Here is a 144,179-nt window from a genome sequence, read left to right as displayed (position 1 = left end):
TGGGACTCCAGAAAAAAGTCAGTAATTAAGTCTATTGGCCTGGCCACTAAAATTTAGAAAATACATCAATAAAAATCATCAAGCAAAGAAGAAAGAACCCAAATATCGATAGCTATTATGGGGACTGAGAAAACCTTGGCTCGAACTCAAGAGGACATTTACTTCAGAAACAGCAAAGAAATACCATAAATGATAACAAGCTCAAAAAGAGCTTTGGGGAAAGCTTTAAAAAGATCTCAAAAACCAAATGAGAGAGGTTGAAGAAAAAAATTAGGAGAAAAAAAAAGAGCAATGCAAGAAAATCAAGAAAATTATGAAAGATTACCCAAATGGAAAAAGAGATCCAGGAACTCTTGGAAGGAAATAATGTATTAAGAAATAGAATTGGACAAGAAAAGTTAAAAATCTCCTAAGCCAACAAGAAATAATAAAGCAAACTCAAAAGAATGAAACAGAAAAAAATTTGGAACATCTTATCACAAACTGGAAAATAGATCAAGAAGAGACAACATAAGAATAGTTGGATTCCCAGAAAGTTACAATTAAAAAAAAAGTTTTGATAGCACACTCCAAGGAAAACTGCCCAGAAATTTTAGAATAAGAGGGTAAAATAGAAGTTGAAAGAATCCACTGATCACCACTTTAAAGAGACCCAAAGATGAAAATGCACAGGAACATCATTGCTAAGTTCTAGAGCCCCCAAGGTTAAGAAGAAAATACTATGAGCAACAAGAAAAAAACAATTTAAATATTGTGGAGCTACAATCAGAATAACAAAAGACTTATCAGATACAACACTTAAAAGAACACCAAACATGGAACACAGCAAAACTGAGCTTAAACAAAAATAACATATCCAGCAATAATGAGCATAATTATAGAAGAAGACAATAGATATTTAATGAACTAAAGGAGTTTCAGCTATTCCTGGAGAAAAACCCCAAATTCAGTGGTAAATTTGATCTATAAGAAACATACAAAGATAATGAAAGACTAATCATAAGCAATCAAAAAGGTCAAATTATTTGATTCTGGTATTGAGAAAATGTCATCTATAGCCATTATGCCTGGACTGCCTGGTTACTTGAAGGGGGCATACATGGATGGAAGACTCTCAGACAAAGAAATATAATTGAATGAGCTGAAATAGTAGTGGAATATAACAGGAAGGGGCAGGGTCTAATGGCTATCTCATATGGAGAAGGAATGAGTAGAGAAACTGCCATGAAGAAGGAGACAAGGCAGTAGAAGGCTAAGAGTACTAGAATCCAACTCTTATCAGACCCAGGATAAAGAAAGAATGATATACACAATTAGAAGGGTAAATTTTTCCTCAACATACAGAGAAACAGGAGGGAAGAGGAAATGGGTTAGAGAAGGACTAGGAGTCCCCATGGGGAGCTGAAGGAATAAGAGGAGAAAGGGTGGAGAAGTAGGAGAGTAAGGTGAGAGGATAAGAGAATCAAGAAATAGGAGGGCACAGTTTGGAGATAAGGGATTTTGGGAAAGGTGAATAGAATAAGAATTGAAAAGTAATAGGGACCTTTGGGAAGGTGAGACAATTTGGAACTAAGAGAACAAGGGGATAAATGGGGATCTTTGGGGAAGGATGTGAATAGGGAAGGTACTGGTCAAAGAAAATTGGAAAGAGTTTTATGGCAGAAAGAAAGGAAGAGAGACAGTGAGGTGGAATGGAGTAGATGGAACTATGACATTGAGTGTCATAAGATGAATTTACATACAGGAAGAAAATGTATAACAGAAAGGATAAAAAAAACCACAATAGGACCTGACAATGTGTTGTTTATAAGAAACACTGGAAATGGAGGCAAACATAGAGTGAAGGTGAGGGGCTAGAACAGATTATACAATAACTCAGCAGATCCATAGAAGACAGGGGTAGCAGTCATGATTTCTGACAGAGTTGGGGCTAAAATGGATATAAGTGGAAGGGATGAGTAGGGTAACTATATTATATTGGGGGTATTGGGTTACTATGGATAATGAAGTATTATCAGTATTGGACCTGTATAAACCAAGCACCCAGATTTTTAAAGGAAAAACAAAGAAATACAGATGGAAATAGATAACAAAATAATAATAGCAGCAGACTTAAATTTTCCCTTCTCAGAAATCAATAAATCTAACCAAAAAATAAGAAAATTAAGGCAATGAATAGAACCTTAGATAAGTTAAATGAGAGAGATATCTGGAGAGTCTACACACACTTGCATGAGATTAGTAGTTGATCTAAACCTGAGAATGTGCATAATCCAAACATAGTTTCTGGTGGACCAACAATGGCTTAGAGAGCATAAATGTTCTGCAAAAGTCTTACTTTAAACTCATTGTACTATGGAAGTAATCTGGCATCCCTGAGAGATTGTAGCACTTGAACAAAAGTTCCTCTGTGCATGACCAAGCTGGAAAGACTTGTTTTGGAAAGAGCATGGTCCTAGCAACAGATTACAATGTCTAATATTACATTGCTAGAGCAGCTATTGTTTGTTTTTTTTTTAAAACAAGATGGAAATATGCATTAAAAATTGTGAAAATGGTTCGTGCTCATTGACCTAGAAATTCTATTACAAGATTTAGGCCCTAAGGGCATTATTGACAGGATAAAAAGCTGTGCAGGCATGAAAATATTTATGGAAGCTTTGTTTGTTATGACAAAATAACTGTAAATAACACAAATGCAATGAATGGGAGAAATGGCTGAATAGATTGTGAAATTTGAATGTGATGGATTGTATTATGTTATTAGAAATGCCAAATATCAGAAATATAAAAAAATAAGGGAACTATATGAAGAAATGAAAAGAAAAGAAAAGAGAATGAGAATAATGCATACCATGATTATATTAAAAAAAATAATGGCCATAAAATCATGACAAAAAATATTCAAGTAAGACAGGAAACTCAAAAGCAGAGGATATTCATATTAGCATACATATAATTTACATATCTTTAAACACATTGCAAACAATGTGGAGTTTGTGGTTTTGCACATAATCTTTTTTATGCATTTGTTTAATTAAATGTCTTTTGGTAGTGGTGGTGGTGGTTACTAAGTATATAATAAAAAATTAAAAATTAAAAAAACTTTTAAGAATCTGTTTCAAAATACATATCCTTAATTGAGGAAGGGTCACAAATCTCCCTCCAGACTCTATGCATAAATTATTCAAAGAAGAGTAATTCTTTAAAATTTGGTTCTATTCATCAAATATAGTCATACATACATATATAGATCTCCATTTATTCTAGTATTTATATATGGCTTTAAGGTTTCAAAATGCTTTACAAATATTGCCTCACTTTCATCATTTTACAGATTAGGAAACTGAGGCAGAGAGAGGTTATGCAACTTGTCCAGAGTGAAACATTTAGTAAGTATTTGAGGTCAAATTTGAACTCAATTCTTCATTAACTCTAGATCCAACACTATCCACCATTCCACCTAGCTGCTATGTAGATTACTAGAAAAAAAGCATAAATCTCTGACATGTTTTTGCCTTTCAGCTCCCTGACCATTATCTTTCATTTTCTCCTCATATAACTCACCTTACCAATTCTTATCAATAGTTCCTGCAGGCCCAGAGCTTATAGAGTTCATTTCAGTTCAGTATAAATGTATTACATGCCTATGGACAAAAGCATTGTGCCATGTTTGGGAGTGGGCAAAGATAAGATGAGATTAGGGAACAGCCAGGGGTTTGCACTTGACCAGAACATAGAATGTATGAAAAGAAGTTAAGTGAAAAAAGACTGGAAAGTTGGAATGGAGCCAGATTGTAAAAGACCTTCAATGCCAGGCTGAAGAATTTGCCTTTTATCCCATAGGCCACTAATTTTGCACAGAAGTGACATGGTCAGACCTTGAATGATAGCTACAAGAAAAAAGGAGAGAAGAAACAGCTGAATCCCACAAAATATTTCTTTTGTCTTTTTAAATCACTCTCCTATTATACCTCTTATAGCTGAAATTAAATCTCCTATCACACCCCTAATCAACAGAACAATCCTATCTGAACTGAAATGTGATATCTAGCAAATAACTGCAATAAAAAGGCATGCAATCTGGCCAGTGATTCACTAGAATGAAAACAACCATATCAGGGGTCACAAACTTTGAATTCAAGTTGATTCTTAAAATCTACTAGCCTTTTAACATTTAAAAAATGCTTCTGTAGTGAAATTATTCTTTACTGAAGTCTTTTTCTAATGCCTCCTCATAGCATAAAAGTAATAAGTCATTTGCCTGGACACCTTAATGTTTTGTTTTGTTTTGTTTTAGTTTAGTTTACTTTTTAAGTAGTAAGTATTTTTTCTCTGTCCTTCCCACTACTCACCTATCTCAAATGAGAAAAAAACAAACAACCACCAACTCCCTAAATTTGGCTCCCTAGAATTGGATAATTTGACTCTGAATTTGACAACAGGCTTCCTAATTTTGGCATCCTTAATCTGGCTCCCTAAATTTGGTGATTTGATTTACTAAATTTGACCATTTAACTTCCCAAATTAAAAGAATATCATGTAAACTGAACTTTGAGAGAAGCTAGGGAATTTAAAGAAGCAGAGGTTAAGAGGGAGTATATTCCAGGAATGGCTTATAAAGGCACGTAAGTGGAAGGTGGAGTATTATGTGTGAGAAAGAGTAGGAAGGTCAATTAGGCTTAATCACAAAGTAAAGAATTAATGTCTTATAAAGTAATCTAAGGCTTTGGTCTAATTCCAAGGGCCATAGAAATGGAAATAGGTTCTGCTACCCATTTCCCAGAGGCAAATAGGTGGCTCAGTAGATACAGCACTAGGCCTGGAATCAAGAAGACTTGAGTTCAAATCCAGCCTCAGGCACTTCCCAGCAAAGTGACTCTGGACAATTCACTTGACCTCTCTTTGCCCTACTTCAATAGAGAAGGAAATGTAAGTCACTCCAGGATCTTTGCCAAGAAAACCCCCACGGACAGTATGATCCACAAGGTCACTGAGTCAGACACAAGTGAACAACAAACTTCAATAAATAAATAGTTATGTGACATACTTAGAACAAAGCATTATGAGGTAAAGCAAAATCCAACTCAAATTCTGGTGAGATTTATTAAAGGAGAGAAGAAACTTCAAAGAGGAATTCTAGCAGCCAAATCTCTAGTGGATAATGAATGTTTGAAGTATGAATGTTGCTTTCAGCCCCCTTGGGTACTTCCAGAAGAAGGCTACTTTCCTCTGTGCCTGGGAGTTTTCTAATGGCCCCGTGCCAGTCTCCTCCAATCTGATGTGAGTACTCATGTTGGCATGATAGTCAAATGATGTCTTCACAAGCAATGTAGCCTGAGGCTGGATTGCTCCTGCTTGTATAATGAAAAGTCTCCACTTCTGAATTGGTCTTCAAGCATGCTTAAAGACTTATGAGTCTTAATTAGCAAGGTGGTGCTTGCCTGAGCTAGTAGACCTTTCCATATCATAGTTGGTCTCAAATTCAATTGCCTCAGATGTAGATGCCCATTGTCTGAGTAGAAAACAATGATGGAATGGTTCCCATAATAAATCTCAAGATGATGTATAGTCAATGAAATTAAGAGGTGCTGGTTAGTTTGGATGGTCAGTATGGATACTAATAAGTATGGAAGAATGATTCTAATAGGAGTTACTGTTATTTTAGAAAGGGGAAGAAGAGAAGAAAATCTTTTGCAGAGTTGGAAGAAGAGGGGGGAAATGGTTATGATTTTTTGCCAAACAACATTAAAAGAGCAAAGCTTCAAAGAACAGTAAAAAAAATGATGATACAAAGCCATATTTAATACAAAAATTTCCTCTTCCAACGATATTTAATATTAATAACAATAATGATAATGATAACAACAACAATACAGAGCAGATACAACACCTATCCTCATTTCTACAAACAGAAACCCTACCTCAACCTCAAACCATGACATTAGCCAAAAAAAATCAAAAGAAGGGCCTGACTATTGAAGAAAAGAGACTAACCAAGACATAAGACTGGAAAGGTAGAATGGAGCTAGGATATAAAGGACTTTATAAACCAAACAGAGTTGTTTATACTATGTCTGAGAGTCAATAAGGAGCCACTGGCCTTTACTAAATACTGGAGTGACATAATCAGATCTATGCTTTTGAGACTTGAGAAGCAGTTGGATATGGAATATGAGGAAAATTGAGGAAGGCTCCAAACTTGTGAATTTGGATGGCTGGAAGAATGATGGTATCCATGACAGAAAAAGGGAAGTTTAGACGAGTGGTTGTTTAATTGGGAAGGATGTTGAGATCTGTTTTGAGTACATTATATTTGAAATGTCTATAAGAACATCCAGTTTGAAATATGGAAATTTGATCATTAATCATAACCCAAGATGGATCATCTGATGTACTTTTAAAGATAGTAAAGGTGGAAAGACAGATTTCAGAATTGTGCCAGTTAAGTACTAAGTTGGAGTGATAGATAGATAGATAGATAGATAGATAGATAGATAGATAGATAGATAGATAGATAGATAGATAGATAGATTGCTGTGAGGAATATGTCTACCTAAGCAGAGGAACAGAGAATGAGAGCAATCACTCAGTGGATCAGTTAGTTTGGCCAAAGCATTAGACCAAGTCAAATGTCAGTTAGCAAAACATTGTGGAGCAATTCGTCTTAGAGGTAGAAGCACTTGTTCAGCCCAGAAGCTGTATTTATCAAGGTATTGTTACAGAAAGTTCCTAAGACAGAACAAGTACACTTGAGGGAGCAGAGTTGTGGATTACTCTGAGTACATGAGTTTTCCCACTTATATACTTCCTTGGCAGATTTCTTATGTTCATGCCAATATATCCCCAGATACTAACTGCATTGGTAGGAGAGGGAGATTCAGATCTATCTGAAGATTATGAAGTATATAATGATTATGCACTGCTTGAATATGAGTTTATGATATTATTATTTATTTTGTCTTATTTTTAAGTAGTTATGCTTAAAATCTCTGTGTCATTATTTTGAGTGATTGGCTATATAAAGAGAAATTCATGAGTAGGGGCTCATGGGCTCATGGGTAGTGTATAAGCAGGAAATATAGATCCCTTCAATAAGATTACTCCTAGAAATTTGAGCAAATTTGAGTGTACCAGTTTTATGGTGGTCCTTCTTTTGGAACCCAGACCTGCTAGTGTGAGCATAGGTTGAAATGATTGAGCCAGCCCAGAGAGTAAATAGTTGTCCATGTGATCAGGTCAAAGGTATAAAATGCTACCAGTAGGAGTAGCCACCCTATGTACCCATTACATAAGAACTCAATAAATGTTTATTCTGTATTAGTGCCTATGTAGCAAGTATATATATTTACACATGAAACAATGCAGGCCTTAAAGTTTTAAATACCTAACCCTTAGTTAATTTTGAAGTAAAGCAGAGACTAGAAGAAAAAAAAGGGTTGGGGCAGGAGAAAAAGCAAGAAATGAGGAATAATAGAATAAATAACACTTACCACTGCATATTTCTAAGGTAACTTAGAATTTATAAAGGACTGAATCAAGTCAACTCTATGAAGCAGACAGGACAAATATTACCATCCTTACAGATTCAGAAATAAAGATTCAGAAAAGCTAAGATGGATCTAGTTAGAATAAACTAAGCATAAATGTAACCTGGATAGATATATATATATATATCCAAATAAATAAAACCAAAGAGTAAAGAGCATGAGGAGGAAAACAAATGGAAGGAATTACTCTTCAGTTACTTTGGTGCTCTTTCAAGGTTGGCTAATATTTAAAATCCATGGTATGGCTTGAACATTTCCAAGACTGACTCCATTCCCAGGGTGATTTCAAGCATCAGTAACAAGATAAACATCTCCATTGTTTTCTTGTGGTACCATGGAACCATCCTTCAAGTGTATATTGAGCTTCCCTATCATTTTCCAATCTATAGTAACATCTGAAATAACATCAACATAAAGTCTCCTTCAGATGCTATCATGTCTTCCATGGAAAGAACTGTTCATGGTTTTCAAAGGATTATTTTTGAGGAAAAGGACATTACCTGGCATCCTTAAGCTGGTTAAAAATAACTGCTCCCTATTCCCAACCTCCTTTCTTTCTGTTAGATTTCTAATTTTGTTAAAAAAATTTTAAAGGAAAAAATATACACACAATACTGCAAAGGTCCTAAAACTGGTTGCTGATTTGGCAGAGTGAATAGAGTAGCAGTCTTAGAATCAAGAAGACTCATCTTTGTGAGTTCAAATCCAGCCTCAGACACTTACCCTGTTTGCCTAAGTTTCCTCAACTGTAAAATGGGCTAGAGACAGAAATGGCAAGCCACTCTATATCTTTGTCAAGAAAACCCCAAAGGACGACACATTGGCTCAGTGGATCGAGCACTGGGCTTGAAGTCAGAGATTCACCTAAGTTCAAATTTGGCCTCAGATTCTTATGAACTATGTGACCCGTGGCAAGTCCCTAAGCCTGCATGACTCAGTTTCCTCATCTGTAAAATAAGATGGAGAAGGAAATGGCTATTCCAATTATCTTTGCCAAGAAAACTCAAGTGAGATCAAGAAGAGTCATACACAACCAAGAAATATCCCAAATGGAGGCACAGAGAGTTGGATATAACTCAACAACAACATAACCCCAATCACCCATGATTATGCCTCAGGGCTTTCCTTTCTGCTTTCTCTCTCTCTCTCTCTCTCTCTCTCTCTCTCTCTCTCTCTCTCTCTCTCTCTCTCTCTCTCTCTCTCTCTCTCTCTCTCTCCTCTTTATAGCACAATGTCAGCCCACTGCAGTGAGTACGCTAAACAGTTACTTAACTATTTGAAATCATTACATTTTTTTTTAATTAAGCAAGGAACATTATTAACCAATCACCCAACTAATCAGAAATTTTTCTGAGTTAGTTTCAGTTGGAGGACTTAATGACTGAAAAAGTAACCAATCTCTACAACATAAGTCTTTTTTTTTTTAAAGCAAAATATAGGTGTCCTAAAACTCTTAGCTCCATTTCAAGCTTTATTGGCTTAAAACTGCACTAAGTCTTTTGGGACTTTGTAGAAGGAGGAATAAAAGGTCAGAAAAGTCAGAGACATTCATTTTAGGATCAAAGAACACCAGTGCCTGGCGGGAAATGTGAAAATACTTTGAAACAAATTGGGGTACAAGAATGGCATGGAATATTACTATGCCATAAGAAATTATGAAAATGATAAATACAGAGTAGCAAGAGAAGATTTTACATAATCTGATGCAGATTCTGATGTACTGAAGTAAGTAGAGACAAAAAAACCCAATAATATATGATGACAACAATGTCAATTTTTAGCAAAGGACAACCACAAAACAACCAAAGGATAGGGTTGCAAAATTACAAAGAACAAGCATAGCTTCAAACTAAAAAGAGAGACAATATCTTGCCTGACTCCTTTATAGAAACCAGACATCCAGAGGCATAATTTTTGTTCTTGAGTTATGTCCAACTCTCTGTGACCCTTCAGACCATGGCAAGCCAATACTGTCCATGGGACTTTCTTGGCAAAGATATGGAGTGGTTTGCCATTTCCTTCTCCAGCAGATTAAAGCAAACAGGTTAAGTGACTTGCCCAGGATCACAAAATTAATAAGTATCTGAGGCTGGATTTGAAGTCAAGGCTCCCTAACTCCAAGCCCAGTACTTTATCCACTGAGTCTCCTACCTGTTCCATAGGTATGGTACATTACATGTATTTTCAGACTTTTTCAATGTATTTATTAACTGCTTTGCTGAGTTTTTTCTCTTCCTCTTTTTCTTATTTTTCTTTTAAAAGGTATTTGTTATATAAAATGACTTTCAGCAAGGGACTAGGAGAAGTTTTGGTGATGTAAAAAAAACAAAAAGTTTTCAATTGAAAAAAGTTTTTAAAGGAAGTGCTTTGAAAACTCTGATGTGTTGAATATCAATATAAGTCACTGTCCAGAATACTATCATGAGCACGCCAATTAGATCAAGAAAGCTGGTCCTTTATTCAGTTGAGATTTCTTCAGAGTAGGGCACAGCCTCTACAAACACAAATCTTGCTTATATCTTAAGAAATTAAGTCTCAGGTATAGTCAGAAGCACAAAGAAGTTAACTAACTTCCTTACTCAGGCTACACAGCTAGTATGAGATTTAAATCTTGTGATAATTAGATTAAGTCTATGCTACCCATCTTTAGGTTTAATCACCAAAGGTGAGAGCACCTTCCAATTCTGGGAGGTCCTAACCCACACGTGCTAGAGTAACGAATCAGAATCAACGAACCAACCCCCTTCGCTTTCAATGAGAAAGCATCTATTGTGATTGGACACGCAGGCTAAGGGAAGGCACTGGAAGTGATGCATACCTGACCCCTATAAAAGAGGGAGTTGAGTGAATGAGGTTGCTGCTGGTTTGGTGAAGGAGACCTGAGGGAGCTTTGCTGGTTCCTGACCGAGACTGTTCCACATGATGAGTTTAAAGACTAAATCTTCCTGAACTTCTATTAAGAAACTTCTTTTATAGACTCTGTGAATAAAGTTTGCTCCATTCACTTCTGGTCCTCATCAGGCCCTTTAACCCTCAGCTGAGGGTTAAGATCTACCTGGGATTGGATTCTTATTTCTGTACTTCCTCTCTCTCTTCTCATGTAAATAATTTTCCATAAAAGTCAATTTTGATTTGAGATTATTCTTAAATGAGGATTGATAATAGTTCAATCCTCTGGCAACCATCTTTAATATATTGAACCCATAAAACCCCCTTTTCACCCTTATAATCTAGATCTTCTTGTCTCCCAAATCCAACATTCTTATCCTCTCTGATGTTGTTGAGACATCTTACTCCTTGTGACCCTAAGGAATGAGAGTTTCCAAGACTGACCCCTTTCCCAGATTCTAGTGTGATGTCCAGCTTCAGTAACAAGATAAACACCTCCTTCAGTTTCATGCGGTACCATGGAACTATCCTTCAAGTGTATACAAAGATACTGGAGTGGTTTGCCTTTTCCTTCTCCAATGGATTAAGGCAAACAGATGTTAAGTGACTTGCCCACAAAACTAGTAAATGTCTGAGGCTGGATTTGAACTCAGCGTTTGTTTGTTTTTTTGGTTGTTTTTTTTGTTGTTTTTTTTTTTTTACTCCAGGTCCAGCACTATCCACTGAATCACATCCTGGCAGTAAAGATAAAGTGGAATTGAAACCCAGTTGGTCTGATTCTGCAAGTGGCAACCCTGCTGAAAATCTTGGATTGCAGTTCTCACTCAGCTAAAAACTTTCTGTTGTTTGCAAAATTTTGGCCACAGGAACAAAACAAATTTTTTGGAAGATCATCAAGGAAAATATCTTCCCTTGATCAAAAGCCTCCAGGAAATCCATAGGCAAGTTTGTAACTGCAAAGACCAAGTTGGAGGGGGGCAAAACCCAATCACAGCCAAGTGAACCCAAACAAAAACACCCCATCCTAAACTTGACGGAAATTCAGGCCAGCTCTCTCCCAGGGACATAAATGGAAGAAATGAAAAGGGGGAGGGAAGGAGGGTGTGGTGTCTGTACGTATCTACAAAACATGTTTAGCATGTTTTTATAACCCGGATTTCCAGGAATGAGGGCACAAGGAAGATTAACCCCTTCTGGGGTGGTGATCATGGTTGAACAACTTTCTCAAAAGACTGCAACGAAATGGTTTCGAAGGTACTGCAGAGAGCACAAAGCATCTTCTAAAACTCCAAACATTTCTTCCTTCCACCTCTCCTCTCCCTCCCAAATATATAGGGAATGGGAGTTTTGTCGATGGAAGTCGAAGGGAGTAAAAAAAGGACCGTTCCCGTGATGCAATGGCAGGCCCTGGGTTCAAAAGAAAGTAAAGAGCTGCTTTGCACCCCACCCTCCTTTACCCTGGAAACGGGGGAGGCCAATCCTCTTCCCAGGAAGGCAGGCATAAATGACTAAGGGACATAATCACTCTGCTTCAAAGAGCTACGTTAACCTTCAGAGTGTTAAACAAAGGGACTGTGTGCCCTCGGAAAGGATCCGTCGATTTTGAACTTGAACTGACCTTAGAGATCTCTTAGTTCATTTTAGAGCTAAGGTAACCAGACAGTAGGAGTTAAGTGACTGGCCAGAGGTCACTCAAGTCAACTCAGTTCTGAGTTTAAACTAAAGCTAGGTGCTGGAGAATGGCAAGGGAAATAAGGTTCAGATCCAGACCTGGTCTTTGTCCTCAAAGAATTTACAGTCTAGTGGAAAGATAAGGTGTAAACAGAGATACCGGGTGATGTCGTGTACAGCTAAGTGACTTTAACAGAGAAGAAAACAATATGTCATCCCTGTTCAAGGGAGAGGAGAAGTGAGGACTCGGTCCAGAGTACCGCAGGTCAGATTCATGCCCCAGCCCCAGCCTCCAGGCTCGGGGTATGGCGGCTGCTGTTTGAGTTCTTTCCCTGGGGAGCAGGGGATGGGGGCCCACGGAACAAAGGGGCAGGAATTGGGGAGGGTAGAAGGAATGGTGAGGATCTGCTCCTCCCGGGGCTCCCACCTGTTCCCTTATTCATGTTGTCCCGGAGAAGGTCCCCGCTGGAGAGATGCTTCAAGTTGAAATGTTTGATGATGCGGGATGACACGGTTCCCTTGCCAGAGCCTGGGGGCCCCATGATTACCGCCCGCAGAAGAACGCGCCCGGCCGACCCCATCTCCTTCAGCCAGCCTGCGCGCCGAATCCCCAGCTTAAATCCAGTAGGAACTGGACACGTCTCTTCTGCCAGCCCGTGCGTGGGCCCGCCTAACTCAGCAGCCCCTCCGGTGCATCGCGTACGGTGGAGGGCGGCTAAGGGGATCCAAGCAGTGCTAGGCTGCAAAGGAAAAACGCCGGCGGCAGCAACAAGGCCAAGCAGAGAAGTTCGTCCGGCTCTGTAGCTAAGGAGGCCGCCTCCCGGAAGTGAGCAGACAGCACCGCCTAGGGCCCGCCCCACTCAGTTGCCCGCCTTCTCCGCTCCCACTCCTGCTGTGGTTTTGCCAGAAAAGAATGGCCTGCTTTCGTTCTGATTACCGAGATCCTCCTGGTCATGGCCTTTCCCGTCATTCTTTCTCTTCTATCCCCCCCATACATAGGCATAAACACTTCCTAGGATTCAGAACTGAAAGGGAGTTTAAAACTCAGCCAATCCAATCCACCTCTCTCGTTTTACCCGGGAGGAAACTAAGCCCCGAGAGGATAAGTAATAACTTGTCCAACTGCCAAACAGATAGTGAGCAGCACAGCCTGGATTCTAACTCAGATCCCCAGTCTCCACCCCCACCCCCCCGGGCTACATCATTTAGAAGAGGGATTGGACTTGTTCTTCTTGGTCTAGTAGGACTGAATGAAGAGGAGCAAAGGGTGGAAGTTCCAACAAAGAAAATTGAGGGATGAAATAAAGAAAAACTTCCCAACAGAGGTATCCTGAGGTAGAATGGACTCCCTAAAAGGGTAGAGAGTTCTCCTTTACAGGAGGTTTTTACATGTTATCTCCTTTTGGAGATAATGGAGAAAGCCTTGGAGGTTTTCAAATAAAATCCTGAAATCCACTTATTGTATATGTTATTTAGAGCTCATTGTTGGAGTAGTAGTCATTAAGACTATCTTTGCAGTCCCTTCCAACTCTGAAAATGAAGTGATTCTGTGATTCTTTTCCATTGTCTTCAATAAATCCAGGGGAATCTGTAAACTTGATGCTTGCTCTAATTGTTCAGACTGTAATCTATCTATGATGTTTTATCCTGTGGAACTATTGTGCATGACCTTCCATAAAAATGGCTCCACCAGTGGGCCATCCAACAGGAGAAACACATTCCTCTGGGTCTTTTCTTTTTTTAAGCCTTACTTTCTCTCTTAGTAACAACTCTAAGACAGAAGGGCAAAAGCTAGGAAAATGGGGTTAAGTGACTTGCCTAGAGTCACACAGGAAGGAAGTATTTAAGGCCAAATTTGAATCCAGGTCTTCCTGAACTGAGGCCTGAATTTTATCCACTGTGTCACCTAGCTCCCCTCCTCTTTTTTTTTTTTTAAACCCTTACCTTCTGTCTTGGAATCAATATTGTGTATTGGTTCTAAGGCAGAAGAGTGGTAAGGGCTAGGCAATAAGAGTCAAGTGACTTGCCCAAGGTCACACAGCTGGGAAGTGTCTGAGGCCAGATTTGAACCTAGGATCTCCTGTCTCTAGGCCTGGCTCTCAATCCACTGAGCTACCCAGCTGCCCCCTCTCCCTCCTCTTTTAACATTACATGGAATTTGTATAGCACCTGGGCTGTGTTACCTTGTGCTCTTGCTTTGTAACAAAAACACATTTCTTAGATGATATTTTTATGACACAATGCACTCTCTTCCATCTACTTCTATCCATTATGCATCTCTCTGTTTGTCTTCATTACCTACCCTTTTACAAATATTATTTCCTTTCTCTTTCCCCCCATTTTAACCTCTTCTCAAACACAAACTCCACAATGTCAGAAATGAAAGGGCCCTTAGAGACTATTTAATAACAGGACTGTTGATTTGAAGTTGGAGAGGACTTAGAGGCCATCTTGTCCAACACTCATTTTTTTGGATAAGGAAACCAAGATCCACAAACCTTAAGAAATTTCCCCACAGTCACATAGCTAGTAAGTGGCAGAGAAGGATTTGAACAAAGACTCTGATTCCAAAGTCAGCCCAATTCCTGCCTTTTCATGACCCCTTTATTTTACAAAAAGGAAATTTAATTCCAGGAAAGGGAAGGAACTTACTGGATGTCAGCACCCTGGCCAAATATTGTGAAGTAGTTGAGAAGTAAGAGCTGAGTTAGCACTGTGGCACAACCCAGTGACAATCCTCTCATAACTGCCATGATTATGGGAAGTAGACAGTGTATAATGGGGAAATATAAGGAGGAGAAAGAGGACTACTGCCACTCATATACACGTGCCATCACTCTGAAGCCTTAAAAGTTTCATTTGCATTCAGAAAGCTGCTCAGATCTGGGTGAATAGAAGGGAAATGGGAGAAGAGAAAGGAGAGGGGAGCATGGAAATATGTATTGTACAATAACACATGTACAAGCTATATCATATTATCTGCTTTCTTGGAGGGGGGATGGTGGGAGAGGGAAGATAGAAGGGAGGGAGAGAACATGGATCAAAAAATGTTAGAAAATAATTATCAAAAATTGTATCAACAGGTAATGGAGGGGGTGGAGAAAAAGAAGGGAAAAAAAGAAAGCTGAGAGGAGGAAGAAAATCCCCATCCCCCCACTCCCAACCTTCAACTCATGAAAAATAGACAAAATCTAGGTAAAGAGAGTGGAATTCCTCCATCAGATAAATTGTCAGATTCAGAGCTGTGCTTGAAAATTTACATGTATCTTTGAGACTAGTAGCTGCTCACTCAAGAGTTTCTGCTTTGTTTATCCTCTTTTAATAAAAAAGAAGGCATAGGCAGCTATGGTGGTACAGTGGTAGAGTACTGGGCTTGGAAGCAGAAAACCTGAGTTCAAATTTGACCTTAGACCAGCTATGTGATCCCAGGAAGTCATTTAACCTCTGTTTTCCCTCAATTTGGGAATAATAACAGTACCTGCCACCCAGGATTTTTGTGATGCTCAAAGGAGCATTTCTCACAATACCTGGAATATGACAGGTCCTTAATAAATACTTGTTTCTCTCCTCTCTGAAACTTTTCATCTGAAGTTTGCCTGCTTGCAAATAGGGAATCAGCTTCAGCATGTCAAGGTGAAGTTGGTGCATTCTGGGTTTATATTCCCCCAGATTTCTTTGACTACAAGCCAAGAGAAGCAAGAAAATCTCTACAAATGATTTTGGCACTTTCACCTTTTAAATTATAAATTTTTGACTGAAACAGTGGCTAAGCTCCATGGCTTCTATCTCTGCAATGCCTCTTACATTCATCCTCTCTTTTCTGTTCCCACTTATACTTGTCTATTACTACCAATTTAATAGTACAGTATTGAACAGTTTAATAAGTAACAGTTTAATAAGACTCTTTCTACTTCTAATTTGCTTCTTTTTAAATTTTATTTAATTAATTCATTTACAATATTTTTCCATGGTTACATGATTCATGTTCTTTCCCTCCCCCACTCCTGTAGCCAACCAACAATTCTACTGGGTTTTACATGGGTCATTGATCAAGACCCATTGCCATATTATTAATATTTGCATTAGGCTGATTGCTTATAGTCTACATCCCCAATCATATCCCCATTGACCCATGTGATCAAGCAGTTGTTTATCTTCTGTGTTTCTACTCCCACAGTTCTTTCTCTGGATGTGAATAGTGTTCTTTCTCATAAGTCCCTCAGAATTGCCCTGGATCATTGCATTGTTGCTAGTAGAGAAGTCCATTATATTCAATTGTGCCACAGTGTATCCATCTCTGTGTATAATGTTCTCCTCATTCTGCTCCTTTCACTCTGCATCAGTTCCTGGAGGTTGTTCCAGTTCACATGGAATTCCTCCAGTTCATTATTTCTATCAGCACAATAGTATTCCATCACCAACATATACCACAATTTGTTCAGCCATTCCCCAATAGAAGGGCATCCCCTCATTTTCCAATTTTTTTGCCACCACAAAGAGTGCAGCTATAAATATTTTTGTATAAGTCTTTTTCCTTATAATCTCTTTGGGGTATAAACCCAGCAGTGATATGACTGGATCAAAAGGCAAATAGTCTTTTAAAGTCCTTTGGGCATAGTCCCAAATTGCCATCCAGAATGGTTGGATCAATTCACAACTCTACCAGCAATGCATTAATGTCCCATTCTAATTTACTTCAGACTAATTTTTCCTAGGTATATCTAAATTATGCAATGCCATTTCATTACTCAAAGACAATACAAGAACTTGACATGCCAAGTTCAAATTTCGTAATATAACAATAAAGGCCTCTACAATATGTTGCCACCTCGACTTTCCAGATTTCTCATACATCTCCTCTCCATGTGATAAAAAAAATGAATAAATGAATAAGGACTAATCTTTCCTCCAAATATACCAGGGAATCAGAAAGTTCCTGTCTCCCTGACTTTTCCCATGGAACTCCCTAAACCTGAAATTACTTTTCTCAACTCTTTCATGTCATCAAATCCTACCCAGCCTTTTCAAAGGTACTCCAGGAAGTCTTCCCTAATTCTTTTTACTGGTAATGACCTCCCACACCACCACCCAGAGTGGAGTTGTTTTTGTTTTTTTTTTATGTCTCTCTCATCAATCATTCATCCTACAGATATTTTATTAAGCATCTATTATGTGCCGGGCACTGTGCTTGCTATGTGCAGAGGATAAAAACACAAACTTAATTGTATGTCAGCACCTCTGGAATGGGAGTTCTCATTGCTAAACCCAGACAACTGTTACTTTTTAAAATTTCTCTATATGTGTTGCTTATTTTTAATCTCTTGTATATAATATAGCTTGTTTGGGTGCTTCTTCATCTCTTGCATATCCTATTTCATATTTTGATACATGCTTTTATATTTTCTCTTTCCTAGTTCACCTTTTGTTGAATTACATTCATCTCTCATTTCTCTCACTATAGTTCTTGTAACTTTTACTTTAGTTCTTAAATATATCACACTATGTCTTCATGTACTTCTTATATATCTCCTTGCTCAATTCTCTATGCAGATTTTCCATTTTTTGCTTAATTTCTCTTGTATGTCTTGTTAGCACCATCACATCTAGTGCTGCATGCCTTCTTGCTTCTCTTGCATTCCTTGCCTATTTTTTGGTCATTCCTTGCTGCTTACTTTGCATTCCTTTAATCTATTGTTGCATTTCTTCTTGTTTGTCTTGTGTCCTATATATCCAGCCTGTCTTTCTCTCAAGCTTCAGTCTGAAATAGGCAACTGCCTAACTAGATAATCTAGAGACATCTCAAACTCAACATGTCTGAATCAGGACTTTTTTCTCCTCCAACTATGCCTTCTGCCAAACTTCACTATTTCTATCAAGGGCACCACCATATTTCCAGTCTCACAGGCTTGTAACCTTAACTTTTTCCTTGATTTTTCTCTCTCCTTCACCCCACATATACAATTAGTTGTTAAATTCTGTTTTTTCTACCTCCAGGTCATCTTGTGCAACTCCTACCTTCTATCTAACCACAAGGCCACTTCACATTTTACCCAGATTATTGCAGTAGCCTCCTAATTGGTCTCTCTGCCTTATCTCTTCACTCCTGTTTATCCTTTACATAGAGATTTTCTCTATAAAGAGATTTTTCTTTAAGTACTGATCTGACCATGTTACTCCCCTCTCTGCTCAATAAATATCTCTGATTTCCTATTGTCTTGAGGATAGATTTTTCTTTAAAAGCTTGTAAAGACCTTCACAGATGAACCTAAAAATCTATATTTCCATTCTCACTGCACATTACTCCCCTTCCTACACTATATTATCTATTCAAATATCCTTCTTTATTCATCATGCAAGAAACTTCATCTCCAGCCACCAGGCTTTTTCTATGATTGTCATATATGCCTAGAAGGTGCTTTGTTCACCTCTACCTCATAAAGTCTTTTCTAACCCCCCCACCCCCCAAATGCTAGTACTTTCCCTAAGAACTAACCTCTTTATATTTATCATGTATATGTTTACACATTTACTCATTGTTTCCTTGGTATAATTCTCTGCCTTAAGAAAAGGAATTATTTTATTCTTTGCATTTTTATCCTCAGCATCTACTACAGTGTCCAGCACATAGTAGGTGCTTAATAAAATATCTGTAGGACCTATCAGATTGGCTAATATGGCAGTAAAGGAAAGTGATAAATGTTGGAGGGGATGAGGTAAAATGGGGACACTAATGCATTGTTGGTAGAATTGTGAATTTATCCAACCATGCTGGAGGGCAATTTGGAATTATGCCCAAGTACAAGGAAGTGAATTAAACATTTATATAAACCAAATATATGAGCCCTTCTCAAAGAATTTCAATCAACTAACAAATATTTATTTAAACCAAGGCAAAGGAATGATCACCAGTATGAAATTCCAAGCTAGCCTGGGAGAAAGATATGCCCTTTCATATATAGAAGACAGGGAGGGATTGAGAATTGATTGCTTGTTTTTAACTGTTATTTACTTTGTTACTCTGTCCCAATCAGATGTTTGCTACTTTTAGAATTGAGGTATATGTTGGTGATGAAATACTATGTTGTAAGAAACAATTTGTTCAGCCATTCCTCAATTGATGGACTTCCCCTCAATTTCCAATACTTTGCTGTTACAAAAAGTGTTGTTCTTTCCCCTTTATTATTGTCTTTTTGGGATACAGACCCAGTAGTGGCATTATAGGATCAAAGGGTATGCATAGTTTTTTCCAAAAGAAGTTTGTTACTTTTACTTTTTTTGTTTTCATTTCCCTTCCCACTATAAATCATTAGGATAAGGACAAAACTTATCACTTTATTGATAGGGAACTCCCTAGTTAGGGAGCTCATTCTACCATTGCTAAAAGGCACTCTTCAATGGACAGCTCCCAAAATTTATATAGAGTATATAGTCTTATTCTGTGGTCTATGAACTTTAAAAAAATTAGTTACTATTTCTTTTTTTTAACACTTACCTTCTGTCCTAAAATTGATACTATCAGTTCCAAGGCAGAAGGCCAATTAAGAGTTAGACAATTGGGGTTAAATGACTTGCCCAGGGACACAGAGCTAGTAAGTGTCTGAACCCATATTAACCCATGTTTGACCTCAGATCTTCCTGACTCCAGCCCCAGTGTTCTATCCACTGAGCCACTTAACCACTACACACACACACACACACACACACACACACACACACACACACACACATATATGTATATATATATACATACCTACCTACATACATACATACATAATGTAGATAGCCCTGTTTGAAGGGTTATCATGTGGAGTTGGGATTGTGCTTGTTCTATTTAGCCCCAGTGGAAACAAGAGCAGTGAGTGGAATTGCAAGGAGAACAATTTAGGTCTGACATCAAGGGCAAACTTCCCAAAAATTATAGCTGCCCCAAAATAGAATGAGCTTCCTAGGTGGCTAAGACCCTTCCAAACTCTTCCATGATTCTGTAACATTTCTCTATGTCCTTTTCTCTCAGATAAGTGATACACAAGGAAATATTCCCCACTTATTTAGTTGTTAATAACACACAACAGTTTTTTTCCAAATTGTTTCTTAAATTCCAAAGATTCTGTCCCAGGAACCAAGTGTGATTAATTAGTTTCTGCTCTTTTCTGATTGGATCTGCAGACCCAGGATTATCTCAGAACTCCAATGAGCTCTTAACCCCCACTGTCTAGCCCTTACCACTGTTCTGCCTTGGAACCAATACACAGTATTGATTCTAAGATGGAAGGTAAGGATTTTTTTTTTAATCAGACAAAAATTTGTAAAAGGACAAATACCCTTCAAGGAAATCTTCCAACAATAATAGCTAGCATTTATCTTATGTTTCAAGATTTTCAAAGAGCTTTACAGATAAGGGGAAAAGTATTTCTTAAGTACCTGCTCTGGACCATGCATTGTTCTAAACTGCCTTACAGATATTATCTCAGTTGATCCTACCATATATTGATTTGCATTCATTCATCAACATTCAAGCCTCATAACCAACATTTTAAGTATAATTCACAATTTTCAAATTATAATTACACAACATGAGAGCCCATAGAGCTTTGCATTTCAAAATCAACAAATATTTCAGGTCATTCAAGAAAAACAGAGGGGAAAGAAAGAGAAACTCTGAGAGGAAAGAAAAAGGTCACTTTGGATTTCTTCCTTTTCCCACCAGAACTCAGTTTCTGTGCCTAGTACCTTAAACTCTATTATTTAAACCAAGCTTTAACCTTTTCATGCCTAGCACCAAGCCAATGGACCAATGAGCCACTTCTTGGCAATTTCCAAGCCATGCTTCTTCATCATCTCATCTTTCCAACTCCAGAGACCTCTTATATTTTGTCTTCCCTATTAGAATAGAGGCAGTGAGGTGGCACAGTAGATAGAATGCCAGGCCTGGAGTCAATCCTTTTCCTGAGTTCAAATATAGCCTCAGACATTTACTAGATACATGACCCTGAGCGTATCATTTAAACCTGTTTGTCTCAGTTTCCTCATCTGTCAAATGAGCTGGAGAAGGAAATGGCAAACCACTATAGTGTCTTTGTCAAGAAAACCCCAAATGGAGTCACATGATGTCAGACATGACTGAAATGAAAGAATAACAAATTTAGAATGGAAGCTCCTTAAGGTCAGGAACTGCCTTGCTTTCTCATTTTAGTGTCGTTCACATTTAAGTATCCTTCCTGGAATTCAGTAAGCTCTTCATTTATTTTTCATCCATCCATCCATCCATCTATCCATCCACCCATTCTATTCATTCAAATAAATCTTCTATCTTGATAAGTGAAAAATTCAAATTAAATACATTTACATATTTATTAATATGATTCTGTTTGCTAGCATGTGTACAAGGTGAATCTCTCTGGTCTAGTGGAAAGTAAGTTCCTTAAAGGGAGAGAGTATTCCATTGTTGTCTTTGTAGCCCCAACACCTAGCCTTTTGCATAAAAAAAATAGACCTTCAACTTCATTTGTATTAGGAACTATCATGAGAAAGCTCCCTCTACCAATACATTTGGTACATGCTTTAAGATTTTAGGTAGCTAGGTGGTGCAATGGATAGCACACCAGGCTTAGAATCAAGAAGACTTATCTTTGTGAGTTCAAATCTGACCTTAGGCACTTACTAGCTGTATCTGAGCTACCCACTTGCTCACTACCCCATAGCAAGTAATTTCACCCTGCTTGCCTCAGTTTCCTCATCTGCAAAATGATCTAGAGAAGGAAATGGCAAGTCACTCCAATGGTTTTGCCAAGAAAACGCTTCATGGGGTCATGAAGAGTTGGGCATGACTTAAAAGGAACAACAATTACAATTAAGAGTTTTGCATCAGTAGTCAATCAGTAGATGTCAGAGTTCAGATTGGAATCCAGATCTTTCTAATGTTTTAGATAGCTCTTAAGCCACTCTGCTACATTTTGCCAGTACCTAGTAGACACTTAGTAAATACTTGACAAATTGAACTGGATTTAAATCATTTTTGTGAAGTTTTCATTAAAAACAGAAACAACAAGAAAATATGATTGTAGATAAAAGTGATAAAACAAAATCAAATGGAATGATGAATAAATGTCTGGAAGAAAAAGGGATACAGTACTACATTCGTGTGAATTATAGGAAGGAGGAATGTTTTATTGACCAAACATGAAAACTATTTGACAAAATCAATGAATTTGATATTGAACATATAAGAAGTTTGGGCACAAAAAAAAAACCACCTCAAAATGAGGATAAAAATATATTTCAAGCCTAAAGGACCTTAGAGGTTACCTGATTATCTCATTTGACAGATAAGGAAAGTGAGGACTATCAAGATGTCATGACATATTCAGGGTCATACAGATGGTAAGTGGGCAAAGCTGGGATTTGAACATGACTGATTCTAAATCAGATGTTGTTCCACTGGTCCCACACTGTATATTCCTCAGTTAAGGAATTGTATTGGGGTCAAAATCTTGGCAGTGACTATATCATATAAAGATCTGACATTTGAGAGCAGCAAGGCAGCTCAGTGGATTGAGAGCCAAACCTAGTGAAGTAAGGTCCTAGGTTCAAATCTGGCCTCAGATACTTCCTAGCTGTGTGGCCCTGGGCAAGTCACTAAACCCTCATTGCCTAACCCTTATCACTCTTCTGCCTTGGAATCAATATACAGTATTGACTCTAAGACAGAAGGTAAGAGTTTTAAAAAAAGTCTGATACCTAGAATTTACAAGGAACTGATGCATATCTATAAGCCTAATAGACACTCCCAGATGAAGCAGTGATCTAAGAACATGGCCAGTTCCCAGAAGAGAAAATACAATCTTTTCCAAACAATGTATACTTTACTGATGCCTTTTGCCTTTATATCACAGTTATTAGTCCGCCCCTTCCCCCTCACATAGAACCCTCCCTTGTGACCAAGAAAAACAATTAAGCAAAAACATCCACTACAATAACCCCATGGGTTAGCCTGGTACTAGGGAAAGAATGGTGATTCTTCAGTCAGAGAAGTCTGCCTGCTTAAACACAGCCTCTTGCTCAAGGCAGATTCTGACTACTACCCTGAGAATAATCTTCCAATTATACAAAGCTCTGGTCAGACTGGTTCGAGTTTCCAAAACTCAAGAGAAATGTAGAGATTTTGGAGATATTTCAAAAAAGAAACATAAGAGCAATTAAAGGATTTGGAAAGAAGAAAGGTTTATTGCTTAGGGAGAAGATAAGACCCAGGGGCCAGGAGTAATTTAACAAGTCTCTAAATAAACATGGGACTCTAACCAAAATAATAGTAGTTAGCTGTTTTGCATTTCCTCTTAAATAGAAAAAATATTGAAATGGGCAGCACATTGTACAGTGACAGGAACACTTTAAAATGAACAACTGTGAATAATAGCTATTCTCCGCAACACAATGATCCAAAACAATCCCAAAGGACTTGTCATTAAAAAAAATGCCATCTACTTCCAGAGAAAAAGAACTGAGTCTAAATACAGACCAAAGTGAACTTTTTTTCACTTTCTTAATTTATTTTCTATTTTGGTTTCCTTCACAAAAGGATTAACATGGGAAACTGTTTTGCATGATTGTGCATGTAAAATATTTATTAGATGGTCTACCATCTTGATGACGAGAAGGAGGGGAGAGAATTCAAGACACAATGTTCTTTGAAAAATGTTGGAAACTATTTTTGCAAGTAATTTGGGAGAATAAAATAAAATTATTTAAAAAGTAATAATATGATAAAATATTTAAAATAATAAAAATAAACTTAATTGGCATTTCCATATCACTTTAAAATTCACAAAGTCCTTTAGATGCATTATTACCATTCTCCATTTCACAGATGGGAAACTGAGGCTCAAAGATTTTAAGGGATTCATTCAGGCTTAATTCTGACTAAATGTTAGAGGAGGGATTCAACTACTGACTCCAGATCAACTACTTTTTTCATCATTTAATTTAAATTAGCATAGAAGAAAATATTTATTGATAACAAAAGTTGAATTATAAATCTTTCTCATAAGAACTGGCAAATATTTGAATGACTAAGAAAGAGGTTTTAGGAATCTGGAATTTAAAAGAGTTCCTGCCTAGAGGAGAAAGGAAGAGGTGAAGCTAGACTAGAAGACTTCTCACATTCCCTTATAAGAGAACTATGTTAAGTTATTGTGAGTAAACTGTCACAGAATCACAGAAATTAGAGAGGTGGGAGGAATCTCAGAGGTCTTCTAGTCCAACTCAACTTTAAAAGGAATCCTCATTATAATATACCTAGTTAAGGGATCATCCAGCCTCTGACTGAAGACCTACAAGGAGAAAGAGTTCACCACCTACTATATATGGAATTGTGCCCTATAATCAAAGAAGAATTACAGTAGCTAAAAAAAAAAAAAAAAAAAAAAAGTATGGTGCATGAATTTAAAGACATTTCCCAGCCTAAATGTTCATATGGACTATTTGTGCCCAACATGTGCTAGAGTCTTTGAGCTTTTATTGTTCTGATCAGCCACAGTTGGACACACACTATACATTGACCCTAACATAGTGATGCCATTTTGGTCATCATCGAATAAAAAGAACAACAACCAGTGGAGAACTGAGGGAGATATAAAGTATTTATTCCCTTACTCTACTTTTAAATTTTAATTAACATTTATTGATTTATTTTCCCTTCTTTTCAGCTACCCCCCCCTTACCTCCAGGGTGGGATGGGGAAAGAAAAGCAAAATTATTATAACATATACATAATGAAGCAAAACAAATTCCCAGTATTAACCATATCAAAAAAAATGTGTCTACATATTTATTCAGATCATCACTTCTCTATCGTGTCAGGAGGCGGGTAGTATTCTTCACTACTGGTCCTCTGAATCATTTTTTATCTTTATGTTGATCAAAGTTCTTAAGTCTTTCAAAAGTCCTTCATTTTTATAGTTTGCTGTTACTATTTTAAAATTTCTCCTGGTTTTGCTCACTTTACTTTGTATTCATTGATACAAGTCTTTCCACATTTCTCTGAAACTATCCCCTTCAATGTTTCTTATGTTACAGTAGTATTCCATTACATTAATAATCTGTTTAGCCATTTCCCAATTGGTGGGTACTTCTTCCCCTATTACAAGTTTCTGGAGAACAGGAACAATGTCTTATTCTACCTTTTATAGTTCCCTCAGTGCTTGCCATAGTGTTCTGCATAGCACAACTACAGAGAGAGAGAGAGAGAGAGAGAGAGAGAGAGAGAGAGAGAGAGAGAGAGAGAGAGAGAGAGAGAGAGAGAGAGGATGATTATATATACACATCCATATCTCTGTGAGTATATATATATTTTTACACATATATGTGTCACATGTGTACATACACACACATACTAGCTCCCACCTTTTACAAGTGAAAAAATGGGACCTAGAAAGGTTTAATGATTTATCAAGTCATCCAGAGAGTTCAGTATTTGAACACAGACTTTCTTTTTCCAAATCCAGTGCTTCTTTCTGGAGCCAAGCAAAACAAGTCTAATCCATTGTTCTCCAAACTTTTTTCGATTGCATACACCTTTCTGTAAATAATTCTGAATAGGTATCCTCAATAACATTTGTAAATTATAGATTATTGTGCTAGTGGTTGTATATATTTTATACGTTTACCAAAAACAGACATTAAAAAGGTAAAGATAAAATAATATTTGATACCAGAGTCAACAGGAAGTCCCGGGAGTTTATTGAGGAGGAGGATAATATAGTTAGACTTATTGTTTAGGAAAATCACTTTAGCAGCTATTTGGAAAATGGATTGGAGAAGGGAGGGGCTTGAGGCCTTGATTCAGAGGTTATAGTCCAGCCAGGCAACTCAAGGGTAATAGTCCAAGTGAGAAATAATGAGTCTAAAGAAGAGTGGTGGTGATTGTGTGAATGAAGAGAAGGGAACAGTTGTGCCAAATGTTGTGGGGATAGAAGCAGCAAGATTTGACAAATATTTGAATAAATTGGGTGAAAGAGAATAAGAAGTTGAGGATGACATCAATGGTATGAACAAAGGCTGGAAATGTAATTGTGCCTTCTTTAATAAAAGAGAAGTTTAGGAGAATGGTGGATTTGGGTAGAAAGATAACATGAGATAACAGCAATGCAGATCTAATTGTTTCAACTGGATTCCTAATTGTTCAACCTAGGAAACTTTAGCTGACTTAAAATGAAAAGAGAGGAGGGAGAGGGCTCTCAACACAAAGCCCACTCTCTGAGGGGTTGTGCCCTGGCCATGAATTGATCTGGGAGATAGGGAGAAGGTACGCTTTGAGGTATGTGCCAAAGAATTTCCCCAATGGCACCTGCAAAGCTGCTGCAGTGAGTGGGGTAGAGAGAGGTTAAATTATAACTTCTCAGGAATCAGTGTCCTTCTCAAAAGGAGGCAAATGAGAGTTTGCCCAGCAGAGGGTGGCACTGAGTAGAGGAATGTTGGAGGATAAGAAAAAATTTTGTTGTTTTGGAGACAGACCCAACAAGGAGGCCACCCATCTTCTCACCCTGCCACGGGTTGAATACATACTCCTTGAGTTCAAACCTTGGCCCACTAGGTACCCCCAGGGCCCCTCTTTGGAAACCAGGATTCTTATTCCTTCATATAGTTCACAAAATCTCAGAGTTGAAAAGGATCTTAAAGACCATCAAGTTCAACCATACCTTAGGAAGTATCCCCCTTTACACAATTCTTGGCAAGTTGTCATACTGTTGGCTTTAGACTATTGTTAAAGATTAATTAAGTCTTCCTATTGCCCTTCCTCAAAAGGAATGATGGTCAAAAAAGAAGAGAGGAACATGAGCCACTACCTTCACAGAAGACAAGGTACATTCCAAGGCACTTAGCATATCTTTGAAGAGCATACAACTTTATAGTCACTCCAAACTTAGTGATTGGTTCCAGAGTATTCAGAATTTCTTGTGGCTTCCAGGTAGCAACCCCAATTCAAGGAGAAAACAGGTCCACCCAGAGTGGTGATACTGGGTCATTTAGAGGGTAGCTGTCTAATTTTTATCATTAAAAGTTTCCTTCTTAATCTCTATATTTCTCTATCAGACTAAAAATGACACTTTGGTGTAAATAGGTACAATGATGCTTGAAATCAGAAGAAAGAAGTCAAATGCTTTGAGATCCTGATCAATAGCAAGCTGAAAGCCTGGAGATGTTTTTCTGGTAAATATACATATGAAAGAAGTCTATGAGTAGGAAATTTGGTGAATGTATTAAATGAGGAAATAAGTATGTGGAACAGCTATCAGACTTTTTTTGATCAGTAGGTGTCACTAAGTACATAGTACATATTTTTAAAAATATATCTAAGTGGACTTACACAGGATTTTTAAAAAATGGTGACATTTACCTGCACTAGATAAGTTTTCATTAAAAATCTCACACTATATGGAGCTGTGAACTAATATAATCATTCTAGAAAACATTTTGGAACTGTGTCACAAAAGCATGTTCTTTGACCCAATAATACCATGACTAGGACTATACCAGTGATTCCCAAATTGGGTGCCACTGCCCCCTGGTGGGTGCTGCAGTGAACCAGGAGGGGGGTAATGACCATAGGTGCGTTTATCTTTCCTATTAATTGCTATTAAAATTTCTTAAAAATTAATTTCTAGGAGCGCTAAGTAATATTTTTCCTGGAAAGGGGGCAATAGGCCAAAAAAGTTTGGGAACCACTGGCCTATACCCTAGAGGTCAAAAAAAAAGGAAAAAGATCCTCATGCACAAAAAAAAAAAAAAATTTAAAGCAACTCTTTTCATAGTGACAAAGAACTGGAACCTGAAGGGGGTACCCATCGAGTGGGGAATGACTGTCAAGTTATGATATATGCATGTGGTGGAATGCTTTTGTGAAGTGAAAAATGATGATGAGGATGGTTCTAGAAAAACATAGGAAGACTGGTATGAACCTATCCAAAGTGAAGTCAACAGAATCAGGAGAACAATTTGTATAACAAAAACAATACTTCAAAGATCATTATCTTGGAAAGATTGAGGAATTATGATCAATACCACTACAACAATGTTTTTCTTTGTTACATAGTAGTAGTAGTAGTGTGCAGTGGATTAAAGGGAAATGACTGACAAAAACTGGCAACAAAACTTTTTCCTCACAAAATCTGAATTTGAAATTAGATGGTTGTGACTAGATTTTTTTAGAGAAGGAGCACTTTATATGTGAGAGGGGATGGAGAAAGGCTGTTGATTAAAATACTACTCATCAATTTATTTCTTCTTCAGCTCATTGATTGATACAATTGATACAATCATTGAAAGTTAGGGTACAATAACAAAAATAAGTAAGACAGCAGTGGTAGGTTATTAAAGAAATATAAATTAAGGTTTTCATCAGAAGTGAAGTTCTCAGCAACATATTTATTGGAATTAAAGAGCAGCTTGCTTTAGACTGGCAAAATTTTGACCACTTCCCTTGTTGGCCATCATAAAGCAAGTTTGCCAGCTCTGGACTTGGTCAGGGCAATCCTGAAGAGTATGATCTCTGGTAGCAATCTAAGGAAAATTAGTCTTGGAAGTTGGGAGTCAAACTGAGGAGAAAAGTAGGTCCCAGTTTCCTTATTTGTAAAATGAGTGGGTTAAATCTCCGAAGTCTCTCCTAGATCTATGATGTGCACCCAAAATCTAATTTGGGTGCAAACCCTTTACAGCCATATTTTCTGTTCCATGAGAATCTTTACTAAGAGATTTCACTTCAAGCACATATGTATGTTCTACACACGCATGTGTTTTCCATATCAGTGAAGGCAGATCATTAGTGGATAGAATATTTAATCCAAAGCAAAAGAATTACAAGTAGTCGTGCAAACATTGTTTAAAAGCCTTTACTGAAGGGGACCCTACTATCTCCCATTCTACATTTTTGTTGTTCGTTTGTTTCAGTCATGTCTAACTCTTCATGTCTTCATTTGTGGTTGTCTTGTCAAAGATACTGGAGTGGTTTGCCATTTCCTTCTCATTTTTTTCACTTCAAATAAGTGATTTTCTAGGGCCAATCAGCTAGTAAGTGTCTTGAGGGCAGATTTGAACTCATAAAGATGAGTCTTCCTGCTTTCTAGTCCTGTGATTTGCCCACTGAGCCACCTACCTGCCCCTATTCCACTTCTGGTCAGTTCTAATCATCAGGAAGATTTTCAAGTCATCAAACCTAAGTCTGTCTCTTTATAACTTCTGTTTTTCCTAATTTTTGTTCTTTTTTAAAAAATCTAGAATTTAAATAGTATTTTAAGGTTTGCAAAGCATTTTATAAATATTATCTCATTTAATCCTCACAACAAACTTTGCAGGTTAGCTACTGTGATTATTACCATTTTATAGATGAGAAAACTGAGGCAGAGATTAAGCGGCTTGCCTAGGGTCACATAGTTTGATGGCATCTGAGACTAAATTTGAATTCATGTCCTCCAGCATTCTATCCACTGTGTTCATTAACTAGTAGCCTCTCTGAGACCACGTAGGACAGGTCTAATCACTTTTCTGCACTCCAGCTATTCAAATATATAAAGACAGATGTCAGTACTCCCAAAATCCTTCTCTTCTCCAGGCTAAACATCATTAGTTCTTCCCCTAAAATGGTAACTTTTTTCTTTTAGTATGACTTTCAACTGGTCTAAACATCCAGGTTCCCTAATTTCAGGAAACAGTAGATGGTGCTATCTTCTTTTCTTAAGCATTGGGAGGGAGGAGAAAGGAAAAAAAGGAGAGATTGTTTTTTTCAAAAATCCAATCCAACATAATGGAAAAGTTTTTCCATTTGAGATGCCCGAATTGTCTTACTTCCATTCATTAACTGATTTCAGGAAGCTGTTGTCTCTAATGAAGAAAAAACAAAAAAGCTGTCTCCAGAAAGGAGTTTGAGGTGGACTCCCTGGAAGGTGGAAAAAAACCCTGAAAGATTTTCCTAATTATACCTAAAGGGCTTTGATAATTGAAAGCCGTGTTCTGGAAGGAATAAGAATAAGAGTTGTGAAATCACTCCCCCAAATCTGCCAAAGAATATGCCAATTCAGCAAGTGTTGATGGGTGGAGTGATCCCATAAATTCTGTTAATTATTCTAAGGCTCCCTTTGTGGAAAGTTAGATGACTTTGTGACTAACTTTCCAAGGGTTATTTCACAATCTTGGGGGTTATCTTTGTTTCTTCTTCCCTCCGTATCTCTTCTCTAATCAGTCACCATAGTCTGCCAATTCTATCTCTACAATATATCTCTTCTATACCCATTCCTCTCTCTTCCCACTGACTCCACCCTTGAACAAGAATCTTGAATAAATGCTTGCTGATTGGTTGATTGATTGATTGATGAGCCCCAAACACCCCCTAAACCCTTTTGTAAATTCTTAAAAAAAAAAACAAAAACAAAAACAAACAAACAAACAAAAAACACCCTCTTACCTTCTATCTTAGAATCAATACTAAATATCAGTTCCAAGACAGAAGAGTAATAAGGACTAGACGACTGGGATTAGGTGACTTTCCCAGGATCATATAGCTAGGAAGTGTCTGAAGCCAAATTTGAATGCAGATCCTCTCATGTAATAGCTTCTTCATAGGTCTTTCTAGCTCTGTTCTTTTCCTGCTCCAACCTATCCTTCACACTGCTGTCAGAACCATATTTCTTATTAGTCAATCTTAGTAGGTCACTTCTCAACTTCAATTATTCCACAAATACTGATTAATTGCCTACTATGTGGAAAAAAAAAAAAAAACACTGTGCAAGAATGTTAGAGATCCAGAGGCAGATGAGAAACAATCCTTACCATCAAGGAATGTTCTGCTTGGGAAAAAAAATAAATTAGATGAATCCGTACAGAATAAATTTTGAATAAATACAAAGTAACTTGGGAGGAGGAAGGGAGGCAGAAGTTCAATACTTAGGAAGATAAGGAAGGACTTCTATGGTGATAGCACTTGAATTTTGCTTTGAAGGAAACTAATTGTTTTATTAGATGCAGATAAAGAAAAGAATGCTCCAGTAAAGGGCAGTAAAGGCATGGAGGTGGGAAATGTAATATACAGTAAGTAAGTAGGCTAGCTTGGCCAGCATGCAGAATATAGGGCAGTGATTCCCAAAGTGGGTGCCACCACCCCCTGGTGGATACTGCAGCGATCTGGGGGGGGGGCGTGGTGATGGCCACGGGTGCATTTATCTTTCCTATTAATTGCTATTAAAATTTTTAAAAATTAATTTCCAGGGGCACTAAATAATATTTTTTCTGGAAAGGGGGCGGTAGGCCAAAAAAGTTTGGGAACCACTGGTACAGGGTAAAAAGAAATGTGATAGAGTGATATGTTGTGAAGGGTTGTGAAAGCCAGAATGTGAAGGGCTTTACATATCAGATAGAGGAATGGGTACTTGATCCTAGAAGCAATAGTGATCTATTGAAGTTTTTTTTAAACAGAGCAGTGACATAGTCAAATCTGCATCTTAGAAATATCAGTGAACTCTTTGATGGATAGATTCAGGAAGGGAAATACAAGAGGCAGGGACACCAATTAGGAAGAGGTTAGGAAAGAATTCATGAGTGTTTGAACCAGTTGGTAGCTATATGAGTAAAAAGAAAAGGATGGATATAAGGGGGATCTCATAGAGGTAGAATCAACAAATCATTGTAACTAAATAGATGTAAAGGGTGAGGGAGAGTGAAAGGTGAAGAATGACTCCAAATTTTCAAACCTGAGTTGCTGGAAGGAGGATCATATACTTCTCAGAGGGAAGATAGGAAAGGATTAAGTGTGGAAAATAAGATAATGGGTTCCATTTTAGAAAAGTAGATGTCTATGGGGCATACCTGTGAAGGTATCCAGAGTATTATTTAAACTGGTCTCCTCGTTTTCCAATCTTTCTTCCAACCTTTATTTTTTCAACCCTGCCCTCCTCCACACCCCCCACCCCATCCCCAATTCAATGTTGCTGAGAGGAGCTTTAAGGTAATTTGTATGGTCCTAGCACTAGCTGTTAGAGAACAGATGAAAAGTAAAGGGATTTCACTCTCACAAGTTCAAGTACTAGAATTTTAAAAAGAGGTACTTGACCAAAGGGACTGCATTCTTTGGCAGCTCTGCCTGGCCTTGGTTATGGGCTTGATTCACAAAAGACAGAATGCATAGGGAAGTTCCCAAAAGAGTTACTCATTCCCTAGAAGGAAACAATAGCATAACAATGGCAATTTAGCTGAGATGCAATAGGTAGCAGCAGCAGCTTTATGAAGAATCAACAAATGGTAACCATGGCTGGCTCCTTCCTTTCATTGTCCCTTGGGTAAACTATCATTTTGAATTTTCTGAGATTATAATGTTCCATAATGCACAGCCAAATAAGAATATTTGTTATAAAAGTTTAGACTTTGTTGTCAGGAAGCAACTGTGCAATTGCCCACCTGGGAATGCAACACCACCTATTCCTAATTATTTGGTTTTGAGCCTAGATCATGGTCCCTCTGGAGTTCCATTACCAGACTGATATACTATAGACCAGTGATGGTGAACTTTTTAGAGACCTAGTGCCATGCCTTTCCCCCCCAACCACATGCTGGGCAAGCCCTGATCCACCCTCCCTTACCTCACACAGGGGAGGGAGAAAGTGCTCCCATTGGGCTGATGGGCAGAGGGTTGGGGGATATGAAAAACAAAAACAAAAACAAAAAAAACATGGTCAGGCATGGTGGAGAGGGGGAGGGGAGCAGCTCCACCCAAGTCCCTCTGCCTTTCTAGTAATGAACTCTGGGGGTAAGAGGGGCTGGGAGGGAGGGTGCCATAGTTTGCCATCACTTCTATAGACTAACTTCAGGGGTTGACAGTGATACAATCTGAGAAGTATACTTTGTTTTGTTTGGTTTCTTTTTAATCTTACCTTTGGTCTTAGAATCATGCTAATTATCAGTTCCATAGCAGAAGAGTAGAAAGGGTTAGGCAACTGGGGTTAAACAACTTGCCCAGTATCACACAGCTAGGAAATGTTTAAGGCTAGATTTAAACCCAAGATCTCCCTTCTCCAGACTCACCTCTATCCACTGAGCCACCTAGCTGCCTCTCAGAAATATACTTTGTCCATCAACTTTTTTTTTTCTTCAGTAGATTGCTAAGATGATCTTTTTTAAGTGACTGAATCTCATTGAGGAAGTTTTATATTATTCCAAGGCTTTGAATAAAAGCTCCAGAGCTTTTTTAGCTTTCATAATAAGTATATCTTATTCAATAATTGTGTGTAATTATTTGTCCCTATAATGTTATTATATACTGGATTTGGAGTTAGAAATCCTGGGCTTGAAGTAGGGCTCCTGTGTTGGATAAATTACTTCCCCTCTCTGGACCTTAGTCCCCTTATTTATAAAACTGGGAGATTCAGTTCAATTCAATCCAATAAATATTTATTATGTGCTTACTATGTGTCAGGCACTGAAATAAGTGCTAGAGATACAAATAAGAAAAAGACAGTCTCTACCCTTAAGGAGTTTATAATCTAATGAAGGAAGACAACACACAAAAGGAAACTGGAAAGGGGTGGGAGTGGGGTACACCAGGGATTATTTTGGGACAAAACAGAGATACAAATATCTGAGAGTTTATTTTCTGTTCTCTGTGTTGCTCAGTAGCATTGTAGATTTTTAAATTAATATTCAATATCTACAAAGAATAATATTTATAAAGATTTATTAATATTTAACTAGAGAGCTAGAGAACACAGAGAGCACTCACCACTCACAAGGAAGAGAGAGCGAGAGGGTGTTACTCAAAACATATACAATCACGTAAAGGACGTAAGTAAACAGAAAGGAAAAAGGAATCTTGGGGTGAGGAAAGAATCCTGGGAGATGAAGTCTAATGGATATAAAATTTCCACTTACACATTATCCAGCACTTCTTTTCCCATTTTCTTGGCAAAGATACTGAAACGGTTTGCCATTTCCTTCTCCAGCTTGTTTTATAGATGAGGACACTGAGGCAAACAGGATTAAGTGAGTTACCTGGAGTCACCTAGCTAGTAAGTGTCATGCCAGATTTGAACTTAGGAAGATGAGTCTTCCTCACATTAGGCCTGGCAGTCTATTCATTGTACCACCTAGCTACCCAGTCTGCCTTCTATGAAGGAAGATTGGGAGGAATTTAGTACTCTACCTTCCAGACCTCTAATCAGAAGCCAGAGAAAGCTGAGGGAGGTGGAGGTGCTAAATACCCAAAACTATAGTAAGTCAGATGGTTTTGAGGTTAGAAATGATCCACTTCAGGGGTAGCTAGGAGGCTCAGTGGATAGAGAACCAGGTACAGAGTTGGGAGGACTCTGGGCAAGTTATTTAATTGTAATTCTCTAACTCCTACCACTCTTTTGCCTTAGAGTGGATATTTAGTATTGATTCTAAGATAGAAGATAAAAGGAAGGAAGGAAGGAAGGAAGGAAGGAAGGAAGGAAGGAAGGAAGGAAGGAAGGAAGGAAGGAAGGAAGGAAGGAAAGAAGGAAGGAAGGGAGAGAGGAAGGAAGGATAGAAAGAAGAAAGGGAGGGAGAGAGGAAGGAAGGATGGAAAGAAGGAAGGAAGGAAGGAAGGAAGGAAGAAAGGAAGGAAGGAAGGAAGGAAGAAGAATTATCTTCTCCTGGGCAGCAGGGGAATCTTATTCCATTGAGTTGAGATAAAGGAGAGCAACAGATGCAAAAAGGAGAGAGATTGCACTAGATGATCTTTAAAATTCCTTAAGCATATGATTTTTCACTCATTTATTTGGGTTTTAAGGTTTTGGTTTTATAAGATTACTCACAAAAATGAGCAATATGGAATTTTTTAATGTAACAACTCAAAAAAAAAGGCTTTTTAAATTCTAAATCCTATGACCCCATGACTTTATCATCATTATTATTAATAAATAGATCAATAATGATCTTGGTAACCTTATTTTCTTTTTCTTTTTTTGGTCTTAGTTTTGAAGAATTTTTCTTGTAGTATCTGACAGTATGGCACAGTGGATACAGGGTCAGTTTTGGAGTCAGGAAGACTTGTTTTCAAATCCTGTCTCTGTCACATAGTATCTTACATACTGTCTACTCAGTGACTCAGGCAACTCTTTAAGACTAGAAGTTACAGGCAAATTTTTAACTTTCTTAGAAGAGAGTTTCAACAAGAAGTTTGTTCTCCACACATCCTAGCATCCTTTTTCATCGATTCTATGAGATAAATGCTATTATTATCCTCATATACAGAGTAAGAAATTGGGTCATAGAAATTGGTATACCTGGTGTGATACCAATAGGGACTGTCTAATGTAGAATTTGAACTCAGATCTTACTGAATCTATCCACTATGCCACCTAGCTGCCTCATATTTAATTTTTTTAATTCCTCACCTTGTTTTAGTATCAATTCTAAGTCAAAATAGTGGCAAGGGCTAAGCAATTAGGACCAAATGACTTGCCCAGAGTCATACAGCTAGGATGTGTCTTAAGGTCACATTTGAACCCAGGTCCTCATGACTGTAGGCTGGCTCTCTATCCACTCTGCTACCTAGGTGCCCTCCCATTTTAAATTTTATTAAAATGTTTATTACTAACTGATTGCTGGCCTAGTTTCATAGATTCACTCATTCCATAAACATTTATTAACTGCTTACTATGTACCCAACACTGTGCTGTGTCATGTTCTCATCTCCAGAGATGGGGATACAAATAGAGGCAGACCCTCAAGAAGCTAACAATATCAGGGGAGACAACAAGCAAATAAAAAACATACAAGTAAGTTCTATACAAGATAAATAGAAAATAATTAATAGAGGGAAATCACTAGAATTAAGAGGAGTTGGAGAAGGATTCCTCTTGAAGATGGTATTTTAGCTGAGATGTAAATAAAGGAATCAGCAGGTATAGATGAGAAATGAGAGCATTCCAAGCACGAGAGACTGTCAGAGAAAATGCCTAGATTTAGAGATGGAGGATCTTGTTTGTAGAACTGTCAGGAGATCAGTGTCACAGAAATGAAGAGTACATGTTGGGCAATAAAGTATAAGAAGACTGGAAAGGTAGGAGGAGACTAGATTGTGAAGGGCTTTGAACACAAAACAGGATTTTGCACATGATCTTAGCAGCAATTGGGGTTGGGGGAAGGGGGTTGGGAGTGGATCACATGATCAGAATTGTGCTTTTGGAAAATCACTTTAGTGACTGAATAGAGGATGGATTGGAGTGAAGAGAAACTTGAGGCAAGCAAACCCACTTGCAGGCTATTTCAATAGTCCAGGTGTGGGCTGATGCAGAATGATGGCAGTGTCAGAAGAGAGGAAGGGGCATATTGGAGAGATGTTGCAAAGGTGAAAATGACAGACCTTGTCAACAGCTTGGGTATGAGGGGTGAGAAATAGTGAAGAATCCAGGATGATATCAAGTTTTGAGCCTGAGGGACAAGGAGGGTGGTATTGCCCTCTACAGTACTAGGGAAAGTAGGAGGTAGGAAGGGATTAGAGGAAAAGATAATGAGTTTGCTTTTGGACTTGTTGCGTTTAAGATGTCTATTTGACATCTAGGTCAGGATGTCTGAAAGGAAGTTGGAAAGCAAAATGGGAGATCAGCAGAGAGTTTGTGGCATAATAGGTAAACCTGAGAATGATCTCTAATTACCATTAGAGATGGTAATTAAATCCATGGGAGCTGCTAAGATCACCAAATGAAGAAGTGTAGAGGGAGGAGAGGAGAGGGCCCAAGACAGAACCCTGTGTAACACCCATGGTTAAAGAGTGTAATCTAGGTGAGAATCCAGCAAAGGAGACTTAAGAACAGACAAATAGGTGGGATGAGAACCAGGAGAGAATGGTGTCTCCAAAACCAAAAGAAAAAGAGTATCAAGGAGAAGAAAATGATCGACAAAGTCAAAGGCTGAAGAGAAATCAAAGAGAATGAGAATTGGGAAAAGGCATTTGGTAATTAAGAGATCATTGGTAATTTGGGTGAGAGCAGTTTCAAGGGAATGAGTGTGGAAGCCAGATTGTAAGGATTTAAGAAGAGAATGAGAGGAAAGAAAGTGAAGGTACCTATTATAGAGGGTCTTAAAGGAAGTTAGTTTGAAGATGGAGGAGATATGGACATGTTTATAGGTACTGGGAAAGTGCCAGTCGACAGGAAGAGACTGAAAATAAGAGAGAGATTAATTTATTCAGTACCTCAGTTTATGATTCTTCCATGCTATTTAATCTGAGCATGATCTCAAAGTCAACCAACAATTCCAGTGGTTGAGGTATAAGCCAATGTGCAATATAGTAACATTTTGAAACTAAGTGGAAAGTTAAACATTTAGAATAGGCTAATTCAATATGAGGACCACAATAACTTAGGAACAAAAATCACTTGATTTAGAATCAGAAGAACTGCTTTTGAATCCAGGTTTCGCCATTTACTAACTGTGTGACCTTGGGCAAAGCTCTTTACTTCTGTGGTTCGGTTCTGCTTTAACTTGAAGGATTTGTTGTCGTTGAGGCTGAAGGACATCACACCAAGAAGCAGGAGCAAGGAGAGAGAATAGAATATTGTACAGTAAAATTAACATAAGAAATTAAAAGTTAAAAAGACGTAATAAAAAGTTAAAGCATGAAAAAATGAATAATATGGAAATAGGTATAAGTGATAACATTTGTATAACCCAGTGGAAGTGCTTATTTGATCTGGGAGGGGAGAAGGAAGAAGGGAGGGAAAGAAATTTTCCATGTAAATATGGAAAAATATTTTTTTAAAGGAGATAAAGAAGTTCGACTTGTAAAAAAGAAAATTTTTAAAAAGGGGGAGCTCAACCAAAAAAAAAAAGTTAAAGCAAGAACTGTCTTTAGTTTCAGACATCCCCTGGGAGTCTTGGAACACATCTCCCCTGGGTAAGGGGGGAACTATTATACAGTAGTATATAGTAATGTATAATAAACTTTATTATTAATATATTTGATGTTGGTAATGTCTTACTGTGTGTTTAATTTGTCAATTAAACTTTATGTATGTATGTACATATATATGGGGTCAGCAAGTATTCATTTATATCCAATTCTAGCCATCTACAGTAGGTCTTGGGATGCATCCAGAGGATATGAGTCTCTACTGTATTTTTACATTCTTGAATATGGGAACTTCCTCTACTAACCTACAGTGTAACAGCTAAATCTGACCTGAAGGTCAGAGAGATTAAATGACTTTCAAGAAGCACATTGCTAGTAAACATCAGAGGTGGAATTTGAATCCTGCTCTTCTTCACTCCAACTCTAACATTCTATTCACTAAGGAAGTTCCTTGCTTTTCACACAATAGTATCTAAATAAATATTTCCTTAATAAATCGATTAGTTCTTTTCTGAATTATCATTCCAAGGTTTCCTAGAACTGGGAAGGTCAGAATAGAGTTCAGTAGAACTAACAGAAAATTAATTTGTGTGTGTGTGGGGTGAGTTTTTTGTTTTATTTTGTTTTGTTTTTAGAAATTAGACTTGGCCCTAAAATTCCTGATGAATATCTTGGGATAAATGCCGGTGCTGTCCACACCATAAAAAAATGTTAAAATGTTAGCCCAGACATTGCTCAAAATTCCAAGAAACCACTGGAAATCCCCCTCCCAGAAGTATACCCATGTGGATGTTTCTTGGAATTTCTATGCAATGGGTTCCCTTTCTGTTTCAGATCACAATCCAAAATGTCATGCAGAGAAAATTGTACAATACATTTATTGTTATAACAATTATTCCTCAAGGCAACACTATGGGGTTGCTCTTTTTTATTATGGCTGTTTCTATGTTCTTGACTTTACCTATTACTTACCCTTTTTATGGGTGGTTTTCATGGCACAAAAGCCCATCCCATCAAAGAAAAGAGATGTTTTCCCTGGCTTGCTTTATTGCTGTACAGCTCACTCTCTGCCCAACAACATCGAGTCCTTATTTTGCAGTTACAGAATCAATGATGAATTCCTTGATTTGGCTGAACATCAGTATTGATTTTACAGGTCACTGAGGTTGGTGGGTTTGTTTTTCTTGTTGGTCACTGAATCACAGAACTAGATTTAGAAGGAACCTGAGAGGGCATCTAGTCTAACCCCTTCATATTACAGAGGCAGAGATATTAAGAGGCTTACCTGAAATCACAAAGCTAATAAATGTCAGAGGCAGGATTTGATCTCAAGTCTTCCTTACTCCAAGCTTACTTTATCTATAGGGCTTTTATGTTGTGAATTGGAGCATAGACTGTCATGCTTGATTGCTCTTTTGGTCAGTTATGCTTAACTGGAAGGGTTCAGACTACAGGTAAGGGCATTGTTTCTGGGTGAGTAAAGATGATCAACAATACGGAGCAGTATAGATACTCCCACAGTAACGGTATAGTACTTTACACTTAGATAACATTTTCATGGGCTCTTAGCATGGTGAGGTGAAGAAAAGCACTGGTTTTGGAGTCAAAAGACCCAATATGATCGTGGACAAGTCTTTCTATGCTTCAGTTTCCTCATCTGTTAAGTAAATACTTTACATAGTTAAACTTATTTGATCCCATGAGCTAAGTATTATTATCTGTATACATACAGGTAGGGAAAATGAGGATGAAAGAAGTTAAGGCTCTGGTCCACGGCAGAGGGTCACAGCAAGTATATGAGACAGAATTTGAATTCTGGCCTTTCTGCCACTAACTCTAACAACCCACCCTTATTCTTTCTATTTAAAAGGGAAAGCTTTTCTAGTACCTGCAAGTGCAAGCTAAAATGCATAACACAGAAATATTAGGACCTCATGACACAGTGGATGGTAAGTACCAGGAATGGTCATAGCACATCAGAAGAGAAATACAGACACCACACATTGGACTTTTCCCACTACTGAGCTGCCTTAGCACCAGTCAACCCAAGTGGAAGACATAGAGATATGTCCATGTAGTGTATCTGTCCCCCATGTATAACGTGGAGGCACCCTGTGTCATTCAAAGGGAGGAATAGTAGACATTTCCAGCCCCTTCTTCCCTCACCCTTCTTCAAGGGAGACTAATTCCTTCCTGGAGGGGCAGTATGAGGTAAAGGTAGAAGCTGACCATTTGGTTCTCCTGAGAGAGAGAGAGAGAGAATTTTGGAATGGAATTACATTTTTTGATCCCTTAAATATTGTTAGGTTAGAAAATACAGTTTTTAGATTCAAGCTAAGTTTCTGGTCACTATTAATTGAGGAAAGAGGGCCCCCAAACTTTACATTCAAGGCTTGATTTCCTTCCCACCAAAAATTAGTTCCACAATGTGCATATACATAGCAGAAAGGAAAGAAGTCTCTTTATCTGAATCATAGCAAAACCAAAATCAGAGAAACACAGAAGAATATATGCCAGAAAGTACAGAGTAAAGGAGCTCTTCCATTAGGAACAAGGTAATTCAGGTCAACCAAGAAAGAATCCTAGATATTATCTCTAAGGAAACTCCCTGAAATCCCCAGTATAGCAGGATGGGAATATTTCTTCTCTCTAGATCTCCACAACTTCACTTTTCCTCTCATACAGGCTTGGTGCATTGATCTCCACCAAGGAGGAGATGGACCTTGGGGCTCTGGTTATATCTATAACAGGAAAACTTCCCATGAGATCCAGAAAATGTAGCCATGTCCTTCTAGAGTAGGAATTCTCAGCCTTTTTGTCATGCACCACTTGGATAGTCTGGTAAAGCCTAAATACCTCTTCTCAGCAGACATGAAGACCCTGAAAACAGATTTTGCACAGATTTTTATTCATTAAAAGACAATAATAAAGAAGATAAAAATAGGATATAGGATTAGGTGATCTAATTTCTTACTGGAGGAAAGACTGGGTAGAGGAAGAGCAAGTGAGTATAATTCTCTGAAATCAGGTTATTTACAGAAAAACAACAAAATTAAGGTTGTTGACAGATTGGAGTATGTTCATAAGAGGCAGTCAATTTGATTCTCACTATTCCCTCCTCCCTCCTTTAATTCTTTTTTTTTCTACTTTAGATGCTATTTCTCTTTATTGGACTCATATTTTTACTTTATTTTTCTTATTTTTTAGAAAAATTTTCCATAGTTACATGATTCATGTTTTTACTTTCCCCTTCATCCCCCCCATAGCCAACACACATTTCCACTGGTTTTAACATATATCATTGATCAAGACTTATTTCCATATTATTAATAGTTGCATTGGTGTGGTTGTTTTGAGTTTACATCCCCAATCATGTCCACATCAACACATGTGTTCAAGCAATTGTTTTTCTTCTGTGTTTCCACTCCTATAGTTCTTCCTCTGAATGTGGAGAGCATTCTTTTCCATAAATCCCTCAGAATTGCCCTGGGTCTTGCATTGCTGATAGTACAGAAGTCCATTACATTGGATTTTACCACAGAGTATCAGTCTTTGTGTACAATGTTCTTCTGGCTCTGCCCCCTTTCACTCTGCATCAATTCCTGGAGGTCATTCCAGTTCACATGGAATTCCTCCAGTTTATTATTCCTTTGAGCACAATAGCATTCCATAACCAGCATATACCACCATTTGTTCAGCCATTCCCCAATTGAAGGGCATATCCTCATTTTCCAGTTTTTTTGCCACCACAAAAAAGCGTGGCTATAAATATTTTTGTACAAGTCTTTTTATCTATGATCTCTTTGGGGTACAAACCCAACAATGGAATGGCTGGATTAAAGGGCAGGCATTCTTTTAGGGCTCTTTGGGCATAGTTCCAAATTGCCATCCAGAATGGTTGGATCAGTTCACAACTCCACCAGCAATGCATTACCTCCTTTAATTCTTGAAGGAGTTTGTCCCCTCCACCTCCAATGAATCACTCTCAAAAAATCAAATTAATAAGAGGAGTCCTAATTCTAGGACAATCTTCCCCCCAAAGAAGTCCCTTGTGAAAAATCAACCAAGCACACTCAAGGGAGCACACTCAAGGGAATTCTTCTAAGAGGCTATCCAAAAGGGCTAGAATGCCCTCTTAATCATCTGGTTGACTTACAAAAACTGTCATGAATGGATTTATAATAACTGAGGAAGCAAAATCCAAGCTATATGACTTATTAGCAAAGAATGCATAATAAACCAGGTCAAAGGCCCCTCAGAGGCACAAAAACCCTGAATACAGATTTTTGAACAGATTTTTATATATTAAAAGAAAATAATAAACAAGACACAAAAATGATAAGGATTGGGTAATATGATTCCTTTTTTAATTTTTAATTTTATTGTTTCCAAATTACATTGACTAAATTTTTAATATTCATCTTCTGACATTTTGCAGTTTCTTTTCTCTCCCTCCCTCCCATCTCCCCTCAGCAAGGTAGATAATATGATATGGGTTGTACATATACTATCATATAATACATGTTTCTATATTTGTCATGTGAAACAAGACCCATATTGGTTACACTAGAGAAAAATTCATGAAGGCAATAAAGTGAAGAATATATTTCAATCTACATTCAGACTCTGTTCCTTCTATGGCAGTGTATAGCCTTTTTTATCATGAATCACTTGGAGTTGTCCTGGATCTTTGCCTTGTTGATAATAGTTAAGTCATTCACAGTTGATCATCATACATTATAGTTGTTACTTTGTGCAACATTCTCCTGGGTCTGCTCATTTTTCTTTGCATCATTTTGCATAAGTATTTTTCAGGATTTTTTTGTGGTGTTCTTGTTTATTTCTTAGGCTACAATAGTATTCCATTACAAGTATAAACCAAAACTTGTTTGGCTATTCTCCAATTGATGGGCATTCCTTATGTTGCCAGGTCTTTGCCACCACAAAAAGAGCTGCTATAAATATTTTTGTATACATGGGTTCTTTATCCCTATTTTTAATCTCTTTGGGATACAGACCTAGTAGTGGTATGCAGTTTTTGGGCATAGTTCCAGATTGTTCTCCAGAATGATTGTGTCAGTTCATAGCCCCCACAACAGTATATTAGTGTCTCAGTTTTTCCAGATCCCCTCCAAAATTATCATTTTTCTTTTTTTTGTTATATTATTCAATCTGGTGGGTATGAGGTGTATCTCAGAGTTGTTTTAATGTGCATTTCTCTAATTAATAGTGATTTGGAGCATTTTTTCATATGACTAAAGATATTTTTAATTTCTTCATCTGAGAATTGCTTGTTCTTATCCTTTGACCATTTGTCAGCTGGAAAATGCTTTTTATCCTTATAAACTTGACTCAGTTCTCTATATAGTTGAGAAATGAAGCCTTAGTCAGAGACATTTGCTATAAAGATTTTTTCCCAGTTTCCTATTTGCTTTTTAATCTTGGTTGCATTGATTTTGTTTGTTAAAAAACTTTTTAACTTAATGTAGTCAAAGTTATCTAGCTTATATCTCAAATTGTTCTCTATATCTTGTTTTGTACTAAATTCTTCCCTTACCCATAGGTCTAACAGGTAAACTATTTTGTGCTCCCCTAATTTGTTTATAGGATCACCCTTTATTTCTAAATCAGGTATCCATTTTTACTTCACCTTGACATATAGTGTGAAGTGTGGGTCTATTTCAAAATTCTACCCTACTCTTTTCCAGTTTTCCCAACAGTTTTTGTTAAATAATGAGTCCTTCTTCCAAAAGCTTGGGTCATTGTGTTTTGAATATTAGGTTACTATGGTTACTTACCATTGTGTGTTGAATGCCTAATCTATTCCAATGGTCCACTACTTTATTTCTTAGCCAGTACCAGATTGTTTGCCACTTCATAGTTTGAGATCTGGGACACCTAAGCCATCTTCTTTCATATTGTTTTTTTCATTAATTCTCCTGATCTTCTAGTTCTTTTGTAAGAAAAAAACAGGTGAATTTTGTTATTATTTTTTCTAACTCTATGAAATAACTTTTGGGTAGTTTGTCTGGTATGGCACTAAATAAGTAAATTAAGTAGAACTGTCATTTTTATCACATTGACTTGGCCTACCTATGAGCAATTAACATTTTTCCAGTTGATTAGATCAGATTTTTTTTGTGAAACATGTTTTGTGGTTGTGATCATATGGTTCCTAAGTTTGTCTTGGCAGATAGACTCCCGAGTATTTTATAATGTCTACAGTTATTTTAAATGGAATTTCTCCTTCTAACTCTTGCTGTTGGCCTTTATTGGTGGAAGAGAGAAATTCTGATGATTTATGAGGGTTTTTAATACTACAACTTTGAATTGTTTTTATTAGTTTTTTGGCTGATTCTCTAGGTTTCTCTAGGTATACCATCATATTATATGCAAAGAATGATAGCTTTCTTTCCTCATTGCTTATTTCTAATTCCTTCAATTTCTTTTTCTTTTCTTATTGCTATAGCTAGCATTTCTAGTATAGTACTGAATAGTAGTGGTGATAATGGGCATCCTTGTTTCACTTCTTATCTTATTGGGAAGGATTGTAGCTTTATCCTCATTGCAAATAATATTTACTAATGATTTTGGATAGATGCATTTATCATTTTGAGGAATGTTCCATTTATTCTCATGTTCTATAATGTTTTTAATAGGAATGGGTGTTGAATTTTGTTAAAAGCTTTTTCTGTATCTATTGAAATAATTAATGGTTTCCCTTTGTTTTGTTATTGATATGGTCAATTATGCAGATAGTTTTCCCAATATTGAACCATTGCTTTATTCTTGGTATGAAGTCCACCTGGTCATAGCATATGATCCTTGTGATATATTGCTATAATCTCCTTGCTTGTATTTTGTTTAAGATTTTTGTATCAATATTCATTAATGAGATTGGTTTGTAGTTTTCTTCTCTTTTTTCCCCACCTCTTCTTTCTTTAGATATCAACATCATATTTGTGTCAGGTACAATTCCTTCCTCAGCTATTTTTCCAAATAGATTAAATAGCAGTAGAATTAATTGTTCTTTAAATTTTTGATGGAATTCACTTGTGAATCCATCTGGTCCTAGAACTTTTCTCTTAGAGAATTCATTGATGTCTTGTTCAATTTCTTTTTCTGAGCTGGGATTGTTTAAGTATTCCATTTCCTCTTCTGTTAGTCTGGGCACTTTATATTTCTTTAAATACTTATCTATTCGAAGTATTTGAACAGCTCCTGGGGCTTCTTTACTTATAGTGCTAACACTTAGAGATTCTTTTACCTCTTTCTACAACCCATGTTGGAGAAACATCAGCTGAATGGCCATAGAAAGTCTGAAGAATACCTGGATGCCTCAGTAATTTTTTGAAGAACTTAATAGAAATTTTAAGAAAGACATTCATAGCAAGTACTGAAACATTGATAATCAACTACAGAATAGTGGGTATTAGCAATGGTACATGCAAAAAACATGGAACTCTTGGAATCAATAGACCTGGGATCAAACCACAAAGTCTTCCACTTGCTAGCTTGTGTGATCTTGGCCAAATCACCTGAATTTCTCTGGATCTGTTTCCTCCTCTGCAAAATGAAGGGATTTTGGACTTCTTAAGTTTCTCACTTCTAATTTCATCACCGTGTTGTCAACTCAAGCCTTATCTGACTCCACCTTCCTTAGGCTCCTTTCCTCTCTGATTGGAGGGATGAAGGGTGGAATACCAGACTCTTCCTGGCTTTCTTTATAAAGGGTAGGACTTTAGCTTACTTCACTCTGCATCTGCTTTTCTGCCTGGTTTCAAGCCCACAGAACATGACACCCCCATGCCAGATATGCTGTGGTCATTTTCCCCGGGATCCCCTCAACTTTCCAGCCTCCTTTAATGTGCTGCCTCTCTATCCCCATTAGATTGTGAGCTCTTCGAGGGCAGAGACTGTCTTTTTATTATTTTCTCCGAACTTGGCACAATGCCTGAAATATAGTAGAGACTTAATAAATGTTTTTTGTATTGGAACTCTAAAGGGACCTTGTATACTATAAATCTCTGATCTTATAAAAATAGGAATAATAATCCCTGTATTATCTTCCTCACAGGGTTCTTGTGAGGATCAAAAGAGATAATCCATGTAAAGTGCTCTGTAAGCCCTGAACTATAAAATAAATGTCAACTATTATCATCAGTATAACCTTTTGAGTTTATTTGAATATTGCAACTGATTTTGCAATAATCAGTCATTTTGTCCTTGATACTATGGACATGATCCAATGATGGGACTTGACACCTAATCCAAACCAGCTGGGGCCACATGATGGGAATTCCTATTCATTCACCCTCATGGGTTTTGAAGGGTGGACTTTCATTGGTAATCATTCCTCCAGATTCTACCTTTTGGAGCACTGGTTCTCCAACTAAATGATTACTGTCACCCTCTCCAGCTAACAAAAATCAATCTAACCTGAATATATTCTAGGACACCTACTCCCTATATCTTACTGACTCTGTTGGCAAAAGTTCCCTTCCCTGTTATAATGGTTAAATTGGGATTTTGACTAAATAAGGGAGTTATAAAAAGTGGTTGATGATTATTACCCCTTAAGTCAGGAAAACTATTAGTAGTTTTTAGCAATTTTTAAAAAATTGGAATATTAGTAAAAAGAGGGAAATGTGGAAGGGAAAGAGGTATGGAGACTGCCTAACCTTCTCTAAATGCTGATCCAATGAAATGAAGCTTGCTCCCTGACAGAGTTCCAATCTCCACGTGGGAATCCTAGTCACTCACCAGCAAGCAAACCCAGCAGGATCCAGGCAAGGTCCCAATGCAGAAAAACCCTCATGAGCTAAGCTCACCAAGGCAACAGTGAACCCAACAAGAAATTCCCCGACTCCAAGAAGCTCCGAAGTCTAAAGTCAAAGTTCTGAAGCCAAAAACTGTAGCCAAAGGCCCAACGCTCCAAGTCAAAGTCGAAGTCCAAAAGCCCCAAGGAGCCATCCTCCAAAGAAGATCCAAGGAGCAAAGACTCCAAAGAAGAACTCCAAAGGAGAAGCCTCAAGGAGAAGTCCCTTGGACAGGAAGTTCAGGACTTTTTATAGTCCTTTTTTTCCAGGTCCCTTCCTGCCCCTTCCTGACTTTACAGGAACCAATTGCAGTCTTTTAATTTGCCTAGCACTGCCCAGGGGGATGCAGTGGCCTCTGGAGCTGTCACCCACTCTAGCAAGTGACTTGTGAACTCTCATACTTAATGACTGGTAAAGTACTAAGTAGGGGTACTTAAGTTTTTCATTGATTAACTTAAAAGTGCTGATTGATAGACAAAGAGAGTTTGACTCACTCTTCACACTGTCCTAAGCAATTCTAATTTTACAAGTTGCCATTTTAGTTCCTGTGCAATATAATGAAGAAGACCTATCAGATTTTCTGGCTTTCCTCTTAGGCCATGAGAAATTGGGTTCAGGGAATATACATTTTGAGAGGGTGTCAATGTGAACTTTGCATATAAGACAACCTAAGAATAGGTCATAAAAGAAATCCCCAAATTCCCAAGAAAGGTACATCTCTGCACCACAAGTAACAATGACTTCATAAGTATTTTGATTCCCACCATCTGATTTCGTAATAACTCATGTTTTGATAAGGATCATAGATTCAGGGTTGGAAGAAACCTTAGAGTTCATTAATTCTAATTCCCTCATTTTTTAGACAAGGAAACTGAGGTCAATGAAAATTAAGGGAAGGACTTAGGGTATGTGTATGTAACACAGGAGTTAAATCTGTATCTTCCTAAGTTCAAGGTCATTGCTCCATCTATTATATCTTGCTGCGATTTTATAAAGTATGTACTTTCTTTATAAGAAGTTGGAGCAAATGTATTTATCCTCATTTTGTAAATGAGATATTATAGCTACCAGAAGTTAAGAAACAGTCACAAAGCTAGAAAGTATTAGAGAAAGGAGAACCCAATTCTCCTTACTCCAAAGCTTCTATTACAATATCCTGCCCTTCTCTATAGTAAGAATAGCTTTCAATTATGGAATGCCTTACATTTTACAAAGCAATTGACTCAAGTCATGTCAGTTGACCCTTATCTAAAAATCATAAGCAATTGGTATCATTGCAATTATCTTCTCTTGCCCAGATGCAGGCCACAGCACTTTCAGGCATCTCTATATCAAGATATTACTTGCATGCTCCTTTCTATCTCCTCTTTATATGGTGTCTTCCCCCATTAGACTATAAGCTTCTTGAGGGCAGGGACTGTCTTCCTTTCTTAAACTGTATTTGTATTCCCAGGACTTAGCACATGGGGCGGTTAGATGGTGCAGAGGATGAAATGCCCAGCCTGAAATTAAGAAGACTCATCTTCTTGAGTTCAAAGCCAACCTCAGATACTTTCTAGTTATGTGACCTTAGGCAAGCCACTTAATTCTGCCTCCATTTCCTCATCTGTAAAATGAGCTAGAGAAGAAAATGACAAACTACTCCAGTATCTTTGCCAAAAAAACCCAAATGGGGTCACAAGGAGGACACAACTGAAATGACTGAATAACTTAGCATGCAGTAGTACTTAATAAATGCTTTATCTACCTAATTTTTATATATATGAGGAATCTGAGGTCCAGAGAAATTAAAATTAAATGACTTGTCTATGGTCACACAGCAGCTGTGGCAAAATGTTGCTATTAGAGACAAGATCAATCCCCAATCTCTCCTTATTCCAGGTGCTGTGCTTTGTTTTGACTATATCACCCTGTTTCCTTTCTGAAAGTCTAGTGATAATAAACACACATTTATATAGTTCTTTGTTTCCCGAGTACTTTATAGGTTTACAAAAAGTTGTATATCACCATGTATCTAGAAGGTATTTGAGAATTAGATCATTCCATCTCTGAAGCAATCTATGAAGTAGTTAGTCTAGGTAAGCATATAGATCTGACTTGAAGGGTCCTCAAAGTCCTCAAAGACAGGGCTTGGCCAACTATGGACCAAGGAACAATTTCAGCCATAGGACTCTTGACTTAAGAAATTTGTTTTTTAAAGTATTTTATTTTTTAAAATGTATTTATTTAAAAGAATTCATTCCCACAAATCTCCTCTCCTCCTTTTCCTCCTGCACCACAGAAGGCATTGTCAACCAAAAAATAGGTATATGTAGATTATGTCTTTCACGTTTCTGTTTTTCAGTTCTTTCTCTGGAGGTGGATATTCACAAATCATTCTCCAAATATTAATTCTACAATTGTAATAATGTTCTCTTTATTCTACTCATTTCACTCACTCTTCATTACTCCATGTAAGTCCTTCCAAGTTGTTTTTTTAATTAACCTGCTCATCCTTTCTTACAACTTTAAAAACATATTAAAAAAACAAAATTTTATTTAAAAATATAAAAATCATTCTTAACTGCCAGCTGGGTTAGAATGACCTTAAAAGAGGGTGACTTCAGGGAGGGATTAATCAAAAGCAAAACAAACTCTAATATCTGAAGATAGATTATTAAGAGATGTTTAAAAAAAAACGGGAGTCAAAACTTTTGGAGTCTGGTAAAGGGAAGAAAAGAGAGGCAAAGAAGATGGATGCACAATGTATGTGGAGCATTGGTGTTGAACATCTTTCTTCTTTCTTACATCCCTCTTCTAATTTGTAAAGAAAGGGATTGAATGGAAGGGGCAGAGACAGAGAAGAATATATAAGGCAATAGAATGGAGGGAAATACATTATAGGTGAGTATAAATGTGAATGTGAATGGCCTGAACTCCCCCCCCCCCCCCCCCCCCACACTCAATTCTCACTTTTTTTTTTTTTAACCCTTGCCTTCTTTCTTAGCATCAGTTCTAAGACAGAAGAGTGACAAGACTTAAGCAAATGGAGTTAAGGGACTTGCCCAGGGTCATACACCTAGGAAATGTCTAAGGTCAGATTTGAACCCACATCCTCCCCATTCCAGGTCTGGTACTTTTATCTGTTGTGCTACCTAGCTACCCCTAATATCAATACTTAACACATTTGTTCCAAATAGCATAGCATCTAAAAACATAAAGGAAAAGCTAAATTAGCCACCTAAGAGTTTTTATTCTCATTTTATGGATAAGAAACCCAACACTTGGAAAGGTTAAGTTAATGCTAGTAAGAAGTACACTTTCAATAATTCTGCAAATTTATCAAACTCTTTAGCCTTGGGTACAGCAAATGAGGTGAGGAACCTTATTATGGACTCTCCTGGTAGCAAAGGTAGATATTTGGATCTTATAAATGCCAGGAACATAACCTGCTTCTTGTTCAAAGTCCTCAATCTTTTTTTTTTTCCTTCATGGTAGAAGGAAATTCCCCCTAAGTAAGAAATCCATTAAGTTTATTGACCACCCAATAAATTTCTCAAGATGCATTAAAATAGCTATTTTTATCTTAGAATCTATAGTTACCAGATATGAAGTTTTACTGAATTATTTGTCAGAAGTATAGGAGAATGACAAGCTGCCTGTTGTTCATGTTACCAGGATTCCATTCTCATTTCAAGAATGGTTATTAGACCCGTGAGATATAATCAGGCTTTTATTGCTGCCAAACTTCCCTAGAAATCATTGCTGTGGAGGCATGTGGGAACTCAAAAGGGGCAAAACACTGGAAGAAGGCAAAGAGTATACAAAGCCACCAGAATGTATACATACTCCCTGCCATACATCCCCAATAGAACAGCTACGTCAAAGGAATGATTTTGTACCTTATGTTATATGCAGAAAGGGTCAGGGCAAAACCATTTTAGCTTCAAGAGAACTCAGAAAAGTATGGGAAGCAATCATGATTCAAAGTCCAAGTCTAAGATATCTAGACCTGAACTGACCATAACACCAACAATTAAAAATACATCTGGTTTCTCCATTGACTGGCCTGATGAAAACTTTTATCATATGTATCATTTTTTTCCATTCAACAAATTTATAATGATATTTTATGTATATCTGGATCAGTATATAGTACTCCGAGAAACTCCCATGTAGATTCAAAGCTCATCAGTGTCTTCTAGTGTGAGAGACTTGCTCTTGGGCCCAGAGTGGTAAAGTGATTTGCCAAAGGGAGCTAGTATCCAAAGCAGGCCTTTCATACAGGTCTCTTGACTTAAAGGTCAGTCTTGTACTCAAAGGGTCGCTGCCCCATTTTGTCATATACGGGGGTCCCAAAAGATTTAAAGCTTTAATTAAATCTATTTATTATTAATTGAAGTTAATAATTATTAAATTAATTAATAGTTGTTAAATAAATTTAATTAAGGCTTTAATAGCTTGAATAGCTTTAAATTGGTAAGACTTTTGGGACAGCCTTTATTAATTTATTTTTTTGCTAGTTAAATAGGCTTATGATACTTGAAAATTGTTTCAATTTGCATTAATTTAAATTGCTAGTGAGACTGTACATTTTTCCACGTGATGATTGAGTGTATTTTGTAGGATTAGAGCTGGAAGGGACCTTTGAGGTTATCTAGTAAAACTCCTTCATTTTATAGATAGGGAAACTGAGGCCCATAGAGGGGTCTGTACTGTAAGCAACTGTACAACTCCTACAGCTCCAAGCAAAGTTTCTATTAATAGGTCAATTATAAATAAACTTTTATTAAGCACCTACCATGTGCCAGGCACCATGTTAAGCAATGATGATACAAAAAGAGGCAAGAGTCCCTGCCCTTAAGAAGTTTACAAATTAATGAGAAAGAAAACCTAAAAATAAATATATACAAAGCAAACTATATATAGGATAAATGGAAAATAATTAATAGAGGGAAAGCATTGGAATTAATCGGGATGGGGAAGGTTTTCAGTGGAAGATATGATTTTAGTTAAGACTTAAATGAAGTCAGGAAGGCCAGTAGTCAGAGCAGAGAAAGAATACTTAAGGCATGGCAAAGCAAGACAGCCAGAGAATAGTTCTGAAGTAGAACAATGAAGTGTCTAGTTGGTAGGACTTCCAGGTGGTCAGAGTCACTGGATTGAGGTGTACATGTCAAAGAGTGAGGTCTAAGAAGACCAAAGAGGTGAGGTGGAGCTAGATTATAAAGGGCTTTGAATGCCAAACAGAGGATTATATATTCAATCCTGGAAGCGATAGGGAGCCCCTGGAATTTATTGAGGGGAGAAGGGGGTGTGTGTGACATAATCCCACCTGGGCTTTAGGAAATTCCCTTTTGTGGCTAAATGGAGGGTAGATTGGCATGGGGAGAGACTTAAGACAGAGCCTTTAGCAGGCAACAGGAACAATAGAGGTGACTGGTTGGTGATCAGGGCTTGTTCCAAAGTAGTGGTATATTCAAGAGATGTTGTAAAGGGGAAATCAACAGGCCTTGGCAACAGCTTGGCTATGGAGGGTGAGAGAGATTGAGGGGTGGAAGATGGTATTGCCCTTGGCAGTAAAAGGGAAAGTAGGAGATGGAAATCATTTAGGGGGAAGGAAAATTAAGTTCAGTTTTGGACATATTGAGTTTAAGGTGTCTATTGGACACCTAATTCAATCTATGTCTAGATATCTAAAAAGGCAATTGGACATGCACAATTGGAGATCATCAGACAATATGGAGCCAGATAGGTAGATTTGAGAATCATCATCATAGAGATGATAATTAAATCTCCATGGGGACTGAAAAGATCACCAAGTGAAGTAGTTAGAGAAAGAGAAGAGGAGAGGGCTCAGGATAGGATCCTGGGGAGAACTGCCTTTAAAGGGAGTGATCTAGAAAAGAATCTATCAAAGGAGACAAAGAAGGGTGAGAACCTGGACAGGGTGGGGGATCCAAAAACCTAGAGAGAAGGCAGTATCCAGGAAGAGTGATCAATGGCTGTGAAGTTAAGGAAAATGGCTGATGGCTGAACATGTAAGCCCTCACAGTGAGTATTTAGAGCTAGAGCTGAATAGATCTTAAGGGTCCAATACTTCCATTTTACAAATGAGGAAACTAAGCCCCAGAGAAGTTAACTGATTTGTCAAGATTATATGTGTTAAATTGCTTGAACAGATATTAAATCTAGGTCTTCTGAGTCCAAATTCACCATACCATGCTGCCTGTCTGTTAAATGAATAGAAGTCAGGTCAGTAAACATTTATTAAAGGTTCATTATGTGCCAGCTATGATGCTAAGAGCTAGAGATAAACTGAAAGGTAAAAGGCAGTCTCTTCCCTCAAGGGGCTTACAATCTAATGAGTGAGACAACACCAAAACAACTATGTACAAACAAGCTATATAGACAGGATAAACTGGGAATAATCAACAGAGATTGGGCTGGGAAAGGCTTCCTGTAGAAGTTAAGGTTTTACCATGAATGAATGGATAATGCTGGATTTTGGATAAGTCTTACTAAACTTGCTTCATAGGCAGTCAGAACTGATTATTTGTGTATATTTCATAATAATAATTGCTGACATTTATACTGAACTTTAAAGCTTGGAAAGCACTTTGCAGATATCTTCTGTCTTGAGCCTCACAGCACCTTTGCAAGTAAGGTAGGTATTAATATTATTAGGGCAGCCAAGTGCTGGGTCCAGGGTCAGGTCTTCCTCCTGGGTTCAAATCTGACCTCAGATACTGTCTAGCTGTGTGATCCTGGGCAAGTCACTTAACTTTGTCTCAGTTTCCTCAACTTTAAAATAAACTAGAAAGGGAAATGACAAACCATACTCAGTATCTTTGCCAAGAAAATCCAAATGGGAGCAGAAGAGTTGGACATGTTGAAAAAAAAAAACTCCCCAAACGATTGAATAGTATTATATCCTATCCTCATTTACAGCTGAATGAGGCACAGATGAATTTAATTGTAATTTAACGGTGGTCATCAGAGATAAAATTCGATCCCAGGTTTTCCTGACTGCAACCAAGTCCGGTAGTGTGTCTGGAACCAAAGGGAGCCTTAGGGATCACCAAGACCTCCTTTCCTTCTCATTTTATCTAGGAGGGCACAGACTCGAAGAGGTTAAAGGGGTCTCTTTGCTTCCTATCCCACGTGAGGGTCAGAGAATTCAGGTCCTTCGACCTCGGATCAATATTCTTTCCATTTCTCCCTAACTCTTTGCCTTACCCATTGACCAATTATTTGATCAGCTCGAGCAATGGAAAACTGGAACTAGTGAACAGGCTCAAAAGTTTCCCCTAATGTAAAAATGGATATGTGCGTTTCACGGCTAACCTCCCAATTTTCCCTAATCTGTAATCCTGGGCCTTGTGTTACGCTAAAGTGTCCAGATTAGATGATATCGAAGGTCTTCAGTTCTGGATTCTAAGATCCTGTGGTTATCCGCGGGGGTCACTAGGTGCCGGGATGCCCTTCTTGGCCCCGAAGAGCAGGCAGGAGAATGCTCCTCGGCTCGGGCTCCGGCTCCAGGCTTTTCCTCCGGCCTCTCCGGCCAATGCCCGCTCTGCTGCCTCTTCGAAGGTGACCGCGGCTCTCGCCAGCCTGGAGTTGCAGAGACAGAGAAGCCGGGGGGCGGAGCGGCGGGCGGGAGCGGAGGCGGAGAAGAAAGAGGAAAGCTGGGGAAACTCCTCCCTCTTCTCCCCTCTGACCCTTCTGTCTCGTCTCTCCATCTTCCTGTTCCAAACCACGTGGACGCGCTGGGGGCTGCGGGAGCTGAGATCTCGGAGCCTCCCCAGCCGCCACCGCCGCCAGATTTCCTCCCCCCTCGGCCAGCCCTCCACCGCGCCAGCGCCGGGAGCCCGCCGTGCGCGTCGGGCGTTGTCAGTAGCGGTGGCCGCGGCTCCCCCAGCTGTGCCGGCAGCTGGATCCGGGGAAGGGGCGCGCGCACATGGCGACCCAGGCGCACTCGCTCAGCTACGGGGGCTGCAACTTCTTCCGCCAGCGCCTCGTTTTGTCCACCCTCAGCGGGCGCCCCGTGAAGATCCGCAAGATCCGGGCCAAAGATGAGAACCCCGGCCTCCGAGGTCACTGGGGAGTGGGGGGCTGCAAGGGGATTGCGCGGCGCCGCCGTCGGGCTTAGACCTCTCCAAGGGAATGGGCATGGTTGAGGCTACGCGCGTCCCGGGGGTGCAGGGGCTGGGCAAAGCCGGGCGGCCCCCAAACCTAGGCGGAGAGGAGGGGGTGGCGGTGAGTGGGAGAAGATCTTGGACCCTGGGGGTGGGGTAGGGAGGAGGCGTTGCGAAGCCATCTCTCTATTAGTCACCTCCGAGGAGTGTGTGGTGTTGAGCAAGAAAATGCGTAACACACTCTTACACACAGACACGCACATACCCATTTTTACGCTCGTGTTGACGTTTGGGGAAGGCAGAAAGAGAGTAGCCCAACCCCACGTTTCTGATTTCCCAGGGTCTCCAGGGTGCTGGGTTAGTAAACAACTGCACGTTTTTCGAGCCATACGTATTCCAACTAATCCCTGGGTATCTCCGACGCCGTCTTTCTGTCTGGCCAAAGCGCCTTTCAGAAAGGAAAATGATTTGTTTTGTTGAAATGCGAAAAATAGTCCAGAGAAATGAAAGAAGCAGTGAGGGAGATGTGGAGAGAAATGCAAGCGGTTTCTCTCCCTTCCCTGCCCGTTTCTCCTCTGTACCTTCGAGACATCGTAGGCTTTCTTAGTATCTCAGAGCTGGAGGAACCTTTAGAGAGCCTAGGCTTTATAGCTCAAAAGGACCTTGGAGGTCCTTATTTTTATAGATGAGGAAACGGAGGCCCTGGGCAGAGAAGTGACCCATAGGATCCCAGATCACACAGGGAGGAAGTAGCTGAGCCACGATTGAATTCTGTAGCTCAGCATCCTTACCTCCACTGATTCCCCGCCCCTTTGCTTCTAAATCCAGTTTTCTATCCATCATACCATGTTGGGCAAGCTGTCTGGGTTTTTGTTTGGTTGGTTGGTTGTTTGGTTGGTTGGTTTGGTTTTTTTCCCCTGAGTTTGTTATATTCTGACTTAATGATACACTTAGAATGGGAATTGTGAATTTGATTCTACTAGAAAAAGGCCCTTCTTGAGCCTTGAGAAAGATAGTTCTGGAAAGGAAGGAGTCAAGGTGCTGGGTTTGAATTCCACCTTTATGACTTGGTCAGTGATTTCACTTTTATGGGTTTCCATTTCCTCTTCTGTGATGGAACTGTTTTCAGGACTTGGATCACTCAGGTGCTAGCCTGCTGTAATTCCTGGGAAACTATACCTGTTCTAAAAGAAAAAGCCTTCTAGCAGTGTTCCATACAGATACTTTAAAAATAAACTCCATTTAAAACCACATTGCAATAAATGGAGCCTGCCTCTCCTGAACATGCAAGGAAGTCTCCTAGTGGTTCTGTTCGTTGTCATCTCAAATTTTCCTAGCATCTTTGAATAGAAGTTCTCTCTGCAAATGAAGGATGTGATCTGTGATTGGCCCTAGCAGGTTCTCAGGCTGTGGTGGTGTTTAATTTGACTTTGGTCTCCTGTGTTATGTGGCCGCTGCATTTAATCCTCCATCTCAACTTATTTTCCTGACAACCCCACTTTTGCATTTAGTTGTGTGGTTGCCATTTTCCCCCAATGAGGAAAACCATGACATGGCAAGAAGTAAGCTAAAAGTCAGCACCCCATGAGAAGACCCTGGTCTGACTGAGTTTTTGGAGGAGAAACATTTGTGCTTACCTCACAAAGCTATAAAGTTGAGCCTGAACTACAAAGAGATGTGAAGAGCCTTGGCCAAGGGGGCATGGGTATAATAAGCTGAGATTCAAATTTACCCTTTCTGATTTCACATACAGAAAGAAAGAGAGAGACAGAGAGAGACAGAGAGATTATTTTTCCTGCACTGTGTATACTTACTAGTTGGTAGGATGTGGTAAGAAGTCTGTGATAGTGTGTTGCCTGGAAATTGCTGTATTGTTTTAGCCTGAAGATAGGATTCCTGCCAGAATTATAATACCCCAAGAGAGCCACCTTTTAGCATTTGTCTGTTTTCAGGGATGAGAGCCAATGAGCTAAGGCTTGGCAGCTCTGGCCAATGCTACAGCTTAGCATCAAGGCCAACTAGAATGACTGGTCATTGGAACCACCAGATCCCTCTCTCTGCTCCTTTTAAGAATATTCTTTTCGTGAGGCAACTCAGTCAGGCCTAGAAACGGAGGTCCTAGGTTCAAATCTGGCCTCAGACAATTCCTAACTGTGTGACCCTGGACAAGACGCTTAACCCCCAATTGCCTAGCCCTTACTGCTCTTCTTCCTTAGAACCAATACTTAGAATTGAGTCTGAGGGTTAAAAAAAAAAAGAATATGCCTCCTGCTGCAAACAATAGCAGCCTCATTCCCCACCTCTTTTTACCTCTTCTCCAACATTTCTAACCCTTTCATGACTATCCTGTAGCACACACCAGGGAGTTCTTTTAAGCTAGCATTGATGAATGCAATAATCATCTCTTATTTACTTTTGCCTTATTTCTCTACTGTAGTAAACGTTGAAGAAAAACATAAGACTCATTAATTCAGATCAAGGTACTGATGTTCAGATTCCAAGACCCCTAGGTATGTTTGCCCACCAAGGGAGCTGAGATGGGATGGCGTCCAGCAACCTGCTGCTGAGTAATTTGTGTTTTCAATCTGGAAGTACCTTTGTCAGTTGATTTAAGGTATAGATGAGGTGGGAAGTGTTATTAACTGACCCCTTTCCAGTTCTTACCCAGAAAAGTATTGCAGTAGCATAGACAACGAGCATTGCATTCCTGTTCAGAAATCTTCGGTGGCATCCAATTATTTACCAAAGTTCCACCTCCTTTGCCTGGCCTCTAAGGCCGTCTACAGCAACACATCTTTCTAATTTTCCGGCCCTGTCTCATACAAAAAACACATAGAGTTCCGTCTTCCTGTCTTTACCCAGGCTTTTGTATCCCTGCCTCATCCTTCACCCCATGTTGAAGCATTTGAGGCTTAGTCTAAATGCCATGAAACTTCCCTGGTCCCTCTTTGTCAGTTATGATTCTAACTTTTGGAATCATAGTTAATCTTTGACTCCCTATGAAATTGTGAACCCCATGAATGGGGAAGGAGCCTGGTTTAAATCCCGCCCCCCCCCCACCTTTTGTCTTAGTATGAATTCTAAGACAGAAGAGCAACAAGTACTAGCAATTGGGGTTAAGTAACTTAGCCAGAGTTGTGCATCTAGGAAGGGTCTCGTGGCCAGATTTGAACCCAGTTCCTCCAGACTTCGAGACTGGCACTCTTATCAATCTACTGTGCTACCTAACTACCTCATCCTAGTTTTAATGGAAACTTTACATTTTCTCCAGTAGCCTGCAAAAGGGGGTCAAACAGAGTCAACTCAAATATTTGTTGAATTCTTTGAAGGAAATCAATTGACTCCTATAGCTGGGAGAGACTTTGAAAGTCTAGTTTAGCCTCCCAGCCAGTTATAAGAGTTCTGTCCACAATATTCCTGGTTGTCAGTTGGTTTCTGCTTGAATATTCCCAGTGTTCGAGGGTCTGCTGCCCCTTGAGACAATCCATTGTATTGTTGGACAGTTCTAGTTGTCATATTACTCTTTCTTGTAGAATCATAAAATGAGATTTAGAATTGGAAGGGATCTTGGAAGTCATCTAGGCCAACATTCGTTCCCCTTCTGTTTTTTTAAAATTTATTTTATTTTATTTTTCCAATTAACAAGCATTGTTTTTCTCCTTTCAACTTTTATCCCCAAATCCCCCCACTGAGGAAGAAAAGAGAGAAAAACAAAAACCTTTGTAACAAATATATATAATCAAGCAAAACAAATTCCTATGTTGGCCATGTCCAAAAATGTGTCTCCTTCTGCATATTGAGCCCATCATCGGTATTTTGGAATCACGAAATGTTTCATAGCAGTTTCTTTTTACAATATTGTTTCAGCTCCTTCATTTTACAGATATGGAAACTGAGTCCTGGGAAGTTAAGATCACATAATAAATAAAACATCAGAGAAGGGTGATGAACTGTGAGCTAGATCTTTGCTCCTGCTTTCTCCTAAGGAACAAACAGTAGGATTCAAATCCGTCTTCCACATAACAACCCCTAAAATACTTAAAGGAAGAGGGGTAGCAAAGGTAGTGCAGTGGCTAGAGGGTCAGGGCTAGAATTGGGAGGTCCCAGGTTCAAATAGTCCTCAGACATTTCCTAGCTGTGTGACTTAGAGCAAGTCACTTAACCCCATTTGCCTAGCCCTTGTCCTTCTCTCTTGGAGTTGTGACTAAGACAAAAAGTAAGGTTTTTTTTTTAAAAATACTTCAAGAAGGAGTGAGTATGGTGGTAATGGAGTAAGTGCTGACTCCCAGAATCTAAGGACCTGGGTTCAAATCCAACCCTTGACCAGAGATCTTTCTTATCTCCAAACTTAACATTATGTAGTTGTCAGGAGTGAAATGCTTTTTTTAAAACCCTTACCTTCTATGTCTTGGCTTCAAGGCAGAAGAGTGGTAAGGGCTAGGCAATGGTGGTTAAGTGACTTGCCCAGGGTCACACATCTGGGAAGTGTCTGAGGTCAGATTTGAACCTAGGACCTCCTGTCTCTAAGCCTGCTCTCAGTCCACTGAGCTACCCAGCTGCCCTCTGAAATGTTTTTAAACATTTTCTCTCTTGCTACCTTGAATGAAAGGGAAGAATCAGGATATTGACTTAAAGTTGAAAAACTACTAAAAAGAAAAGAAAGGAAAAGTTAACCTGAAGAAGAGAAGGCTTGGGAGGGGTTGATAGTTATCTTCAAGTATTTGAAAGAATTTTTATCTTCAGGTATTTGCAGGAATTTTACTTGGAAGAGGGCTTAGATTTGTTTGTCAGTCTGTTGCCAGAGGGTAGAAATAGGAGCCTTGGGGTAGATGTTGAGGCAAGGCCAATCTTGATGTCTTTCCTAGTCAGTAGAACTGTCCAAAGGCAGAGGGAGCTGCCTCTGGAATGATTGTAGCGAGTTCCTGTTCCTGGAAAGCTTCCATTACTGGAGCTGTTCAGGTATATGTTAGAATAGAGATGAATGCTGAGGGCACTTCCAATCTTGAGATTTTTAATGGGGTCCACCTGTGACTTTTTGTGGGCACTTGAATCAAACATTTCTTCAGGGTGTCTACTTGGTGTCAAGTCAGTTTTTTCGGCCATGACCCCCATTTGGAGTTTTCTTGGCAAAGATACTAGAGTGGTTTGTCATTTCCTTCTCCGGCTCATTTGACAGATGAGGAAACTGAGGCAGTCGGGGTTAAATGATTTGCTCTTAAGTATCTGAGGCCAGATTTGAACTCACAGGTGAGTCTTCCTGATTTCAGGTCTGGTACTCTATCCACTGCACCACCTAGCTCTCCTTATACATCTATAAAATGGACTCAGCTTCAGATCCTCACTCTTGATATTTTGAGCAATTAATGAGATTTCAAGTAATGGACAAAATTTGGATTCAGAAAGGTTTTCTTATATGAGCAGAGATTTCTGTAATTAGAATAACTCATTAATTGTTTAAATTTACTTTGTATTTTTTTAAAAAACCCTTTCTTTCTGGCTTAGAATCATCAGTTCCAAGGCAAAAGAGTAATAAGGGCTAGATAATTGGGGCTAAATGACTCACCCACAGCCACAAAGCTGGGAAGTGTTTGAGGCCATATTTTGAACCCAGAATCCCCTCCATCCATCTCTATGTGTGGCTCTCCACAATGTAGAGTGCCTCTTAATCCTGTGAGTTACCTCCTGCAAATATTATAGCCCCATTTTACAGATGAGGAAATGAATCCTTAGAAAGATGGGTGACTTGCTTAGGGTCACATAGCTAGTAAATGTGGGAGCTGGGGTACAGGCTGCCTTCGAACTTGTTCATTCATGTCTTATTTTGGAGGAACTGGAGTGGGGCACACTATCCATTTCTGTCTGTGAAGTAAGAGTAATCTTTGTGTTCCTTTCCTGATGAGGCTACTTTGTAAACCTTAAAGAGCACTGCAGAAACAGGAACTATTACTTTGCACCATCCCTGACAGTAGGGAGGAATTGAATGTTATTTTTGCTATTTTACTGATGATAAGTGAGAACCTACGAAGATGAAATAACTGACTACCAAGTCAGGATCAAGCAGGAAAACCTGGAAGAAAATGGAGTTGGATGCTAAGCAGGGAGAAAGGGAAAAGACTTGGGTTCGAGGGCCAGTTCTGACACTAAAGCCTCCTGGCACATTCAAGGGCTTAATAAATGTTTGTCGACTCTTGGGCAGGTCATCAGATATAGTCTCACCCACCCTGATGTCCTCCTCTTGTCAGGTAAGAGACTTGGACTAGATACTTTCTGATGAACCCTCCAATTTAAAAAAAAAATGAATTTTTATTGATATCTTGGGTTTTTTTTTTTTACATCACCAGTATTTTCCACAGTATCTTCTCTCTTACCTTCCAATACAACAAATAAGGTTAAAAAAAAGTTTACCTTATGTCTTAGAATCAGTACTATGTATTGGTTCCATGGCAGAAGGGCTAAGCAATAGGGGTTAAGTGATTAGCCCACGGTCACACAGCTGGGAAGTATCTGAGACTAGATTTGAACCTAGGACCTCTAGCTTCTAGTCTTGGCTATCAATCCACTGAGCTACCTGGCTGCCCCCAACAAATAACATTTTTAGAGAAAAAAAGAGGGGGGAAAATCAGCAAAACTGTTTAGTATACAGAGGGAAAGTCTTAATATATGTACAAAGTACTTCCCAGTTCCAATAAATCTATGAATCTTCTCCAGTGAGACCCAGGCCACTTGACTCCCAAGTTCAGATATCTTTCTAGGCTGCTACATTCCTCTATAAATTAGGTATGTGGTTATTTCCAGACTTCTCTTTTATGTATTTATCTGGTGGTATTTTTTAAAAACTATTTTTTTAAACCAGGGCACACCTGTCTTATATCAGAATATTTTGGGGGCTTGCCAGATAATTGGACCCGGAAAAAAATTAGACACAATTGTAGCAATAATGAACATTGATTCCCTTCTGTCTGTTGATGATGCTTTTCCCCCCTGTGGCAGGCCTGCATTACTTACTATTGGCCGTGAAAACCAACAGCTTTCCACCAAATGATGATTATTGGCTGCCCAAACTATTTTTGTCTTCTTAAAGACAAATGCCAAGAATCCTAATTGGCCTGTTTTCATTCTGCTGTTGCTTAGAAGCCATAAAATACCATTCTAGAAAGAGCCATTTACTCTTCTCTTTCAAGGGAGAAAAATTCACAACAATGGCAAAATTAGACTTACAGCTTTTTCTCCTGCCCCCCATTTTTTTGCGGGGGGCCTAGGAATACTAGGAAAAGTCTTTCTCAAGCAGGAAATGGGAAAAAGGAACACCTAAGAAGCAGGATTGGGCTAACTTTATGGACAAAGCTGGGATTTAAAAATGACCCTCAAAGGAGACTTAGAAGTATTTCCCTTTTAGAGATTCTATTGGGAGAGAGAATGAGGGCACCATGTTGGTTTACTCATAGTCTGGGGAAGTATTCTATTGGTTGCAATAATAATTCACATTTCTTTCTTTTTTAAATTTATTTTCATTATCATGCAAAACATGCTTCCATAATTGGTCATTGTTGTAAGAGCGCTTTTATACATAACCAAAACCCCAGAACAAAACTATAAATACACGGATGTGAAAGATAATATGCTTTAATCTGTATCCCTGTGATTTCCAGAGTTCTTTCTCTGGAGGGGGATAGCATTCCCCATCATAAGTCTTTCAGGATTGCCCCAGATCATTTCATGGCTGAGAGTAGCCAAGTTTTCACAGTTGATCATTGGACAACATTGATGTTATTGTGTGTAATGAATAGCTCACATAGAGTTGGCTAGGTAGGCGCCATGGATCGAGTGCTTGGACTTGGAGAGTTGAGTTCAAATCCACCTCTAGATACTTACTAATAGTATGACCATAGGCAATTCATTTAATTGCTATCTGCCTCAGTTTTCTCAACTGTAAAATGGGGATAATAATAGCATTTCCCTCCTAGAGTTGTGAAGATCAAACGAGAGACTATTTTTTCAGAGACTTAGCTCAGTGCCTGGCAGATAAGCACATGGCGCTTAATAAATATTTGTTTCCTTTTTTCCACAGGTTTTTCAGGTTTATAAACATTTATTATTTACTTAAGTGTACAAGGAATGTGCTTGGCCACTGAGGCTACAAAGATGAAAAACAACAGTCTTAGCCTTTAAGATGCCTGTGGTAAAATGGGGGATGAGGGTGGTGCAGGCTTCCAAAATAGACCTTAGCAAATAAAAAGTGATAGATAGAATAGATAGATAGAAAGGAGGGATTTTGACAAAATGCTCCAGAAAGAGGGGAGTTAGAGGAACACTATCATTTGGAGGAGACTTGGAAAGGTTTCATGGAGGAAGTAATCCCTTTTTATGATTGTTCAGCTTCATGACCCCATTGAGAGTTTTCTTGGCAAAGATGCTGGAGTGGTTTGCCATTTTCTTCTCCAGCTCATTTTACACATGAAAAAACTAAGGCAAACAGGGTTAAATGACTTGCTCAGAGTCACACCGTAAGTGTCTGAAGCCAGATTTGAACCCAAGAAGAGAGGAGCCTTTCGGATTTCAGGCCCAATACTGTCCCACTGAGCTTCCCAGCTGCCCTAAGGGATCCTTTAGCAAAGTTTTAAAGGAAGAGAAGCATGTCAACAAATAGAGATGAGGAAGGAGTATATTCCATTTGCAGACATGGAAGAAAACCTCCCCAAATGAATAGTTGTAGGACAAGATCAGGAGACAGCTAATGGAGAGCAAGTGCACAGAGGGGAATGATGTACAATTAGCCTGGAGACGTTGATTGGCAGCAGATTGTGAAGACTCTAAAATGCCAGGCTAAAGATGTTTTTATGCTCTGCTAAGGAGCCACTGAATGTGATTTGAGTAAAGGAGTGACATGGTTATTCCTATGAATTAGGAGGATTCAAAGGGAATGGATTGGAAGCAGAGAGATTAATTCTTGCAAAGGCCAGGTGAGGAGGGGATGAGCCTCTGAAGGAGGATGTTGGCAGCTGGAGTGGAGCACTAAATTCTATCCTGTCGTCCTGAGTGCTGTTCCAGGAAGGACTTTGAACACTGCTCTTCCCCCTTTTAACGTGTGCCATCCAGTGTCTTTGCAAGGCAGCAAGAGGCTATTGATTTCAGAGCCATTCATTGCCCATCCTGCTAACCCCTTTGAAGGATAACTGGCTTTGCTCTAGGAGTAAAAGAAGAGGGAGAATAAATGGAATAGGAGCCTTTTCCTAGAATAATTTAGGCCTGGGATGGATCATGTTGTTTAATACACCTCAACCCCCATTTTGTTCCCTCCCAGCCAGTGTTTTTCTGTACGTGAAAGCAGGTTAATGCATGTGTTGTAAGAAGGGAAATTTTATATATATATATATATTGGGGTTTTTTTTAAGGTGAGGTCACCAGGAATCAATCAGATTTAGATTGATTCCATAATTAAAATAGACCCAAGTCAGGATGGCTTTTATGGTAGTTTATTTACAAATAGGAAGGTTGAAGGTAGGGAAAGAGAGAGAGAGAAAAACCGTGGTCCAGACCAGCAGAGGTCCAGACTGGGTGAGAGTTAAGAGATTAATTAAACTAGGCTACTAGCCACAAGGCCTTAGCCATTAGAGAGGCAAAGAAGCCTCTTTGAGGTAGAGACTCTAGAAACGCCGAGGTAGAGACTCTAGAAACGCCAAGGTAGGCGAAAGGAAGTCAGCCTAACTTACCCACATGACAATTCAGAGGGAAGCCGCCGAGGTCTCAGCAGAGATCCTTCAGCACCAAGTTCAAAGCATGAACTGCCTCAACAGGAAGTTACCATCATATTTGAAGGACAGCATCTTTCATCACTTCCTGGAGGTCCACCTCTAATTCAGGTGGACAAATGGCAGCCTCAACACTGTTTTGGACTGCCCAAAGGGCAGTCCCTTGTTCTTGATTTGTTACTTATTGTCATGTGTGGGTAGCTAATCTCCCCTCCCCACTAAGGAAGGTATCTCTGGTGGCTAGAGTTTTAACTATGAATGGGGTAGAGCTAATTCCATTTTCACAGTGTCTGGAGCTGCTTGAAAGGGTTCCAAGAAGAGTACTGTCTGACTAGTTCTCCTCTCTTGAATCTCTAGCCCCCTTCTCCTACTGCTGATCACACCCAACCAAACCTCAGCCTTGGATCATTCCCACAGTTCATCCCCTTAGCTTCTACACAAATGCCGCTGAATGAAGATGGAGAGAATCATGCAATAGTTCTGCTGGGACCTATTGCAGATTTATGCTACACAACCTCAGCTGTGCTTTCATTGCTGCTAGGCAATTCTACTGTCTCTCTCCTATCAACTCTATCCCACTCCCCACAGTGGCTCTCCTAAACATTTTCATCCCTCTTACAATCTCCCATAGTTCTCCCTTCCTTTACTCTTTCAGCAGAGAGCCTTGCCCTGTATTTTTCCCCTAAAACATTGGGGCCATTCACTGTACGTTCCCTGTTCTCTCCTCTTCTGTCACTCAGATGCCTTCTGCCACTTCCTTCTCCTTCACCGCTCTCTCACATGATGAAACAACTTTTATCAAGACCAACCCTTTGGTGGGTTGTTGAAGTGATCCCCTTCTAGCCTCTTTTCCTCCAATAGATTGCCCCCTCTGTCATCTCTATTCTTTTACTTATTTTCAGTCTCTCATTCTCTAGCTTATTTCTACTACTTACAAATAGGCCCATTTTCCCCTTTCCTAAAAAAAAAATCCTCACTTGATCCTTCCATCCCTGCTATCTTTCTATATCTTTTCTGCCCTTCTTACCCAAACTCAAAAAACAAACTACAATAGGTGTCTCCACTCTATTTTCTTATTCTGTTCTTTTTTTTTTAAATTTTAAACATTTATTAATATTTATATTTTAGAAAAGTTAACATGGTTACATGATTTATGTTCTTACTTTCTCCTTCACCCCCACCTCCCCACTCCCCTGGCCGAAATGCATTTCCACTGGTTTTAACATGTGCCATTAATAAGACCTATTTCCAAATTGTTGATAGTTGCATTAGTGTGGTACTTTCAATCCCCAATCATGTCCTCATCAACCCATGTATTCAAGCAGTTGATTTTCTTCTGTGTTTCCTCTCCTGCTGTTCTTCCTCTGAATGTGGGTAGTGTTCTTTTCCATAAATCCCTCAGAATTGTCTTGGGTCATTGCATTGCTGCTAGTACAGAAGTCTATTCATTCTATTTTACCATAGTATATCAGTCTCTGTGTACAATGTTCTTCTGGCTCTGCTCCTTTCACTCTGCATCAATTCCTGGAGGTCTTTCCAATTCACATGGAATTCTTCCAGTTTATTATTCCTTTTAGCACAATAGTATTCCATCACCAGCATATACCACAATTTGTTCAGCCGTTCCCCAATTGAAGGGCATACCCTCCTTTTCCAGTTTTCTGCCACCACAAAAAGCACGGCTATAAATTGTTTATCTATGATCTCTTTGGGGTATAATCCCAACAATGGTATGGCTGGATCAAAGGGCAGGCATTCTTTTATAGCCCTTTGAGCATAGTTCCATATTGCCATCCAGAATGGTTGGATCAGTTCACAGCTTCACCAGCAATGCATTAATGTCCCAATTTTGCCACATCCCCTCCAGCATTCATTACTCTCCCCTTCTTTCATTTTAGCCAATCTGCTGGGTGTGAGGTGATACCTCAGAGTTGTTTTGATTTGCATTTCTCTAATTATTAGAGATTTAGAACAGTTTCTCATGTGCTTATTGATAGTTTTGGTTTCTTTACCTGAAAATTGCCTATTCATGTCTCTTGCCCATTTATCAATTGGGGAATGGCTTGATTTTTTATACAATTGATTTAACTCCTTGTATATTTGAGTAATTATACCCTTGTCAGAGTTTTTTGTTATAAAGATTTTTTCCCAATTTGTTGTTTCCCTTCTGATCTTGGCTACATTGTTTTGGTTTGTACAAAAGCGTTTTAGTTTTATGTAATCAAAATAATTTATTTTACATTTTGTAATTTTCTCTAACTCTTGCTTGGTTTTAAAATCTTTCCTTTCCCAGAGATCTGACAAGTATACTATTCTGTGTTCACTTAACTTATTTATAGTTTCCCTCTTTATATTCAAGTCATTCACCCATTCTGAATTTACCTTGGTTTAGGGTGGGAGATGTAAACCTAATCTCTCCCATATTGTTTTCCAAATTTCCCAACAGTTTTTGTCAAATAGTGGATTTTTTGTCCCAAAAATTGGGCTCTTTGGGTTTATCATATATTATCTTGCTGATGTCACTTACCCCAAGTCTATTCCACTGATCCTCCCTTCTGTCTCTTAGCCAGTACCATACCTCTTTTTTTTTTTTTAAATTAAAAAAAAATAAACTTTTACTTTGGTCTTAGAATCAATACTGGATATCATTTCCAAGTCAGAAGAGTGACAGGGGCTAGGCAAGTGGGGTTAAGTGACTTGTCCAGGGTTATACAGCTATGAAGTGTCATGAGGCCACATTTGAATCCAAGATCTCCCATCTCTAGACCTGGTGCTCTATCCACTGATCCACCTAACTACCCCTCTCACTCTCTTCTTAAACCCTTTTAATTTAACTTCTGAATTTATCATTCCCAAAGTTACTAATGATCTTTTAGTTGCCAAATCCAGTGGCCTTTTCTCATTTGAAATTCTCCTCTCAGGATTTTTGGGACATCACCCTCCTGATTCTTGTCCTGTTCTAGTTGATTGTTTGTTCTCTGTCTCCTTTGCTGGATCCTCCTTCAGATCATATACTCTGTATGTCCCTCAAGGTTCTGTCCTGAGCTCTCTTCTCTTCTCCCTCTTGGTAATCTTACCAGTTTCCATTGATTTAATTACCATCTCTGTGCTGATGATTCTCTAATTTACTTATCCTGCCCCAAACTCTGCTGACTTTGGAATCTTGCATCTCTAACTGTACTTCAGATGTCTTGAAATGGATGTCTAATACATATCTTGAATTCTATTAAAATGTCAAAAATTGAATTAATGATCCATCCTCCATCTATCTCTACCTTTCCTGTAACTTCCCAGTCCTCCCAGCTCATACCATAGGAGTCATCCCAGACTCCTCACTGTTTATCACTCTTTATATCCAAACTGTTGCCAAGACTATTTCACCTTTGTCACATCTAGAATACATCCCCTTCCCTTCTCTAATTCTGCCACCACTCTTGTGTAGTCTGTATCATTGCAGTAGCCTGTTGGTAGATCTGCTGCCTCAGCTTTCCACACCCCAGTGCATCTTCCATTCAGCCATTAACATAATTTTCCTAAAGTACAGGTGTTGTCCCTCTACTTAATAAACTCCATTGTCTTCTTGTTGCCTTCAGGAGCAAATAAAAAATAATGTTGGGCATTTAAAACCCCTTATAACCTAGCCCCATCTTACCTATGCAGTTTTCTTATACCTGACTCCTTGACACACAATCCTTCAATTCAGTGATGCTGGCCTCCTGGCTATTGCACAAATAAGATGCTGTGTCTCTTAGCTCACAAAGTGGGCGCTGCAGCGATCCAGGGGGGGCGGTGATGGCCACAGGTGCATTTATCTTTCCTATTAATTGCTGTTAAAATTTTTTTAAAAATTTAATTTCCAGGGGCGCTAAGTAATATTTTTTCTGGAAAGGGGAACCATTGGCTCACGGTCTTCTCTCCATGTCTGGAATGTTTTTTTCTCCTGTTTATTGACCTTCCTGGCTTCCTTTTTAAGTTCCAACTAAAATCCCATCTTCTATAGGAACCCTTTCCCAAGCTCTCTTAATTCTAACATTTTCCCTCTGTTCATTCTTTTCTATTTATTTATATAGCTTGCTTTGAATATATTCGTTAAATTGTAATCTCCTTGAAAGCAGAGACTGTCTTTTTGTCTTCTCTGCGTCCCTAATGCTTAGCACTGTGCTTGGCAAATAGTAGGTGTTTTATGGTGTAATGATATCCATAAGTGGAGAAAGACATCATCTGTAGGCAAGCTCCCTATTTCCATTTGGAATCATCATCAAATGTTAGAGGAAGCCCTAATGACCACCTAGAAAAGTTAGTGACTTGTCCAAGGTCAAGAACTGTGAACTTACAGTCCCAGTTCCTAGTTCACAACTCTTATCTCACATCATTAAATTGCAACTAATTGAATAATCTGCTAGGTGATCCAGTGGATAAGAGTTCCTGGCTTGAAGTCAGGAAGACCTGAGTTCAAATAAATCCTGCTAGTCTCAGTTACTTACTAGCTTTGTGGCCCCAGGCAAGTCACTTAACCCTGTTTGCCTCAGTTTCCTCATCTGTCAAATGAGCTGGAGAAGGAAATGGCAAACTACTCCATTGTCTTTGCCAAGAAAACTCCCAATGGGGTCATGAAGAATTGGGCACAATTAAAACAACTGAATAGCCACAAAATTGTATAATTTTACTGATCTCCTAAACCCTTGAGGATTGGATTCAGAAGACTTCATTCATTCACTGGCAATTAATGGAAGGGCCAAAGGGACAGTTGTCAGGGCTTCTAGGAGTTTGTAGCCCAAAGCAGATTATAAATCAGGTCATGAACAATGACTGTCCTTGGAGGGGACTTCTTGTGACTCTTGTCCCTGGTGTTCCACATGTTCTTAATCCATCCTGGCTTTTAGCAGGTTTTTGCCGACAGCCTTTGCCAGGGTGGCCAGAATTTACTCCAAGAGCTTGATAGATTTGTCCTGGGTTGACAGTTACTTCCTGAGTCTTCTCCCAGCACCATTCTCTTGGGCTTTGTAGCTTCTCTCTTTCCAGCTGGAGTTGAGGGCAAAGAACAGTTATTGATCTAAACTTTATATTTTCTCTTTGTTTAGCACATTCCTCTGCACACAAGGTCTTTAATAAATTTATTGGATTGAAATGTGTGGAGGAAGAATTCTCTTCCCTGCCAGTGGAACTCATGGTGACAGAGAAAGGAGAAACCGGGGGAGAGGAAGAGAAGTTATAGAAAATTAATTAATTCAGCTGGAAATCAATTCCAAAGACAAAGGATCATAGATTTAGAGCTGGAAGGAACCTTAGAGGCCATCTAGTTGATCACTATGGTTTTATAAATGTAGAAACCGAGGCCATAGACCGGGATGACATACCCAAAAATATATACATGTAGTAAAGTCACTGTTCAGAACTCTTTAGGCTTCCCAACTGTACTATGGTTTTCCATGGCACCCTTCTGCCTCTCATCTGATTTAAATTTAACCCTCTTAACCTGATTTGTGCTAGAGGCAAGTCATCCCTCCGGAGAGCCAGTTAAATTTTCTGTGTGAGCATTTACACCTCTGAAATCAGCAAGCCTTACAAAACAGGACTTCTTTGTTGCGTTTATTGCCTAGAGTTAAGAAAATTATGGAGAAAATGTTAATGATGCAAATTAAGATTTAAAACTTGTCCTGCCTGTATTCCCCCCTCCCCCAAGATGGTTGTTAAACTTTACCAGCACCCCCATGCTCTTAATCCTTCATCCTGACAGTGAGGATAATTTTTCTACCCTACATTTAGAAAAAAATGCATTTTTATTGATATTTCTTGTTCTTTCCATTACCCATCATTTCCCACAGTATCCCTCTCCTACCTCTCGGGCAGCTATCACTTCTAATAAAGACTTCAAAAGAGAAAGGGGGAAAAAAAGTTCAACAAAACTAGTTAATACATGAGAAAAATGTGTGCAGGCTGCCGTACACATCATCCTCAACTTCTGCAAAGGACTGGGGAAAAGATGCTTTCATATCTCTTCTTTGTGGCCAAGTTTGGCCATCATAATTTTGTAGCATTCAGTTTTGATTGTTGTATTATTGTTGTATTTATATTACTTTAGTCTTTGTGTATATTATTTTTCTAGTTCTTGCTAAATTTTCCATCAATTCATATAAATCTTTCTATACTTTCCATATGCTTTAATTCAAAATAATAAATATTACGCAGTTGCTTAATAAATATGAGCTATTTTCCACCCAATTTCCAAATTTATTTCTTTTTTAAAATCCTTACCTTCTGCCTTGGAGTCAATACTGTATATTGGTTCCAAGGCAAAAGAGTGGTAAGGTCTAGGCAGTGGGGGTTAAGTGACTTGCTCAGAGTCACACAGCTAGGAATTGTCTGAGGCTAAATTTGAACCTAGAACCTCTTCCCTCTAGGTCCAACTCTCAATCCACTGAGCCACCTAGCTGCTCCCTTCCAAATTTCTTATTTGGGAATATTATTTCTTATTCTTTGGGAATAGTATTTCTTCTTTTGCCTAGGGCAGGGCAGGTTGTATAGTACAATATGCTAAATAAGAGAAAGATTGGGTTTATCTTGGTTTGGTAGAAAGTTTGCTGGACTGGGGACTCAATAGGAATCTCATCTCAGCTCTTTTAATTTCTCTGGCCTTTGGTTTTTCCTTGTCAGATGAGACAATTAGATGAGATAAGCCTTAAGGTCTGTCCCTTCCAGCACTAAGAATCTGAGAGTCTGCCATAAAAGTAGAAACAGCCCATCGACATGGATTGTTTTAAATCAGTTGGGGTGGGGTGGCAGGGTAGGGGCTCTTGCTATAAATGATGAGAGATTGGTTCTCTGGCTAAATTTCTTGAGTGAGCCCTGTCTTGGTCTCCCTTTTTTTTTTTTTTTCTGGAAATTGGAGACTGAAGAGAAGCTTGGAATTTGACCCATCTTTTGTTTAGGGTCCCCCTCCCCCCCAATTTCTTCAATGTCAACATGTTCCATCAAGGTGGGGCAGTAAGGGGCTGCTGAAATTAACCCATCAGGGGTCTCTGAGTTTAAAACTTTGGGAACTCTCGTCTACCCATTCAGATCACACCCCTTTGTGGTAATAGATGGCATTTTAGAAAAATTCCATCGAAACCTTTTGTCATCACCTTCATTTTTCATTTATGTCCCTCTTCTCTCCTCTTCCCAGAAAAAATCATCCCTTGTAATAAAGAATTTTTAAAGGGGTGGTGGGGGGGGGTGATGTTTAGCAAAGCTAGCTAATACATTGAGGGAAAGTCTGGCAGTCTACAGTGTTCCACACCCATTATCCCCTGAATCTCCAGAGAATTGGGGCATGGGGAGAAGGTTTCATATCTCTCTTTCCAGGCCAGCTTTGGTCATTATAATCTGCAGCATTTGGTTTTGACTATTTTGTTTTTATCCTTTATGTCTAAATTATAGTCATAGTGAGTGGTTTCCTGGTTCTGTTCACTTTACTTTGTATCAATTCATATAGGTCTTCCTATGCTTCTGTGTTCATCCTTTATTTATTCATGTACCATGAGTCATTTAGCTATTCTCCAGGCCATGGCCACTGTTTGCAATTCTTTACCAAGAAGTTGGTTTTTTGAGAGTTCTTAAGAGTTAGATCTTGAAGGGCTTTGGAGATTTAGAGGTCATCTAGTCTGACTTCCCATTTGATTGATGAGGAAACTGAGGTCCAGAGAGATTAAACAAAAGGGCAGCCAAAAGTAATCCACCAAGCTCTGATGATGAGCTTCTCTCAATCTACCTAAATTTCCTTAATAAAAGACAACTGACCATCACCATGTGTGGCCTACTTGAAGCTTTTCCAGTTCAAGAGAAGAACTTATACTCTGGTATTATCTTTGAGGAAACATTGGTGCTCTCACTGTGACACTGGAGGAAGATTTGAGGGAAGGAAATGAATAGCCCTTGTGATGATCAGTTGGGGTATGTCATGTGGATGGAATGGAATATTACATCTGTAAGAAATGATGAAAAGGACCTGGAAAGACTCCTACGAACTGACCCAAGGGAAGTGTGAGCAGAGTCAGGAGAACAATTTATAGAATAACAGCATTACAAAGACTAATAACTTTGAAAGACTAAAGATTTCTGATCAGGGCAAATAAACTCCCGATGAGAGTTATTTTCCTCTTGAGAAAGTCAGGTCATTTCAGCAATCCTTTAAGTGTGCCAGGTGCTGTGCTAAGCTGTGGAAGTACAAAGAAAGGCAAAAACAGGCTCTGCCCTCAAGGAACACACAACACATTTTAATGGGGGGGGGGGACAGCATGCAAACAACTATCTCTATGTACAAGAAAGAGTGGACAGAGGGAGTAGAGGGAGGGACTAAGAAAGGCTTCTTTCTTAGGGTTTGAGTTGACTTTTAAAGAACCCAGAGTAGCCAGGACAAGGAAGGAGACTGTTCCAAGCATAGAGGAGGCAGGTTAGTGAAAAGGCAGCTGAGGGCGGTGTGTAAGGAACCACAAGAGTCATTGTCACTAGACTACTATAATGTAGGTAGAGGAGAGTAAAAGGAGCCTGGATGAGAAGGGCTTTAAAAGCCAAACGAAGAGAGTGATCTTACAGTGCTGAGTGAGATGGATGGAAGGAAGGAAGGATGGTTGGATGGATGGATGGATGGATGGATGGGTGAGTGAGTAGTTGAATAGATAGAGGGAGGGGTGGATGGATGGATGGAAAGATAAATAGATATCTATATATATGTATTTATTTTTTTGGACATACCAGGGAGGGAATTTGCTTAAGTATATTTGGTAGGGGAAGGAAAGGGAGGAGGGAAAGCAATTTGTATGACACAGCATACTTTATAAATATTATCTCATTTGATCCTTACATCAAACTTGCTTCATAGATGCTGGTATTATCCACATTTCCAGAGGAAGCATATAAACAAAGATCAAGTGATTTCTTGTGTTTTCACATCTAATAAGTATCTGTGGCCAGATTTGAACTCTGATTCTGGGCCCATTGCTTTATTTATTGGCTGCTTTATTTGTTGGCCCATATAAATGCCTTATATTTAGTTGATACAAGGATTTTCATTTTCTTTCTTTTTTTTCCTCCAAGGTGAGGAGAGGGTTGGTAGAAGAGAAAATAGATTTTTAATTAAGAAAAACATTTTTTTTTTTAAAGTTAATACCCTGTTATAATTTCCAGTCGTCTCTGTGACTTTAGGCAAATTATTTCATTTTCCTGAGCTTGAGAGGCCGGATTAGATGGCCCCTGAAATCCCTTCTAGCTCTACATCCGTTTATGATGCTAAGACTTCAGTTAAGGGACCCACCTAGTTAGGGGCCGAGAATCCCTAGATTCTCCCCAGAGGAATGGTCATTTAGGTGGTAACCATTTGTAAGGGAGTCAGTAGAGAGAGGCTTTTTCACTTAGGAAATCATGGCATCTTAGGGTTTTGGAGTAAGCTAATTGCTTACTAATGTTTCTAATGAGACTATGCATTTATATCCTAGCTACTGGTTTCCATCTTCTAAGTGCTTTTTGGCACCTAAATTATTCTGCATGGCTCCCTTTTGAGGCAGACTAGGGTTTAGTGAAAATAAGCATCATTTCCTTCCAAGCTTGCAGAGTTGGGATTAGAAATTAAATTTCCAAAAATGATAATCATCCTAGAAACTGTATGCCCGTCATCACATTAAAAGGGGCTTTAAAGGTCATCTGGTCCAGTGCCTTCTGTCGTAGAGATGAGCGACTTATCCAAAGCCACTATTTATTAACTTTATACCAGCACATACATACATATTTCTCTTCTAGTATTTTAATTTTGAGTAAAGAGAAAGGAATAAAAGCTTATTCTATCCTCTAACTATAGGAACATATATAATTCCCTTTATGTGTCAAGCACTGTGCTAAGTACTTTACAAATATTATATCATTTGACCCTGGAAGGTAGGTGTTATTATTATCTTACAGATGAAGAAACTGAGGCAGACAGATTAAGTGACTTGCTGATAGTCACACAACTAATAAATATCTGAGGCTGGATTTAAGCTCAAGTCTCCAGGTCCAGTGTTCTATCTATTGCACTACCTCATCATTCTAATCTTAGAGCTTAGCACAGTGCTTGGCACATAGTAAATTTTTAAGTAAACTTTGAACTATTCCTTTAATGTTAATGTTAAATTTAATGTTCATCGAATAAATGAATTTCTCTTTTGCCTTTTCTTCCCGCAGATTTTGAAGCCAGTTTCGTACGACTTTTAGATAAAATAACCAATGGCTCTCGAATTGAAATTAATCAAACGGGTAAGTTGCTGCTCCCTCGTCTTCTCTATCCTTTTACCATGGTCCTTGGGTAACTTTTTCACAAGTAATATGCTGTAGTGGAAGATGGACACGAGCTCTTATCTGAAGGCCATTAGTTCAAAGATCTTCTCAAAGGTGCTAGATTAAGTGGCCTGACCCTTCCCAGAGGAAGCTAATGGAAGTGTAAAAATCCTGTATCAAGAATAAGTCCCTCCTTTCTGTGCATTAGACACACCAATGAGGGAAACTGAATTTTATGGCTCTTCCCAGTTCTTAAGAAAACACTGTCTGTTTACCTGGGCTGTGTCTTTGTTCTGCCTTTCAGCAGAGCCAGGATAAGTAGCTTCCTTGCCCTCTGTTGATTCCATTAGTAATTCAGTTGTTAAGAAATTTCACACTTATCTTTTCTTCCAAAGTCTCTTGCTTTATAATAAGGAAGCACCGATTTGGTTGAGAACAGACCATTAATTTTTTCGTGAGTGCTCTGCCAAGAGTGGAAGTATTAATTCATATGACCTACATCTGTGAAAGACTTAGCTACTCTCAGCAATATGATGATCCAGGACACTTCTGAAGGACTTAAGACAAAGAATGCTCTCCACCTCCAGAGAAAGAATTGTGCAGAACAAAGCATGCTATTTTTTCACTTTAATTTATTTGTGTTTTTTCTTATTCTACATGAGTATTTCTTTCTTACAACAATGACCAGTATGGAAATGTGTTTTGCATAATAATGCATGTATAACCCAGATCAAATGGCTTATTGTGGGGGGAAGAGAGGAGAGAAGGAGACAATTTGGATCTTAGAAGTCCAGAAAACTTGTGGAAAATTGTTATTGCATATAATTGGGAAAGCAAAATATCTTTTTTTAAAAATTCCTATGATCTAGTCGAGCTGTATACCTGGGTATCACCTACCAGTCATATTTAGCCAACATTTAAAGTATCATTGTGTGGTAGGGATATAGGGGAGAAAAGAAACAGTTCCCATCCTTAGGAAGCTTCCATTCTACTGGGCGGTTTGTATCTGTACTTAGAGAGTGTCTACAAAACAATAGAACACGATTTCAAGAATGAAAGCATGCTAATGGGAATATCTTAGGAGATTTGGAAAGGCTTCATAGAAGAGGCAACACCTGAACTATGTATCTAGGAATGAATGAACAAGTAAATGAATGAAAAAAGCATTTATTAAGCACTATCTACAAAGCACTTTGCTAAGGAGGTTGTAGGAACAGAGAGAAAAGTAATAACATCTTCTCTCGAAGAGTCCCCCCTTCTGATGGGGGAAACAGCACATTTACAGTTTTACTGCAAGCTTTGAGTTACATACAAAGGCCCCATGGTCCATAAGGTGTAGCAGCAAAGCAGATGGTTTTATCTGTCTATCTTTCTATCTATCTCTTTGTATATCTATCTGTCTATCTATCTCTTTGTATGTCTGTCTATCTTTCTATCTCTTTGTATATCTATCTGTCTGTCTCTCTGTGTGTATCTATAAATCATTTATCTTAGTGTATATGTATAAAGCTATTTAGATGGATGGATGGAAAAAAGGAAGGGGGAAGAGAGAGAGAGAGAGAATGGAAGAAAGAAAGAAATCACAGTGCTGGTTTCCTTCCCTCTCTCCCCAACTCTTTCCCTTCAATATTTAAAAGGTACATGATTTTATTAGTGTGGGTACTCCTGCTCCTGAGTAAGATTATGGTATCATAAATTTAGAGCTAGAAGTGACCAAAGAGACCATCAAGGCCAGCCTCATTTTAATATAACTTAAATTTCATTTCCCTTTTAATTTATTTTTCAATTAGCACGCTTTTATTTTCTCTCCCTCTCAACTGAAAAAAAAAGAGAAGAAAAACAAAAACTTTGTTACAAATATTCGTAGTCAGGCAAAACAAATTTCTACATCGGTCATTTCTAGAATCTGTCTTGAATCTTTCCATGTCTTGAGTCCATCTCCTTTCTGACAGGAGGTGGGTGGTTAGCATGAGTCATCACAGTTCCTTTGGAATCCTTCTTTATCACTGCATTGATCAGAGTTCTTAAATCTGTCAGAGTTCCTCATTTTACCTATGGGGAGACTGAGGCAAGCAGAGGTTAAGTGATTTGGCCCGGAGCCACACAGCCAGTTAAGTGGCTGAGACAGGATTTGAACCTAAGTCTTCCTAAGTCCAGATTCAATACCTCATCTGGTACACCCCTCTCTCTCTTAAAAATCCTGCTGTATTTTAGTTTTTGTGAGTTGCTATGGCAAAAATAAAACAGAACAAAAACTTCCCCACTCTATAATTTGGTTATGAACTTCTATGACTAAGTAGATGGGCTTAAGAGTTCCTGTGGCCCAAAGAAAATTGGCCAGGCTGGTCTTGGATGATACACAGAGCCCATCCGTAGGCCCATACCAGAAGGCTTTATAGAGTGTGTCATACCCTGAGCCTACCAGCAGACCCTTCAGAGACCCATCCAATTTGGCTTTTAATTCATCCTACTAGGGAGACAGAAGCTGCTGGACCTCTTGAGTTTGGGAGTTCTGAGCTGTATTGGCTCATGCTGATTAGGGATTCACATTGGTCAACAATACAGGAGCGAGGGGCTGCTAGGATGCTTGGGGAGGCCCAGGTGGGAACTCCCCCATTGATCAGTTGTGGGGTTGGGCCTATGAGTGCTTTTGTACTTCCAAGCTGAGGGAGATAGGGAGCCCCAGACTCCAGAAAAGCCCATCACACACACCATGCTGAGACCAAGGAGCAGGGAGGGCTTTGGAGAAGGATAATTAGATACTTTCGTATCGTTTTCCCATTGATGTGGTGTCTGCCTCTCTCTCTCTCTCTGTCTCTCTCTCTCTCTGTCTCTCTCTCTCTCTTACAGCTCATGTGACAGACCTTGAATATCTTCTCATCCTTCTATTGCCTGGGGCTCTCTGTTTCTTCCAAGGCTCCCTGAAGAAAGTTGCCAGGGCATCCTCTAGGCTTTAGGTGGACACCAGTGCACTTTAGGAAAGGACATCGCTCTTAAACAGAATATAACTTATTAACGTTCTCCTTCTGTCGTTGTGGACTCCAAGGCCCTCAACATTTGCTGAAAGGTTTTAGAGTGGTTCTCTCTTCTGGAAAAAGGGGGATAATAATAGTACCTACCTCTTAAGGTTGTGGATAAAATGAGGTAATAGTTATAAAGCAATTCTATTATAAATAATATAAACATGATATATGAAGCACTATGTAAAATTTTGTTATCAGGATTAAATGATTTACCCAGGGTTACACAGAAGTAGTTGAGGCCAGATTGGAACTCAGGATAGATGAATCTTCCTGATTCCAAGCCTGGTACTCTATCCACTGTATCACCCAGGTGTCCAATGGAAGAAGTGGTCAGTCTTTTGTGTCCAGGTGATAGAAAAACCTAGAGGGTATTTTCTGGGTACTTCAAAGAGCCCCTCCCATGCCAGAGAAGACACTGGTGCTCCACGACATCTTAGGAGCAAAAACCAGTGTCAGAAAGGTTATGTTTACGTAGATAAGAGGAACATTTTTCTTTGAAAATCTCCCCAAGGAGTATGTTTCCCAGCGTTCTAGCACACACACTTATCAGTCCTTTCTACAGTATCCCTGACAAGGGGCCATTCTCTCTTCTGGAGGAACTCTCTACCCTTTAGGGCAATCATTCCACTTTGGGATATTTAATTATTTCACTTTTTATCATTAGGAGATTTATTTCTTACATTGAATTCTGTCTGAAATTTCTACTTGTTGTTCCACGTTCAGCCTTGAGGCCAAGCTGACTGAGATCACTACAAATACTTTGACAGATTTAATTGACCACTTTCCTTCTCTTTCCTCTGCTCCCCAGGCTACTTTCTACACTCTCTATACCCATTTAATAGCTAGTACTTTAAGGTTTACAAAGCACTTTGTATAAAGCACTCTCTCCCTCTCTATATAAATGTATATATGTATACATACACATACACACACTCACTCACATATATACACACACATTTAAAAAATACACATATGTACACACATATAAAATTTTATGATCCTTACAACTGCTTTGTAAGATGAGTACCATTATTATCCTCTTTTTACAGATAAGGAAACTGAGGCTGAGAAGTTACTTGCCCAGAGCCACATATCTAGTAGGTGCTTGAGGCAATATTCAAACTCAGATCTTCCTGACTTCAAATATAATACTCTATCTGTTAGGCCACCCAGTTTCCCAGATTAAATTAAATTCAACTCATGTCGTGATCTCTAGCCAATCATCTTCATCCTTGTGACCTTCCTGGATACTTTCTTGGTTTATCAGTATCTTTCCTAAAATATCTACAATTAACCAAACGACAATTTGACTTCACCAAAATGGATACTTATATTCTATAGGAAGGGAGAAGTCTTTTATTCTTTTCTTGAAAGCTTAATTATTGCTATATTTTATTAGAAGATTAAGAATAATTCAAAGATAAATATTTTACTAGAGATACACACAAAATAATTATGATTTTTGCCCCAAATTTTGAAGCCTAACAACTATTTTTGAAATCCTCTCTTTTCCTCAAAGTAAAGTAAAACTTAACCTTGCCCTTTCTGAAAACACAGGGAAAGCATTGCATTTTGTAGTGAAAAGAGGCCTGTGCTCCTCTACTAAATATCGCCACCTGGTGACGATTTTGGAAATTGCTCCTAAAAGGTTTTCAGTGCCATGTTGGATTTCCCAGCTATGGGCACTGGTGGATCCATTTTTTTTCTCCCCTATGGGTAGAATAAAATTTATCTGAGGGTCAGAATGGGGCCTGTGGGTCATAGAGGTCCCATGTCTTTGATGAAACAGTATGTAGGGCCCAATTCACAAGGGGTTCTTCTCCTTAGTATTTAACACTGTTGACCACACCTTCTTTCTTGAAGTTTGACTTAGTCATACAAAAGGATTAAATTTGTTCCTTTTTTACCTGGGAGCAGATTACAGAGGCTAATACATAGGCTTGATTTTAGGCTAAGCTTCCTAAAAATTAGAGCAATGCCCAAAACCTGTGAATTACTGGGGGGGGGGCGGTTAGTGGGTTTCCCATCATCAGAAGTCTTGAAGCAAAGATTGACTAACTACTCGGGATACTATGAAGTTAACATAAGCTGCTTGCCAAGTCTGTTGATTCTTTTGGCTTTTCTGTCTCCAGACTTAGCACAGTGCCCAATATAGTAGGTGCTCAATAATTGTTTGTTCAGTTGAATAGATATCAGGTAGATTAGGTGGCCTGAGAGTTCCCTTTTAGCTCATTTACTTTGAAAATCTTTTTCAGGTGCTTCCCTGATGTTGTATGTGCTGGGTTCTCCTCTTGCCTCCTTGACTGTTTCTCCTCTGACCCCATAGCTCATTCTTTTCTCTGTATTCTTTTTTAAAAACTCTTACCTTCTGTCTTAGAAATCACTAGTATTGGGGGGAATCATGAATCACATAACTATGAAAAATATTGTAAATAAAAAAGGGGGGGAAGAAATTAACACAAAATATGTAAGACCAAGTGCCATTCTCCAGGTGGTAGATAAATGTTTGAAGGATATGAGCAATCACTTCTCAAAAGAATTGCAAACTCTTAATAATTGTGAAACCCATTTCAAATCACTAGTAAAAGAGAAATGTAAAACAAAAAAAGAAAGAAGGAAATCACTAGTATTAATTCTATGGCAGAAGAGTGGTAAAGGCTGGGCAAATGGAGTTAAGTGACTTGACCAGAGTCACATAGGAAGTATTTAAGGCCACATTGGAACCCAGGACTTCCTGTCTCCAGGCCTGGCTTTCTATTCTGAGCCACCTAGCTGCCTCTCTCCATATTCTTGTACCTGGTATTTCCTAAGACTTGGTTCTTAGCCTTCCTATCTCCTTTTTATTCTGAAGCTCCTATTCTGACTTCCCTCTCAATTCAGTTCAACAAACATTTATTAAAAGCTTGCTTTGTACACTTCTAGGTGCTAGGATTCAAAGACAACAACAGCAACAAAAATCTTTGTCCTTAAAGACTTTATAAATTGTTTATTGTCGTTTTCAGTCATGTTTGACCCTTCCTGATCACAATTTGGAGTTTTCTTGGCAAAGACACTGGAGTGATTTTTCCATTTCCTTCTCTATTTCATTTTACAGTTGAGGAAACTGAGGCAAATAGGATTAAGTGGCTTGCCCAGGGTTGTCACCCCATTAATAGGTATCTGAGGTCAGATTTAAACGTAGGGAGATGAATCTCTCTGATGCCTGGCCAGGCACTCTCTCCACTGAGCAGCCTCAACTTCCATTGTACTGGTACTCTGAAAGTCTCAAACTCTAGGGACTTCTCTTTAATTGTGTTCTTGACATTTCCACTTGAATGTCCCATTTTGCCTCAATCTCGAATTTCTAAAACAGACCTTACACCCTCCCTCTTCCCAGAACTGGGTGCTGTCACCATTCTCTCAGTCACCTAGAATCCTCTTCCCTTCCCTCCTCTCCCACAGCCACCTCCCAATATCTATAATCACATCCGACACTGGCTTCCTTGGGGGCTGGGGATACCTCTCAGCTCCGTTCTTCCTCCCAATCCTGCTGAACCAGGTTTCCTTCGTGCTCGTATTGTTGCCGTCATCTCCGGTGACAAATGAATCATTCCAAATACTTTTAAATTATGTCATTGGATAATTAGCGTATATCCTCCTTTGCTTAGGGGATGATTTCTAGATTTCTTAGCCTGACATTTGCAGAACTCCACGATCTAGTTCCCTCTCGCTGCCATACACAAACTGCTTTGGTCACGTTGAGCCATTCCTTGACCTCTGAACCAGCCTTGTTGATTCTAGTCTCCTTTCCAGGAATGTCTGCTCCCACTCAAGGCTGAAAGAATCAGGGGGTCCAAAGGGCTCCAGAGAAGGGAGATCATACATTTTATTGATGAGGACAACATGCGTGCTGAAGGCCCTTCTAACTTGGAAATTCAGGAGAGAGAAACTGAACTTCTGCTTGTTTTTCAAGATTTAGCTCAAATTCCCACCCCCACCCCCCCTTCTGTGACATGCCCTCTGGCCATTTGGAAGTAGGCTTTCTAAGTTTTTGTGCCCGTTTATGAACTCCTTTTTCATTATTATGGTTTATTCTGAATTTTACAATTCAGGATAAAATTTGAATAATAATTCAGACAAAATAAATGAAATAAAGTGAGCATTTCTATATACAAAGTAGAGCATAAAAAATTACATCAAATAAGCAAATCTCTGTTACATATAGGAGCAGCCAGGTTGTACTGTAGATGGAACGGCTGGCCTGGAGTCAGGAAGACTTATCTTCCTGAGTTTTGGACATTTGCTAGCTGTATGACCCTGGGAAAGTCCCTTAACCCTGTTTGTCTCAGTTTTTTCATCTGCCCAATGAGCTGGAGAAGGAAATGGCAAATCACTCCAGTATCTTTGCCAAGAAAACCCCAAATGGGATCATAAAGAGTCTGAAACAACTGAATAACAACAAATTGCATGCTACTAGTTTTTCTTCTTCAGGATATAATAAATTTTCCATAGAACTTCAGACCTGCTTTGCTTCTCTAGTTTTCTTTCCTTCTGGCCTTCTCTGTGCATTTAAAAAAAAAGCAATTCAGTGGCCCATTATTCTTTCTTTTTCTTTTTGGCTGCTCTTTTGCCAGCTCCTTTCTCCCTCCCAAGTCTCCCCTTATGCCCTGGGGGAAAAAACCAATGTTCTTCTAAGGCATTACTACCTCTCCTCCTAATAATATTTCATTTTCTTTTTTTCCCCTAACCCTGACTTTCTGTCTTAATACCAACTCGAAGAAAGAAGGGCAAGAGCTGGGCAGTTGAGATTAAGTGACTTTCCTAGGATACTCCTGTTAGGAAGTGTCTGAGATCAGATTTGAATGCAGGTCCTCTCAACTCTAGGCACGATGCTGTTATCCACTGTGATCCCTAGCTTCCCTGAAAATTTTTGTTGTTGTCGATCGTGTCCAATTCTTTTGTGACTCCTCCATTTGTGGTTTGCTTGGTAGAGATAATATGTTTAAAGATTTATTATTATTATTATTCTATGTACTATTCCATTAAATATAAAATAGATATAAATAAAAATAGATAAAAGGAATAGATAAAAAGATAAGTAAAAGGAGAAAAAAGAAATACATAGATAATACAAATATAAGTAAAAAAGATAATTAAATAATAGATAAATAAAAGATTAAATAAATCAAAAATTAAAAATAGATAAATAAAAGGAAATAAAATAAGATAAATATATAAATGAAAAACAAATGGATAAATAAAATATATATAAATTTAAAAAGGAATAGATAAATAAAAGTTTGTCATTTCTTTCCCTAGCTCATTTGATAGATAGGAAAGGCATCAGGGCTCTCAATCCACTGAGTCGCTCAACTAGAAAGTTTCTGAGGCCAGATTTGAACTCCGGAAGATGAATGTTGTGATTCCGGACCTGACAGTCTATCCACTGTGCCATCTGGCTGCCCCTTCTAATAATATTTCTGTGCCTTATCCCCATTCTCCCTTCTTCTGAAGGGAGGTCCAGTATCAAGGACCTTGCTTGTAGTCGACCCACAGTGGAAAGATCATTCTCAATTCTTTTCCTCTCCCCCTTTTCTTTATTTATCTCTTTGGTTTACAAGAGGCTTCTGCCCTCATACCTTTTGACTCCCTGTTTTCTGTGGCTTTCTAGGTTGCCAGCCAAGTTGGTGGTGGTTTAAGAAGGCTGCTACAATGACCAGAGTTTGAGAATATGTGCCAAGTGGGGAAGAGGGAAGCTTGTCTGGTATCTCTCTTGTTGTACCCTGGCATGACTTCAAGCATTCAGGTAGCTTGGAGAGAAATTTAGTGTTGGGTCTGTATTAAATTTCGCTGGGAATTTATTATGGTCCTCAGGGCTTGATGGTAGTGAGTCATTTTTTGGAATGAAATACAGACTGGAAAGAGTCCCGAGTTTGAAGTCAAGCCTAGTTGTGATATTTGCTGTGTACCTCAGTTTACTCATCTGTAAAATTGGGTTTCCAAAGTCCTATTCTCACCATAACTCTGTGAGGTAGGAGTATTAAAAGTATTATTATCATTTTTTAGACTTGCCCCAACTCCCAAACCTAATATGTGAAAGGGGAGGACCCAAATCCAGGTCTTTTGACTCTTCTGTTTTTCCTAATGAACCCTGATGCTGCTATAGTAATGAGAAATCACTTCACCTCCTTGAGTCTTGGTGTTTTCTTCTGTAAAATGGGGTTAATAATAATCATTCATAGGGTTATCATGAGAAAAAGACTTCTAAAATCTGGTTTCACAGCTGAGGAAATAGGCTTTATAATCCCTAAATTACTATATAGATGTGAGTTATTATTGTTGAATAAGTTACTTAATTAAAAAAGTACTTATTGGGGACAGCTAGGTGGCTCATTGGATTGAGTGCCAGCCATATATCCTGGGTTCAAATCTAGTCTCAGACACTTCTTAGCTGTGTGACTCTGGGCAAGGCATTTTAACCCCCATTGCCTAGCCCTTACCTCTCTTCTGCCTTGGAACTAATACAGAGTATCTAAGTATCTAAGATGGGAGGTAAGGGTTCTAATTTTTTAAAAATCTTTTTTAAAGCATTTATTAAACTCTTACTGTATTCAGAAGATTGAGGCTATGAATAGAAAGACAAGACAGTCTTTGTCATTAAGGAACTTTTATTGTAATAAGGAAAACAATATGTATTATTAGTCACAATCATTGATTTAGAGACTTTAGAGGTCATACAGTCTAGTCTTACTTTCCTTTCAGATGAGGAACTAAAGGCCCAGAGAAGTTTAGCCATTTACCCAAGGCCATACAGAGACTAAGTAGCAGTCATAGCATTTGAATTCTGCTCCCCTGACTCCAAAGTCTCCTTTTTTCATGTTTGTTTAAAAAAATTTTTTTAGTTAAAAAAAAATTTATATTTTAATAACAAATTTTTGCATGTTTCTCAAAGTTATATGATCCATATTGTCTCTGTCCCATCTTCCCTCCCCTCTTCCAGAGCTGACAAAGCAATTCAATCTGAGTTATACACATATTGTTATCTTTTTTTGTTGTTGTTTTTTTTTAGACCCTTACCTTCTATGTATTGGCTTCAAGGCAGAAGAGTGGTAAGGGCTAGGCAATGGTGGTTAAGTGACTTGCCCAGGGTCACACAGCTGGGAAGTGTCTGAGGCCAGCTTTGAACCTAGGACCTCCCATCTCTAGGCCTGACTCTCAATCCACTGAGCTATCCAGCTGCCCCCATTATTATTTTTTAATATAATTTTTTCTTTATTTTATTCCAGTAACAAATTTACACATAAGTTTTCCAAGGTTCCATGATTCATGTTGTTTCCCTATCCTCTTCCCTCTCCCCGAGATGACAAGCAATTCAATCTGTGTTATACATGTATTATCACATAAAACCCATGCCCATATTATTCATTCATTCATTCATTCATTCATTCATTCATTTATTTATTTGCTTATTTATTTATTTATTTGTTTGTTTGTTTGGTTATTTATTTATTTTTACTTTAAGCCATTAACTTCTGTGTATTGACTTATAGGTGGAAGATTGGTAAGGGTAAGCAATGGGGGGTCAAGTGACTTGCCCAGGGTCACACAGCTGGGAAGTGTCTCAGGCCGGATTTGAACCTAGGACCTCCTGTCTCTAGGCCTGACTCTCAATCCACTGAGCCACCCAGCTGCCCCCAAATTATTTATTTTTGTAAGCAAGTAATCTTATAAAACCAAAACTCCCAAACATAGACCCAAATCAACAAGTGATAAATTATCAAGTTCTGCTTGACAAATTACTTTTTACTAATAAATGATAAAAAAAAATGTAAAATATAAAAAAGAATTAGTTTAAATTATAAATCATACATTTTCATCTGCATTTCTACTCTAACAGTTCTTTCTCTGGAGGTGGATAGCATTTTTTTTTTTCATAAGTCCCTCACTATTTATTTATAGTCGGACTTTCTCCCTCGATTTATTGCCGCCCTTTATGGTTGTCCCGAGGAAAGCTCTTTGCAAACTGTCCAGCACACCAGGAATGTGAATTGTTATTCCCCTTCTTTGCCTCTGTGGCCCCGGCCCGACGTTTGAACTTCCCAACCATTTCTCCCTCTCTCCGATTTGAAGGAACGACCTTATACTATCAGCCCGGGCTCTTGTACGGTGGGTCGGTGGAGCATGACTGCAGCGCCCATCGCAGTATCGGCTATTACCTGGAGAGTCTCCTTTGCCTGGCCCCCTTTATGAAGCACCCATTAAGAGTAGTTCTGCGAGGCATAACCAATGACCAGGTCGACCCATCGGTGAGTATCAAGAACGTTAAAATAGGCCCTTCTTTTCTCCTTTTGTCAATTACCCAATCAATCACATTCGTTAATCTGCTCTGGACCAGGCGCGTGCTAAGTGCTAGGGATACAGAAGAACAGTCTCCGCCCTCAAGGGGAGACAATGTGCAAACAAATAAGATACAGAATCAAGTTTGCACGTGCCTATGGATGTCTTATTGGTGTTGTTCAGTCGTGTCTGACTCTTCGTGACCCCATTTGGGGGTTTTCTTGGCCCGACGTACTGGAGTGGTTTGCCGTTTCCTTCCCCAGCTCCTTTTACGGGTGAGGAAACTGAGGCAAACAGGGTTAGGTGATTTGTCTAGGGTCACACAGCTCGTCTGTATCTGAAGCTAGATTTGAACTCATGAAAGATGAGTCTTCCTGATTCGGGTCCACTGTATCATCTAACGACCTGTGTGAAAATATATATGTTTTATAGGTAAATATTTTTTTATGTACATGTATTTTTTATAGATGTATATATTTGTGCAGAATAAATAGTAAAATAATTTAACAGAAGGAAAGCTCTAGAATGAAGGGGGGAAGGACTCATGGAAGCTAAGTTTCCTAGGAAATTTAGTTTTGTTTTAAAGGGTATTTTTTTTTTTTTAAATTTTAACTTGGGGTGTTTTGTTTTACATCGTTCATGGAAGAGATGAACCTGGACATGAAAATCATTTAAAAGTAGTCATCTGTCATGTTTGCTGGAGATTTCCAGAGCAGGCAGACAACTGGGAAGTAGAGGAAAGAGCAGGCTTGGGAAATGGGAAAGGGGAGTGGGACAAATCCTAATGCGGTCACTTATTGCCCATGTGGCTTTGGGTAAGTCCCTTTTGTCTTGGCTTGGCCTCCAATTTCTTATTTGTAAAATGAGGGGGTTGGACTAGATAACTTGTAAGGTCCCTCCCTCTCTAACTATAAAATGATGCATTCTTCCTGATGGTTCTTTGCTCCCCATCATTGATAGAAACAGAGTGAAGGAGGGTAAAGGGACCGGCTGCCAGCTACTCTGATGCCTGAGAGATGCCTGGAGAAGGCAAAAATATCCCTGGGTGGCCCTAATCAGATTTAAATATAACTGGAGAGTATTTAACAAAATAAATAAAAACACACTCAAAGAGATGATGTGAATACTTGGTTTTCCAAGTCAGTATGAGGTTGGCACCCATTTGAATTTAACACTCCTCTTCCCTTCAGGGAGCTTCCAGGCTAGTAAAAGGAACAAGACCCAGACACACACAGCTCTCATGATTCCTAGTATATGATGAAGTGCATTAAAAAAAACATAGAAAGCATCATGCTATATGAGGTCTGAGAAGGAAGCTCTTTGCGGTTTGGGGCAAGGGATATGGGAAAAGCTCATTTCAGAATCAGGGGGTCTGTTATACTATGGGCTGTGTGGCCCCAAGTAAATCTCTTACTCAGTGCTCTCAGGAACTCTCTGAGTCTGTGCATTTCAGAGAAAGTTCTGAGCTACAGGAGGAGAGGGACTTTTCTCATCCAAGGGTTCCCCTGGCCTCATCCTTAAATCTGGTGCCAGCCTCTTCGCCCAGACAGAGCTCCTTCTGCCCTAAGTTCTAGCCAAACTGTTACCTTTTCCATCTCTTCAACAAGCCCTACTCCTTCCCTTTCCATGTTCTTTGCCCGCCGTGTTCCCCACTCCCAAAATATTGATCTCTTTTCACCTGCTAAGCTTCCATCTGTCCTTTAAAACTCTCCTCAGAAATCACCTCCTTCAGGAAGCCTGCCCATCCTGTGTACCTCACGTTCATGTCAACCATCCATTGAGGGCTTTGCCCTAGAGCTCTGGGCACAATGTGAATTGCTCATTATTTATCCTCGTGCTTATTTAACCAATTTAGCTGGGTGATCCAAGGCAAGTAGTCACTTACCTTCTCTGCACTATTGTTTCTTTAGCTGCAAAATATGGACCTGACACTTTTATAGTACCACAATGAGAAACAAGCCTTTTAAATCTTAAACCTCTATAGAAATTGGAGTCATTTGTTTAGCAAACTTCAACACATAGACATTAAAAAAAAAATTTACTTAATCTTCTCTGACTCTTCAAGACCCTGAGGAAATACTATCCACAGGGTCTTCTTGGCAAAGGTAACTGGAGTAGTTTGCCATTTCTTTCATCAGCGTATTAAGGCAAGTCCAGAGTCACAAAGCCAGGGTTTGAGATAGATGTAATCGTAGGTCTTCTTGACTCCATGCCCAGGACTCTATCCATCTAGATGCCATATTAGGACTTAAATAATCTAGGAAGGCATGATTCCCATTCTCTTATAAGAACTTGGAACTTAAGTCAACTCTGTTGATTCTTGGTGTGTTCTTAGTATTGGAAGGCTGTGCCAGTGGACCAAGCTCTGATGAGTCCTGCCAAGCTGGAGGTTAAAGCATTACAGAATCAGTATATATCAGGGGCAGGATTTGAACTCAAGTCTCCTTGGTATAGAGGCTGAATCTCCACTGATTGTGCCATACTGTCAGAGAGTGACACTGTCTTTGTGTCTTTATATCTATATATATATCTATATATATGTAAATATATAGATATAAAGACACACATATATATATATGATGCTCTTCTTCCTTCTTACATATATATATATATATATGATGCTCTTCTTCCTTCTTTCCATATCTTAATTTATCCTCTTAAAAATTACTTTATAGGTAGATGTTCTGAAGGCAACAGCCCTACCTTTATTGAAACAGTTTGGAATTGATGGAGAATCATTTGAGCTTAAGGTAAGAAATGGGGAGCTGTGGGTTCTTCTTCTTAAATTTGTTTTCTTCTACTCAAAAGAGTATTTCTTGAATGTGTTGCTCCATTTCCATCAGCCATGTCTTATAACTTTCTCATCATTCTTTGATTTAAGTGGAAATTTATTTGACACAATGAAGTAAGCTTTTAGATTTTCTTAAAAATAAAATTTAGGGAAAAGATCCCTTAACTTCTTAATATATATCAATCATGACAGCTCAGAGAATTTCAAATTTGGAAAGAATGTTGGGGGTCATTCCCTCTCTCCTTTTTTTTTTTTTAAAGCTTTACCTTCCGTCTTGGAATCAATGTTAAGTATGGGTTCCAAGGCAGAAGAGAGATAAGGGCTAGGTATTGGGGACTCGGTGATTTGCCCCGGGCCTCTTAGGTAGGAAGTGTCTGAGGCCAAATTTGAACCTAGGACCTCCTGGCTCTCTCTCCCCTGAGCCACCTAACTACCCCCAGAATCCCTTCTATTTCATCTTGCCATCTAGGTGACACCCCCAATAATGGGTGACCCAGTATCTTCTGAGGCGGTGCAATCTACTTTTAGATAGGTCTAATTGATGGAAAATTTTCCTTTATCACTAACATCCTTCTGATTCCGTTTATCTTCTACCTGACTGCTCCTGGGGCAGATGGGGATATTCAGGGAAGACTAGTACCTCTGGTGTGAGGACTTGCCTAGCTCTTTTTCAGGGCTGCTTTTCACTTTTCTTGGTGTCCATCAGCACCCAACTCTCACCCGGGGCTCCAAGAAGTTATAGCATGTGCAATGGCCATATCCGAGTAAAACCATCTCAGCAGACTGGCTAAACCAGATTGAGGGCCACTGACAGTTTTCAGTCCTGTGGGTGGATTATGGGGAATGTCTCCCCCAGATGTGTGAAGACTCCCCCAGCAGAATGGGCAGATGAGTTTGTCTCAGTGACCGTGAAGGTGGCCGAAGTAGGTGCTGCAGAGCTTGGTCAGACCTCAAAGATGCCAAACAGCTACTGCATCTGTAATAAGGAACTTCTGGGACAAAATGGAGAACATCTTGAGTGACAGGATCGTTGGTTAAAGGCTTTGGAATGTGCCCAGGTGGCAAGAGCCAGGGCCAAAAGACACTTGGAACCACCCCTATAAATACCCTGGGACTACAGCACACCAGGTCTCAGTTTTGAGAATTCTGGGAAGAGGGTGGTTGAGGGGAGGGTAGGTCATAGACCTGCACTCCAGCATCCATATCTGAGTGCCACAGCAAGTTGTTCTACCTGGTACTAATAGAACTGAGAGAGAACAACATCACAGCTGTTAAGAACACCACCACTGGGGGCAGCTGGATGGCTCAGTGGATTGAGAGCCAGGTCTAGAAACAGGAGGTCCTAGGTTCAAGTCTGGCCTCAGAGACTTCCTAGCTATGTGACCCTGAGCAAGTCGCTTAACCCCCATTGCTTAGGCCTATGACAAAAATAAAATCAATATAGGATGCATATTAGGGTTTAAAAAAATAAAATAAATTTAAAAAAAAGAACACCACCACTAGCCTTCCCTATCCTTCCATTTGTACCACAGCCATGTCAAGCCAGGGATTGAGAGAGGGAGAGGAATCTCTAGCCTTTTATCAACTCATCATCTACAGATTTAGATTACTTTAATTCAATTAGATTAGCTTAGCATTCCCAAACTTCTATCCTTGTTCCTAACCCTTAAGATAAGCAAATAAATCCTGTTATAGTAATCCAAAAGAAGATTGGTGTTCCTTTCCTAATTAGTGAACATCTATAGGTAATTAGGGAAAGGGATTTATCATAAACTGTCAGAACACCCTTATCCCTTATCTTGTTTAGCACATCATCACCAGCCCAACCAACCTTTACCAGCAATCCCCACCCCAAGCCTGGAAGCTAGAGAAGTTGTTAACACACACACAAGTCCTCACTGGCTACCTTGACTTGGGCACTGTTGTAGAGGCAGAGGCTTGGCTGAGCTGAACTTCATAAGTCCTGGGGTTACTAGCACATTGGGTAGTCACCCAGGCAAACACATCCACTCACTTAGTTAGCCCAGATCCATCTATCATCCGAGGATCCAGAGCCAGCTTGGCAGACTCAGCTAACAGAGCCTGTCAGGCCCAAGTGAGGCTTAGCAGCCCTTCCATATTATTAGATCTGCCTCCTATTTATGTATAACACATCCTGACTTTTAAAGTCTTGCCACTAGACTTTGATGACTAGAAGAAAGAGGGAGGCTGACGACTTTGTGTAATTATGCTTCCCTTAAGTCCAGTTTGTGAGCAAGTCAAGACATCATTGACCCTTTTCAGAAACAGGAAGAACAGCCCCGAACTGACTACTCCCTAGTTCTGACCTTGCGGTCAAGCAAAATTAGTTTAATTTCTTTTTAATATTTATCAACTCAAAAAGCATTTAAAAAGTACTTTCCGTAGGCCAAGTGCTATGCTAAGCAAAGGAAATACAAATACAAGGAGTAAGGACACTTCCTTCGAAGAGCCTACTTTCTTTTTTTTAAAATTAACTCTCCCCTTCCATCTTGGAATCAATACTATGTATTGGTTCTAAGGCAGAAGAATGGGGAAAAAAATGGCAAGGAGAGATGAAAGGGGCTTCATGGGAAGGTTTAGGAAAGCCAGGAAAGCAGCCTAAAGAAAAAGGAAGATGTGGCTGACTTAGCTTCCTCCCTTTCATGTATCTGTTCCCATCCACCTGCAAAGTCTTTAGTGGTTGGGAAGGGTGGCCATCCCCAGTTAAATGAGCCTCATTCAGTAGTCTCCAGCCTGTTCACTTCTTTTGGCTGGATGCATGACATTTTGTCACGGTCCCATTCTGAGGTCACGAAGTACTTTCACAGAATCTCAGCGTTGGAAGGGTCCTCAAAGGCCATCTTGTTCAAACATCTCAGTGGAGTTCCTTCTAGACACGCTTAACTAATGGTCATCCGACCTTGGCTTGATGATCTCTGCAGACATCTACCACCTGAATGTAGCCCTGACTTTTGGTTAGTTCTAATCTTTATAAAAAGCCTAAATTTGGCTCTTTCTAACTTCTAATTCTGGCATCCTTACCTGTACTACCCCCATTCTCTTAAGAGTAAAAATTCTTTCAGCAAGTAAGTACTAAGCACAATCTTAAAGACCTAGAAGGGTTCTTGGTCATCCCCTTTGGATTTTTTCCAGTTTATCAATGTCCCTCCTAAAATAAGGAGCGTGGAATGAATCAGAAAGCATCTATTAATTATTTAATCAACTACGGATGGCTCTACCGAGCCAGATGTTCCTTGTCTTCAGGTGGCTTCCATTCTAGTAGAAGGGGACATATAAGGGAATGTTGGCCCGGGCAGGTTATTGTAGGACAGTATAAGGAGAGCTCAGGTATAATCATTGGGTAACTGATTGACACATCTCTTCTAGGAAAGATGGTATTGATAGAACTGAACACATTACCACAGAGAGTCTGATCAGGGCAGAGTACACTGTGACTGTCACCCACACCGGCTTAGACTTTCTTAATGCAGCCCAAGATTACATTAACTTTTTTTTTTATTAATCCTTATCTTCTGTCTTAGACTCACTACTAAGTATTGCTTCCAAGGCAAAAGAGCAATAAGCACTAGGTAACTGAGGTTCACTGACTTGCCTGGGGTCACAACAGCCGGGATTTGAACCCAAGTCCTCCAGATATGAGGCCTGGGCTCTCTCCACTTTGAGACATTGAACTATCAATGATTAACATCATGACTAATGTCATTCATTGGCTCAAAACAACTTCGAGCTAATTAAATGTCATTTAATCCTATTTTTGTATCATTTCCATTAAAAAAATGTGAGAGATGCTATCAATTTTGGCTAAAAGAGGTCCTCTGGTTGCAAGGCATTCTCCTAATGGAGAAGCCTTGTGGCCCTGTTAAAGATAGAAAAGACAAGAGGTTGATTCACCTTCTTGATGAAGCCATGCTGGTTCTTCCAAGATCTCTGCTTCCATCTCTAGGTGTTTACTAAAAATCTCTTCAATAGTACATTTTAGAATTTTGCCTCATGGATTGAAGTTTTTTTAATTGGCCTTCAGTATGCATATTCCAATCTCCTCATTTCTGGAGATGAGGGTAATGTTTGCTTCTCCCTGTCCATTATATTATCCCTGATCTTTCCAGGAACTTACAGTGGCCCTGAGCTGTCCAACTCCAGAAAGTATCACTCTAAAAAATATTCTAGGTACTTTCATCCCTATGCTTAAGTAACGATTCACCCCAGAAGATCCTTCCACCTCTGTGGCCTTCTCAAGCCAAGAGGTCTCCCTGCTCCCTTGGCCTCTTCATTTCCTTTCAGAACTTCTATTTTAAAAGAGAATGGTCCTGTGTGACCCTGGGCAAGTCACTTGACCCCCATTGCCCACCCTTACCAATCTTCCACCTATGAGACAATACACCAAAGTACAAGGGTTAGAAAAAAAAAAGAGAGAGAGAGAGAATCGTCCCAGCTGTGTGACCCTGGGCAAGTCACTTGACCCCATTGCCCACCCTTATCACTCTTCCACCTAGGAGCCAAAACACAGAAGTTAAGGGTTTAAAAAAAATAATAAAAATAAAAAAATAAAAGGGAATGGTCTGGGACAACTAGGTAGCTTTTGTGGTTGGAGAGGCAGGCTCAGAGACAGGATGGTCCTGGGTTCCAATGTGGCCTCAGACAATCCCTGGGTGATCCTCGACAAGTTGCTTAATCCCCATTGCCTAGACATTACCGCTACTTTGCCTTGGAATCAATATTTAGTATTGATTCTAAGACAGAAGGTAAAGATTTTTTTAAAAAGGGAAAAGGGAATAAGCCAAGGCCGCCATCTTCACTCCATCATTCCTCTCTAATCTCTGCTCTTGACTCTCTTCTTTTTTCCATTGTGCTTCCACATGGGGGGGGGGGAGCAAGAAAGGAGACCTTTCTTGTCTTTCTCACATTAGAATGTAGGCTCCTTGAGGACAGAGAGTCCAAATGTCTTTTTGTCTTTCCAGGGCTAATTACAATGCCTGGCACACAGTAGGCATTTAATAAATGCTTATTGACTTGACTCTTGATGTGGAACAATGGTGCTGCCAGTTGTGTGATTCTGAAGCCCATTCATGATAAATAATCTGCCCTGATGAAATGGGAATAAGATGGAATTCAGATTTGGAAACCAGAAGCCCTGTCAAGTGGCAGCTTCCCAACAAAGAGCCACCTACAGCTTATATCCATGTTCTAAAGTTTCACAGTTATGGATTTTAGAACCGTCTACTCCCTTACTTTAATCACTTCATTTTTTTGGTGTCTTCCCCCCAAATTAATTTTTTCTTATTTTTCCCCTTCTCCACCACTGCATTGCATTCTAGATCGTCCGAAGAGGAATGCCCCCAGGAGGGGGAGGTGAAGTCTTTTTCTCTTGCCCCGTGAGGAAGCTGTTGAAACCCATTCAGCTCACAGACCCTGGCAAAATCAAACGTATCCGAGGAATGGCGTATCCTTTCGATTTGGTAACAGCAGCAATGGCACCTCACATTTATCATGGACATTAAGGTCTAAAAATCACTCTTTTTGCAACAGACCTGCAAGGTAGATAGGTTGGGCAGATAGTGTTATCTCTAGTCAAGAGATGAGGAAAATGATTTAAATTCATTTAAACAGCTAATTAAGGAGTATTACGGAGGGGACAGCTAGTGGCTCAGTGGAGAGAGCCAGGCCTAGACCTGGGAATCTGGGGTTCAAATCTGGTCTCAGCCATTTCCTTCCTGTGTGATCCTGAGCAAGTTGCTTGACCCCCATTGCTTAGCCCTTACCACTCTTCTGCTTTAGGACCAACATGGAAAGTAAGAGTGTTTTTTTTTGTTGTTGTCATTATTTGTTTTTAATCAATTATAGCATGATGTAGAAAAAACTTTGAGTTGGAGGGCTCTGTTTTGAATTTTAATCCTGCTTTTACTATATGTGAACCAGGACTAGTCCTTTGACCTCTCTGGGTCTCAGTATCCTAGTCTCTAAAATTTGATTGTGGATCTTGACTGCCAAGAGCCCTTTGTGCCTTAAATCCTTATGATCTGGGTTGGAAACCCAAGTATTTGAATTCTTAAGTCATGTGTTTTTTCCTCCTACACTGCCTTCTGCTGGTCATGTTTTGCCACTCCATTACACTCCAAAGCCTCTGGATACCTTGGATCCACGTCCATAGGGGTGAGAGATCAGGATTCTGTTCAGAATGATTTTCCCACCAAATCTTGAAACAAAGTCACTATGTAGTTAGGCTAGCAGGGTGGAATTTTGGAGCTGGAAGGATACTTTAAAAATTACTTGAATTCTCCCCACCCTGTAAACACATGGTGTCATGGGCAAATGACCCAAATGCTTTCTACAGCGTTTATTTCCCCCTGGGTTCTGTAAATAGCAGAACTCTGGTTTTGAACCCTGGTGGGTCGGGTCGGGTCGGGTCGGGGGGGGGGGCCAAGTGGGAGCAATATGGTGTAATATAGAAAGCACTGGATTTGTAATGAGAGGACCCAGGTTCAAGTCTCAGTTTGGTTACTTATTGGCTGTTCCACCTTGAAAGAAGTTATTCTTCAGACTCTAGAAAGGGGTCCCTGTTTTCCTCCTCTCTAAAATGAGAGGATTAGATTAGGCATTCTCTAAATGTTAATGCTGGAACCCATTCAACTCACAAACCCCAACAAAATCAAACATATCTCTGGAATGACATATCCTTTCAATCTGGTAACAGTAATACTATTCTTTTTTTTTTTTTTTTTTTAATTTTATTTTTTTAAACCCTTAACTTCTGTGTATTGGCTCCTAGGTGAAAGAGTGGGCAATGGGAGTCAAGTGACTTGCCCAGGGTCACACAGCTGGGAAGTGTCTGAGGCCTGCTTTGAACCCAGGACCTCCTGTTTCTAGGCCTGACTCTCAATCCATTGAGCTACCCAGCTGCCCCAGCAGTAATAATATTCTTAACTAAGAGCCATCTGAAACTTATATTCATGTTCTGAGTATCACTGCTGTGGGTTTTAGAATTATCTACTCCCTTTTTTTAATCCTTTCTAAATACCATGAGAAAATATCTGGTTATGATAAGCTACCTGATATTTTCCGTAGCCTCTCCCTGGTTCCTTTAGTCGTATTTTCCTAAAAATAAATACCAACCTCCCCACTATGGGCAGGTTAGGTCTCTTCTATAGAAAGAAGTATTGTATGTGGCCAGATTTTCTGTGGCTCTGTATTTTAGTTTGTTGATAAATTCTATACAAGACTTTCTAATGCCATACTTTATTTGGTTCTTCCTTCTCATATAAGCCATTTTGTTCTTAAGAAAAATACCTGATTGGATTCAATTTTTGATAGAAAGAAGGGTCAGAGCGGAAAGAAATAAGCTGATCTGTCGATGTCCTGACAGTTCTTCATCCTGTCTGAAGTAATTCATTCCTTTTTCTACCTTCTCCGTCCCTAATAACATCCTAAACACCAGATAAACTCTTCAAGAAAATAACTGCTAAAAGGAGAAAAGTGGGCAAGGTTAGGGGACTCAGAATCTCTCCTCTGCCCATTGGGGTTCAGATTTTCTCCTGCTATTTTAGTACAAAAAGGCTAGAAAGTTATTCTGTTAAAATCCTCCAATAGACCAGAACTGTGATTTCTAGCATGATTTCTAGCATTTCTGGTATTTCTTCCTTATTACAGAATCTCATCTTGGCAAAATCATTTGAAGATCCCTTGGGATTTGTTATATTGGGATTTTTTTTTTTAATCCCATGTAGCCAAAAATCATTTGCCAAGCCTCTCCTTCCTCCTCTTAATTCTTAGGCATCCAGATACTGGCCCATTGACCCTAGGGTGTGGCTTGCCTGAGATTTTTAGCAAAATATGTTTTGTACCTAATTAGCTAGCTTGAAGCAGCAGGCCACTAAAAGGGGGGCTTCAGTCTCTTCCCAGTGACCCGCCATGTCACTCCTTGCCACCAGGTGTCATGCTAGCAGGCAGCCTCCAAACAGTTTGGAATTGCAGTGGTCAAAAAATGGTTTATCTGGGATTTCTGATTACGTGACCCATTATTGGTGGGGGAACCTTGGATGCCTGTCCTGTCATCCCTTAGTGATGGTACGAGGGACCTCGGGGCAGGAGAGGGAGAGGGACGTTCTCTGTAGTCCTCGGCTGTTGGAAATCTTGGGCCATCCTTTAAAGGCTTCTCGGGGTGCCACTGACCGACCGATAATGATTTCTCCTCAGAACTCACGCAGCTTTTTGCTTTGTGCCCTAATCAGGGCATAGTGTGTGTACTCTCATTATCTCTGTTTCCTGGCCGCCTGGTCGACCGTCAGTTCCATGAGAACCAGGACTCTGGATTTTGTAAGCTTGGCGTCTTCCTGATGCCTCGCCCAGGTCTCTCTGCACACAGTGGGTGATTCAGGAACGTTTGTTTGGAATGAAAAAGAAAGCTGGTTTTATAGAGTGGCTGGAGAGTTCCTTTGTGGCACAGGCCAGGGGAACAAGCATAGAATGTGGGATCCGAGGCCCTGTGTTTGAATTCTGATTCTCCTGCTTTATTGAACCTTGTGTGTTCTTGGGTGTCACTTTGCCTATTGGTGACTTGGTTTCCTCTTTTGTAAAATGAGGGGTGTTACGGATCAAATTGCTTACCCTCTTGGGGGAAGGAGGGAGGGAATTTGGAATTCAAAATTTTAGAAAATCTTAGAAAAATGAATGTTAAAAATTGAGGGTTTTTTGCATGTAATTGGGGGAAAAAATGTATTCTTTGAAATAAGCTAAAACGAGGGAGGTTAGACCTGATGAACTCTGAGCTCCCTTCCAAATTGAACTCGCCTGATTGTATCATTTTAAGGCCTTTAAATTTCCTCTGTAGTTGCCCACCTTTTTTTAGGATTCTTAGTGCATAGACTTTTATTTATTTATTTATTTATTTTTTTATTTTAAACCCTTAACTTCTGTGTATTGACTTATAGGTGGAAGAGTGGTAAGGATAGGCAATGGGGGTCAAGTGACCTGCCCAGGGTCACACAGCTGGGAAGTGTCTGAGGCCAGATTTGAACCTAGGACCTCCTGTCTCTAGGCCTGGCTCTCAATCCACTGAGCTACCCAGCTGCCCCCAGTGCATAGACTTTTAAAAGTTAGAATACCTATGTACTTAAATTACTTGGGAGCCCCACATTTCAACCAACCTGGGGTGGGGGTAGAGGTGGTGGAGATGAATGGACAACTAGGGAGATAGTCGATAGAGTGCCAAGCCTGGAGCCAGGCAGACTTGGGTTCAAAACTGGTCTCAGAGCCTTCCTAGTTGTATGACTGTGGACAAATCACTTAATCTCATTGCCTAACCCTTGCTTCTCTTCTACCTTAGAACGGGTAACAGAAGGTTTGAACAACAACGACAAAAAATCCCAGGCAGATGGAGACTTTCCTGTTTTTAAAGCCACTTCTAAACCCTTCAAAAACATGAATTCAACAGGCCCCTGCAGAATCCTAGTTTTTTTTTAATTAAAAAGTTTTAAATTTATTTTAATATTTTAATTTAATTTTTTAAAATCAAGTTCACTTCTCTTTAGTAGGTTTCTATAATAAAAATCACTAGTATTTTAGATATTCTAATCCTGGATTTTAAAAAAATTGCTGCTGTGATTCTCAGACATAGGTTCACTGTCTTATTCTTAATTTGTGGAAGGCTGGAATAGTTCATCAGTCAGTAACAGATGATTTTATCATCTCCTGCCAAACCAAGCACAATACAATGCCTGGATAGCTACACTTGATTCCAGGACCCAAAGTTGCCTCTACTCTGTTACCAATTCCTCATTAGAGGCAGGTGGGAAGGCTGGGTCTAGAATCAAGAAGCTATGAGTTCAAATCCAGCCTCAGATACTTATTAGCTGCATGACCTTGGGCAAGTCACAACCTCAGTTTCCCCAATTATAAAATGGGAGTCGTAATAGCACCAAAAGATAAAAAGTTCCTGACAAAAAGTAGATGACTAACAAATGCTCATTCCCTTCTCCTCCTTGTAATGACCAAGGAGCTTTTACCTCGAAGGGCCTCAGTTTCCTCATCTGTAAAATTAGAGACTGTCTGCCTACTCAGATTCTCCCTTGAGACTTGAGAATTTATCTTGGTGTAGGGTGTGAGATGTTGATCTAAACCAGTGATTCCCAAAGTGGGTGCTACCGCCCCCTGGTGGGTGCTGCAGCGATCCAAGGGAGTGGTGATGGCCACAGGTGCGTTTATCTTTCCTATTAATTGCTATTAAAATTTTTTTAAAATTAATTTCCAGGGGGCTAAGTAATATTTTTTTCTGGAAAGGGGGCGGTAGGCCAAAAAAGTTTGGGAACCACTGATCTAAACCTAATCTCTTTCCCCATACTGTTTCCCAATTTTCCCAGCAGTTTTTGTCAAACAGTGTGTTCTTATCCCAAAAGCTGGGGTCTTTGGGTTTATTGTACGCTAGCTTGCTGAGGTCCTTTACCCCAAGTCTATTCCACTGATCCTCCCTTCTGTCTCTTAGCCAGTACCATACCGTTTTGATGACCGCTGCTTTATAGTGTAGCTTAATATCTGGTACCCTTGAAATTCTCGATCTTTTGTTCTTCCAAATGAACTTTGTTATAATTTTTTCTAATTAAATAAAGAGGTTTCTTGGTAGTTTGATCGGTATGACACTGAATAAGTAAATTAATTTGGGTAGGATTGTCATTTTTATTATGTTAGCTCGTCCTACCCATGAGCAATCAATGTTTTTCCAATTATTTAGATCTAGTTTTAATCGTGTGGAAAGTGTTTTGTAGTTGTGTTCATATAATTCTTGTGTATGTCTTGGCAAATAGATTCCTAAATATTTTATATTGTCTAGAGTAGTGATGGGCAAACTTTTTAAGGAGGGGGCCAAAGGAAAGGAAATGCTCATCTGTCAGTCTGTTTCAAGGCAACTCTTTCGAAGTTTCATTGTATTGTATCCTACTCATTGTATTCGTCAGATTAGGAATAATGTTCTGCAGCTAGATAGAACATTTCAGGGGGTGGGGTACATCTGGCCCACAGGCCATAGTTTGTCTATCACTGGTCTAGAGTGATTTTTAAATGGAATTTCTCTTTCTAATTCTTGCTGTTGAGATGTGTTGGAAATATATAGAAATGCTGATGATTTGTGTGGGTTTATTTTGCATCTTGCAACCTGTCTTTAAAACTCTTAAAAATATTAAAGCCAATTGTAGACAGCCATTATCTGAATATTTTACTTTCAGTTTAACCAGTTTCTCCTCCCCAAAATGTTCCTTTTCAGTTGGGTTTACTCTTTGTTATTTGAGCCAGAAGAGGGGGTCTGGTGGCTGTGTAGCTGGTCAGCTTTTGGCTAGTTACTTACAAGGCAGGTTTAAATTTAGGTCTGTGTTTGGCGGAGTGTTTTCTCCACGTGAGGATTGTTTTGGGCAGAAATGAACCTTTTGCTTCTTATCTGTTTTTCAATACTGAATTTTCCCCTCTTTCAACTTCTGCCTTTCCTGGGAGCTTCCCCAAAAAGAACTGTCCTGGCCCAGGAGAGGACAGATACTAGTTTTCTGCTAGAGGCAGGGTCTGGGCAGTCTGAGTGACCTCTTATTCTGGGCTGCTCCCTCCTGGCTGCCTGATGGAGGAGAGAATGGGACACTTTGTTTTTGTTCCGTGGAATTGCACCAGCAGCACTGGGACAAAGTCTTTCTGGTCCAGTACGTGTCAGATAAACAAGCTGGGGTGGAGGCTGACAAGGGCAGTGGTAGATCTCGTGGTGTGATCATGTTTCTCCTTGTTGACTGACCCTGGGCTTCCCAGAGGGCTGATTTCCATAAAGAGCTTCCCTTTCCTGGCTCAGATCTCCTCCCAGACGCTATCGTGGGAGACGATAGAAGCATACCGATGCTTCTTGGCTCTTGACTTTTGGAATTTTTGGAAGCTACCAAGGAATCCTGCAGTTGTCAGGATGTAGGTTACTCTCTCCCTTCCTTCTCCCATTTAAAAAAAAGTGTGCCTTTTTAACCTCCTTCTCCAGCCCTCCCTTAGAACCCCCCCCCCCAAAAAAAAAAACAGTTAAGCATAATTCACTAAAAAGCAACGAAAGGGGACAATGGATAGAGCTTAGACTTAAGAGTCAAGAAGGACTGAGTTAAGATTCTGTCTCCAAACACTTGAGAGCTGTGACCCAAAAAGTAAGTTCCTTAACCTCTCTGGTTTGGGTTCTGCCATCTAGAAAAGGAAGGAGTTGAACTTAATGGCCTGGGAGATCCTTTCCAACTGTACCTCCTCTTCCAAGAGGAGGAGGATTTGTTGCATCGTCCAGAGTCAGGGAGCAAGGTTATTTATTGCAATTATTCTAAGTTCAGCTGCTTTTTAGTATTTCCATCTATAATAGTGGAATCACTATGTTCTTTGCTTTTCATCACTTCATACAAGTCTTCCCATGTTCCCTTGAATTCTTCCTATTCATCATAGTACAGTAATTTTCCATTACATTCTACCACATTTTGTTCAGCCATTCTCTGATTAATGGGAACCAGTGGTTTCCAGTTGTTTGCTACCACAAAGAGTACAGCTGTGAATATTTGAACTATAAAACAAAGGACTGTAACAGTAATGCTTATGTGCTTTTAAGGTTTGTTAAGCATTCTATCTGGACAATAATCCTTAAAGGTACATGCTAGTATTATTTCTATTTTTATGGTTGGGGAAACTGAGGCCAGCAGGTTACATGCTCTGTCCAGGGTTACACAGCTATAGTTCAGTGTCTGGGGTGGGAATTGAACTCGAGTCTTCCTGCCTGACTTTATCCACTACACAAAGCAGCCTCAATAATGTGACATCTGAGGAGGCAGGGGTTATTAATGAGGGGGCATAAGGAAAAGCTTTATGGAGATGTTGGGCTTGAATGAAAATCACTTGAAACCCTTTGCTCTAGTGGGACAGACAAGGAAGTTCATCTTTTGGAAGAGATGGACACATTGGAGCTTCAGGACCTTTAACAAGACATTTAACCTGTTTCTCTGTTTTCTTCTTTGGAGAAGGAGGCTAAAAGTACTGATTTTATTGCGCAAGATTGTCACGAAAACAAACCAGAATAAATTTGGGAAGAGCTAAAGGCACAATGCAAATAGGAGGTAGTTATTTTGAGAAAAGGAGTTTCTGGCTCTGGTTCTTTTCTAAAGAGAGTGAATGGCCCCAGTGAATCACAGGACTGGATTGAGGGACAGCCTGAACTTAAACTCTTTTCAATTAGGCTTTTACAAGTAAGATACCTGCCTTGGGGAAAGGGCGTGAGTGAGGCCTGGGACTGTTTGTTTGGAGCTGTTTATGACTGAGGGTGTGATCTAACCGCACTCTGTAGGGCTCGAAAAATTCCTCTTAATTCTTTCCTCATTTTGGATCTTGGCCTTTGGAATCAATTAACAAATATTTATCAAGCACTTACTGACAAAGCTCTATGCCAGGGTCTCTGAGGGAAACTGGAAAACATAATGGGCATAAATGTAGAGGAAATTTCTTCAACTGGGATTTCCTTATATTAATAAAATCATATGTTTTGTCCCTCTCCCCTTCCCTAACAACAGCTCACGTTTCTTTGATGATTTAAGGTTTACAAAATGCATTACTTTCAACACCCTTATGGGAAATGTGTCATTGCCCCCATTTTATAGGTAAGAGAAACTGAGACTCAGAACAAGTTGATTTGCCAAAGTTTATACAACTAGTAAGTGTCAAGGCTGGGTATCTTGTCTTATCCATGGCCTCTGATTCCAAAATGAATTCACTGTGATGCTTACACTCTGGCCATCATCCTCATCTCCCCTTCCTCCTAACCTTCAGCTCTGTCCCTGGATCTGAAAGGTGAGCTTTCTCCTTCTCTGAATTAGTCATCAGATACCCACAGCACTTCTCAGCATCGACACAGTATGCTACCCCTTCCCTCTTCATGTCGCCCTTTATGAATTGTCTTCCCATCCCTTGGAATGGAAGCAATTCGAGGGTAGGAACTGTCTTGCTTGTATTTGTACTCCCGGTGTTAAGAACTATTGTTTGTACCATAGCAAGCATTTAATAAATGTTCTGTCTTTCTGTCTGTCTCTCTCCCTCTCCCTTCCTCCTTTCTTTCTCTTTCTTTCCTCCCTTTCTCTCTCTCCTCCCTCTTTCTCCTTCTCCTTCTCTTTCTCCCTTTCCTTCTCTCTTTCTCCCTCTCCCTTTCTCTTTTTCTTTCTCTCCCCCCCTTCCTCTGTCTCTCCTCCCTTTCCCTCTTCCTCTCTTTGTCTCTCTCTCCCTCTTTCTCTCTCTACCTACTCTTCCTTTCTCCCTCTCTCCTCACCCCTCTCTCCTCTCCATCCATATCTCTCTCCTCTTTTCCTCTTTCTCTCCCTCTCCCTCTGTCTCTTTCCCCCTCTCCTTCTCTCTCTCTCCCTCTCCCTCTCTTTCCCTCTCTATCTCTTCCCCCCTACTTTTCTCTCCCTCTTCCTCTCTTTCTCCTCTTCCTCTTCCCCTTCTCTCTCTTTATTCTTCTCTCTCTCCCCCTCTCTCTCCCTCTTTCTTTCTCTGTCTCTCTCCCCCCTTTCCTTCTTCCTCTCTTTCTCCCTCTCCCTCTCTATCTCTCCTTCTTTCTCCCTCTCCCTCTCTATTTATCCTTCTTTCTCCCTCTCCCTCTCTCTCTCTGTCTCTTCCCCCCTCCCTTTCCTCTCTCTTTGTCTCTCTTCCTCTTCTTCCCTCCCCTTTTCCCTCCCTCTATCACTCTTTAGATAATGGGCACAATAGGAATTTAGGAAAGTCTTATTGAAGGAGGTATATCTGGGACTGGGCTTTGAAGGATGGATAGCCTTGAGATGGGGGAAAGAAGTGGGAAGGCATTCCAAAGAGACAGAATGATATAGAGGATACTCAGGGAGCAGATAAAAATAGCACCTACTCTTCTTTTTTCCACTTCAATGATGTTTTATTTTTCCACAATTAGATCTAAAAGCAATTTTTGGCATTTGTTTTGTATCATTTCAAGTTTCAGATTTTCTCTTTTCACTTTCTTCCCTAAGATGGTAAGTAATTTAATATTGGCTATACATGTGCTATTGTATTAAAAAACATTTCCATATCAGTCTTATTGTGGAAGAAGACACGTAAAAAAAAAAAAGGTAAAATTATCTGCTTTGATCTGCATTCAGACTCTATCAGTGCCTTCTTTGGAGTCCTTTGGGGTTGTTTTGGATCGTTATGTTGCTGAGAGTAGCTAAGTCATTTATAGCTGTTCATCGTACAGTATTGCTGTTACTCTATCCAATGTTCTTCTGGTTCTTCTTACTTCATTCTACATCAGTTCATGTGAGTCTTTCCAGGTTTTTCTGAAATCCTCTTGGGCATCACTTCTAAGAGTGCAGTAGTATCCTATCACAGACACATACCACAATTTGTTCAGTCATTCGCCAATTGATAGGCATCTATCAGACTCAATTTCCAATTCTTTGCTACCAAAAAAGAATTGAGTAGCACCTATTATTAAGGAGAATTTAGATCTGAACTCATAAGTCTTCCTGACTTTAGCCCAGCACCTTCTACATGACACCAGAGGTGTCAGACATGGGGAGGGTCGCAAGGAGCCCGCAACACTCTCATGCCACCAGTACTAGATTAAAATGGAAATATTTAACAACATAAAAACAGTTAAAAAATTTCTGTACTATTTACTATGCCTGAACTTGTAGTCATGTATAAGGCAGATTGGAGAAGGAAGAGACATATGAGAGAGGGAGACCAGTTAAGAGGCTATTGAAATTCAGAGTTGGACATATTTGGGGTGGGGGGAGAATCTCAGGAATTTGTTAGAATTAGGAGAGCCTTTGGAGAACATGTGATCCAACTCCCTCTTTACAAATGGGGAATCGAGGCCCAGAAAAGTTGCTTGCTCTCCCAAGATGATACTGCCAGAAAGTAGCTCTGTTGAGATTTGAACCTAGTATTCCCAAATTCAGATCTAGTGCTCTTTCCATTAGCCCAACTCTGAGATCTTTATTTTTGTAATGAAAATTAAATGTGGGTATTGAGGATTTAAAAAAATAACTATTGAATGAAACTGAGCACTGTGCAATTATAATGGCAAGGGTTAGCTCTGCAAGAGTTGAAATGTACCTCTCTCCTTTATTTACTGAGCTGTGGGGTTAAGGATGTGGATTATTGCCTAAATTGTGAGATCTAGCACAAGCTAGTTTTGCTGAACTATTTTTTTCTTCTTTTTTCCTTCTCAAGATTGGTGGTTGGTGAGGAGGGGGAGGGATATCATCAAAAATTAATGTGATATAAAAGGTAGCATTAAAAATAAGACATATTTTTAAAAAAGAAATGAAAATATCTGTTGAACCATTTTGGAGCCCTTGGGCAACAAGAGAGAACAGTATAATATATAATTTCCCAAGGTTCAAATTCTGTTCTGATTTTTATTACATACTATGCGATCTTGGGCAAGTGACTTAATGCTCCTTGAGGCTACATTTTCTCATCTGTAAAGTGAGTTGGAATTGTCAGTCCCAGAATCATCAGGAATGAGCCTCATCCTTTTTTTTTTTTTTTTTTTTTTTTTTTTTTAAGATCTTTGTAGAAGGAGCCCCTGTTTAAATATACTATCAGGACCCAAACCCGAATCTTGGGCTAGGGTAGGACCACTGACCTGGCATAGAATACTGTTTAGTGCTTGGCTTTATATACATAAACGTCAGGTTATTTTTGGTTATGGAGATGGATGCTGGACAGAGAACAGAATATCTTCTTAAAGGCCTGGGTAGTTTGATAAGGTATTGCTTTTTATTTATTATTTTAGTAAGAAGACAACCTGAAATAAATGAAGTAAATGGGGAGTGGGTAGGTATAATTGATTAGAGATCCTGAATAGTGAAGGAATTTCCTTGAGACACATTGGGCTGAGAAGATGAGACAGTTGATCATAGGATACAGACTTGGAAAGGACCTTAGAGTCCTCTAGCTAATTTTATGGAGAAGGAAACTGAATACCAAAAGGTCTTGTGGTTCCCCATTAGATATTTTCTCCCTTTGCACCAGTTCCGAGATTTACCAAGCAGGAGATTAAGGAAGCAATTTGTCTAGAGGCATGCAGTTAATATATCAGAATTTGAACCCTAGTCTCCTGAATATATCCAAAGCTTTTTCCTGCATTTCTTCCCCCCTTTTTTTCTTCCTTTGTCTTCTGGGACCACACAAACCAATTCCTTAACTTCAGATAACAGTTACTCTGTACGAGTATCGCCCCAGATTGCCAACCGCATCGTGGAGTCCTGTAGGAACATCCTTAACAAATTCATTCCTGATATCTATATTTACACAGACCATATGAAAGGGGTCAACTCTGGAAAGTAAGTATCTGTGATGCCATTTGAAGGTGGGGGAAGAGTTTGAAAACACTTTTGTTATTTTCTTTTGTTTCCCTTGCATCAGAAATTTTAAATGGCTAAATCTGGGGACAGGTGCAAAGGGTTTGTCTCTTTCGTGTGAACTGTGGAAGTTGGTCTCAGAAGCAGCTTTTAAGATGTCCCTAGCAGGATCAGCCAGGAAAATAGCCTGTGATCCATTTAATTGTGCCAGGAGATTGTCTTGTAAATTCTTAAGGCTTAAAACCTATGCAGAATTCAGATTGGTTTGAAAACTCTTGATGAGGTGCTCTCTGGGTGCAAGGTTTATGGTGAGAGAATTATGTGGCAAAGAGAATTGGCCTTGAAGCAAGAAAGAAGGAAAGAAAAGAAAAGAGGAAGAAAAAGAAAAGAAGTTCTTGCTCTCAAGCAACTTGAAATCAAGTAGAGGACATAAGGGGTCTGATCCATACCATTATTAAGCTTCAGAACTGGAGCTCTGACCCAGAAATTGTGGCTCCAAGTCCAAGACTGTTCCTACCACAAAGAGACAATATCGAGTCCCACTGGAATCAATTGTCCGTCAAGATAAATAAGTTATCCCTCCTCCAGAAAGCTTATTGGCTGTGTAGTTCTAAGAACTCAAATCAAAATCCCATTAACACAATTTACCAACTGTATAAACTAGAAATAGTCACTTCAGATCTCTGCTTCAGTTTTCCGCATTTGTAAGAGGCAAACCTTACATATAACAGAAATGCGATATGATTATTGATACTACTACTAAATATAATAATGATGACATTATTAAATTAATAATACATTTCCTGGCTAATCAGAAGATAGAATTCAGAATTGGAAGAGACCTTAGAGATCATCATTTTGCACAGGAGAAAACTGGGGTTCAAGAGAAGAAGAACTTTAATTGTCCAAGGTCTCATAGATGGCAGAGCAGGTATTTTTGCATAAGCACTCTTCCCTCCAAATCCAGATGTATCTGTTATTCAACAGGGGGACCCATAATCCAACAATAATTATTATTAACCATTGTGTACTGTACTGCTACTGTACTGGAGGAAGTAGGAAGAAGGGGCTGTTATCCTTGGCTGCAGTCTTTTTGTTTGTTTCTTTAAACCCTTAGTAACAATTCTTAAGAGAAAGGGCAAGGGCCAGGCAAATGGGGTTAAGGTGTCCAGGATCACCCAGGTAGGAAGATTCTGTGGCCAGATTTGAACCTCAACCTCCCCCCCCCCCCCCCCCAACAATATGCCTGGTGGTCTGTGCACTGTGCTTCCCTGTAGTTTTGCAAGGGACGCAAACTGGGACAACCTACTCTTTGGAGCAGGAGATGAGAAACTTTAGAAGGCACCTTCAAGCATAAAACACAGAAATACAGGACTCTGAAGCACCTAAAGCCTAGAATATTACCATCGAAAGAAACCTTAGACTATCAGGGCAACAAGGGATTTTAGAACATAGAATTATGGCGGAGAAGACCTCAGAATGTAGAATGTCCAAGCTGGGAGGAGGTACCTTAGAGATCTTGTGGTCCAAATGCTTCCAAAAAGAAATTGCTTTGATGGGAGGTAGACAGCCCAGAGGATGCATTTTTTGCTTACATTCTAATACCTTCTATCCTTTATAATGACAAACTAGAGGTTATTGCTACCCAAAACTTTGCTGAAGGTGAGGATAAAGGATTGTTCATTTTGGTTTTAAGTCTGGAATGTCCTTCAGTGTCTTATCTATTTTACAGAGAAAGAAACTGAGGCTCATCAAGGAAGTTAAATGATTCGCCTCTTAAAGGGGAGGGAAAAAGAATTAGAGAGGGGATGGATGGCAGGAGGAGCCTCGTGATGAATGAACAAGGCCCCTCTGTGTCTGGCCTTTGGCATCACCGAAGGCTGGAGGCCCACCACAAACCAGCTGCAGTTTTGTTTTTTAAAGTATTTGGCCCAGACCTTTCATGGGCAATGCACGTGCTTGTGGTAGGCAGGAAACGGACTTGCTTGGTGACCTGAGAAGGAGGTGGCCCTGCCTTATTTGAGCTCCAAGCCTCCTTGAAAAACCCCTTTGGGGCGTTAAATCTATAATCTTAACCCTCATGATGGTAGCTCCAGAGCCACATCTATCCTTATGAGTGTTGGTAGGTAGGTGGGCTCTTGGGTAAATATTTGATTCATGGAGTATTTAAATCCTGGGTGGTCGTCTTTTCTATGAATGCCCTTTAAAAATTGTTTAGCCATGTGGCTTAATATTTGTTTTAAGGTTATTTTAAAAATTGCCTTGAGTATCATTGTGTTAGAGTGAAGAAGAGTGCTGAATTTGGGCCAACCCTCTTAGTCCTGGGTTCCTATCTTGGCTGTTTCTTACATATTATTATTTATGTAAGACATTTAACTACCTTGCATCCCAGTTATTTTTCTACAAAATGAGGGTTTAGGGGGTAGAATTCAGGGATTCTCAACCCTTTTTTATGTCCTAGACCCCTTTGGCATTCTGGTGTAGAGACCCCTTCTCAGGATAATGCTTTTAATGCATAAATTAAAAAAATATAGGATTATAAGAGAAACATATTAAAATAGTTACCAAAATATTTTAAAGAAGAAGTTCATAGGCTCTAGGTAAAGAATTCTTGGCCAGGATGATCCCCAAAGGGTTTTTTTAAGTCTATGCTATAATCATTGATTTAATCCTCACTCCACCCTCCTTTTTCCTTACAGTTTTACAAATGCACTTCTAAAACATTGATTATGAATCTAGAAGTGGCAACATGAAGTAGTGGGTACCAGAATAGGAGTCAAGAGGGATGTGCATGGTTAAATTCCACCTCTAGGCAGCTAAATGGCACAGAGGATAGATGGTGCCAGTTCTGAAGACAGGAGGGCCCGAGCTCAAATTTGGTCTCAGACACTTACTAGCTCTGACCCTGGTCAAGTCATTTAACCTTGTTTGCCTCAGTTCCTCATCTATAAAATGAACTGGAGAAGGAAATGGCAAAGCATTCCAGTATCTTTGCCAAGAAAACCCCAAATGGAGTCACAAAGAGTTGGACACAACTGAAAAATCAACTGAGCAGCAAAATTGGAGGCCTTTGTCATCCTGGGCAAGACCTTCTCAGTGGCCCCGGCCCAGCATTCCTCTAAGACTATAAGTTCCAGACAACTTACAACTTGCCAGAGGGGGTTTCCATATTGGAAATTTCCTGCTCCCCACCCTTAATGAAACAAACCACCAAAAACCATTTCTCCTTATTTATTTTTGGGAACCAGTTCATGACTGTTAATAGGTTATTCTGTTGTCAAGTAATTAACAAGGACGTTAACACCTCTTCTCCCAAAATTGTGCTGGATTCTAAAAGCTTTTTTTTTTTTTTTGAACTATGTGAAAATATGGATTGATGAAAGAAAAATTATGTATTGACAGATAAGGAAAAAAATCATCTTTAAGGATTACTTTAAATAGTGAGCTTTTTTATTTACTTCATTGAAAATAGGTATTTGTAGAACCCCCTACTATGTCCCCAGCACCCTGTTAGATAACAGAATTGTTCATGAAAAGCTTTGGGCAAATCGAATCATTTTTAATACTCAGTTCAAATATTCTGCTCTAATGGAGCCGAGGAGAGGCTTCTTCTTTGTAGAATTCGTTTATTCCGGACTCCGATTTCTGCCCTGGTGGTTTCTGCAGGGACCACGGTCAGAACTAAAACAACTGAGTGGTACAAATTGAATGGGATGGAATGGTACAACGAGCCCAGCATCCCTATAGAGCAGAGTTAGAATCTAGGCTCACAAGCTATGTGACTGTGGGCTAATCGGTTTCCTCCCATGTAAATGGAGGGAAACATAACAGGATATTTGTCTTGGAGGGAAACGAAGAAAGAGAAATCTATTTTTGCCTTCTCTGGTGGGATGAGCAGGGTCTGGCATCTGTCTATTGATCCCTCACATCTAGCTATGTAAAATTATCCTGCAGACCACCGGCTCTGATTATGAGACTTGGTGTAACGCCAGGCAGCTTTGCTATAGAGTGTGCTGTCAGAAAGATATAAAACTTATAGGATTGTGGCATTTAGAGTTGGAAAGGACTCTGGAGATCCTCTGATGCCTCCCTTTCCTTTTATAGATAATGAAACGGAGGCCGAGAGAGGAGAGTAATTTGAGTAACACAGTTTGACCTTGGTGGTCCTCCACCCTTTCGCTCTAGAGCAGCTGTGACCGTTTGATTAAGCTTCACTCAAAATTGCACTCTGTGTGTGTGTGTGTTTCCAGATCTCCGGGCTTTGGGCTCTCACTCGTGGCCGAGACCACCAATGGTACCTTTCTGAGTGCTGAGTTGGCTTCCAACCCCCAGGGTCAGGGAGCGGCGGTGCTCCCAGAAGACCTTGGCAGGAACTGTGCAAAGCTGTTGCTTGAAGAGATTTATAGAGTAAGTTGTTGGCCTTTAAGGAGGGAAGCGGGTTGGCAGCACTGACGCATCTCGCTTATTCCCATTCTGCTTTTCTGTCTCCTCTGAAATGGCTCAAGTCCAGAAGGTTAATTTGTCTATTAACAAAGGTCTTGAGGGAGGAGGGGATAACAATGGCATGTGCGAATCTTAAATGAAACGACAAAACCATAATCATGGAAAACAATTTAGGACTGGTGAAGAATTGCTTAAGAGGTGGATCGGCAATACCAGTTAAGTCCATGATGTACAGGAGCAAGGGCAGCTTGGTGGTGCTGTGTGATTCTGAGAGAGTCACTTTAACCCTGTTTGCCTCACTTTCCTCATCTGTAAAGTGACCTAGAGAAGAAAATGGCAAACTACTCTAGCATCTTTGCCAAGAAAACCCCAAATGGGGTCATAGAGAGTTGGATGTGAGTGAAATTGCCAAAAAACAACAGACACAGAGCTCCATAGTCTAGTGTCTGAAAAGCCCAGAGATCCTAATTATTGGGGCAAGAACTCATTTTTTAACAAAAACTCTTGTAAAAACTTGATTATTCAACAAAAAAATTGTAAAAACTTGAAAGTAATATGGTAGAAACTTGGGTATAGACCAGTAATCACAAGTTTTTGTTAAATAACCAAAGTGAACTCCTAAATGAATGAGAGGAAGAAAGAAATTATCAATGACTTCCATGGATAGGAGAAAAGCTCATGAATATCACACAAGAGATGGAGAGGATTACATAAGGCAAAATGAATCATTTTAGTTACATAAAATTAAAAAGGATTTTGTACAAACAAATTCAATATAACTAGAATTAGAAGGGAACTAATAAGGAAGTGGAGGAAAATCTTTGCAGCAAGTTTCTCTGATAAAGGTCTCATTCCTTAAATATATAGAGAACTGATTCAGATTTATAAGAATAAGAGCCATGCCCCAATTAATAAATGGTCAAAGAATGTGAATAGGCTGTTTTCAGCAGAACAGGTCCAGGCTCTCATATCAATTGCCATATGGAAAGATGAGCAAAATCACTAATAATCAGATAATGCAAATTAAACTAAATCTAAAACCAATTCCACTGACTCACTCCCATCAGATTGGCAAAACTGATGCAAAAAAGAGATGGCAGATGCTTTGTGAAACATAGATACATTAGTGTACTGTTGGTGGAACTAAGAACTGGTCTAGCCATTCTGGAAAGCAGTTTGTAACTAGGCACAAAAAACCAGTAAATTTTGCATGCCCCATGGTTTAGAGATACCACTACTAGGTCCATATTCCAAAGAGATCAAAGAAAAAGGGGCGGAGGAATCCCTTATATGCAAAAATATTTATAGTAATTCTGTGGTAAAGTAGATGTGGCCATTCATTAGGGAATGACTGAACAAATTTTTTTCTATGTGGTAAGAATCTAAAAGATGAAAATGGAGTGGTTTCAAAAAACCTGAGAATTTTATAATTGATGCAGAGTAAAATGAGCAGAACCACAAGAATAATTTACCTGTTAAGAACACTCTAAAGACAAACAACATTTAAAGACATAGGAATCTGAACAACATGATGATAAACCACAATTTCAGAGGACTCAAGATCAAACATGTTACCTACCTCCAGATGGAGAAGTGATGGAATTGGAGTAAAAATTGAGACATTGGGGGAAGCGAGCAAGGAATTTGTTTTGCTCAATTATTCTTGTAACAGAGATTTTGTTTTCTTGCTTTCTCATTAGGAGGGAGAGAGTGGGGAAGGAAAAGAATGCACATCTGAAAAGAAATCTATTTTTTAAAAATGAGAATGATATGCATCAATGGGGAAAAAAGTAAAAGAGACTAGATCTTGTTTAAAGTCACAGTGGGGTGCAACTTAAGTGGGACAGGAAAACCCTGAACAACTTTCAGATAGATTGTTCATATTTATGTAGTACACTGAGATGTGCAAAAGATTAACTCACTTTGAGGTAGATGCTATTATTATATGAGTGGCATAATTAAATTAAGATATAGATTCAAGTCCTGCCTCAATACATACTAGCTGTGTGACTCTAGGCACCCCACTTAATCTTTTTCTTAAGATTTTAAAGTACTGATAATTTGCTGATCTATACTCAGGGAGGAATTTTCTTTCCTTCCACCTTCCTTTTTCCCAGATTTTGTATCAATTCTCCTTTTACATCACTATTTGTTTCTGGTGATCTCTCCCTCTCCATATAGAATCCTTGAATCCTTCCTTCTAACAGGTTGTTGTTCAATTGTGTCCAACTCTTTGTGACCCATTCTTTTTTTTTTTAATTAATTAGTTTATTTTAAAATATTTTTGCATGGCTACATGATTCATTTTCCCTCCCCTTTTCCTTCCCCATGTCCTGAAGCTGACAAGCAATTCCACTGGGTTATACATGTGTTATTTGTCATCCATTCTTGGCAAAGATACTAGAATGGTTTGCCATTTCCTTCTCCAGATTATTTGACAAATGAGGAAACTGAGGCAAACAGGATTACGAAACTTGTCTAGGGTAACACAGCTAGTAAGTGTCCAAAGCCAGATTTCACCTCCATTCTTTCTAACTCCAATTATCTATCCACTGCACCACTTAACACTCTCCATCTTTTAACAAATTAAGACAATTGGGGATGTCTGCAAATACACATCTCATTCTACTCCTATAGCCCACCCACCTCTCTGCCAAGAAGCAAGAAGCATGCATACCTCCACATCTTCTGCCTCAGGTCTCTGAAGTCACAGTGGATCCCTTCGTAGAATAGCGTTGCTATTGTAGACATCCTCTGCATTTTTTCCTCTTGGTTCTATTGATTTTCTTCTGCAGCATCCCCAGGATTCCCTAGTTTACCCTTCTCATTCCTTTCATCACAATCATATTCCTTTTTCTTTGCCTATAATTTTTTCAGCCATTTATTCCCCAGTTGATGAATGCCCACTTTGCTTCCAATTATTTGCAACTTTAAAAGTTCCTGATGGGGGCAGCTGGGTGGCTCCTGGCCTAGAGATGGGAGGTCCTAGGTTCAAATCTGGCCTCAGACACTTCCTAGCTGTGTGACCCTGGGCAAGTCACTTAACCCCCATTGCCCACCCTTACCACTCTTCTGCATTGGAGCCAATACACAGTATTGACTCCAAGACAGAAGGTAAGGGTTTAAAAAAAAAAGTTCCTGATAGTGTAACGGGTGAAATTATTATTATATTAATTTTAATTTTAACAATAAACAGTAGTTAAGGATTAGAAACAAAGTAGAGATGTCTATTGATCAGTAAATGACTAAACAAACTGGTACATGAATGTAATGAAATTATGTACAATATTACTATAATATAAGAAATGGAAAACATGAAGAATTCAGAGAAGCATGGGGAAGACTAAGGCAGGACTAAGAAAACTATATGTAATAATTATGGCAATCCAAATGGAAAACATCACAATAAAAACCAACACTGTAGTTCTAAGAGTTCTAGAGGAATTGAGGAAATGCACCTTTCTTTCCCTTCAGTTGTAGAAGTTAGGAACTCTGGATATACATATCACATATGACATCAGACACAATTGGTGTATTGACATTTTATACACTTTCTTTTGTCATTTTTGTTACAAGGGATAGTTTGTATCAGGGAAAAGGACATGTTTAGAACAAATACATACAATGAAAAGACATCAATAAAAAATAGATCACAGTTATATTTCTAAATGGTTGCTGTAAAAGTATTTTTGCACAAATGAGAACTTTGGGAGGGAGATTTCACACGAGGACCTTTCACAGGTGAAATCACAAGTCCAGATCAAGTCACAAAGGAAAGACGAAGAAGGAAAGATTTTTACAAATATCACAGCAAATTTTCTATGGCTGTGTTTGCATAAGTATAGACGGTCACATCCCATTACCAGAAAGGGCTGACTTTGTTCTGTGAGGGACTAAATAAAAGGAGGCAATTACTTGGCAGTCATTTAACCTTTACTAATTAACTACAGATTTCCTAGTACTGAATTATGCTTTTGGCTTATTTCTGTACTCAGTAAAATGATGTCCTGCTGGTTTAATCGCTATGATGGCCTCCTTTTTTACTTTGTAAACTTAAATTGTCCATTTGCCTGTCCCCAGTTATTGCAAAGGTCTCGATAGTGGGTGTACCCTTAAAGCTAGATTACATAAGCTTTCCCCTTACAAAATTGGCACTATATTTTATTAGCATTTGACCAATGCAATCTGGCATTTTATGGGCTCCCCTGTTCCTGGTAAATGTTTCTCTTTTTCCTTCTTTATCTCTCCCTTTGGGGGTGGAGGGGCTTCCATTTTCTGGTTTGCACAAAGATTAATAATTAAAATGTTTGTGTTGACAGGGAGGTTGTGTGGATTCCACCAACCAAAGCTTAGTTCTGCTCCTCATGACCCTTGGACAGCAGGATGTTTCCAAAGTCCTGCTAGGACCGCTGTCTCCCTACACGTAAGTTGTTTTCTTAAGCCGTGCTAGCTGAGCTGGTTTATTTTTCTAATTGCACCAAATGACAAAGTTACTGTACTGAACGTAGCCTGGTTTATTTTTCTAATTGCACCAAATGACAAAGTTACTGTACTGAACGTAGCCTGTCACTACGTACAGAACTGCCTGTACCTCTAGACTTAAGTGAACCAAATGTGGGAACTCTTTACTCGTGTTTATTTTTACCTATGGGAAGCTCACTTCCTTTCTTTCCCAGCTGCAATCTTCATTTGGGACCAATTAAAGCAGCCTTCCATATTGGGTATGGATCCTTTAATCTCTGGCTTTTGATTTTATTTATTCCTTTTGGGGTTAAACGCTTGCTGCCTCTTATAGATTGTTGGGTTTTTATTGTGGTTTTTTTTTCCCCCTTCCTTTCTAATGACCCAGTTGTAGCAACCAGAAGGGACAAGTATCAATTGCTTTATTTTTTACCAAAGATGTTTAAAAATAAGCTAAAAGTAGAAAATAAGCCAGAAGTAGAAAGTATATATAAAGTAGAAAACTTTATAATCATGCTGTGAAACAGAGCACCATTTATCAAAAAAAACATGGGGTTTGGAGCAAGGGGACTGGGGTGCAGACTAACCCTGAATCTCTTACCTGAACAAATCATTTCCCCCCCTTTCTAGTCCTCGGTTTCCATATCTAGAAAATGGGATACTTGGAAGAGACTATAGCCTTGTTGTAGTAGGAAGCTGGAGGAAGAGGTTACTGTGCAAAGACATTATTAGCTAGGTAGAGAAATGCATAGTAGAAAGAACCCAAAAATCAGAGGCTCTAAATTCTGGCTCTGTTACTTATCTTCCCTTGGGGCCTTGGTTTCCTCCTCCATCAAGCAAAGGGTTATTAGACCGGATGATCTCTGAAGCCTCTTCCAAGTTCTAACAGTCTTAGCCCTAGGTCCAGAAGAGAACTAAATAGCAGGTGTGTCTGGATGTCTGATTTGTATGCATTTGGGCCTTGAAACAGTTGAGCAAAAAAATACAGCCTAAGAAACTTTTTCTTTTTTCTTTTCTTTTTTTTTTTTTTAAACTAATTGAGACATGAGAGTTCCTGAAAATTGTTTGTCTGCCAGGCTGACAAAAATACTCTGTGCTGGTAAATCCCCCCCCCCCCCAAAGTCACCCTTTGTGGGTACATTTCTGGCCAGCGAAGGAGGAGGAGGAGGTAAAAAGAAGACTGAACTGTCCTTTTTCGGTTATCATGGTACCGATGCTGTATATGTGAAAGGTACAGTACTGTGATAACTGAAGAATGGTGGTGCCATCACATGAAGGGGGGAGGCAGAGGGAAAAGGGGGGGACGAGGGGATGGGAGAGAGAGAGAAGAGAGAAGAGGAAAGAAGAGAGACAAAGAACGAGTGAGAAGGACCCAGCAGAAGAGCTGCCTCCTGGAGAAAATGGATTGTTGGACCTCGTGCCTGCAGACGCAGCAACCTATGACTTACTGACTTTGTTTAGGAATGAAATCTTGAAAGTGGTGAATTGAAAAGGGGAGGTGGGGAAGGGATTTAGAATATATTGTATACATTTGGGGGGTCTGTTACTGGTTTGATGGGTAGCTAGTTGGTGTACCGGGCAGGGGATCAGGAAGATGAGTTCAAATTTGGCCTCAGGCCCTTATTAGCTGTGTCACCCTGAACAAGGTGTCTGACTTCTGTTCTGCCTTTGTTTTCTCATCTGTAAAATGAGGAGGATAATAATAAAATGAGAATAATAGGAGCATCTACCTCTCATCTCTCAGGGTTGTTAACGAGAGTAAAATGAGATATTTGTAAAGCATTTTACAGACCTTAAAGTGCTTTAGAAATTCCAGTTATTTTTAAGAATGGAATGAGGGTACAGAATTATGTCATAGCCCTCTTAGCGTGAGCCTAACAGACTGGATTTTTGTAATCTCACTGTAGAGAGAACCCAAGAGAAGATATGATGGAAAAGGCCTAAGACCTGGAAGTCAGGACTCCTAGGTTCCTGACTGGCCTCTGCCTCTTATTAGATTTAAGTAGTAATTAAAATGAAAGGGTTAGATAAGATGACCTTCATGGGCTATGGATGGTAGAGTCATAGGACCAGCGATCTGGAAGGACAATAGAGGTCCTCATCCCCACCCTACCTCCATTTTCCTAATTAGAAAATTGATGAAAAATAAAGTGATTTGCTCAAGGTCATGCAGGTACCAAGTAGCCAAGCCATCATTCCCATCCAGGCTCCATTTCTCCAGTTCATCGTGCTGCCTCCCATTTCAAGGGTCTCTTCCAACTCCTAATATTCTGTGATTTGAGAATTGTTAAAAAAAAAAAAACCTGAATTTCAATTGGGGGTCTTGATATTGACAGTGCTATAATGCATTGCAGTAAATAGTAGCAAAATATATTGGTGGGGGTGTGATTGAAGTGTTAGAATGGACAGTCGCCTTCCCAAATTCATAGGATGGAATACTGAAGGAGCTCAGGAGGCCTGGGTTGGAGGCTTTGCTCTACTGACCAATATCTTTCTAGGTGCCTTCAAATCAGTTTCTCATTTCTCTGGAGTTTAGTTTTCTTACCAGTTTAGTTAGTGAAGGACTTGAGAGAGTCTCTAAACTCATAAGTCTATGATTCTCAGATTCTGATAAAGCTCTTGTAATAGGAAAAGGTCTTTAGGACCTTAGGAGGCCCCATTTAATAGTTGGTCACAGGCTCTTGGGCCATAGAGCTGGAAAGGGCCTTAAGATATCATATAGTTCAATTTATAGATGATGAAATTGAGGCCCAAAGAGATTAAGTGGGTGTACCATGGTCATGCAGGTTGTTGGTAACAGATCCAGGATTTTGAACAAGGTCTTCTGACTTCAGTTCTACCTTTTATCCCACTATACCACAGTATGGAGAAGAATAGGAATAGAAATAACTGTGTTCTCTCCTGGGCACCATATTTTGGTTTGAGTGGGTTCATGGAGTGGTTTTAGCTTTTACTTCTACTAAGTCACCATCTTATCTCCCACCCTGGCACCATATTTTGGAAGGACATTGATAGGTTGGAGAGTACCCAGATCTGACCACATATCATTCCTTCCTCTGTAAACACCAGTGGCTCCCTATTATCTCCAGGATCAAATATAAAATCCTCTGTTTGACTTTCAGAGGCCTTCATAGCCTGGCCCCTGCTTTTCTGGTCTCCTTTCACCTTACTCTTGCCCACATATCCTCTATAATCCAATGACACTGGCCTATTTACACTTCTAGTAGCTTTCCCCCACCCCTATAAATTCCCTCTTTTTCAAAGTATAGTCTCTCCCCTTTTTCCACTCTTGGGCAATTAAAGCAAAGCACAAAGTTCTGTTTAATTAAAATTTTTTAATTAAATTTTTTTCAATTTACCAAAATTCTTCTTATCTTCCCCTCACCTCTTTTCCCTTCCAAATCCCCCTCCCTCAACCCCAGCTCTGCATTTTCACTGGCTAAATCTTGACTAAAGTCTGACCTTCTGTAAAAAAAAAAAAAAAAAAAAAAAAAAAAAAAAAAAAAAAGCCTTTTCCTTTTACCTTTAGGCTAGTGCCTTCCCTCCGAGATTATCTTCAATTTATCTTGTATCTTTCTTTTTTCTTTTTTTTTTTTTTAAACTCTTAACTTCTATGTGTTGGCTCCTTGGTGGAAGAGTGGTAAGGGTGGGTCTTGTATCTTTCTTGATTGTGCATAATTGTTTTTCTGTTTTCTCACCCCCTTAGACTCCTTGAAGGCAGGAAATGCCTTTTGCCTCTCAAAACCCCAGTGCCTGGCACATCATAAACATCTAATATTATTGAATAAACTCAGGAATAAATATAGAGGATGGCAATCAAAATGGCAAAGGGCCTCCATTGGAAGGAATCGGGGATATTCAGTCTGAAGAGGAAGAGATTCTAGCTGCCTTCAAGCATTGGAATGGACAGAGGATTTAATTGGACTTACTCTGCTTGGCCCCAATGTGAAGAACTAGGAGCTTTTGATAGGAAGAGAAAACTTACTAACAAAGTCAGTCAGCAAGCCTGTCAAGATACTGTGCCAAGCTCTAGAAAGACAAGACCAAAAAAAAAAAAAAAAAAAAAAAAAAAGGCAAAAGTTTGGTCCTTGCCCTCAAGGAGTTTCTCTTCTAATGGGGAACACACAAAATGTGTTCAGGTAGAAAGAAGGCCCTAGCTATCTGAAAAATAGAAGGCATTGCTTTTGGTGCCCTTTACTGGAGGCATTAAAGAAGGCAGCCGTAGCCACTTGTTGGGTATGTTACAGGGGAGATTTTTTTGGTTCAAATTCAGGAGGATCCTAGATTTATAGCCAAAAGGAATCCTTTTGAGGTTCTTTGAGCTAACCTCCTTTTAAAAATATTTGAGATTGTGCTTTATGGTTTCCATCACTCTACATACATTATTCCATTTAGCATTCCATTTGGATCCTCATGGCAGCTCTGTGAAGGAGGTAATGCCAGTGGTATTATCCCCTACTTTACAGATGGGGAAACTGAGGCATCGCTAGTAAGTGGGAGAGCCAAGATTCAGACTCAAGATTTTCTGACTCCAAATCTTTCCACTACCCTACAGGTGACTCAGGGCCACATACAAGCAAGATAGGGCAATGGTAATGAGTTCCATACAGCGTTGAGTTTTGGGTTTGGTGCGAAGTGTAGTGGATAGTTTTATTTATTCAACTCTTGTTTTCTGGAAGATTTCACCCTTTTGGCACATCTCTTTCATACACCAGCCAAACTCTTTCAAGGCAGAACACATTTATGAGAGAGAGGAGGGGATGCCGAGGCTGGCATTCCTGTGAAAATAGATGTCTGTCCTGTGGAGGCGCCTGTGTCTTTCTCCTCCCTCCTCTCCCCTCGTCCATCCTCCTCCCATTCCCCCGTAGCTTTCCTTGCAAAGTTCCCAGTTTTAAATGGTGCTTCCCATCTCGAGGGAGAGGACAAGTGCCTGTCGGCACTCTTTTACATGGCGGGAGAAGAAGCCCCTCAGTGCCCCAGTGTGTCTGTGGCTTGTTTTATCAGGCTGACCCGTTCTTCTCCTAAATGAGGCTTTTACCCTATTTTCCTAAGACCTTTTCCCCCCTGCAAGGCAATGTGGTTTGTAGTGGATAAGAGAGCCAGAAGCCTCTGATATAGGTCCCAGGAAACCCCGAGTTCAAACCCTGTCTCTGACACATACTGGAGAAGGAGACCCAGAGCAAGTCACTTAACCCCCGATGCCCAGTCTTGACTGCTCTTCTGTCTTGGAACCAATACTTCGGATCGATTCTGAGACTGAAACTAAGGAATTTTTGTTTTGTTTTGTTTTTTGCTTTTTTTTTTTTTTTAAGTCCGAGTGTACGTGGGGAGAAGGGGGCTGGGAGAGGGGCCCAGACCTGCACCATTTCCTTTTCTGCCTCGCTATCTCTCGCATGTGTCTGTGTTGAGGGGCGTATGAAGGCAGAAGGGGGAAGTTCTCAGAATTTGGTTTCGGTTGTAGGTCTGCTCTGGGGCCCTATCTTCTCTGAGGCTCAGCTTCCCCCCCTCCCTGTGGGTATGTTTCTGGCCAGGAGATACAGAAACACCAGCAAAGAATGCCTCCGTTTTATGCCTCCCCACCCCCTGTGAGCAGAGTGGATTCTATTCATCTCTTGGCTTCCTTTTTCTTGGGGAGGCAGACAGGACAGGGTTGGGTGTGTGAGGGAGAGTGTCTACGTGTTTTCTCTGCTTTCATTTTGGATGAACAGTCTTTTAACTCTTTCACATGCAGGCAGAAGGGAGACTCCGGGCTTCAGGGAGCCGTGAAAGAAAGGCATTCTGTGAAACGTGCCATAGTTAAGGTTTCAGAGCAGTCCCACCTAAGGCTAGCCCAGGGTTTGGCAGAACATCCCGTCCGAGCAGGACAGGCTTTCTTTCAGCTCAGCATCTTGTTGGTGGAGGTTTCATCGCTTTTCCAAAAGTGACGGCTACCCAGGCGTAGACACTGGAACGTGTGTTTCTCCTTTCCCTCGCCAGGAGTCGAAGAAGGCGGCTGCAGATCTTTGGTGCCTCCCTCCACCGCCTCACACACAGACTCTTAAAGGAAAGGAGGGGTGTGTTTTTTTAAGGCCATTTGAAAATAGCACACACAGCAGCATAATCAGATTTAAATAGGTTGATTGGGTGAGGATCAGGGAAGCTGAGAGCACAGGCAACAAGCTGTTTGTATTCCTGCTGGGCCCTCCGAAATAGCTTTTTTAGCTGTAAGGAAAGAGAAGAGAGACAGACAGACAGACAGACAGGACAGGCTGACAGAGAGAGAGAAGGAAGGGAGAGAGAGAGACACACAGAGAAAAAGGAAGGGAAAGAGAGGGAGAGACTGATAGAGAGAGGAGGGAGAGAGAGAGACTGACAGAAAGAGGGAGAGAGAAAGGGAGGGAGAGACACTGACAGAGAGGAGGAGGGAGAGAGATAGGGAGGGAAAGATAGAGGGAAATATAGATTGAAAGAGAAGGAGGGAGAGTGGAAGGGCAGGGAGGGAGAGACGGAGGAAGGAAGGGACAGTGACAGGGAGGGAGAGATAGACTGACAGAGAGGGAGGGAGAGAGAGAGAGGGAGAAAGAGACACGGAGAGGAAGGAAGGGACAGACGGAGGGAGAAGACAGAGAGGGAGGCAAAGAGACAGAGGAAAGGAGGAAGGGAGAGACAGAGGAAGGGAGAGATAGGAAGGGAGGAAGGCGGAGAGAGGGGAGGGTGGAGAGGAACAGAGGAAGGGAGGGAGACAGAACAATTTTGTTTTCCCCTAAGAATGCAGATGAGGGGATGAGATGGGTTTATCTCTTTCTACACAGCCAGCCTATTAGCTAGAAGCTTTGCCCACAAATATGTTTGGGGGTGGAATGGACATTTTTAATGAGTTGAAAGGGCAGGAGCTAGGATAGTGAGAAGGACCCAGGAGGATGAAACATTGAATGGCTGGGGAGAGCAAGGTTTCAGTTGTCCATGCTGTTGTTGGTCAATCCACAATCATTATTATCATTTCTACCTTTGCATCACCCCTTGGATAAGCTCTTCTCTTTCCCTCTGACATTCCCACTAGTTTGGTGCCCTTTTGTCACCTTATGCCTGGACTATTGCAAATAGCCTGTTGGTGGGTCTCTCTTCAAGTCTTTCTCAGCTCTAGTTCATACATTATTAGGCTATCAAAGTGATTTTTCCTAAAGCACAGGGCTGACCATGTAACTTCCCTCCCTTCCCCATTCAGTAAGCTCCCTATTACCTTCAAGATCAAATATAAAATCCTCAGTCTGGTTTTCAAAGTCCTTCATAACTTGGCCCTTTTCCACCTTTCCAGGCTTCTTACTTCAAATATAAAATCCTCTGTCTGGCTTTCAAAGCCTTTCATAATTGGCCCATTCCCACCTTTTCAGACATTTCACATACTTTGAACAGCCTCCTTACTGTTCCTCTCACAAGATACTCCCTCTCCCAGTAACCCACGTTTTCAGTGGCTGTGCCTCCTTGTTTCCAAAACTCGATTTTCTTGATTTCAGATCCCAGCAAAATCCCACCTTCCACAAGAAGCTTTTCCTAGTTCACTCTTAATATTAGTTAGTACCTTCCCTCTAATTTATCCCATTTATGTCATGTTTGTACATATTGTTTACCATTTGTCTCTTCCATTAGAATGTGAGCTCTCCCTGAGGGCAGGAATTTTGTCATTTCTTTGTACCCCTGGAGCTTAGCACAATGCCTGGCGTATAGTAAGCACTTGATAAATATTTGTTGATTGATTAAGAACTTACTTTAAAAAAAATTTTTTTTTAATCAACCCATTACCCTGGATGCTTTCCTCTAGTTCTTGCAACATTTGCTGATATCAATATGGCGCCTGGGCTATCTGTGTGTTGGCCTTCACTCTTGTGTGACTTTCACATCTCCTTTTCTAGTACCAAATATGCTCAGTGAAACCTTTCACTTAACCTCTCATGCCTTCTTATGCCTTACTGACCTTTGCTTTGGTTCACCTGCCTTTTGCCAGTCAACCCTTGATCTTCTAATGGAGCCAGTTTTTCAAGGGTGGCAGCTTACTGAGCCCCACTCCTTTCTTCCTGCCTTCTTGCTGGTAACCTTTTGGGTATATTCCTACCAGGGGATGGGTTTGAAATGTGTAACAACAACAAAAAAGAGCAATGGATATGGGGAAGGTCTATTTTTCAAGTATCGAAAATAGATGATGGGGAAGGAAGGGTTGAGAGAGAACCTTTTAAAAAATTAATTTTGCTCCATTTTTATTTCCTTTTTTAGAATAGAATTTTTGCGTCATTTGAAGAGTTTCTTCCAAATTATGTTCAAAATTGAAACTAAGCCATGTGGCGAAGAACTCAAGGGAGGAGAGAAAGTACTCATGACATGTGTGGGAGTTGGCTTCTCAAATCTCAGCAAGACCATCAAATAATATCACTTTCACTTTAAAGTCAGACCAGACCCGAGCAGATGAAGAGCGAAGACTCCTGAAAACCACCATACTGTTCATTTTGATCTGGACAGCCACATACATGAAGGACTTATTTTTTTTTACCTTTTTCTTTTTTACAAGACATTAGAAATAAAAGACATTTAAATAATGTAGTTACCCACCATTTCCCCTTCCTAAGTGTTAGCTCTATGGCTAAGTTTGCTCAACATAAGAGATTCCCTCAGAAAAATGAGAGTATGTGAAGTTAGCCAAGTGGGTTGAGAGGCTGGCCAGTCCCAACTGCATTCCCACCATGGGCGCCTCAGCCTGGGGCTGTCTAGCCAGCCTGGCATCTGGGTTACTATTGTTTGGGGCAAAGGTGGTGAATAAGCATCTCTTTTTGCAAGACCCTCTTGGAACCCAACGCTATAGACTTTCTTAGTGATCTGCTGCTGCATGGGCCGCCATCTTGGTCCCAGATTTGCTCTACTCCATCTTGCCCTGCTGAAGCTGGTCTTGAGGCAGAGATGGGAAGACCTTTGCTTCAGAGAACTCCACAGTTGGAAGGAATCTAGTTATTTAATCAAGACCATACATACGTGAATGAGGATCACTTCTACCAATCTACCCAACAAGAGGACTTTTAGCCTCTGTGTAAAGATCCACAATAAAGAGTCTCCCTCCTCCCTTCCCACCTCCCAGGGCAACCCATTCCACGTTTGGGATTCAGAAAGTTTTGGGGAGATCTGGAGATGTTTTAGAGGGGTTTTTTACAACTTAGGAATGGTTTAGATCACAGAACACTGATGCTTTGGAATCAAAGGACCTGGGTTCAGATTTCGCCTTTAATAATTACTCCCTACATGACCTTGGGCAAAGTCTTTGAACAATGGCTTTGACCTTAGTGTCATCATCAAAATAAGGGGGTTGAACTAGATGGCCATAAGGTCAGTTCTAGCTTTTGAACCATGAACCTTTGACTTCTGAGGTCCTACCCTGAGATTCTGTATCTGGTGAGCCCATTTTTCTACCTTGGTGAAGAGAGCCACGAAGGCCCACATCCCATCTTGTAGGAGTACCATAGTTACATAGATAACAGTGCCTTGAACTTTTTTATTGTCCTTAGGGCCCAGGTTTATAGTTCTTTCAACCAAGAACTTGGTTTTCCTGCTAGGCAGGATTAAAAGAAAGAGGTAGCATCTGATGATAAAGTTTAGAAACACTTTTCCCAGGTAGCCATCATTATCTTTATACTCAGAGTCACAGAGACCACTCAAGGGCCTTATTTCTGTTCATTGGCCCGAAACCTAGGCGTGATAGTAACTGTACCTGGCTAAGAAGAAGAGTGTACAAATCTTTATTTTTTTAAAAATACTTCATTGATGCTTTCTCGGTTTGTTTGTTTTTTTATAACACAATTGTCACTTGCCACTTATCTCCCACTTTCTACAAAATTCTCCCTTGGAATAAAGAAACTATTAAGCTAAAGAAATCATCCTTAGCACTGACAGCCTATGGTACATCCCATATTGGTAGTCCTCCCCTTTTTTTTGTATGATCACAATCTTTCCCCAGGCTGCAAAGGGTAAACCAGTCACAATGCAACATCTAAACCCAGGAACTCACATTTGGGATGCCAAAAAGCAAAGCACAACTCTAAAATGAAAGGTTTTTTAAGAGTTTTTCCCCTTCTTAATATTAGATCTTTCCTTTCTGGGAGGAAGGGTTTCCCCTTAATCATACACACTCACTCACTCCCCCACCCTGATCCTATTTACTTTACTGGATTTTCCAGCAGCCACCCTGGGTAGTCTGGGGAAAGCCCTCAGCCCCTGATTCTGAATGGCTCACATTCTTCTCCAGCTCTTGGTCTGTCCCTCCCTTTTCCTCTGGGCAGACAAAGAAGGCTCAGTTGCAGTAGTGGCAACAGGAAGATAAAAATGGATATTGATGATAGAATTCTACTTCTCAATTTTTCCCCAGCATGTAACATACCTGTGAATTTTCTAGGCACAGAGGTTTGTCTGTTCCCCACTCCTATAATCAAGAAAATTTTTTTTGGTTTTCTGTCCTACAACCTTTGTGTAATACATGTACAAACATCAGTAATCCCCACTTCACTTGAACATTATACCTCTCCCAAGAAGGACAAAAAGGGGAGAAAATCCAGAATGTGACCATGGGATAGTCTAGTTTTGAAAACTAGAACTACAGAACTAAAGTTGACCTTAAGCACTATGAACCCTGACTTATTTTTCCTCTAAATACAAATACAAGACCTAGGTGAGCCCTCTGTAGTCACCTGCCCCTTGCCTGGGAATTGGTATAGTGGAAATAACCAAGTTGTCTTAGCTCTATCACTAGCTGTGTGAGCTCTATCACTAGCTGTGTGACTGACCAAGTCTCAACCTCCATAAGATGAAGTTGAACTCTTGTTGGTTCTCTCATAGCCTCCAATACCTTAGTGCAGGGGTCGGCAACGTATGGCTCTCGAGCCATATCTGGCTCTTTTGAGGGCCATATCTGGCTCTTTCTGCAGGAGCCATAAAGTCCATTTTTTTTTTCAGGCACTGTTACAGGAGTGCGCACTGTGAGCACTGTACGGCTCTCATGAAATTAATTTTAAAAAATGTGGCGTTTATGGCTCTCACGGCCAAAAAGGTTGCAGACCCCTGCCTTAGTGTAAATTAGTGTGTGAGGTCATCATCTGCAGATATGTCAGAGAAATGGTAGGCTGGGCACAAAGGGGCAGATTTTATCCACTTCACAATTTGACTTGTGCTTTGGGAAAGGGAGAACAAAGAGGAGGGAAATGGAGAGGAAGTTGGAAGGAAGCGAGGTCAGGGGAGTCCTCAAGGATTGTCTCAATGATGCTAGTTGCTTGTTGCCCATTCCTGAGCTTTAAATGGGTATTTTGACCCAAGAGATCATCCAGCTACCTCTCTGATAATAGTTTTGAAAAGACAGAGCAGAAGATGAGCCAGTCATCTCCCCTTGACCTAAAGCAGTGTTCCAGTATGATATCTATGGCCAATCTTCATGAAACATGAGAAGACGAGAAGTTGGAAAGGTTAGTGATCTTGCTCCCCAAGATCACTCGGGGGACAACTATGACTAGAATGGCCAGATAAATGGAGATCTTTCAAAGAGATGATCCATGTTTATGAAGAAGAGATTTTTCTTTAGAGGTGTTATATTTCTTCATTATAAATCATAACCAGTAGCATCAGAACAGGGAAGAATAATCTCAATTAGGCACCTGTGTCCCATTGTGAAGGCCATTAATGAAGTCTGTCAACATCATGGAGTAAGTTAGAATGGATGTGGGTTTCCACACCTGTTTCCCAACAGGAACCAACCCAAAGTCAATACTCAGCAATTTTAGGGCTAAATTGTTTAAGCAAACAAAGGATTATTTTTCTTTCGTTTTGTATATTTCTAAATATGGATACCTATTTGCCTAGATCTGACAACTTCCCGTCCTCTTTCTCACCCTCCTATCAGGGCTTTGTGAAGGAGGCAAAGAATCTGTTTTGCATGTATCCCTACTGCCTGGTTTGTGTTTCTTCCTCATTCCTCATCCCTGGGTAACCCTGTGTTTGCCGGTTTGCCTCACTGGAAAGGGAACTAGTTACTTTGAGGATATACGTATAAGCTGAACTGAGTTAAAAGTTTTGCTAATGGCATATACTTGATTTAGCTCTTTGCTTTACATGTGTTTAAAACAACATCTTTTTTTCACAAGGATAACAGTCAAGGGCTAGGGAGGCAGCTTGGAATTCTGCACCTGGAATCAGAAGACTGGAGTTTGAATCCTGACTCAGACCATTGGCCTTTGGCAAATTCTTTAACCCCTCAGCCTTACTTTCTTCACTGCTAGGTAGCCCAGTGAATAGAATGTGGGGCCTGAAGTCAGGAAGACTTCTCTTTCTGAGTTCAAATCTGACCTTGGACGCTTCCAAGTGATTGGGCAAGTCACTTTGCCTCCTTTTCCACATTGGTAAAATAAACTGGAAAAGAGAATGGCAAACCAGTCTAGTGTCTTTGCCAAGAAAGCTCCAAATGGGGTTTATAAAGAGTTTTATTTTATATATATATGTATGAAATTTATTTTATATATATGAATGTATTTTATATATGTATATAAATAAGTTTATTTTATATATAAAATAAATTTATATATACAAAAATGTATATGTTTTATATATAAATAGAAATATGTACTTACATTTCTATTTATATATAAAACTTAATGAAGAAGTTCCTAAGCTTCATAAGACCGCCAAAAACATCCATGACAAAAAAAAGGGGGGGGTTAAGTATCCCTGGTTTAGATTTTTATCTCCAGCTCTTAAATCTATGATCTAAAAAATAAAAATGAATATTGTCTCCTAGGCAACTTGGGGAATGAGAATTTTCTGTGCATTCTCATCTCCCCCCCCCCCCCTCTTCTTTTTATGGTGGTGGTTGGATTCAGTAAGGACCATGCTGGCAAATGCACCCCGGCCTGACAGCTACTACTTTCTTCTACCTCTGCCAATAGCAGGATGTCCTACATCATTACCCTCCTTAATCTTTAGTCTTTAATGGCACCAACTACTCACCAGCAGTGATTCCCTTATTTCATATTCAGTCAGGATGTTTTCTAAGGTCTGGCTCATCAGGGAGACTATCCAGCATTCACAGCTGCTGTGCTCCAAGGCACTTAAGTGCTAAATGAATGATAATAAAAATGATCACATTTTTATAATGCTTTAAAATCTAAAAGGACTTTACAACATGCGAGTATTATCCTCTCATTTTATAGATGAGAAAACTGAATCGGATTGAGTGGCTTACCCAAGCTCGACCCTCTAGTAAGATCAGAGCTGGGAACTGAATCCAGATCTGACCCGAATCCAAATATTCTACCATGCTACAATTCCATGGAAACGTGAAAATGCCATGTAAGAGATCTGAGCTATGTCCATTTGCATTTTTCTGTATACAGGGCTGTCCTTTGGGGATTCTTGGTTAAAGCCAAAAACGGGGTTCAGTTCTCTTAAACTAAGGAAAGATTTTGTCATTTAGGACTCGGGGTTAATCTATGCTGCAGATACAGAGTAGGGGTCCGCTTCATAAAGATCAGCCTCGGTTGCTCCTTTAGAATACAGCTTCCAAATCTTTTCCTCTGCACTTTGAGAGACAAAGCAATTCAATGGCCATATGAGGTCTAGCTTCCCTAGCCTGGCTGCTCTTAATACACTGGGGCTTCTGAGTTCTCTGCTAACAAGGCTGGGAAACTGCTTTCTAGTCGATCCTAAGCATCCTGCTGGTCCTCCCTCAGCTTGTCCCCATTGAGCATACTAGCCATACCAGGGGGATGTACAAGCCTCGAGTGAACATTTTGACCCAGCCAGTGTGTCCAAAGGATTTTTTAAACCTGGAAAAGTTACAGCAAACTGGCCTGAGTTCAAAGGCGTTGTACAAAGAGTATCTAGAAATGATATTAAATTCTCCAAAGATTAACCCCTCACCCTCAATGATGGCATTCTGCAGCTGTGCAAAAGACTGGCTCCTTTTGTTTTTCCTCCTAAATGTCCTCCTTTTTGTGTCTCTGATGGCAATAGTGGGAGATCATGGCTCCTTAGATATAATAATAATAATAATAATACCTCCTACTAATATAACATTTAAAGGTTTATGGGGCACTTGGCTAAAACCAGGGATCAGAAAGATTAAATAAAATTCACAAGGTAGCTTAGTAGGGGCACAGTTAGGACTTGAACCCAGACCTTCCAGATCCAAATCCAATATTCTCTCCACAAAGAATGTGGTGGTGGTAGGAAAGCATGTACTAAGACCTTAATGGCTGTTTCCTTGGATATTTATCAGATCTGGGAGGGGCAATGGAAGCCACCTAAAGATGCCACCTTCCCCTTAAACTGTTCTTACTCTCATTGGAAACATCAATGAGTTAAAAGAGGTTTCCGATCAATAAGTCTGAATTAAGACCTTCTGTAGATAGGAGAATTGTCTCTAGAAGGCCATTTTTTTTTAAATTTTTATTTTTTAAAGAATTTTTCCATGGTTACATGATTTTTAGAAGGCCTTTTTAAAAATGCAAGTTGACAAAACTTTATATATGCAGAAGGGGAACAGTGAGTAAATAGCTACCTTATTATTATTTTTTTTTATTTTAAACCCTTAACTTCTGTGCATTGACTCATAGGTGGAAGAGTGGTAAGGGTAGGCAATGGGGGTCAAGTGACTTGCCCAGGGTCACACAGCTGGGACGTGTCTGAGGCCGGATTTGAACCTAGGACCTCCCATCTCTAGGCCTGGCTCTCAGTCCACTGAGCTTCCCAGGTGCCCCTGAGAACATATACTTTAGCAAAAATAAGGTAGCTAGGGGGCAGCTGGGTAGCTCAGTGGACTGAGAGCCAGGCCTAGAGACAGGAGGTCCTAGGTTCAAATCAGGCCTCAGACACTTCCCAGCTGTGTGACCCTGGGCAAGTTACCTGGGCAAGTCACTTGACCCCCATTGCCTACCCTTACCACTCTTCTGCCTTGGAGCCAATACGCAGTATTGACTCTAAGACTGAAGATAAGAGTTAAAAAAAATTTTTTTTAAAGTGTATGTTCTCTTTTAAAATGTAAATAGTTCTAATTATATGGTCTTTGTCTTTCCTCCTTGTGTTTATTGAAAGTCATAAGCTTAAATGAAAACTTTTTAAAAAGTAAAATGCAAAGTCTTTGTTTAGTTACGGGACATTCACTCCTCTTTGAGCTCCTGCACCTGATGCTCTAGACATTTTTCTTCATTCCTGCAAAATTCTCATCCTTGAAAATCACTCCACCCTGTGTTTTCTTTCTTTCTTATTCTTTCCTTCTCTCATTTCTTTCTTACACTTTTTTCTATTCTTTCCTCTCTCCCTCCTTCCTTACTTCTCTCTCTCCCTTCCTTCCTGTCTTCCTTCCTTTCTACCTCCCTCTCCCTCTTCCTCTCCTTTTCCCTCTCCTCTCTTTCTCCCCTCCTGTCCTCTCCTTTATCTATTGATTTCTTCCCCGTTGCTTACAAACATCGATGTCTCCATCATCCTTAGAAAATCCTCATTTGATCCAACCAAACCCACTAGTTATTTTTCTTCTCTTTGAGATTAACCTCCTTGAGAAAGATCTTTATACTAGAGACCTTCATTTCCTATTCTCTCACTTTTTTCTAAATGCTTTGCAGTTTGTCTTCCAACCTCATTCAATTGAAACTTCTCTCCAAAGCTACCAACAGTCTCTTTAATTGCCAAACCTAATGACCTTTGCTTCGTTTTCATCTTTCCTGACTTTTCTGTGGCCTTAACAGAATAGATCACTCACCTCCTGGACACTCTGGGCTTTCTCTAGGTTTTCATGAACTTGCTTTCCTAGTTCTCCAATCTGTCTGATCCCTGCTCAGTCTCATTAGATGGATCTTCATCCATATCATGTCTCTTACCATGAGTGTCCCCAAAGCTCTGTCTTGAACCCTCCTCATAAAACCTAAAAATCAGCCAACCCTACAGAACAGGATACAAAGCTACACTGATGTATTCTAAGATGCAAAGGGCTTCCAAATCCAAATATTTGCTAAAGATCAACTTAATCATGAGACTATAATCTAAAGAGGAAAAATAGCAATGGAGAATTAGTAAGCACTACAGCAAAAGAGACAATCCCAGCTTGCCTCTTTAGCTCTCTCTAAGAATTTTTTCACTTAATTTTTTATTAATTATTTTTCAAGTAGAAGGAAGGCCATTCCTGAAATCTTTACTTGGCAATTGAGACTTTGTAGCTGTACTACTGAGTCTAGCTGTTAGAGGAAACAAAATATTGCACTGTGACTAAATGTGCTTATAAATTCAGATTTGAAAAAGAATGATATAAAAGGTGCAATATAATTAAATTGTGAGCTGAGTGCTCTTGGTATTTATAATAACTTTTACTAGGAGAGCACTTCTTAAAATTTCCAATACACTTTTGTGTCTATTGTCTCATTTTGTCCTCAAAACAATTTCTGGAGATAGTTGAAGGTTAAGTGATAATTATTTTTTGATGAAAAGACTGAGTCACAGAGTGATTTTTTTCCAAAGTCGCAGGCTAAGTTAAAAAAAAAAACAACTAGAAGTAGAACCCGGATTTCCCTACTTCTAGTCTAGGGCCTTTGCCAAAAGAGCAGGAGAGCATGGTTCACAGATTCATATCTTATTAGAGATGAAAGAGACCTTTCAGGTCATCTGGTTCAGCCCTCTAGTTTTGTAGATGAAGAAACTGAGCCCCAAAAGATTAAGAGACTTGCCCAACATCACAAAGCATTAATGACAGAATCAAAAGATCAACTTTGTCTTTTCCTGTATCTAACCTTGCTTATTCTCCCTGGAGCAAAATCTTCCAGGTTATTTAATTTGGTGCTAATCTTCATGCTATGGAAAATGCCAGCAACCTTGAAGCCTGAGCCAAGGATCTGATGGAGTCAGCATGTAGTCTTTCTGGAGAATGTATGGTATGCCACAAGGAAAAATGTTACAGGCTTTACCCTGAGCCTCTTCATGTTTGAGCAGGAGTCCCAGCCGCTGCAGTAGGTGCTGCTCTCACCCTGGTGTCTTCTTAGTTCAGGCTCCATATTGGAACAAAATGAGGCACTTGGGAGTTATTGAACAAAGTTTATTTTGTCCAAACACAGCAAGGACATACAGCAAGGATATGATGGTCCTCAGATTCTGTGGGATTAGCTCTTCTGCTCTCCATCTGGAGACTAAATTGGTCACTACACCTTCAGGATATGGTGATTCTCTTGGTCATGGGCACCCATGAAGATAGAGAAGCACTTACTACATGTGGCCAGGACCTTTTATGCTCCCAGTTTAGGAAACTTCCACATGGAAGCTGAGGCCAATCAGATAGCATGAGAGGGAGGAAATCAAGAAAATCAGGAAATCAGGGGATGCTGGGTCAAGAAAATGCTGGTCCTATCACAACTGCCCATTGATCTATGTTCAGAGCTTCAGAAGATGGAGAATGGGTAAAGAGTTAAATATCTTATAGCTGTGGCTTCAGCTTGGAATAGCTCAGGGGGTAAAAAAAAAAAAAAAAGAAATGATATGTGTCAACCAACAAGAGTTTTAAAATAATAATAATAATAATAATAGTGTAAGGATAGGAGGGACAGTTGTTCTCAGTTAACTCTCCAAACCCCACTCTGCAGAGCTTCCCCTTCCAGAATCTTTTCCAGGGTTTATGGCTAAATTCTCCTCTTTCCCTTTTAGAGACAACCTTTGCATCTTTTCCTATCCCTTATTCATTTATCCTTACAACAGCTAACTTTACGTAGTGCTAAGGATGTGCTAGGCACTTTGTTGAGCACTCTACAATCATTGTCTCATTTGATTCTCACAACTCTGGAAGTTAGGTGCTATTCATATATAATCAAAATCAAATTGCTTGCCTTCTCAAGTAAGAAGAAGGATAGGAAGAAGGAAGAGAATTTGGAACTCAAGATTAAAAACAGATTGCTAAAATTTTTTTTAAATGTAATTGGAAAATATTTAATGAAATAAATAAAAATAATTTTCTAAAAAGTTAAGTGATATTGTTATTTTTATTTTACCCATAAAAGAGCTGAGACAAACAGGTTAAATGACTTGCCCAGGATGGTATAACTAATAACTTCTAACTGTATTTTTCATTTAGCTTCCATATATTTTCTTACTCAAGAGAATGGTTACTGACTTTAAGGAAAAGAACTACAGGTGGGATTATGAGGTAGGGTGTTATTAATATAGATAAGTAAATAAAATATATTTTTTTCTGGTAATAATGTTTTCGTTACTAGATTTGAACTCAGGTCTTCCTGACTCCAGGCCCAGTGCTCAATTCGTTGAACTGTCTACTGGTCCCCAGCATTTATTTTGTACCAGGCACCATGATAAGTGCTAGGAATACACAGAAAGCCCAAAACCAGTCCTTCGAGAAGCATACATTCTTATAGAGGAGATGACATGTAAATAACTAGGTACATGCAATATTCATACAAAACAGATGAGAAAGTCTGAGAGTAGAAGACTCCAGAAGCCAGGTTCTCTGGTGGGACTAGTAAAAGCTTCCCTTGGAACTTGAGCTGAGTCTTGGAAGGAAGTGAGAAAAACTGAGGGCGAGGGGACAACATTGTAGGTGCGGGAGATAGCCAGGGTGAATGCAAAAGTACAGGAAGCCTGGAAAGGTGGGACAGGGCCAGGTTAAGCCCTTTCAATTCCAAATCAAGGAGTTTTTGCTTAATCCTGGAGATAACAGGGACCCACAGGAGCTACTTGAGCAGGGGATGTGATGGCCAGCCCAAGCTTTAGAAGAATCATCTTTGTAGCTGAGTGGAAGATGGATTGGAGTAAAGAGAGACTGGAGGCAGAGAGTCTGAAAAAAAGGCTATTGCAATAGTCCAGGTGAGATGTGAGACTCTGGACAGAGTATATAGAATAGATGTAAGAAATGTGAAGGTAGAAAAAAAACAAGATTCGGCAATACATTGGATATAGAGGTTAAGTAAGAGTGAAGAATATAGGATTGTACCAAGGTTGTAAGCCTGAGTGACTGAGGAACAAAATATCCTCATTAATAATAGAGAAGTAAGGTAGAGCCAAGATGGTGGAGTAGTAGGAAAAAGTATGGCAAACTCCTCCATCTTCCCCACCACCACCAGAGAACCCTTCAAACGTGGAGAAAGTGTACCAAACCAAATCCCCTTTGGGAGACCAAGGGAAAAAAATCACAATGAATAATTTTCCCAGTCTAGACCAGCATAGAGCAACAGAAAGAGTAGTTTATCATTTCCAACTGCATGAGAGTGGCTGCAACCCGCAGAGTTCTACTTGAGCTCTATTTTTCTTCTTATTGTTGTTCAGGTAATCAGGAATGTCTGACTCTCTGTGACCCCATTTTGAATATTCTTGGCAAAGATCCTGGACTGGTTTGTCTTTTCCTTATCCAGCTCATTTTTTGTTTTTATTTCTACAGATGAGGAACTGAGGCAAATAAGATTAAGTGACTTGCCCAGGATTGCCTGGCTAGTTAGTGTTTCAGGTCAGATTTGAACTCAAGTCCTCCTGACTCTAGGTCCAGCACCCCATCCTCTGCACCATCTAGCTGCCTCTGGAATTCTAAGGGAGGGGACAAATGTATGTTCCTTAGATCCAAACCCAAATCAGGAATTTATGGATCAAAGACTGGGAAGGGAGTAGGGGAGCAATCAAACTTTGCTCTGGATCGGACCAATCTGAAAGTATTGAAATCTTGAAGGTCTGCAGCACAAATTATCTCTAAGATCCACAAATAACTAAACATTCAAAACCCCATGAAAACAGCACTGAAACCAGCTCAGATCTTCCCTTCAGAAGTGTATAGAAAAAGAAAAAAAAAGAAGTGTATAGAACTCGGGCTCTAAAAAAAGTATGAAGTTAAGAAGTAAACTGGAAGAATGAACAAATTTTAAAAAATAATGACTACAAAAGCTCCTCAGGGATGTCCAAAATACAAACCTAGAAGAAGAAAAAGACCCCAAAACTAACTACAAGCAAAGCCCCAAAGTAAAACATAGCCTAGACATGTTTACCTAGAATTCCTAGAAGAGATAAGTTAAGAAAAAGAAAAAGAAAGAAAGAAATTAGAGTGCTATAGGAAAGTATTAGAAAAGAAATTAGTTATGGGAGAAAGAATTGGAAAGAGAATATAGAAAGAAAGAATAACAAAGAGAATAAGAATTTAACACAAGAGGGGTTTGTAGACAAGATCTATTAAAATTAAGTCAAATGACTGAAAAAATGAGAAGAAATGGAATATATCTCATAGCAAAACCCCAAAAAACTGTGTTGATTATCTTGACTCAAAGTGATTTATAGAAACTGATTGTTTTGGGGACTCAGAGTAACCAGAAGAAACTAACTGTGCTTGAAAATTACATCCTGGCTGAATTCTACCTGCCACTAGCTCATTCCATACCAGTTCTCATGGTCTCTCTGGGATGAGCTAGCCAAAAGTCCTTAGTCTTTTATGTAAGCTATGTCTGGTCCCACACTCATTATTTCTGATTGAGTTTATCACTTGGCTTCAACTATGAGACATCTGGCCCTAAGACTAGTGGGTAATTGTATTGCAGAAACCTTGAAAAGAGTCACTTCATACTCTTATCTTTCTGTCTTGTGCTAAAAATATGTACCAGAGACAAGGTTATAAAGTACTTTAAATGCCAAACAAAGGAGTTTATGTTAGAAAAAAATAAAATAAAATAAAAATATGTGATGTCTTTGTTCCTCCTTGCACCTGGGAATCGGTCATCCTGTTATCCAGTTACCTTGTTCCTGAGAACTTTCTGCCCACACTATTCCAGATCCCTCCCTGGATCTGCCCCTTTCTGTCCCTTTCCCACTTCCCTTCACTAAGAATCATAAAAATAATTGATGGTCAACTATATTTTTCATTGACTATTGGTATGAGATTGATATGCTCCCAGGTGCATGTATGTCCTTGCTTAATAAAGATTATTTGGATTTTAAGACATTGTAATTCTTAGTTATCTCTCAGTTCTGGGAAAGTGGGATGGAGGTCTCTAAGGGTCTCAGCGCCCCAAAGTGTTTGCTCTTCCTTGGGGGAATGAGGGACCTAAGTTTCATAGAGTTCATGCCTCAGTTTACAAAGCCCCAATCTGGAAAACAGATGTAGGAGAGAGAATTTAAGAATCACCAGACTCCCCAAGAGTCATAAGTCATGACCAAAATAAGAACCTACATATAATATTTCAATAAATCTTAAGAAAACTGCTTTAATCTCTTAGAACCATCAAAATGGAAATAGAAAAAGTTAACTGGTCATTTTCTGAGAGAAACTCCAAAATGAAAATTCCCAGGAATATGATATCCAAATTCCAGAACTCCCAGGTCAAAGAAAAACTACTCTAAACAGCTAGAAAGAAGGAATTCAAGTACTAAGAAGCCACAGTCAGGATCACACAGGATTTAGTAGTCACAACTATGAGGAAGCAGACAGCATGGAATGTGATATTCCAGAAGGCAAAAAATTTAGATTTATAGACAAGATTAATTTATCCAGCAAAACTGAGTAAAATCCCTACAGAAGAAAAAAAAAGATGGACCTGTGATGAAATAGATGAATTCCAAACATTCCTGATTAAAAAATCAGTGTTACATAGAAACTTTGAAGTGCAAACCCAAGAGTCAAGAGAAAGAAAAACCTAGGCATGGGCAACAACTGTAAGGGACTAAACAAAGATGAAGTGTTTACTTTTATATAGGGTGATGGTATAAGTATTTCATCTGAATCCTGTCACCATCAGGGATCTTAGAAGGAATCTGTTTAGCTAGAGGGCCTGGTAGTGGTTCTGTTATGTTTTTATAATCTTAAAAGAAAGATGGGGGTATAGTCAGGTAAGTGGATAGAAAGACAGACTTAGAGACAGGGGTCCTGGATTCAAATCTGCCTCAGACACATCCTAGTTATATGACCTTGGGCAAGTCACTTATCCCCAGTTGCCTAGTTCTCACCACTCTTCTGCCATGGAATCAATACTTAGTATTGATTCTAAGACAGAAGATAAGCGCTTAAAAAAGAAGAAGAATGGAAAAGAAGGGAAGAGGAATACATTAAGAGACGAAAGGAAGAGGAAGGTAAAGGAAAATGATCTTGTGTAACTGGAGTATGCAAACAGAAGTCTATAAATAAGGAGGAAGTGGGGGGAGCAGTGGGTGATACACCTCATTCTCATCTGAACTAGTCAAAGGAAGGGAGAATATAGACACACACAATTGGTTACAGAAATAGATTTCACTAAATGAGAAGTGGAAAGAGAGAAGAGAGAATAAGAAGAAGGATTAATTAAGGGAAAGATTAATCTTGAGCAAAACAAACTCTAAGGAGTTTGCAAAAATGCAAAAATATTTATAGCAGCTCTTTTTTTGTGATGACAAAAAATTAGAAACTGATAGAATACCAGCAGTTGGAGGATGGCTGAATAAGGTATGGTATATGAATGTCATGTGATACTACTGAGCTGTAAGAAGTGATGAAGGAAATGATTTCACAGAAACCTGAGAAATCTTGTATGAAATGAGCCGAGCAATTTATAGAATGGCTTTTAAAATAATGAACTTTGAAGAAAGTATAATGAACAACCACAATTCCAGAAGTCTCATGTTAAGGCATAGTACCCAGCTCTGATACATTAAAGGATTTAGGGTATAGAATGATACATATGGCCAAGGAGGGGGTGAGACGGGGGGGGGGGGGGATTATGATGTTGGATTATACATGTTTGCAACAAGGTTTCGTTTTAATTTCTTTTTCAATGACAGATAATAGGGGGAAGAAGAATTTATTAAGTACCTACTATGTGCTAAATGCCTATAAATATTATCTCATTTGATCCTCACCACAATTCTATGAGGTAGGTGCTTTTATTATCCCCATTTTATGGGCTCATGTAGATATAATAGGGCAAATTGAGGCAGGCAGGGGCTAAACAACTAGTCCAACATGATATGGCGAGGAAGTGTCTAAGGCTGAACTCAGAAACTCCTGACTCCAGGTTCAGCAGTCTATTCACTGCACTATTTAACTGGGGGTAGATGGGTGGGAACAAAGGTAGATTTTTGCTGATTGAAAATAATTTTAATTTTAAAACAAATTTTAAATTTTAAAATTAAAATTTAATTAAAATTAAAAAATTTAAATTTAAAAAAATTTAAAAAATCAATTTTAAAATAAGGAAATGTAGGAAAGAGGAGCAAGATTGGGATAGGGAAGATGAGAATTTTGCACATATTTAGTTTGAAATACCTCTGAAATAGTTTAATATATTCAAAAACAAATGGTAAGGTATAGAATGGGACACTTATGTGGTACAGTGGGTAGGACTGCCAGATCTAGAGTCAGGAAGATTCATTTTCTTGAATTCAAATCTTTAGACCCTTACCAGTTATGGGACTCTGGGCAAAGCACTTAACTAATTCCTTCATTTTCCTTATCTGTAAAATGAGCTGGAGAAGGAAATATCACTCCATTATTTTTGCCAAGAAAACCTCAGACAGGGTCACAAAGAGTCAGATATGATGAATGATTGAGCAACAACGACAAAAAAGAAATGTGTGGCTAAAGCTCAGGAGAGAGGTTAGGGATGGTTAGGGATGTATATATTGATTTCGGAATTGTCTACATAGAATAATTATTGAACTCATGGAAACTGATAAGATCACCAAGTGAAATAAAATCAAATGAAAAGGGAGGAGGACCCAGGACAGAGTCTTGTAGGGCACTCTGGATTAATGGATGTGTCTTAGATGATAGACCAGCATACAAGATCGAAAAAGGTTGATCTGATAGGAAAATAATCAGGAGCATATAATGTTACAATAACCTGGAAAGAAGGGATGATTCAGGAAGAGAAAATGATCAAAACTAAAGCTAGAGGGGGAAGCTAGATAACAGAGTAGATAGAGGACCAAAGCTAGATTCAGGAGGACCTGGATTAAAATCTGGCCTCAGATACTTCCTAGCTGTGTGACCCTGGGCAAGTCATTTAACACCATTGCCTAGTCACCCTTCTGCCTTAGAACTGATACCAAGACAGAAGATAAAGGTTTTAAAAAAAAAAGTGATGTTAGAATTCACTAGCAAAAACTCCAATTAGGGGAAAATACCCTGATCCAAAATTCTAATGTCCAAAGGAAACACAAGATAGCATCCAGTGGGAAACCACCCTATACCAAGTAGTTGAAAGGCAAAATAACCTGCAAGATTACAACAGTCCCCCAGAGAATAAATAGAAATCTACAAATAGGATATGGAATGGCCACCATATTGCCCTTAGAGTTAGACTCTTGGTGAATAGGAAGAAAGAAGCAATGAAAAGTTGAGGAAGGGTCTTTAAGAGCTATTCTATGAGTCCCAAATGGACAGCTTATGCCCAATGTTGGCCCACATGGGGAAGATCTTAGTTATCATCTGGCTGAAGATAAACCTATATTTACATTCTTAAGTGTGCTAATGACTGGACTTGAAGATACTGACTCATAGTGGGTGTAGAAACTGATGATTCAATATTTTTTTTAAAGTATTTTTTTTAGGTTACAAGTTCATACAATTTTAAAAAAACCCTTACCTTCCATCTTAGAACCAATATTGTATAATGGTTCCAAGGCAGAATGGTAAGGGCTAGGCAATGTGGGTCAAGTGTCTTGCCCAGGGTCATGCAGTTATGATTACTATTTCTCTCCATCTTATTTTTCCCCCTAATTATCCTTCCCCCCATCTTTTCAGCTTTTATCTGTTCACAAAATTTTGTTTTTTGACTATCACCTCCCCAAATTCATCCTTCTTTTTATCCAGCCTCTCCTCTTCTTATTCTCCCTCCCCTTCTTACTTCCCTATTGGGCAAGATGGGTTTCTATAGCTAACTATGTGTTGTTATATCTGATTTGTACCAGTTCTGATGAGTGTAAGGTTCAAACATTGCCTGTACCCTCCCTCATCTTCCTCTCAACTGTATTGATTCTTACTCACCTCTTTTTCTGGGATAATTTACTCCCAATTTCCCCTCTTTTTATTTTTTCCCCAGTGTATTCCTCTTTCTTATCCCTTGATTTTGTTTTGCTTTGTTTTTTGGGGGTGGGGAGAGTGGATATTATCCCATCATATTCAACTTCTATGTATGCTCCCATTCACTGCCCTAATAGTGATAAAATTAAGTATCTTCCATACCTTAAATATCCTAAGTAATTTAGGTATCTTAGTTTCTTCAAGTATCATAGATATGTTAAGTATGTTAGTTATCACCTTATGTAATAATGTAATCAGTTTAACTCCTTTGTTTCCCTTGATTACTTTAAGTATCTTAAGTACATTAAATATCTCTTGTATCATAGATATCTTTTTAAAATTTTATTTATTTTTCTTATTCCAAATTATAAGCATTCCAAATGTTTACAAATCCAAAAAATAAGCATTTCCATATATGAAGAAAAAGAAGATATTACACAAATGAAATCACAGATCTCCTATATGTTTAACTTACCTTTCTTCATATCTACATAATAGATCCCTTCCACTAGTATCCCAAACCTTCCCCATCCTTCCAACATCACTGGGGATATTGCCATGAAGTTCAACATGTTCATATAGATTAAGTCTTTCATGTTTTATATTTCTGTGCACTTCCTGGAGATAACATTCTCAGTTTCTTCATTCTCATTTGTTCATTAGTTCTGTGGATGGATATAATGTTCTCCTGGTTCTACTCATTTCACTGTTCATTATCTCATATAGTTCTTTCCAGGTTTTTAAAAAAATCAGTTTGTTCATCATTTCTTATGGTACAATAATTTTCCATCACAATCGTATACCACAATTTGGTTAACCATTCTCCAACTGATGGGCATCCCCTCAGATTCTAATTCTTTGCCACCACAAAGAGAGCTGCTATAAATATTTTGGAACATATGGGTTCTATTCCCTTTTCTCTGATCTCCTTGAGAAACAGATGTCTTAGAGCATACACAGTCTTATAACTCTCTGGGTGTGATTCCAATTTGCTCTTCAAAATGGCTGGATCAGTTCACAATTCCACCAAAAATGCATTACATTAGTGTCCCCATTTTTTCACATCCTTTCCAACATTTATTACTTTGTGCTTTTGCCATTTTAGCTGGTCTCGTGGGAGTGAGGTGATATCTCAATTGTTTTGGTTTGCATTTCTCTAATCAGTAGTGATTTAGAGCATTTCTGCTGTCTATGGCTTTGATATCTTCACCTGAAAATGCCTGTTCATATCTTTTGCCCATTTATCAATTGGGGGATAGCTCTTCTTTTTATAAATTTGACAAAGTTTATTATTTATTTTAGGTATGAGGCCTCTATCTGAGTATTATAGATATCTTAAGTGTTCTAGTTAACACTTTGCTATGCAGGAATATGATCAGTTTAATTCCATTGAGTTCCTTGATTTTTTCTTTTTTTTTACCTTTTTATACTTCTCTTGAGTATTAAATTTGATCATCAAATTTTCTTTTTAGCTCTAGTCATGTCATCAGAAATATCTGGAAGTCCTTTATTTTACTAAATGTGTATTTCTTCCCCTGGAGTATTATGCTGAATTTCACTGGGTAGGTGATTCTTGGCTGTAGTTCTAGATCCTTTGCCTTGTGGAATATCATATTTCACAATTTTTAGTCTTTTAATGTAGAAGCTGCTAAGTCCTGTGTAATCTTGACTATGGCACCATGATATTTGCTTTTTTTTCTGGTTTCTTACAGTATTTTCCCTTTGGTATTGGAATTCTGGCATTTGGCTATAATAGTTCAAGAAACTATTAAATTTGGGAATCTCTTTCAGGTGGTGATTAGTGGATTCTTTCAATTTCAACATTTGTCTATTGTTTGAGAACATCAGAGCAGTTGTCCCTGATAATTTCTTACAAAATGGTGTCCAGGCTCTTTTTTTTTTTTTTTTTTTTTTATCTTGGCTTTCAGGCAGTTGAATTGCATATATGTATGTTAGGAGGTCATTGCAGAAATACTTGAACTAACTAGCCATAGGATATTCTTGGGGGTAATGTGCCAGAAAATACCCACTTATTTGGTGTATATAAGTATAATTGTTCATCCTTCATTTTGGAAGAGGATTGATGACATCACAAAGTGATGACTTGACTTGCAAGTGAACTGGATTTAAGTGAGACAGAATTGTACAAAGTCCTTAGCTTCATTCTCTCTTCCAGAATCATTAAAGTCCAGTGGCAAGACAAAAGTCAAGATGACTCTCAGTGGCCCATAATGCAGTGGATGACCTTAATGTCTTCAATGTCTGACTGAGCTCTAAGTATTCCATAGTACCTGCTTTAGCCACCTTCAGGGCCTCTGGAACAAATTGTTCTCTTCCACCCATTCTGCCTAGGGAAGTCTTCACCTACTTGGGTCAGACATCTCCCTGACTCACTAGCAAGTTTGAGATCTGTCAGTTACCCTCAACCCAAGGTCATCTACTGCATCAAATGGATCAAGCAGAGATGGTTAATGATTAAGAATTTTTGCCTTGCCTTGCCCCTCCCTTTCTTTTTTCTTTTCCCTTCCTCTTCCCCCTTCTTTTTGCTAATCTTTGTGAGTTCAAATCTGACCTTGAACACTTACTAGCTGTGACCCTGGGCAAGTCACTTAACCCACTTTACCCTAGTTTCCTCATCAGTAAAATGAACTGGAGAAAGAAATGGCAAAACACTGCTGTATCTTTCCTAAGAAAATTCCAAATGGAGTGACTAAGAGTCCAATGAACAATAATAACAAAGATAAGTAAATGATCAATAACTTCCAGGAAAAGAACAGCCCTAAGTCTAGCATAGGGCAAATTGATAACCTTCCCTACAATGGCAGTAAAATGCCTCTGGGTTCACAGCTTTGTTGCCTGAGTCATTTGCTGTGATCTGAGTCACTTCTACCTGTATGTGGCTCAGTGGCTGCTTTCCTGCAGTAAGATGTAGGGATAGTCCCACCATTTATTTGGTCCTTCCATAATTCTGAGAGGCAACACGACAAAGTAGATAGAGAGCTGTAATCAAAGTAGGAAAAGCCTGGGTTCATGTTCCCCTTTTCCCTTCCCGAATTATATTGATTCTGTGAACCTGGGCAAATCATTTGGCCCCTAAATGTCCTAGCCTAGGCAAATGTTTGACCATAAGTTGCAGAGTAGACCTTCACTGGTATTGACTGGGAGAGGGAATTTTCTTACCTTTATTGAAATGTATTTATCAACTTCCATTGTTTCCAAGTTGCCTTGTTTTCTGAGTAATTTTAATCAGTTTGTTGGAGGAAACTTTGCAGCATGTGCTTTTGAATTTCCTGTTATCCAGCATGTAGCAGTTCATTACTCAACAGTTAACCACAGAGCAGCCCATCCCCTTTATCTCTAATCTCATTTCCTTATGATGCCCCAACTGGGGAGGAGCTGAGACTCAATGGCCTTTGCTGATGTAGGTCTATCAGATTTGTCTTAATCATGTTTCAAAAGTCATAAATAAAAGTGGTGTTCATTTCTTTTAATTTCCTTTTCCTGGGTTTTGCTTTGCTAATCAGGGCAAAATCTCAAAGACTTTTCCTTTCAAAACTTTGAAATTCCCTGTACCACAGGACTATTCCCTTTTCTGAAACCTATCCATGAATCTCTTGGGGATCCATGGACCCCTGGTTAAGAACCCTAATAGATCAGAGGATCTAATAAAAGGACCTCAGAGGTCAGTTCCTTCATTTTAGGAATGAGGAAACTGAGGCTTAGGGAAATTTTTGACTTGCCTCACATTGATAGTAAGCATCAGTGGCAGAATTTGGACCCCAGGTCCTCTGACTCTAGAGCCTGTCCTCTTCTCATCTGATTATACTGTCTCTTCACTTGTG

General features: G+C 39.4%; 2 protein-coding genes across 3 annotated transcripts in view; one reads left to right on the top strand and one right to left on the bottom strand.

Moving 5' to 3' along the window:
* AK3 (adenylate kinase 3) overlaps positions 1–13,262 on the bottom strand; it is a 26,232-nt gene extending 12,970 nt beyond the window's left edge. For both annotated transcript variants that reach the window (XM_044657039.1, XM_044657040.1), the window contains exon 1: positions 12,538–13,262. In XM_044657039.1, the coding sequence (XP_044512974.1) occupies positions 12,538–12,691 (154 nt within the window). In that variant the 5' untranslated portion in view covers positions 12,692–13,262. The remainder of the gene's footprint in view (positions 1–12,537) is intronic.
* A 41,327-nt stretch (positions 13,263–54,589) lies between these two features.
* On the top strand, positions 54,590–125,133 carry RCL1 (RNA terminal phosphate cyclase like 1). Its single transcript, XM_044656671.1, has 9 exons — positions 54,590–54,853; positions 74,839–74,910; positions 86,064–86,239; positions 88,946–89,020; positions 94,398–94,522; positions 106,284–106,409; positions 110,678–110,834; positions 115,190–115,293; positions 123,579–125,133. The coding sequence occupies exons 1-9, from the start codon at positions 54,718–54,720 to the stop codon at positions 123,727–123,729; spliced, it is 1,122 nt and encodes a 373-aa protein (XP_044512606.1). The 5' UTR covers positions 54,590–54,717; the 3' UTR covers positions 123,730–125,133.
* The last annotated feature ends 19,046 nt before the right edge of the window (positions 125,134–144,179 follow it).

Source organism: Gracilinanus agilis, chromosome 1, assembly GCF_016433145.1.
Source record: "Gracilinanus agilis isolate LMUSP501 chromosome 1, AgileGrace, whole genome shotgun sequence".
NCBI lineage: Eukaryota > Metazoa > Chordata > Mammalia > Didelphimorphia > Didelphidae > Gracilinanus > Gracilinanus agilis.
This window is presented reverse-complemented; position numbering and strand designations above follow the sequence as displayed.

Bases quoted from the DNA above. Each gene is read 5' to 3' on its own strand.
- RCL1 (XM_044656671.1), top strand. From the start codon at position 54,718: ATGGCGACCCAGGCGCACTCGCTCAGCTACGGGGGCTGCAACTTCTTC. The intron at 86,240-88,945 runs GTGAGTATCAAG...ATTACTTTATAG, and splicing joins ATGACCAGGTCGACCCATCG to GTAGATGTTCTGAAGGCAAC. The intron at 115,294-123,578 runs GTAAGTTGTTTT...TTCCTTTTTTAG, and splicing joins GGACCGCTGTCTCCCTACAC to AATAGAATTTTTGCGTCATT.